The following is a 133,055-nucleotide window of genomic DNA, read 5'->3' as shown; positions in this document are numbered from 1 at the left end:
CTCTCGCAGATAATTTGCAAAGAAAAAAAAAAGGAAACTATAATCAAACCTAAAATTGAAAAAACAAAAAGAGAAAGAAGAAGAAGGAGGAAGAAGAGGACATGAATAATAATGCTAAGGAATACAAGTTAGGGAACTAGCCTGGTCTTCTGGTTGCCTCCCCAAAAAATCAACGATAGAGAAATTACAGAATTGAGATGGAGGAACTAATAGAAACACTGTGACCAACCCCTGGGAGACTGAAGCTGGGTGACTAATGTGAAAATTAGTAGCAGTCTGAGGTGGGGGTGGCAGGTACGGAGGTGGGACGAAAGATGTTACGTTCTTGTCATTCCTCTCTGTCCTCTTTCCCGGAAGATGATGGGTGGCCTCTGCCATCGGAGGAAAGGAATCGGCGGCAACAGCTTGGCTGCTCCAGGGGGGCAAAGGTAATATCAGAGCCTTGCTGTGTTGGGATCCAAAAACAGACGCAGGCTGCCCAGATACCCAGGCATTTACTTTTCCATCCCAGTGTCCTCCAAAGCCTCATGGATATGAGATGACTGTTTCAAGGACAGAGAATGAGCTCAGGAATTGAGGCTGACCATTCTAAAGATTTTGTCTTCTGTCTGCGCTGAAAAAAGAAATTTACAAAACAGAAACAGACTCACAGACATAGAAAACAAACTTATGGTTACCAGTGGGGAAAAGGAGTGGGAAGGGATAAATTGGGACTTTGATATTTGCAGATACTAACTACTATATATAAAATAGATAAACAACAAGTTTTTACTGTAGAGCACAGGGAAGTCTATTCAATATCTTATAGTAATCTACAATAAAAAAGAGTATGAAAAGGAATCTATGTATATGGATGACTGAAACATTATGCTGTACACCAGAAATTGACACAACATAGTAACTGACAATACTTCAATTTTAAAAAGGAAAAAAAAACATCAAAAATGCTAAAAAAAAATTGGGCAAAACCAATCTTTGCTGAAATATCTGAATAGTTCTTTCCTTCGCGGGAGCAGATTACTGACTGGGAGCAGGTGTGATGGAAACTTCTGGGGGTACAGGTAATATTCCTTTTCTTGATCTGACTGGTGGTTACACAGCAAAAATTCATTAAGCTGTACACTTGTGATTTGTGGACTTTTATGCATGCATGTTATATTTCAATAAAATGTACATTAAAAATGAAGGCAGAAAGGTAGAGTAAACATATTTTCCTATTCTTCCCGCTAAGCACAACTAGGTATTATATACAAAACAAACATAAGAAAACTCTAAAGGGTGGAGGGAAGAAGGTAGACCAGTTTTGGACCTTGGGATCTGAGGAATGACACAGTGCTAAGTTCCTTGGGTTTTCTTTTTTATCTCATATATCCTGGACTTGGAGCTGAAGAAGCTGGTGACTCAAACACCACGAAGCACGGACAAAAATAAAGCCCCAACAATAGCTCGTTTTCTGTAGTCAATGGACCAGGAACAAGGCAGCCTAGCAAGGGAGAAAACTCTAAGTCAAACACCACAGAAAAAACCGTGAGGTCTCCCCACCACCACCTACCTACCCCACCAAAGTCCAAGGGTGACTCTGGACTTCCACCATGGCCATTTATTTTCCCTTTAGACTGTATTTGGCAAAGCAGCACTGTATAAACTGCTCAGTAACTAGGACACAGCTTACACAGCCATGTTAGATTCACAGACATCACCAGCAGCAAGTTAGAAACTGAAAAACAATACTGACCCCCAAGGCTCCTATCATTTTTAAAGAGAGAAAGGCAGAACTATGTCCAGTCTGAACAGCTGAGTGTTTTAAGGAACATCACCTGCCATTTTCTTAAGTTTTAATATTCACAAAGGCTTAGTTTTAATATTTACAAAAGCAGCTGATTATATCTACAGCTAGATCAACATGCCCCAACCCTTGGGCTAGGATGGGGGTGTCAGAGAAGGTCAAGAGGGGAGCTGGGCCTTTTGTCCCCATGGGGCGCTCTGGGGGCCTCCCACCTGCAGCACCAGCGAAGACCACGTGAAGAGTGGACATCCACCCCCTCCCCCACAGAAACAAGACCCACCTGATCTTTGACAAAGTGCAAAAAGGAATTTGATAGAGCAATAATGATGCTGGAGCAACTGGGCATTCATAGGCAAAAAAACCCAAAACAAAACAAAAACTAAAAACAAACCTCCAATCTAAGTCCCGCTGCTCATACAAATTGAACTCAAATGGGATCAGGAACTGAAATGTAGAACATAAATCTGTTTTTAAGCCGTTAGAAAAAGACATAGAAAATCTTTGGGACTTAGGGCTTAAAACGAAGAGTTCTTAGACATGGCAGTGAAAGCACAATTCTCAAGAGGAGAGAAATCAATAGGTGGGCTTCCGCAAAATTGAAAACTGTTCCTTTGCAAAAATCCTGGTTAAGAGGAAGAAAAGACAAACCGCAGACTGGAAGGAAATATTTGCAGACCACGTATCTGACAAAGGACTAGTATCTGGAATATATAGAGAACTCTCAAAACTCAACAGCAAAAACCAAACAATCCAATCAAAAAGTACACAAGAGACATGAACAGATATTTCACCAAAGAGGACATACAGATGGCAAATAAGCACGTGAAAAGACGTTCACAGTCATTAGCCATGAGGGAAATGCAGATTAAAACCACAGTGGGATATCACTATGCACACCTCGCAGAAGACTTGAAAAGGAAACAGTGACAAAACCAAATGCTCGTGAGGATGTGAAGAGCCTGGACCCCTCAGACGTTGCTGGTAGAACTGAGAAGTGGGACAGTCACTCTGGAAGCCAGTTTGACTGTTCCTTTGAAAAACAAACATGCAGCTACCATATGACCCAGCAACTGCACTCCTTGGCATTTGTCCCAGAGAAATAAAATCTTATGTTCACACGAAAACCTGTACATGAATGTTCATAGCAGTTCTCCTTATAATGGCCCTGATCTGGAAATAACCCGGTGCCCTTCAATGGGTGAATGGGTAAACAAACCGCGGTAATCCCGCCTATGGAATTCTACCAGCAGTAAAACGGACCCAACTATTCATACACACCACCTGGATGAACCTCCGCAGAATTACGCTGCGTGGAAAGTACCAACCCCAAAAGGTTACCGGTTACCTACTGTATAAGCCCATTTACATAACATTCTTACAATGACAAAATTACTGAGACAAAGAAAGGTTCAGTGTTTGCTAGAGGTTAGGATGGGGGCGGGGCAGGAGGAAGTGACTGTGGCTATAAAAGGACCTCGTGAAGGTGGAAATGTTCTGCACCCTGACTGTACCAGTGTCGAGGTCCTGGTTGTGATGTTGTGCTGTAGTTTTGCAAGATGTGGATGTTACCATTGAGGGACTCCGGATAAATGATACGTGGGATCTGTCTTATTTCATAACTACTCGTGAATCTACAAGGATCTCAAAAGTAAAAGTTTAATTTAAAAGTGCTTATAATAGCAAAGAGCTGAGAATAGCCAAGACTTTATGGAAGAAAATAAAAAACACAGGTGAAGACATAGAACTATTTAACCTGAGGGCTATAGTTGGAAAACAGTTTGGCATAAGATAAAACATATACTTGGTTCTGTGCCTCAGTTTATCTCCTCAATACGTAGCTTAGAACAACTCCCCGCAGGAGTAAAGAATAGTCCCAGCAGCATTATTTGTAGTAGCAGAAAGAAAACTGGGCACATTTTTCCAATATTAATCTCCTGGTTTTACCAGTGTACTATGGCTATGTGAGATATTATCATTAAGTATTTCAGATTTTTAAACTGGACACATTTCACTGAAAATGATTTTAAAATTGGGGCAGAAGACAGAGTACGAAATCCCAGTGAAAAATTTAAAAACTGCTGCTATATGCATGAACAGATTTAATATTAAGAAAAATGCAAGTCATTGGAAAGAAGACGCCATTACATAGAGTTCAAAAGATGCAAATAAAACAAAGTGTTATTGAAGGACTCATCCAAATTTGATAAAACTCAAAGAAGGGTCAGCTGGGGGTCTGGATTTCTGCACTGGGCAGGGAAGGGGGTGCAGTGGAGGGAACCACAGAGGCCTCAAAATCTTATAATATTGGTTTCTCCAGCTGGGGGAGGGTAAATGGGCATTCAGAATTGTAGGTTTTCTTCACAATTTACATATACATTGTACATCCTCAAAAAGAGGCTTTAAAAAATTCAAACAATGGAAGACAAAGATGCCATGTGGGAGAAACTTGTTCTAGCAAGGTTGCCAAACTGAGTGTCACGGTGGCCACGTTTCACACCTTTTTGCCACCTAGAGAAAGCCTGTCTTCTTCAGGGCAGGTTAAGAATAAGACCCCAAATCAGGGGAGGCAAGTAATGACAAAAGGTGGGGAAAGAAAGGGACATGGAGCCAACTCTGACTCTCACGGCACGATGACCACATTCTGTGAGCCATGCCACTGTTTGCTCCAGCTACAGCCCATGCCCCTGTGTTTAAAGTGGTTGGAGCTGGGTTTTGTCGTTTGAACTGAAGAATTCTGACAGTCCCACAAGCGTTCTGGCCCACAGACAACACACAGGCTGACCTAGAGGCTGAGAGGTGCCCAGAGGGACTCGTGTCCCTTCCCACCATCCCATATTGCCGCACCGTCTCATGTATGGACTGGATGGCCCGGGAAGGCACGAGACTCGCCCAGGCTCACCTAAAAGATGGTACTTTTTCTGTCGTGCCTCAATTGCTTCGTCTTGCCACAGACGATTTCCTCAGGAACACACGAGGGTATGGGAAGACAGCACCAGATGTTAGGAGAAAATGCCCATTGGAGGAAGATTACCCGGTTGGGTGCCTCCCCTACCCCTTCTATGGAGGGACCACTCAAGAGGCAGGAAGAGCTGCAGCTTGGGAGTGCCATCTCCTTCCAGAGCTTCCTTCAGCCCCGTGCTGGATGCTGTCTCCCAGGAGAGCAAAACCCCAGGGCAGGAGTCGGGTGGGAGTTTGGAAGGGGACCCTGAGCCTGAAGCCATAAAGCCAGGGGGATGACCTACAGTCCCTGGAGCTCCAAACCAAAGGGACATTTGTTCTGATTTGGGTTCTAGACATTCACTCAAACATTCAACAGCTATTTACTAAGTTCTGAGCTAGGTCCTTGGGATTCAGTAGTGGAGCCTCAGCTCTGCTTCATGGAACTCACTCTCTGGTTCTTAAGAAGCAATGAGAGAAGAAGAGACTCTAGGCAAACAAACCAGGGAGCTAGATGGGAAGGCATTCCAAGAAAGCCCTGTGAGTTAAAAAGAGGGCAAGAAATGTCCCCTGGAAACTTCCAGAGATGAAGGCTGCTTTTCACTTTTCTTTCTGTATAACACACACACACACACACACACACACACACACACACACACACACACACACACACACACACACACACACACACACACACACAGCTTGTTCCCAAACGTTGGGGTTATAATCCCAAATAAATGTTCAGACCAGGTGGAGGCCGCTTTGTAAAACCTCAATTAACCACCATGCTAGGCTCGAGCTGGCAGTGCTTCTCCACAGAGCATCTTCTGCTTGTTCTCACCCACTCACGACTACTCTGTGTGCCTTAACGGGTCAGGTGAATACAGAGGCAGATGAGAGGTCCCCCTCCTGGCCTCGGGGACTTACTGTCCAGATACACGTAATTGCCAGGGCAATGAGTGGCATTGTCAGCGGCGGCCCCAGGGTCCAGAAATCCACAGCACTGTCCTGGAGAGGGTCACGCTGATTTTCAGGGCGTAATTGCTCCTTCTCTCCCACGAGGTAGCAGGTTTAGGATAAAATGACCATTAGAAGCTGTTGGTTTGAGGTAGGTGCTCCTATTACTGGTGCCTCCTCTCTCGCTGGTAAGGTCTGCGGGGACACCTATGACCCCACAGAGGCACCCAGAGGAGGGATCTGGGGCTAAAGGCGCGAGGGAGAGCCAGAGATGCACAGGACTGCAATAGAGCCAGTCTGCGCCCACATGGTCCACCACACCCTGCCCCTCCCCCCCACTCCTTTCCTTTCTGCCCTCTCGGATGGCTGCGCTGAGTGTGCATCGGTGTTGCGGGAGGTAGAGGAAGGGACTGGCATCTAGGTTTAAAGACCAGAAACAAACGTCCCCTGACAATTTCATGTCATTTTCTGGATTCAAAGGAGGGGTAGAGTGGGGAAGACAGACGTAGACGGGCAAAGAGAGAGGGTTCGATTTAGGGGCCTCTCGGAGGCACGGGGAGGCGGTCCTCTCCCACCCAGATGCGGGCTCCGGGTGGGTGGGCGAACATCCCCCAGCCCCGCAGCGCTGCGGGCCCCGCATGACATCAGAGGCTGGGGAGCGCGCAGAGCGCAGGCGCGGGAGGAGAGAGGCGGGAGGGGGGCCGACTGGTGCGACTACGGAGAGCGCTCCTCCGCCCCGCGCGCCGTCCCTGCGCCCCGCTCCGCCCGCGCCTTGCTGTCCGCGCCGCGCCTCGGGCGTCCAGAGCGCGCCCCTCGCACCGCATCAAGCGCCGCCCGCGGCAGCCCAGCCCCAGCCTTCCTCCTCCTCCTCCTTTTTCTCCTCCTCCTCCGCCGCCGCTGGACACGCAGCCGCAGGCCGGGGCCGGGACGCAGCTGGGGAGTCAGGGACGCGCGCAGCCAGCCCTTCCCCCTCCGGCTCCCGCACCGCCGGCCGCCTCCCCTCGCCCTCCTCCTCTCCCCTCCCTGCTCCTTCGCTTCTCCTCCTCCTCCTCCTCCTCTCCCAGCCCCGGCTGCCAGCACCATGTCCGCAGGGGGAGATTTTGGGAACCCACTGAGAAAATTCAAGTTGGTGTTCCTGGGGGAGCAGAGCGGTAAGTACCCCGCTTATTCTCTTGGCTGGGCGCCGAGTCAGCCCCCGCCGCCAAATCATCCACCCCATTGCGACCCCGGCCCCGGATCGGCTGGGAAAGGCCCCTCCGTGCCTGGGTAGAGGGTAGGGATGGAGATGGAGAGATCGGGGCCGGCTCGGGTGGGGCCGGGTATGGGAGGGACCAAGGGTAAGAACCTTGGAGGCGCTGGGGGCAAAGGTGGGGGTGAGGGTGCGATCTGGGGTGGGGGCTCGGGGTGCAGGTGCGGCGCGGCGGGGAGGCTGGAGGGCGGCGGCTCACTCGGCGGCGCCGGCCGAGGCGTGCAGGTTCCGGGCTCGCTGGCTCGCTCGCACTGCGGCACCGGCTGCGGGCGACCGCGCAGGTGGCTGGGCGCCCCTCTTTGCAGAACGAGACGGGGCTGGCGTCTAGCCGCCCCCAACCCCGCAGCACCAGAGGGGTTCCCTGCGGCCCCTGCTCTGAACCATGCGTAATTACGGGCACGACCAGGCCCCGGGGCCGACGGCAGCGGGAGGGAGACCGACACCTGTCTTCTCTGGAAAGATCTGGTGCAGGTCGTGGGGGAACAGGTCGCCTACCTCCCCTGGTTTATGTCCGACTGGGCACAGAAGATTCTAGACACGTTGCCCTTCGCCGGTGTGTGTTAGCTTCTTTGGGGATATGGGGTCTGGGCAGCAAGGATTCCCTAATGTGAGGTAGATTTGAGGGATGATACGGGGGCGCCTCGCACCAAGAGCCGTGAAGCCTGGCGCTGGGCAGAGAAAGGACCAGGCGACACGCCCTGCCTGGCTTCCCAGCACCCCTCCCGAGAGCGTTGGCGGCGGATTCTTCCCACCCCCACCTCCCAGCTCGCCGCCCTTCTTGGGGGAGGGGAGGTCACCGTGGCAGCGGGCCAGGGGCGGGGGGAGGGGGAGACAGACCGCTTACGTGCGGTCCAGCAGCCTCCCTGGGAAAGCATCTCTGAAATCCAAGGTGGGAAGATCAGATTGAAGAGCACGGACCCCCTGACACTTGTAGGAGGGAGTGGCTCTCAGAGCATCCCTCCAGAGGCTCTCACCTGGGGCTGCAGGGAGACAAGATGGGCCCTGATCAGCTCTGCTCTGGGAGAATGCAGTCCCTGCGGGCGGGACCACCAGCTCTGGCTCTACAGACCAGTCCAGTTCACCTATTTGGTGCCTGTCTGTACACGGGGCCAAGACAAACACAACCTTGAGAGGACCTGGTGGGTTGGGGGAACAGTGTTTCTGTGATGTGTGTACTCGTGGGCGGTGGAGGTCACATGGCAGGCTCCTGCCTGCTGCTCATTACCTGGGATGGAGGGTTGGCTCAGGGAAAGGTATCAGAAGGTGGTCAAGATCTAATGAGGGTTTGGGGGCCAGGCTGGACATTTCAGAACAAGATCCACTCAACCAGCCAGCCCTGTGTCCTGAAGTCAGAGTTTCTGATCTTAATACATTCCAGTTTCACAGAACTAACTTTTCCTTGTGCCTGAAAGAATTTGGTGGGTGGGGGTGGGGGTGGGGGGGTCTTCACATCCCAGTGCTAGTCTTACTGGGCCTGGAGCCCTGGGAGTTGAATTCTTAGCTGTATTCCCTTGAGCAGATTTCGAGGCCTCTGTGAGCCTTAGTTTCTTTCTCTGTGAAACGGTTGCTTGAGGGCAGTTCTCTTAGCCTTTCGTGTTCCCATAGTGCCTCTCCAAGGGCCTGGACCCTGGGAGATTCTCAACAAACACTTGTTTATTCCCAGTCTGAACACACTTCAGTCACGGACCAGGGGTTTGATGAGTGGAATGTCTCTGGTGTGTCTGAGCAAAAATTCGGATCTTCCTGAGAATCCCTGAGGCTGAGGCCCCTGCTGGGCCCTGCAAACTCGCTTTGCACCTAAAATCACAGAAAGGAAAGCTGAAGGCCTCAAAGTGTGAGTCTCCACTTCCCCAGCGATTTATATGGCGAGTCTGCGCCCCAGAGCAGGGGCAGGGAGTGGGCCCAGAGTCCTGTTGTGAGTTGTTAACATTTCTGGGGCTGGAACCCGTGTCTCCTGTTCCCAGTCACTAACATGTCATTGGGAAATAAGGTGACCTTGAATTGGGGAAGACAAGAATTGGGAGCCTTCCTGAGAGGGGTGAGGGTTGCCATAGTCTGGCCAGGCTTTTGGCTAGGTTGGGTGACTTGGAAGGGGTGCCGGGCTAGTTGTTTGGGAGCATGGTTTCTGGGCCCTTGGGACATGGTCATTAAGGCACTGCCATCAGTGAGACTGGCTATTAGCCACTCTGGTCCCCTCTGGCAGGGAGCCCCAGGCCCTGAAAAACCTCCTCCCACTTTAATATGTCATTAGTGGGTTGTTTACCATAGATTTTACAGAGCTTCTGGGGGCCCTGAGTTAGGTAGGGGACATGTGCATCCCTAAGCCTGATGGGAAGGGGGACTGCCACTACGGCCACTACTTCCATCTTGCCTGCAGTGCACTTTTACATGTGTTGGTCCTTTGTGCCCACATCCTCTGCAGCCTGTGTGGTGGAGGGAGCAGCCCTCACCCGCACCCTGGCTCTCCCTCCCTGTGTGACCTCCAAGGTAACCTCCCCTTCTGTACATGGGGAACTTGGGTCAGCTGAGCACAACAGAGACTTCTAGAACAGCATAGGCTGGCCTGTATGGGCTGTCCCCGGAAAGGGGCCAGGGGAAGGGGCTGGAGAGATGTGGCCTTCTCTAGTTTCCTGTGCCTGGCATAGTGGTAGCATTTCTCTAAGACAGCTGGATCCCAGAGAGGAGTGCCTGCCTCAGAGCCAAGCGATGAAAGGGTGCCCTTGACCAGATAACCCGGGGACCATCAGGCCTTCAAAGATCTCAGGGACCTGGTTTGAGTGGGAAGCCTTGAGGAGCCACCCTGGAGAGAACACCTCTAGCCCACAAGAGAGCGCCCCCTCCTGGCAGCAGAATGGTGGCTGTGCCCTGGACCATGGGGTACAGGCTGGCCAGCAGTGTCAGCTTGGCAGGCGGAGGGATTGTGGGGAGGGTGCTGTGGACCCAGATGAAGGGTTTCCTTGCAGTAGGGAGGCTGTGCAGTCCTGCTGGTGCTCAGAAGGCTCTCTGGGTCTGCTGGCCGTGCCATTGTGCTGACGGCAGTGGTGGGGGACTGGAGGAGGGCACTTGGGCACTTGGTGGTGTCCATAGAAGGCAGTCATGAGCAGGTGTCTGCAGAAGGGACCCAGCCCTCCTCCTGAATTCTGATGCATCCCCTGGGGCTTCTCCACGCGTGTGGCAGGGCAGAGGGATGGGACGTGTGTGCTGCCCTCTGGCCTCTGCTCATCTGCCTTCCTTGAGGCTCCTCCAGCTGAAGCAGGAAGATTGAGGGACACAAGTGCAATCTACCTTCCCAGCCTGAGGCCAGCAGGCCAGCTTCTCCCTCTAATCGGTCTCCCCCCTGAGCCCCCTCCCCCCCGCCCCCAGCAGTTGTGCTACTGGAGGAGCCATCCACCTCAAGCACAGGGTGAATGGCACTCCTGGACTCAGCACAGTGACCCTGCGGGCAGCTTAGATCGTTCAGTCATTTGTTCCATCAACCCCCCTCCCCTCCCTTCCCTTCCCCCTCTCTCCCTTCCTCCTTCCAGCATCCCTTTATTTATTCAATCAGTTCTTTGAGTGTATCCCTGTATCATGGAACTTATGGTCCACTGGGGAGCCTAGACATCTGCGGATATAATTACAGTAAAAGTCTGTGAGCACTGGGACGAAGGAGAGAGGAACAACCACCGTGGGAGCACATAGCAGGGCGTCCTCCCCACCTCTGGGGGCGGGTGTCAGAGGAGGAAGTGCTTCTGTCTGCTGGGACTCCTTTGGGCTGAAGCAGGGAGCAGGTCTTGCCAGGGGCCCGCCCTCCCCAGGGAGTTTTATCTGCTCTCGTCTCTGCTCTGCAGAAGTGTGTGGGGTGGGAGCAGGAGGGTGAGGGTGACCCGCAGGCGTCAACCTGATAGTGCTGAGGAGGGAGGGGTGGTGCCCCCACTTCCATCTCATTCCTCGCCGCCCCGCAGGGCTCACCCTCCCCACCGTGGTGGCCCAGCCTGGCCTCTGCCTTCCCTCCACCCACTCTGCCACAGCCACCCAGGGGCCACCACTGGCCTGGGACTTGTGCCGGAGCCACGTCCCACTGCCTCCCAGCCCCTCTGGCTTTGCTGAGCCCAGCCCACCTGGGCACCCACCATGGTGGAGCTTTTTTCTGTTTTTTTCCTGAGTGTTTTTGAAAACAATTCCATGCTGCCCCATGACCTCTGTTGTCTTGGTTGCTCAGGATTTTTAAGTGTTTATTCGCTTTTTCTAGGTACAAATGCCCCATCTGAACGTTGAGTCCCTTCAGGGCAAATGTCAGCACCTTGAGGTGACTGGATCTTAGTCATCTTTCCCCCTCCCCGCCTGCAGGAGGCTTGTGCTCATTAAACGTCTCATCTGAAAATGATGAGAGACCTTTGCCGTGTGGGAATCGCTGATGGCCCCTCTGTAGATTGAAAGTGAAAGAAATCAAGGCGGCTTTGAGATAGGGTTGTTCATCCTGACACCTGCCGCTTTCTCAAGCCCGAAGATTTTTTATCAGCAACACTGAAGCATCTTTCACAGAGGATGGGATCATTTAGCCTCGGTCGTGCCCAGTGCAGCATTCCTCTCACAGAAGCTGAATTCCTCAGGGCAGCCCTTATCCCCACCACCTTCTCTGAAGAACTGTGAGAAAGCAGCCAGGCCAGCAGAAGGGTGGGGCGGAAGGGACACATCCAACCCCAGCAGAGCTCTGGGGTAAATTACCACGCAGCTGTGTGCCTCAGCCCCTCTCTGCCCAATTTTTCTCCCTGCCTCAATGGCTGGAATGTGAGAGAGAGAGAACTTGAATGTTGGGTACAGACCCAGAACCTTTGCTTTATTTTGTTTGAAGAGGTGTGGGGGAGGTGAGACAGACAGACAGTCAGACAGACACCAAGATGAGAAGTAACTTGTAGTTGGTTTAGGAGAAAGGTGGCGCCCTCAGTGTTGATGATAGATAACTCGAGAACTAGCCAGAAAAGAAAAAAGAAGGAATGAGGACACTCTCTGTGCAGATGTAATAGTAATTGCCATCGTTTGCATGGTCTGATCATCATTATCATTTGCAGCCTCCAAATTGTAATGAATACCATTAAAATGTAACCGGGTAACCTCATTGTCCTTCGCTACTTATCACGTCCCTAAAATCAGCCCATGAATATTTATGCTTATAGGTATTGCTTTGACATTGCAGACTGGCCCAGGGCAGGCCTGAGGGTGGTACCATCTGTGTCCCACCCAGGCTGCAGAGTCCCTGTCCTCCGGCCGCGTGTCCTCCACTGTTGCAGAATGAATGAGCCATTGAGTGTGCAGGGCTGTCTGGTCTCAGTGTAAATAATTTAGAGAAAATTGATGCACAGACCCACGGGGGAAGGTGAGGGAAGGTTAGGTAGAACAGCAAAATTTATAAGCATCAGGGGTGGGCTGCTGTACTGGGCATCTCCTCAGCCGTCTATGTGTCTGTCGGTCTGTCATCCTTTTCCATTTCTCACCACAGAGAAGATGGGGAAGGTTGCCAGGGAGAAGCACCAGACACGCCCTTGAGATGGGCAGCTTTTGTGAGAGCCCGAAAGACAGGCTGCTGGAAAGTGGGGCCCAGGCAGGGCCTGGGCACTGAAGCCCCGAGGGGATTGCAGTGGTGAGGAGGCTGGTCTCCGCTTCCTGGAACACGGCAGGAGAGGAGGAAGATTCCTGGAACAGGGCAGGAGAGGGCTCCTCACAGAGGTCCTTTACTGTTTTGGGGGGGGGGGTTGAACTTCCCCACTCCCTTTATTATTTCGCTAACTTGGGCCCGGAATTAAGTGGGATCTTTTTGAAAAAGGAAATTTCACTGCCATGACTACATCATCATTTTCGTAAAATTATCTATTTTTAGTAGAAAAGCATATTTATCCTGGTCTCTTGGTAACAAGGCCAGTGGGAGCCTGGGTGACTCAACCATGTGTCCCGGGCTGGGTATCACCTCTTCCCAGGTGGTGGCATACCCAAGGGACAGACCAGGGTTCAGGAGAAAGCAGGTGATAACCTCACCCCTGAGGGCAGAATAGAGCCTTTAAAGCAAAGGTTACTTCCAGAAAAATGCATCAAAAGGAAGGCAGACTGGAGCTCCAGCAGGTGCTGTGGGCGGTGGACAGGCAAGGGAGGAAGACTTCATTCCAGTGCATTCTGTGCTGGAGACCACAGCTTTTTTCCAGGGCCTGGACAGTTGGGGAAGGGGCTTGCTGTCTTAGTGGGGTTTCCCTAGAGAAAGGGGTTTCCCTAGAGAAAGGGGTTTCCCCTATGGGGGTAACTGGCACACCCAGTCTCCCCTGCGGCTGGAGATGAGGTGAGGGCAGGTCACAGAGGCGGGCCCACGCGTGAGCTGGAACTTCATCCCAAGGGAGGTGGAGAACTGATGGAGGGGCTCAGCAGCGGAGTGGCTCAAGCACGTCGCTGCTTCGGAAGGGTCGTCATTCTAGTGGCTTGGAGAGGAGGGTGGATGGGGAGGGGTCCATTCCTTCCTGACAAAATGGAGCTGACCCTCCTGGGTTCCTGTGTCCTTCCCCCAGTTAACCCAGGTGGCATCTAGGAAAACCCACTGTGCCCAAGGCTCCACCAGGCACCGTGACCTTCCCCACACCCCATGGTAGGTGTAAGATCCGTCCTGTTTTGCAGGCCAGGAGGCAGAGGCTCAGAGAGAGCTGGTTGTGCCCAGGGACTCACGGCTGGTGTGGCAGGATTGGAATCCGAACCCTGGTCACACAAGAAACAGGGAACTGTTGGGCCTCCTGCCTCAAAGGCAGGCCAGGCTCGGGGTTGGGTGGGGTTGGGGGGCAGTGGACAGAAGAATGGTGAGGCCTTATGGACACGAGGTGCCCCATGAATGCCTCCCAGGGAATTACACACGAAGTTCTTTGCTGAAGAGGAGCCTGTGAGCACAGCATGGAGGTGGGCGGGAGAGGCCTTAGATTCCCCCAGGCTGGCGAGGGGAGGGGGCCCTGAGCGGGGAGGAGGGCAGTGGGCTCTCGGAAGGAAGCAGGTCTCTGTGCAAGAGTTCGATGGAGCCAGGGTTGCATAGCAGGCACTCTGTTCTTATGCAGAATGAGCTGCTTATCTGGGGAGATTTGAAAGGAGCTGCTTCCGGTGGCGGAAGCTAAAGCCGTCCATGAGCCCGAGGCCTACTGTGGTGGAGGAGGGACGCTCCCCAGGTTCCAGCTGAGAACTTATTACCAGGAAGGGAAGAGCCAGTCACACTGAGCAGCTGGCTCCCACCTGCTCTGGGGTAATCCTTCCCCTAGCCTCACTCTTCCTCCAGGCCTGGAGATATCGGGGCCCTGGAGATGCTAGTTCTGTCTGGGGTGTGCCCCTGGCTGGCTGTGTGAATGGATAAGCCCCAGCCCATCTCCGGCTTTCTCCATCTGTCCCCGGAGGCTCTTGGACTTGCTGATCACTCAGCCCACTGGAGCTCTAACTGGTTCTATAATTCAGCGCCAGCTTAGAGTATGATGCCAAGCCAGTAACACTCCCAGCCTGGACACGGCATGGGTTAGGGGGCTGCAGGGATGAAGGCACGGGATCAGGGCCTCTGCCAAATGTTTCCCCCGGAACTGCCCCAGGTCCCAGTGCAGGGTCGTCTCCAGGCTGCCACCTCGTCTCTTGGCAGGCATTCTAGGCCCACCTGCCTGGGCCCAGCCCTCCCTGCTGTGCCCCTGGGGTGCTCTGGCTCATCCTTTCTGATGATGTGTTTGGCTCAGGTTGCCAGGCAACAGGGATGGGGTTGTCCTGCCCTTCCTGCTGGCAGACGTTTATTCCGTACAGAGAGGACCCGTGATGAGGACAGCAGAAGGGTGACAGCTCCCAGGTACTCCGACTCCAGGACTCCCTTCTGCATCCAGGTGGGTGGGTGGTAGGCAGGGAGGGCTGGGAAAGGGTCAGAGCCACCCGGGGTATGCGGTGTCCCCAGCGGACCAGCAGCCTTATTGACCCAGTCCTGGCTCCTACTCCAGCCCCATCACCAACGCAGTCCTCCTGAGCCCTGGGCTGCCACCCTAGGTGTCTGGGTGTTGGGATGTATCAGGACCACTCTGTGCTCATTTTCCTCCCCAGATAGTAGGGTATTCATTCCCTTGTTGGACTTTCATGAAGACCAAATATATCAGTACACGGCACGTGTTAAATGCTCCAGTGAGAGGTAATTTTGTTAATGAAATAGTGACAGCGATCCCCCACCTCCGTACATGCACAAGGGGAAGAGAAGTAGGGTGCGAGGTTTTGAGACTCACTGAGGGACCGTTTTTGTGTAGTGAGTGGCAGGACGCGCGTCCCTGTGATCTGACAGGTGGGGCTGCTTATCCCATATTACAGATGAGGGAAGTGGGGCTCTGAGAGGCATCAGCACTCACACAGAGTGCAGGACCCAGAAGCCGTTAGTGCTGAGCTGAGAAGAGCCCCCAGCTCTCCGAGTCTGCGGTTGTTTGGTGTTTTCCCTGCTGCCCTGCCCAGCAGGGAGGGGCAGACTCACCCAAACCTGCCCTGTGGCCCCACAGCTGCTCACAAGCAGAGCACCTCAACTTCACTGCTCCTGGCCTTCCCCGAGGACACGGCCCAGGGGACTGCAGGCTAGAGGTTCTGTAGCGCTGTTCGTAGGACAGTGCTTGGCCCGAGGTAAGTAGGTAGTAAGTCTCAGCCAGTGTCAATATGAACATTAAGTACACAGCAAGGCTGTGGGCGTGGTCTCCTGGGGGAATCAGGGAAGGCTTCCCAGAGGAGGTAGTGCCCAGTGAACAGAATTCACCGGCAGGCAAGGGGAGGCATTGTGAACAGAGGAAGCCTGGCTGTGCCAAGGCCGAGGGCTGTGAAGGGCATGGTCCTCCTGGGGAATCGAGGGTGGTTTACGGTGGCTGGACCTTGGCGTGGGTTGTGGGAGCGTGGTGAGAGGAGTTGAACCCTGGTTCCTGGGGCTTTGTGTCCACACACAGGAGTATGGGTCTTCCCTGCAGGCAGCGGGATCCACTGGGGGGTTTCAGCCAAGGAGAGACATGCACATGGGTTAGAAGATGAGGATGTGGCCCAGTTGCAGGCAGGCGATCCAGGCGGCCTGAACCAGGCCAGCTGGGAACATGCAGAGGATGGCATTTAGAGGAAGGCTTGTGAGAGGTGAGCTTGAACTTCCTTCTGGCCCTGAAGTTTAGCTCCACTGGGGATGCATATTTCCTTGATTGTTTCTCTGTTGAGTGAGAACTCAGGAACAATGAAGGGCTGTAGGGGAGGGGCTTTTGTCCTTCTCTGCAAGGCCACACTGTCCTCAGGTGGACCCAGACTGGCCACCTTCAGCCCCTCTGTCCTTCCAGCCTTTACAGTGACCTGGGTTTCCTGACCGCTTCTGTCCTGCCTGGGTGCTCCTGGACTGCTGGCAGTCCTGCCGGACTCTTCCCCTCTGCCACCTGCTCAGGGCGGGATGTGCCCCCTGGTGAGAAGCTGGCCATCGGGTGTGTAAGCTCCCCAGGCCCGTGGTCCTTGGATGTGCAAGCTTCGCCAGCCCCCTCTGGCCGCTGGGTGTGGGGGCTCCCTCCACCCTCTGTCACCAGGTCTGTGAGCTCCCATGCCCTCTTGTGCAGCCTCCTGTCACTGCCCCCTTGCTGGGCTCCTCCTCCAGCACACACCTGACTTTTGCTTTCTTCCTTGGATTCCCTTGCTCTCCTCTGCTGGCTTCCAGGTCCCCAGCAAGCGCAGGGGCCCCTGAGGACTTGAGGGAGGACTATGTGGGAAAGAACCTCCCTCCTTGGACACAGAAACCCAACCTGAAGCCAGCTGCACAAAACGCAAAAGGTGGGAGCCACAGGGAGGCAGGGGGCTGCCACCCTGAACCCGGCCCCCGCCCAGAGGGGCAGGCTGTTCGGTCCCCTGCCTGCAGGCCCGCTCATGGTCCGATGAGCTGTTCTCCAGGCCTGAAACCCCTGCCTCCAAAGCCCTGGTGGCCTCTGCTCCCTGCCCCTCCTGTCATCTGCCCAAGCAGTGCTCATGGAGGTTACCGAGCCCTACCTGGGGATTCCTTTGCCAGTGTAGCTGGTGGGGGGAGAATATCCTAATTATGCATCACTGTCAGTTGCAATGTCCCCTTTGAGCAGGGCCACAGTAGTTGTCTATGAGGTCAGGATGGCTGAGGGGACCTGTGCCCTCAAGTTGATACTCAGCAGAGGTGTCACCCTTGCCCAGGGTCCCTGGCACAGAGAAAATAGCCTGGAAGTTGGTCACGAGCAGCCCAGCTCAGCTTTGATCTGTTCAAACCCCTGCTGGTCCCCTGGTTGTCCCCACCCTTGGGGCGGAGGCAGGACCAAGAGATGCATCCCTGGTTCAGGACTGGACAGCTGCAGGTGTGGCCTCCCCACGGGAAACCGTCCCCTCCAGGGGCCGTGTGTGGATTCCGAGAGAGGTAGAGAAAATGGCCCTGTTGATGAACGGGGAGTAAACATGGCTCAAACTGAAGGAATAAAGTGAAGGATTCAGAAAAGACGTTTCTTGTGTATTTCCCGGTCCAGTGGACCGAGAGGGCTGGGAGAGGAGAACCAGGGGAGTCAGGAGGTATGAGGGAAAGAGAGCCATGAGAACACTGAGGTGCTGGGGAGACGCTCCCACCAGACAGACAGATGTACATGTGTCCCCGCTGCAGGGCCAGCTGGCCACGTGCTGTGGCCTTGGGAAAGCCCAGTGGTACAGGGCTCCAGGGAGTGGTAGTGTCCATCCTGGGGTCCTGACCAAAAAGAATTAAAGGCTGGAGGATCCCATGGAGGCACTGATTGGTACTGGGGCACAGGAGTGATGGGACCAATTCTGTATCTGTGTGGAGGACCAGGTGAGGGATGGGGGCTACAGCTGTAAGGAGGGCTGATGACCCCAGCCAGGCAGAGCAGGGGTGGAGAGAAGGGATCTCGCCTCTTCCTGGGGGATGAGGGAGGGCTTCATCAGCTCCATTGCCGCAGTGCTGCAGACGCTGGGCTTCCACGAGCAGAATGAGCCTCGCCTCTCCCTCCCCGAGGCCGGTCCGCGCTGCCCCACGGGGACCCTGCGGTTCCCAGACTGGGCTGCCGTGAATAGGGTCAAGCCTTGAGGGCAGGAGATCTTTGGTTCTGTTCTTCTCTGTGTAGAGAGCTCCTCTGAGAAGGGTTTCTTTTTAGGGAGAAAAAAGCCACTCCCAGATTAGCCACTTATTTTTAGGATATTAACAGATCCTACTTGTCACACCAGGATCCGGAAATTCTCCTCTGATTCTAATTCATGAAGCACCCCCTTTTTCTCCTCCACATCCAGCCAACGCACTTGAGGCTGCTGCCCAGATCAGAATGTAAAGTGCAGGCCTGGAGAGGTGCCCAGCTGGCCCTCCCACCCTGGTCCTCTCCTACCTGCGTCATCAGAGGGCAGGACTCCAGGTGCTGAGCCGGAAGAACTCAGCTCCTCCCCTGCCTCCATCACGCAGCTCGAGGGTCGCTCGAAGCCAGAGTTCAGGTCTAGACAGCAGTGTCTGCTCATCTACCCACCTCAGCTCAGGGGAGGGCTGGAAGTGCTGTGGGAAATGCGTGGGGAGGTCATCACAGCCCCTGCCCTCCCACAGCCTCTGCCCAGGCTGGCTGGTGGCTTCAGTCTAAGGCAGAGTAACCTGTGAGGCTCTGTTGCAGGTGACCAGCCGCCTCGCCCCACTGCGGGAGAGGAGGCAGAGGCAGAGTGAAGCGAAGAGGGGCATCTTTTAGGAATGTGAGATAGTGTGGCAGATGTGACCTAAGGTGACCCGAATGGGACACCCCCTTGTCTGGTCCCCTCCCTCTGAGTGCAGGTGGAACCTAACCCTTGCCTCTTGCCAGTATTGTAGGGCAGAGATGAGGGGCTGTCAGTCCCACGGTTGTTTCTTTAGAAGACTCCTCTTACTGGCCTTGAAGAAGTGAGCTGCCGTGTGGTGAGAGGGCAATGAGGAGGTCACGTGGCTAGGAACTGTGGGTGGCCTCTAGGGCAAAAGCAGCCCCTGGCTGACAGCCTGCAGGAAAATAGAGACTCAGTCCTCCAGCCACAAGGGACTGAATTCTGTCAACAACCACAGACAGGAACTTGGAGGAGGACCGCGGGCTCCTGAGAGACACGGAGCTCAGCCAGGACACGATTGTAGCCTTGTAAGACTCTGAGCAGAGGACCCAGAAAAGCCGAGCCCAGACTCCTGCTCCACAGGAACAGTGACATAAGAAATGTGTGCTGTTTTGATCCACTAACTTTGTGGTGTGTGTTACACAGCAGAAGATAACTAATACAGACAGGGGTGAAGATTTTCCAGGGAGGACACACCTTAGCGATGCCCTCCTCTTGTAGACAAGGAGTTGGAGGCTCCAGGAGGGGCTGTGACCTGTCCCCAGTTAAGCAGCTGCCTGGGGCCACCCAAAGCAGGCCCGAGGGAGGCCCCTGGGAGTCGGGTACTGGTTCTGCTGCTGCTCTCCCTTCGTGTGGCCTTGAGGAAACCCACCTGCCTCCTGGGCCTCTGATTTTTCTCTCTGTTACTGGATCAGACAAATCTCTAGGTGCCTTCTTGCCATGGCTTGGTATTCTGAGGCCACTCTGATCTGTCTTTGGGGTTTGGGGCCTTAGTTTGGTTTAATCTCTGCTGCTCCTCCCGTGTTGTGTGTTTCCACTGGGGCCCAGGAGGTGGGATCTTCCTGTCGTGTGCGCACTTTGGTAAGCCTGTGGGCTCAGGGAAACCTCAGGGGTGGAGCCCTTGGCTGTGCACCAGGAGAGTTCCTGTCTGCCTGTGACCCCAGTGCTGTGTGATCTTGGGCAAGTGATCCTTCTTCTCTGACCTCACATGTCCTCAGCTCAGTGAGGGGCTTGGGCCAGGTTGGTTCCAGAGTCTTCGATAGTTCACACCATCTGTGATGCTGCTTTTGAGAAGGCCTGCTTAAGGAGCTGGAGCTTGTGAGATGGGGACAGGTAAGCCTGGCTACATCTCCTTGTTGTGGTACCAGGGCATCCAAGTCCAGGCGCAGACCTGGATATCGACCCACTTCCTTGTTCCCATAGGCTGGTTCTCTGGCCACCACAGTGCCTGGCCAGCAGTCATCTCTGGTCCACAAAGGCTGGAGACATAGAGCTCCTCCTTGCCTGCTGGGTGGTCCTGTGCCGTTTCAGGCCCAGGGTCCCAGAGACCGAGAGTGTGTTTTCCACCCCAGAAACAGTGGTCCTCATCTCTAAACTTCACCTGGAAGTTGAATCCTGAGCAGGTGCCCTAAGGCAGGAGGGGTCTTCTTCCTCTTGGCTGAATGGGGAGGTCTCCACGTCCACTCTCCCCTCACCAGCTAGCTCTGGACCTGCAGGGGCTGGGATTGTGCCCTGTCCTCCTTGGCAGAGCAGCAAAAGGAGAATAGAGACAGCAGGCTGTGTGAGGATGTGTGCAGGGACAGGAAGAGGCAAATGCTGGGAGCAGCTCGCTGTGCTCATGGAGGCTGTAAAGTCAGCACCCGCGGTCGGCCAGCCCAGGCTTCCTCCAAAGGATGCCCTGCCTCCAGCAGCCCAGGACCTAGAGGCCACCTTCCACCTGCCCGGACAAGCTTGGCCTCATGGCCAGGTCACAGCTGGGCCCCTTTGGATGGGAGCTGTGGGTCCATTGTCACAAGGCCCTCTGACTGGACCTCAGCTGACCATCTGGGAAACACAAGCCGTGCCTCTCAGCACTGTTTACCCATTGTCCCTGCCCCACTCCTCCCTGTGAGTGAAGTTTTAACATCAACACCGCCAGCAATTTGCCTTGGGAGAAAAAGCATTAATGTGAGCATGTATATTACTTTGCCAACCTCCATGCTGTGGATGGGCCAAGAGTTCCTCTCAGTTAAATAAACTACCAAATTGCATTAATACCAGCCTTGTCAAAAGGTCAGCTGGCAGTGGGGAATTCAGCATGTGCTTCCTCCTTCTCTCAAACATACACATCCTCACTAGGAGTTAATTCCTCCCAGCACTCATGCAGCTACTCAGACACGTGACATGACTGGCCAGTGTGGGGTCTGGCTGGAGTTGAGCTGAGCCTCAAGCCATTTGGAATGAAGTGCATTCTGCCCACCTGGGTCCGGCCGTCCAGGGAAGCCAGCCTGGAGGGTAGCTGTGTGTGCACTGCGGGTGGGGGCTTCTGTCCCACCTCGGGGCGGAGGGTGGCTAGCACTCAGAACTAGCAGGCGCTGGTGCTGCTGTTGGAGCCTGGAGAGGTCCTGTGCCTTTTCGAAGCTGCCAGGAGTGTTTGAGATGGTGGATGGGCTGACTGTGGTTGGGAGCTCTGCAGCCCACATGAGCTGTGTGGTCAAATCTCAGGTGGTTTTCAAGAAATCCTGAAGATGTCATTCTTGACCAGGATCTCAGTTTCACAGCTAAGACACCAGAGAGTCCCCCGGACCCCAACCAGAGCTTCTGGTGCCTGCTGAGTTGAGCACACGTGTGCGCATGCGCGCGTGTGTGTTTGTGTGTGTGTGGATGTTCCATGGTTAGGAGGGCTCACAGCAGTTCCCCAGTGCCCCGCTAGGTCCTAGTTCTTTGTGAAGACTGTTGATGCCACGTGCAGGTACATTCTGGTTCCTTAAGAAAATTTCATGTTGTCTAGAGTGCTTAATTAATCAGAACAAGCCATTTCCTGAATGTGCTTGGAATCCCTGAGACATGGATGTAATACACATGTGTTCGTGTGTGTGCATAATTTAAAAAGTCACATTTCTTTGTTTCTTTTTTCCATTAACTTTTTATTTTGATGTAATTTTAGGCTTATAGAAAGTTGCAAGAATAGTATAAAGACTTCATTTATGCCTTTCACCCAGAATGTTAACTTTTTCCTGCTCTCGAGGGACTCATAGCACTTCTGTAACGTAGGCACTTCTGCCCCTTGTACAAATGAGGACTCCTCAGAGAGGATAGTAACTAACCCAGGATCACACAGCAGATAAGTGGCAGAACCAGGATTAAAATGCAGGTCTGTCAGACTGTACAGGGTGTGTACTGACCCTGTGTGATGTAAGTGTGAGTGTGTGGATGTCCTGTTCCTTCTGCCCAAAGAACCTCCTTTCTGGTGCTGTAGGTCTGCAAGCAATAAATTGTCTTGGCATCTGACTTCTTTATTTCACCTTCATTTTTGAAAGACTTCTGCTGGGTATAGAAATCTGTGTTGACACTATTTTTCCTCCAGGACTTCAGAGATGTCACTTCATTTTCTTCAGGTTTGCATGGCTTCTGCATTTCTTTGGGTTTGTGTGGTTTCTAACAAGGTAACAAAGATTTTCTATATTTCCTTAGGTCCAATATATTTTTGTTGTTTTGATTTAAGCAGTCAGTTATCTTTTAAAGAGATTTAAATGATACGAAAGAAATCTTACATATTTACCCATGGAGGGACCGTTTCCTGTGTTCCCCATCCCGTTACGTAAGTCCACAGTTCCATCTGGTATCATTTGACTTTTTCCTGGAGGACTACCTGTTACATTTCTTGTTGTGAGGGTCTGCTAGTAATGAATTCTGTCAGCTTTTGAGTATTTGGGAAAGGTTTTATTTCATCTTTGTTTTTGAAAGACGTTAGATATTATTTATCTAGAAAGTTACAGAATTCTAGGTCAATGGGTTTTTCTTTCCGCGCTTTACCAATAGTGCCCCATTGTCTTCTTGCTTGCCTTGTTTTGAGGAAGAAATTGCAGTCTTCTTTATATTTATTTGTTATCTTTGTTTCTCTCAATAAAATGTGTCTTTTTTTCCCCCTGGCTACTTTTATTTTTACTTTTTTCCCCCTTCCTTCCTGATTCTATGCCATTTGATTATGATGTGCCTTGGTGTGCTTTCTTTTATGTTTCCTTTGCTTGCAGTAGGTTGAACTTTTTGGATCTGTGGATTTATATTTTCTCTCAAATGTGGAATATTTTCAGTCATTATTTCTCCAAAATTTTTTTCTGTTACCCCCTGCCCCCACCAGTCCTTCAGTGACTCCAGTTGCATGCGTGTTAGTCCACCTGATGGCATCCAACAGCTCACTGGTGTTCCAATCATCTGTTTCTATTCTTTTTATTGTGTGTTTTATTTTAGGTTTTACTATGTCTTCAAGTTCACTGACCTTTTCTTCTGCAGTTAATCTGTTGCTAACCACATCTAGTGTATTTTTCATCTCCCATGTTGCAGTTTTTTTTCCCTTCTAGGAGGTCAATTTGTGTCTTTCTTAATATCTTCCATGTTTCTGTTCAACTGTTTGAACATATGAAATGCAGTCATAATAGCTGTTTTCTAATGTCTGTTTGCTAATTCTAACATCTGTGTCAGTTTGGGGTTGATTTTGATTGATTTTTTCCCCCTCCTCATTAAGGACCCACTTTATTGCTTCTTTAGCCTGGTGATTTATTATTGGATGCTAGGCATCGTGAACTTTGCTGTGTTGTGTGTTGGATAGGTTTTGTATTCCTATAAATATCTTTAGGGCTTGTTAGCTGGGCTGGAGTGGGGCTCAGTCCTGGGCTAATTATTTCCCCCTCCTGAGGCACAGCCCTTCTGAATTAACTCCCATGTCCTGTGAATGAGGATGCTTTTCCCTCGAGTTGGTAGGAACAGGCACTCTCCCCAGGCCTGTGTGGATGCCAGGCATGGTTTTCCTTTAATCCATTTGGGTGGTTCTTTCCCAAGACTTGAGTCATTTCTTTACACACATTTGCTGATCAATCCTCAGCTGAAGACTTCGGCCGCTTTGCAGACCTCTGGTGTTCTCTGTGCCTCCTCTCGGTACTCTGTCTTGTGACCTTCTGCTGCCTTGTTTTCTCTGGACTTTCAGCTCTATCTCCTCAACTTAAGGAGTCTTCCAGATTTCACCTGCTCCCCACTCCGTGTGCTGCGTCCTGAAATTTTCTCAAAGCAACAATTTGGGGGAAGTCGTGGGGGCACTCACTCATCTGTTTCATGTCTCTCAGGGTGTCTTTCACTGCCTGATGTACTATCTTGAAAATCATTTTCTCATATATTTTGTCTGTCTTTTGGTTGTTCCCAGTGAGAAGATAAATCTGGTCCCTGTTACTCCATGTTGACCAGAAGCTAACGTCTTGTGCCTTTGCTTTTTCATTTAATCATTTGTTTGCAGGGGACACTGGTCTGAGCCCCTAACTGCAGACATTGGCTTGGGTAGGGGTTGTTGTCATTCCAGTTGGCATCCTTAAGTTTCATCCATGATATTCATCCAATTAGTTATATAAACATAAATTTGCCCTTTAATGGGCTGCAGGATTTCTGCATGCTAGACCTTTTGCAAGAACTTTCTGCTACCCAACTCTTATAAAGCTTGTTTTCAGCAACTAGTTTGGGGTTTTTTTTCATGAAAACTGTGATTTTTTTTTTTTTTTTTTTTTTTTTTTTTGCTTTGACTGCCAGGGAGCTCAGGCAATTAGTCTGACCTCAGTGACTGGGTAAGATGTTATAAGATATATATCCGGACAAACTTTTTGCTCCAGTCTTATCTTTTTAGCTTATTTATCCTGTGCCTTGTACCTCCCTCAGAATTCTTAGTTGCAAATAAGAGAAATCTGCTCTTGCTATCCAGCTGATTTGAGCAGGCAGTGAATATATGAGAGGGATGACTGGGCAGTTCAGAGTCTCCGGGAGGACCAGAGAACCAGGCTTGGAGCAGCAGCGTAAGTCACATCAGGACTGGTCCAGGGGGAGATACAGTCCCTGTGCTGGGTACTGGCAAGGCTGATGCTGAAACCCACATCATGGCCGCCCCTTTGTGTGGAATCCAGGGGCATCCCACACGTCACTAGATTCATGTTCGTCATTTCTGGTGAGTGTCATGTGAGCATCTGATGGCAGAAGCTTAGGCCGTGTGCCTACAGCAGAGCTGCAAGAGAAGCTCCTGCACTGGGGAGGATGGCTTTGGACCTCTGCAGACACAGTAGGGGCATTCAGAGGGACTGGGTAGCTGTTCACTATTGTTATTGGTGGCTGCTATACCCTGATATTATTTTAAACAGTTTTATCTTCAGAAATCACCATGATTCTTTTGGGGGGAAAATAAAAAGGAAAGGGTTAACCTGGGCTATCAAATGAGTGTGAGCACCCTGTGCACAGCAGTCACGCGGGCAGCGCAGCCTCTCCCTCCGGGCGGGGCACCCTTTCTGGCCGCTGTGCCCCTCAGCCCCTTCTTGATCTCTCAGGCTCCCAGGCCGGGTGAGGGTGGAAGTGGGGATGGCTAGGATGAAATATCTGAAGGTTAGTGAGGTCCAAGGTCAGAGGACTCCGCCCACAGCCAGCAATGAGCCCTCCTTGGGTGCTTGCATCCAGCCACATTCCAGGCTTGGGAAGTGTTGCCACTCATCTGAAAGCGGAAGCAGGCCTTGAAGACCATCTAGCCTGACCTCCCTGGTCCTCTTAGCCTGGTGAGCGGCGGAGCTGAGGTGCATGTTGGTGGGGAGCGGGGAGTGGAGGGCACCTGGCGGCCCCTGACGCAGGGCAGGCCTCCCTGGCATCGCTGGGCTTAAACAGAGGAGATGGGGCAGGCGGAGGACAATGGGCAAGCGAGAAGGTCAGGAATGGGCCAGCTCGCAACTGGAGGGGGAGAAAAGGCCGGGGCCAGACCAGCCCCCACCACTGGCCCGCAACCCCTCCTCCTCCCTCTCTGTTCTGTCTTCCCCGGGTCCCCCGGTGAGGCCCAGGTGGCTGAGCATCCTCTGGCAGAGGGATTTAACACACTTAATTAAAGTGTCCAATGAACAGCTTTGCATATTTCTTAATTACCGTCTGAATCTTTTGGGGGACGGTTTGAAATGGGATTTTCACGTGTTTCCTCATTTAGCCTACGGTGAGCCAGCCAGCCCCTCAGGGCTCAGGTAGGAGCTGGCAGAGCTCCCAGGCCAGAGCTGCTTTTCTGAGCATGGGCGGCAGGGTGGGATGCGCAATGGGAGCCAAGCCCCTGGCGCCCCATGCTTGTCCACTCTTCAGGAAGGATGGGCTGGGTTTTATGGTTTGTAAAAACAACAAAAGGAAACAAGGATCAGACAGATGCAGCTCTTCCCCTGTCCAGCTGTTCCTCTTGTCACCACAGGGCCTAAGGGCTGTGCACCCCATGGTCAGGCCAGTAATGGGGGGCTTTGTGGGCAGGGGGTGCAGGGGAAGGGCGGGGTCCTCTCCCCAGGCCCTTGCAGAGCAGGGACACTGGACCAGGACAGCCTGGCCACCTTCCCAGCATCAGGAGGAGGCCTGGGCCCCTCGGTGGGCAGGCCCCTCCCAGCACTCCACAGCAGTTCCCATCTGTGTTCCTGTAACTGAGCTGGTGGGATGTTTGAGCCAGCTGGGCCCATCCTGGGACTGGGGTGCTGGCCTGAGCCTTGGGGAAGTAGATTTGTCTTTTCGGTCCCGAGGGCCACCTGGTGACAGCTGCAGACCTTCTCCGACCTGGGCTGGCTGGTGGGGGCCGTGTGGGTCAAGGATGCAGAGACTTTTTCCCTGGCATGTGGACCACTCTCCTGAAAACACAGGCGTCAAGAGGTGGGCAGCCCGCTGGAGCAGCCTAGAGGTGGCAGTGAGTTCTGCCCCATCTTTCCTGCCTTCCATTCAGGGCCCAGCTCTGTGACCTTGAGGAGGACCAGACAAGGACCCACCGACCACCCAGCGGCGCCCCAGAGCTGGTGTGGATGGGACATGTGTGTGTATGGCTGAGAGCAGACGGTGGGGCAGATTCGGGCTTGGCTCTGTGATGGGGAGGTCCCGTGGGTGGAACACACACCACCAAGTCTCAGAAGACCCTCTACCAAGTCTCCAGCTAATTTCTTCTGCTCTGCCTCACATTTTTCCCCATTTCTGGCCCTCACGGCAATCTCTCCACCTCCACCCACACCTGCCGTGAAGATGACAGGTTGGAGACAGGTCTTTCATGGAGGGAGACAGTGTCGGAGTGGGAGTCTGGGGCTCATAGTCCACTCAGCTATCACTGTGTGGCCCGGGCACCAGCCTAGGAGCCCTCGTGGGCACTGACCCCAAAGCCCTGGAAGGGTTTGGCTTCACATGGCAGCTGTGGAGAGATGTGGGTAAGGGACAGCTGTATGCAGAGGACATTGTGGCCCCATATCAAAAATCTATTACCTAGAACCTGCCACTGTGATGCAGACTAGGGCCCATGGGAGGCTGGTGGAGTGAGTGGCCCAGTGGATGAGGTCCAGGTGGGTGAAGGGCTAGCATCAGTCCACCCTGCTCTGCTGGAATTTCCAGGGTGTGTGGGACTGAGCTTATCTGGACAGCCCATGGGTTTGCGAGACTCCTCAGCCCCCAGCTTACATGTGGGTAAGAAAATGACTGTTTCGTGGTGATGTCAGTAATGAAAAGTAAGCTAAGATCCTCAGCTCATGAGGTTGAATGATTATTATTAATCATTACATAATTTTCCCCCCTGAATGTAGTGCTGATATTTGTGCTGTGATCTGACAGTTTTAAAGAGTTTTTATGGGTGACCTGAATCCAGGGTGATGACTTGGTGTTTCTCCTCTGTGTCCAGTTTACTCGGACTAAGGAATGGCTTCATCTGCCAGGCTTGAAGCCAGGTGACAAAGAGGCTGGGCTCTTCTCTAAATCTCACCAGTTACTGGGTTCCGTCACCCTCCTCTGCTCCCCACTTCTCCCCCGCCCCACTGCCTCTGCTTTAACTGAGAGCCAACCTCTTTTGCTGGACTCCTGCCCCAGATGTGTCCCCCTGCCCCTTAGAAGTGCAAGTTTTCTTCTTAAAACACATGTGTAAATTAAAAAAAATGCTGTGTAACAACAATCTCCTCTACCAAAAAAAAAAAAACAACTTAGTGGGTCAAGACAACAAGAATGTGTACTGATGCTCAGGAATCTGTAGTTTGGGTGGGTCCTGGTGGGGAAAGGGTGTCTCTGTTCCACTTTGAGGGCTCCAAGGCTGGGGCTCGAGTCATCTGAAGGCTGGCCCGCCCACAGGTCTGCTGGCTGCTGGCGGGGGGCGTCCCTTTCTTGCTGCATGGGTGTCTCCGGGTGGTCCTCCCACGTATAGGCGGCACTGGGCTTCCTCACAGCATGGCGGCTGGGATGAAGGGCTAGCTCCCGGGGTGTGAGGGACCCAGACAGAAGCGGAGCTGCCTTTTCTAACCCGGCCTTCAGAGTCACACACAGTGCCATTTCTGCCACAGTCACAGGCACCCCGAGAGAGAATCCACGCCCCTTGATGTGGCCACATGGCCCGGCCATCTCACCCCTGCCCCCCTGAAGGCGTATAAAGTGAACTAACAAACTGACTCCCTGATGCAAAACTGTTTGCTGATTCATTCTCTACTGAGAGTAACTTTAATCGAGAGGCTACGCTCCAGGATGGTGATAATGGACTCATAATTCAGAAGAATGGACAGACCCGCCGGAGTGCCTCCTGAAGATTCGTTGAGGTTAAGAGGAATACGGCACCCTGTAAAACACCCTGATTGTTATCACCTTTTCTGTTCTGTCGAGTTTTTCTATAAAACCTCAAGACCCCAACCCCAAGAGGGGATCACGATCTTTAAGGCGTTAGCCTGCTGTGACTCCCTTTGCCGGGCAAAATTATAAAGCTGCTCTTTCCTTTGCTCCCCATACTCTGCCTCTGAGTTTGAATTTGCTTCTTGGGGTGCAGAGGCTGATTTTTCGGCAACACCCCCAGGCTTGCCTCTGTCTGTTCCTTCCCTCCCTCCACAACTGGCCCCAGAGATGGAATTTGGTTTAAATCAATCTGCTGGCCTCAGGGCACTTGTTTTAACAATGTTTGTCACTTACTCTTCTCCTCACACACCCCGTCTGGCCCCATTTTCCCTGAGACAAAGGTCAGATGTGGCTATAGAAGCTTCCAAGTGTGTCCCCCCTACTCTTGACCACGCTGCTGCCCCCACCGCCCCGTAACCTGGCTTGTCGCCTCCCCTCTCTCCCCACAAGCTTTTCCTTTCCCTGCCTCTGCGTTTGCTCACCGTTTCCCCCTACCTGAAATGCCTGTTCTCCTTTGCCCCCTCACCCCCCTTCCCACCATTGCGCAGCTGCCCTGCCTCCTCCTTGCAGCCCTCCTGACTGCCCAGCCACCCGGGCCCCTGCCCTTTGTGATCTGCTTTGCTGCTGGTCAGACCTTTCCATAAACAGGCGCGACGTGGTGCACAAGGTGAGGACTTCGGCGTCGTATCTGGGTTTATACGGCAGCTCCACTGCTTCCCAGCTCCGTGACCTTGGGGGTAAGAACGAACTCCGGATCATGACAAGGATTACATGAGGAAACCCAGGAATTTCTTGTCTGGCACTGAATAGAAGCCCAGGGAGAGTTAGCGTTTCCATTCCCTCTTTCTAGAGGCTCCTAGTCAGTGCTCAAGTAATGAATTTTCAAAAGAGGAAAAATGCATCTCCTTGCTTAATCGTGTGGGACTAAACTACCAGAAGATTACAGGAATATTGCTGAGACACGAGCAGAGAGGAAAAAAGCTCAATAATGATTTACCTACTTATTTTTTATAAAATCCTGCCAGTAGAGCTGAATCTTTGTCCTCGGAAAGAGCTTCGCTGTGCTGCAGTCTTGTCTGAGAGCTGTTGGAGGGGAAGTGGGACGGGGTGACCTTGAGAACAGAGCTGTGTGGGGAGGGCGACTGCAGGCCGGATAGGGGGTGGGGGCGGAGGGGGGAGAGGAGAGGGCGGAGGGCGCCCCCCATGTCTCTGGCCCCTCCCACTGCCCAGCCCTGTCGGAGCTGCTTGAATGCGCTGCCCCTCTTGGGTACCCCTTGGCCTTGGCCCAGCGGTAGTGCCCAGCCAGGTGATGGCTCCAGCTGTCCTGCTGCTCTTTATGGTGACACTGAGAGTGACCAAGTAGGTGGGCTGTGCAAGGTCTCCGTTTCCAGGTTCCAGCGCCTTCCACCCAGGGCAGTTGCTGAGGGTGGGGTATGCGGTGAGGAAGGGGCCTCTGCCCTTCAGGGGGAGAGGAGCATGGCACAGGTGGCCCCCTTACCCCCCCCAGCTCCCTTATGTGATGCCAGGGCAGCAGTGGGCAAGGGGCTCCTTTGTAAAGCTCTGCCCCAGGGCCCTAGAGACAAAGTGCAGAGGACACCTTCCCAAAGTTCCCCTCGGACAGGGTGGCCCAGGCGCTGCTCTGAGCGCTGGTGGGTCCCCTGCAGGCTGGTGAGTCCTGCACTGGAGCCCTGGGGCCGAGGGTCAGGGTGGCGGCCCTGCGGTCAGTCTTGCTCAGGTTGTGGCGGGGACGGGACACACCAGCCACAGTGTCGATGCACATTTACCTGCAGTGACAGACAAGGGCCACGGGGAAGGACGGGCAATGGGAGGGCTCTAAGCAGGGAGGCCAAGCTGACAGGTTCAGGCAGAGTCTGAGCCATGTTATCCTGACAGCTGTGGAAAAAGTATGGGTGGTCTTGGGGAAACACTCAGGCAGGGAAGGGGAGGGCTTCTGCTCTGAGGAAAGAGAAAAACTGGCCTAGAAGGATGGGGAGAAGTCACTCCCTTTTGCAGCAGATCAATGAGTCCAGGCCTCAGTTGGTGTGCTCTGCGCCAGGCATTCAAACTGCCCCCCCCACCCCGCTTTCTGGACCCTCCTTGTACCCCACAGGGGCCTTAATCCCCAGTTTCTGACCTTCCAGATTGGGTCGAGCACCGACTGAGTAGGGCAAGGCCCCCACCTCCAGCCCATCTCAAGAAGAAGGTGCCTTGGCTTGGCAAGGCTATCCCCGGTGAGGGCTATGACGTCCACGGTGGTGACAATAACGAACCAGAAAAATCCTGAAATCCAGCAGGACCCAAGGATTCTGAGGAGCATCTGGAATAGGAGCTCAGTTCCTGGTCCAGCCGCCTCATCCTGGCCGCTCTCGGCTCTGGCCCTGGGCAGGATGCTGTCAGCTTGTTTCCCCTTAGATCAAATGGGGACGACATGAGTTCCCGCTTGGACTTGAGGACTAACCAGGGAGGTCTTAAGGGCTTAGCGCAGCACTGCTGCAGGCACAGAAGTCCTGCAAGCTTCTGGCAGGCAGGTGTCCCGTCTCCTCTGTTTACTGCTGTTGTGTAAATCTTTGCCTGGCTCAGCCGTTGGGGTGTGCCTCAAACGTGCTCTGTAAATACAGGATTCAGGTGTGGCCTGTTTTGGTGATTGTGGGAAAGCTCAGGAAATGCTGGCACCGACCAGGACCCACACCTAACGTTCCTCCTGCACAGTCCCAAGACACGGCTGGTTTCCTTGGGATTTTCTCCTTCCATCCAGCAGTCACCTGCCAGCCAGTACGATGCCACTGGCCGTGGCTGTGGCCTTGAGAAGGGGGAACTTGGCATGAGAAGCCAGGTGGAGATTCCTAAACTCTCAGCTACTCCATGAAACTCCGGTTCCTTTAGCGGCGTTTTGGGATTTGGCTGTCTCTCCTCCCCACCTGCTCAGCTCAGGGAAGAGCCTGGTGGAGAATAGGATGGTGCTTTTCCACCTTCTCTCCACCCTGCTCCCCGATGCCCGCCCCCTTCTCTCCGAGGTGTAGGATGCTGTGTGTCACCACCGAGGGAAGCTACCAGTGCCTCTCTTCCTGAGGAGGCAGTAACTTCCCATTTTCTCTTGGAAAAGGAGGATGCTGTGTGCTCCCTGATTTCATCCCCCTCCTGCTAGCTTGGGGTTACTCCGCTTTTCACTCTTTTGTCCCCTAAGCAGTTCCCAGCTAGGCCTTTCTGTGGCTGATAGTCTCAGAGCAGATCCTCCCGGTATGGGAAGCCCCCGCTTCACACCTTCGTGTGAATTTAAAGCAATTGGAAAGCACTTTACATACTTAAAATTTCTGTTGGAAACTCAAAGAGCAGTTTCCAGGTAACTTACAGGAGATCCTGGGTGCATTACTGCTCAGCCCAGAGATGTTCAGAAGAGAAATGAGGCTGTTCTGACACCGCAGTTGTACTGCAATTCAGTCCCAGCTCTGCCCACCCCAAGTTGATGTCAGACTGCCCAGGTTTAAGGACCTAGTCCCCAAAGAGACTGCTGTCCACTTCAGGCACCAGCTGTGAGTGGGATCCCCAGGGACACCTGCACTTCTGACCAACTGGCTACAAATCTGGGGGTCCCCACGACCCTCCTCAGCTTCCATAGTTCACCACATCAACTCACAGAACTCAGGGAAGCATTCCACTTAATGACAGTTTTTCTATGAAAGATACAAATCAGGAACAGCCCAAAGAAGAGACACAAAGGTCAGAGTCTGGGAGGACCTGGTACTGAGCTGCGTACCTTCTCCCTGTGAAGTCAGGGTACCTCGCCCTCCTGGCACGTGGGTGTGTCCACCAACCAGAAAGCTCCACTAAGCTTCGGTGTTATTGGGGTTTCATGGCTTAGGCACTGTTGATTGAAGTCAGCCATGTGACTGAACTCAATCTCCACCCTGCCTTCCCTCGTGGGCTCAAAGCCCCAAGCTCTGATCACAAGGTTGGTCCCGCTGGCATAACCCCACCCTGAAGCTACTAGGGGCCCACCAGGAGTCACCTCATGAGCACAAGCTCTGGTGTGATCCAGGGACTCAGAAATAGCAAAGACAGTACTTTTACTCCCACCCAAGAACCAAAGAGGAGTCAGATTCTTTGCCATACCGCAGAGGTGGTGGTGTCTGTTTTTCAGCTGGTATCTGGAGATGGCCTCAGCTGTCACAGCTGCCTGCTCCCTCCTTCCACTTTTAAGCATTTTCCACGTGCCTGGCACTTTTGTTATCTTACTTGATTCTTAGTACTGCCCTTTGAAATCTCTGATGTTGTTATGCCCGTTTTAAAATGAGGCACTGAGGTTCAGAGGGGTGGTGGCCACCTCAAAATGACACAGCTAAATAGCACCCCCAGGCTTTGAATCCAGCTAACCAATCCTGGCTCAAAGGTGGGGCATCTAAGTTTGCCCCACAGTGTGTCAGGTGCTCCTTCTGGTTGGAAGACGATTGCCTTTCCTTTACAAATGCTGGCTGTCGAGAGAGGGTCGCATTCGTCTGATGCCTGGTGTCCTATTGAGGCTTTCATGCTGGAATAGGGCCTTTCCCAGAGGAGCCCTGTTGGGTTGCCCTGCTTTGTCCTGGCAGTGACCAGCCACCTGCCAGGCCCAGCCTGTGGACATCCCGTCTGAGAATCGGGGAGAGGCATAATGGAGAACTCTTGGGTGCTGGCTCTTTTGCTTTCCCCACCAGGGTTATCTGTCTCCAGCAGCTCGGAGCAGAAGGGGCTCTGAGCCAAGCCCCGCCGGTCCAGTCCCCTCTGAGCTTTCCAGGGCCGTGGCCGAATCGGTGGGACGGTGTGGAGAAGCACCCCATGCTGGACCTGACCTAACAAACGCTCCTTTCTCCTCCTTCCTCCCCTCCCAGATGCTCAGAAATGCTGCAGTAGGCATTTCTGCCGCTGCCAGGCCCCAGGGGGCCTGCACAGGGTTAGGTCAGAAGCCAAACACTGCAGTTTGGGAAATTAGCAGCACTTGTGGGATTCCCTAAACCATACCAGTGCTTCTCAGTTGGGGGTGTTACTGCCCCTTAGAGGGCATTTGCAGACGTCCAGGGGAGTCCACAATGACTGAAGAGCCTGCCGGCATTTACCCAGCGAGGTCCAGGGATGCTAAACATCCTATGAAAAGCTGGATGGTCAGAAGGGGCTCACACATTATGGAGACTAGTCCTGCCCATGAGAGACACTGGGAAGTGACCCATTTACTCCCCCTGCCTCCTTGTTCCTTGAAAAGCCACCTTCCTCACCAGTCCCCACGCTGAACAGCTGGGAAATAAAGGAGCGTGCCTCCCTCCCAGCCTGTGACCAGTGGCAAGGCAGTATTTCCAGGTGAACGTGGGCGCACCAAGGGGAGCACCTTGTAGTGCACACGCTTGCTCTGATTCTTCATGGGAGGCTCTTGCATCGTTTGGGCTTTTGCGGGAAGACCTGATTTGGGTGGTAAGAATTCACAAGGCGTGGGGAAGCCTCCTTGGTGCCGGGCAAGAACTCCCATGTGGCCCTCCAGGTGTAGACGGGGCTGCCTCGCCTCGAGGTCTCTCTCTTTGGGGCGGTGGGGGCGGTGGGGGCAGTGGGGGGGTGGTACTCCCGCCTTCCACTTCTGCTTCTGCATCTCTTCTTTTCCTCTGGGCTTTTTTGTTTCATTGTCTGTTTTTGTCACGTGAGATGTGTTTAGAGGAGCTTGGATCCTAGCGTGGATCACGGCTGAACCCCTCTCTTCTTGTTTTACAGTCGGGAAGACGTCTCTGATCACGCGGTTCATGTATGACAGCTTCGACAACACGTACCAGGTGAGCTCCTGGGTCCCCGCCCCGAGCGCCCGTGGTGTCTGCAGCCGTGACCGGCTCGCTGATGCTGGGGTGAGAGCAAGGCATTCGCGGGTCCCAGGGTGTCCATGTAGCCTTGGAGGATTTTCCCACATGTGCACTGGTCCCAGCCCGGTGAAGACCCTGAGCCCTTCTGAAAATCCAGACCTCCATGAAGGAAACGCAAAATGAGGGACGTGAAAGAGCAGAAGAACCTGCTTCTCGAGTGTGGCTGTTTGCTGGACCTTCATACACGCACACGCACACGCGCACACACACACACACACACACACACACACACACACACACGGTTGCTAAGGCACTTTCTTCCTTGGAGAGGCTGGTGTGATGGGCCTAACCCCACTTTACATGGGCAGGAGGCTGGATGGAGTGACCTGTGTGGCTCCTGGCTCTCAAAGATGGCCTGGAGTCAAACAGCGGTGACTCCAGGTGGCCTAAGTCTGAGCTCTTGGGGGTCGGTAATACGTCACTTTTCTGGCACCGCTGATGAGTGGGGAGGTTTGTGCAAATGAAGTGAATTTTCCCTGCAACTATAGCTTTTAATGCAAGGAGCCGAAGTAAATCATTTCAACTATTTTTGAGAAAAAATGTATTGTTTCCTTCCTTAAGACAGAGACTATAATGCATTTTTTTAAGCCACTGGGTTCTGTGAGATACTGGCTCTCAGGGATGTTAGTAGGCGTTATTCGAGAAAAAAAAAAGCAGGGAGAAAGGTTCAGTGCTTGTATAAATTTAGAGAACTCTGAACAAAAGTAAACGGACTTCTCTACTGCAGGACTTCTCAGGGCCTTTACTGTATCAATGTATGGTTTTGATTTGCGGAAATAGAGGTGCAGTGTGCAGGATCTCCTGGATGTATTTAGTCATGGAATCCTTTTGTCATCGAATCCTCAAAGGATTTATAGAACACACTGGGGGCTGCTGTGCTAAGAGGTCTGCCAACCTTCCTGGACTTACGAAGCGTACAGAGCACAGCTCACTACGGATCACAGCTCTCTGTCTACTGTTCAATCTGTCTGTCTCCCTCTGGACTAGTCAGTATCTTTGCCTCAAATACAGCCCCTTTCTCTGCCTCCCTCTTAATCCCTGCTTTTCCTTTGCATTTCCTTCATCTGAAATACCAGATACCTAGTGTACTTGGTAAGAATTGACTGAAGGGTGAGGACATGGGGCCCCGAGTGACGTGCACAGCCTTGGGCGTTGGCTCTGGGATGATGATTTCAGCCGCACTTCGTGTCGGTTGAGTTTCTCCAGGCCAGGGCTTTGTACCCTGGTGGGCTTGTCAGAGGCCTCTCCTCCCACAGGGGGAGCCCCACTGTATCGCCTTGCATTCAAGTCATTGCTCTAACAGACTTCAGTTCTCAAGTCTGACTTGTATTCACTTACTTGTGTGTGTATGTGTGTGTATGAATGGCCTCACAGATATTATTTTGGTTATTTGATTTTTAAAATATTAAGTCATTTATAATATTTCTTATTAATGTCCAACTGATAATAGTGACACTTGTGGTTGGTGTTCTTGGCAGTGGCAGGAGGCAGAGGTGGCCCCAGGGCCTTTGCAGTGGTCCTCACTGGCATGGATCAAAGCCTCAACTCCTCCCCAAGTCACCTGAGTCCCTCAAAATCTCAGCTCACCTCTGTCTCCAGTGTCACCTCCCATGGCCCACTGCTTGTCCTATATCCTGTGGTCCAGCGGGCCTCCCTGCCTGCTGCTTCCCGCTCAGTGATCCTGTCATGCCTCCATGCCTGGCCCGTGATGTTGCTTCTGCTGGAATGCCCTTCCCTCTTCTCTCCTCTCTTCTGCCATGAAAAATTCCTCTGACTCATCAAGGCTCAGAGCACACGTTTGCTCTGCGGTTGGGGCCCTCCACACTCTTCCACGCCCCCTTTCCCCTGGCACATGGACCTCAGGGCTCCTTTGGCCTCCCACCTCCACAAGAACTCCTCCTGCTCTGGCTCCTGGATGGGCTTGGGGCCTGGGTGAGGCCAGGACCCCTGGGATCCACTGCTGCATTCGTGGGCCCAGCACAGGGCCTGCCCCCCACAGCTGGTGTCAGCTGCCTGCTGGTACCAAAGGGGCTTCAAGAGACATTGTCTGCCTTGGTTTTTAGACTCCATCAGACTGACAGGCCACAGGGACCCAGTGTCAATGTCCAATGTTGTGGCAAGAGGCGGAGAAAGCCCAGAGGAGAGCAAGTGCCCTCCCCACGGCAGGTTTTTCTGACTTTTTTTTTTTTTTTTTTTGCTGCAGGTACAATTTCTTTCCCAGTACCCTCTAAAATGGTAATTAGACTGGGAGGCTAGGGCTCCAATTCTGTGCGTACACAGGCTCATGCTAATGAATTCTCTGGAGATGGAGAGGGGGAACTGTTTTTCTTTAACGTGCTGGCAGAGACACTCGGGGAGTAGCCAAGATCCCCAAGGGCTCTGGCGGTGTCCCCAGTTGTCCCCCGGCACTGTGACCATGCCTCACTGCCACCCACAAATGTCCTGTTTGTCAGCCAATACAGCCCAGCAGAGCCCCTACCTTGATTAGCTGAGGTGCTCAGACAGTTCCCAGGACCGAGGCACCACTCCCTCCTTCCCATCCTTCCTGTGTGTCTCCAGTTCTGTCTCCCATCCCCCACCCCCATTCACTTATTCTGACGGCAGAGGTCTGTCAAGTGCTTACTCTGTGTTTGGAGAGGCAGTAGGAGAAAGCGACCACAGAATCTGGTCCTGCCCTGAGCCGGGGCATGGATGGTGGAGGGACTTCAGTCTCACCCTGGATGGCAGCCAGTCTCCCTCTGTCTGGGGCTGAGCATGCCCGAGGCCCCAGGGGCTAGTGTGAGGGCCCACCCGGACCTGCAGAGCGGGGCTTCCCCACAGGCCCTGGGGAGACGCCAACTTGTTGGCCTGTGGCCTAAGGAAAGTGGGTCTCCAGCCGCCTCCTGCCTGGCACTGCCCCTACACGCACGTGTACCTCGTTCTCCTCCTGATACATGCATGCCCCAGCCTCCCACCACCCCACCCATCACCTTGTCTAAATCCACTCACTTAAAGAAGGGAAAGATCAAGACTTAGAAACGGCCTGGTGAGAGTCACGTCTGCAACAATTCTCTTGTATAAAACACCAACTAAGAAACGTCTTTCAAAATGTACTAAGAAGAAACTGTGATGAGACTAGCACCCCCCCCCCGCCTCCAGAGGCCAGTGAAACCCACCTACCCGCCTGGCCCTTGGCCCACCTGTTTGAAACCACACTGGAGCCAGGATGGGAGGCTTCAGGCCTCCAGCTGGCGCCTGGGAGTTGTTGGGGGAGATGCGCTCCTCTGGGCTTTTTCACGGGTCCCTCACGGGTTCTCCATCTTGGCTGGATGCTAGCATTACCTGCTGGGGGCATGGCCAGAGATGCCCAGGCTAGCTCAGGCACTAGCATTTTTAAATCTCAGTGATGACTGAGATGAGCTGACTGCCAAGGCTGGAGCCTCCCAGGCCCATGCCTGGACCTCCCACCACAGCACAGGTTAGGAAAGCAGCCTAATGGGTCCCGGCCTGCTGAGGCTCACCCTCCCTCACCTGCTCCTGGGAGCATCTCTGGAGGACTCACTGGGGCACTCCCTGGGTCCCACGGTGCCTTCGGGAAGGGGACAGCATCACTGCGCCTCACAGGCCGAGGGGCCGCCTGAGTTGCTCCCAGCCCCTCAGAGATCTGGCCGCTCTGCCCCGCGCGTACCTCTCTCACCCTTGGTCTGTATTAGTTTCCTGAGGCTGCTATGACAAGTTGCCACAAACCAAGTGGCTTTAAACAACAGAGATTTATGTTCTCATAATTCTGGAGGCCAGAATTCTGAAATCAGCGGAGCTGAGCTTCCTCGGAAGGCCTCCGAGAGAATCCTGCCTGCCACTCCCGGCTGCTGGCGGCTCCGGCCATCCCTGGTGTGGGGCTGCATGGCTCTCATCTCTGCCTCTGTCGCACACGGCCTTCTCTCTGTGTCTGTGTGTCCTCTCCTCTTCTTATAAGGGCACCGGTCATTGGATTTAGGGCCCACCCTAACTCCTGGATGATTTTTCATCTTGAGGCCCTTAACTAATGCATTCATGAAGACCCTTCTTCCAGATAAGGTCACATCCTGAGGTTCCAGGGGTACAGAATTTGTGGGGTGGGGGGCACTCTTCAACCCACCATAGTGTCCCAGCACCTCCCAGTCTGATCCCACTGGGGATGCTCTGCCACCCACGCTGCCTCCCAGCACAGGCCCTCCAGGCTCCAAGCCCCTCTGGGCCAGCATCTGACCTGGGGAAGCCATTTCCCCCAGGAGCTTATCTCGGCAGCAAGTCTTTTTTGTTCATACAGGGTTTTTCAAAATGATCAGATGTTCCTCTGTGTAACATTTGTAAGTTGATTTATTAAAGTAAATAGGTTTTCTGGGGCCTGGTCATTGACCCTCTGGGGCCGTCCCTCTAAATGCTCTGCAGCTCCCCAACCCGCGCCTGCCCCACCCGACCATTCAGCCCTGCAGCGGGGTTAGCCTTGCAGGGGAGCTGAGCTGCAGCTGGGCCACACACCCGTACGTCCCAGGTGCTCGGGAAGAGGGCATTTGTGACAGATCATGGTGTGTGGAGGGCTATGCTTTGTCCGTGTAGGGTTTGATGCTCTAAGTTTCTCCTTCCGGGTCAGCAAGTTCTGCTAATGCTTGTCCATCTGTTGTGGGAGAACAGGTTCTTGCCTCGCTCAGGAAAGAATTCAAGAGCAAGGCATGGTAAAGTGAAAGCAAGTTTATTTAGAGAGATACACACTCACAGACAGAGTGGGGTCTGTCTCAGAAGGGAAAACGGCTTAGGAGATACACACTCCATAAGCAGAATGTGGGCCGTCTCAGAAGGCAAGAGCGAGGGCGACCACAAGGTGCGGAGCTGTTAGGTTTTATGGGCTCAGTAATTTCATATGCTAATGAGTAGGAGGATTATTCCAACTACTTTGGGAAAGGGGTGGGGATTTCCAGGACCCCCTCCCCCCGCCACCTTTTGACCTCTTATGGTCAGCCTGGGAACTGTCATGGCCCTGTGGCTGTGCCATGAGGCTCACGGTCTACTGGAAGTTTCTTCCTTCAAAACATTGCTGCACCCAGAGGCCTGGGATCAAATCCCAGCTCTGTCACTGAGCTGAGAGACTCTGGGCCAGCATCCCAGGTTCTCAGTGTTGTGTATTTTTAACCTGGAAATTATTTGGATGGGATTTAACCTAGACCATATCACCTAGACCAGTGGTCTCAAACTTTAGCAATAGGGATGTGGCTAATTAGTTAATGTAGCTCATGGAAGTCTTAAAGTCTAGATGATGGAAAATTATAGGCCCCAAGCACTGTTGATACAAATGTGTATTACCAGACACTATCTAGAGAGCAAAACGAATTAACAACTCCACAGTAAACCAAGTTGGTAATGATGGAGTGAAGCCAACAACTTGCTGATGAAGTGTTTTTATGGGAAACTGTGGGCCCCCAGCCATGCCTGCATATGCACAGGTGCAGAGCTCTGCCACTCGGCCAGATGATGCCGGAGCCCCGGACTTCTGGCAGAACGCTGGACTCCATCTTTCATTAACTCTAGCAACGTGATGACTTTATCATGTTAATACAGTAGAGTTCCATCTTTCACAAACATCAAGTCCTATGGCCAAAATGAGAGGCGACTCTCATATAGTGAAATGCTGCTGAATGCCAGGCAGCTTGGCAAGACAACCCTGCCCTCAGAGACCCGCTGGGGCACCACCAGTCACCCAGGGGCCCCCTTTGGGCATTTACCTGGGACTGATCTGAGAGCAGACTCCCTCTAACGTCCTTTCTTTCCCTCTCTCCTCTCCCCTTCCTTTTCTCCCTCTCTTTTGTCATGCATTTGCAAATTAGGAATGCAGTCAGCCTCTGGTACAGAAAGCAGACTAACTGTGGCTTAAACAAGGAGGGGTTTTGATTTTTCAGGTGCAGGAAGTCGCAATGGGATATGAGGTGGCCCAGCTTTGCGGTGAGGGTGACGCCATCAGGCAGGCCCCAGACCCCTGCCGTCATTCTGTTCTGCCTCCTTGTTCTGTGGGCTCTCGTCTTCATGCAGCCTGGCCATTGCTGCTCCACACATCACCTCTGCATTCGAGGCAGCAGAAAGCAAGAGCTTGCCTAGAATCCCTGCCCCCTCCAGCAGACTGCAGCGAATGTCTTATTGGCCGGAATGGAATCACACAATCACCTTTACCCTCTAGAAAGTCTGGGAAAGCAGAATTTCTCTTTTACAGTTTCCAGGCCAGCAAGGGAGTAGGAGGTTGCCAATCGGTGTTGGGTGAGTCCAACAGCACTTGCTAGTGTTTAGAAGTTAAATGGACCCATGATGCAACTCTCTGCCCCAGATTTTAGTAATTCTTTAATTCACTTTGTAGGTTACTTGTCGATAGCTCTTAGGTGGCCTCAGAAATCCACCTCCCAGAACACCTTTCTCCCTAAGAGCTGCAGAGAGGGCTTGTGCACCTGGATCCACCTGTGACCCTGTGGGAGACCTCTCAGGGGGCTTCAGGCCACACATCCGTGGGCATCTGTGTGGCTTTTGAAGAGCTTGACTAATTTTGATGCAGTTGAACCCCTTATTTAAAGTTGGAAGGTGCATATTGTTTGGTTCATGTTTCAGAGCACAGTCAAGTAATAAAAGAGCAATCAATAAATTTTTGAATTGGGTGATGACTAGCACAAGGCAATCCCCATTTTGGGAAGAAAGTCACCACTGGAAGTGTGTAGACTTTGAGGCTGAGGTGGCTGAAAGAATCCAGGTACCTGGCTGTGGCCTCCAGAGCCAGCCGCCCCTCCCCACAGCACTTGGTTGAGCTGTTGGGAAGGACAGTCTCTGCCCAGCTTGTTCTGTCTCCTTCCCCCACCATGTGCACTTGCTGGTCTGAATCCTTAAGTTTCGCCAGCCTCATTTGCATGCTAATTTGCATGACTTTACCCTGATCCTCTCATCTGATGGTTGGTGGTGCAGAGCGCAAACAGCAGCTTCATTGTCAAGGGCCTGTCATCCCCAGCTGCTTTCTGCCATTTACGGATGCTTCCCCAGCCACGGGCCAAGGCCTGGCCCAGGCTAAAAGAAGACATACATACACTCCTTTTCATGATTTCTCTTCCTGGGAAGAGAATCTTGAGTCAATTTATGCAAATTACCATGCAAATTTCTACCGCAGACTTTATTACTGTCTTGTCAGAATGTGGATGCAAAATTACATTTCATAATAAATGCACATAGCAAAGGCGATTTCAACAAGTGCCTCGTGAAACATCTCTTTCCTCGGGGATCCGCTGGGCCAGTGGGAGCCCTTGTGCAGAGGGAGGTGTGTAACGTGCCACCATTCTGCACTACGCATCTGAGCCCCTGCTGACACTGGCTAATACCACCTTTAGAAGAAGATAAATGGAGATGCAGCTGTGAAATCTGTCCTTGTTAAGGTTCCTCATGTTTTGTATAAGGTGATGTGCCTGCCATTTTTCATAAGTGGTACAGTTGGCAGGCACAGTGATTTTAAGGAATAAATAAGCATCGCCAGGTTTGGGGAGATCTAATCACAGCAGGATGCAGTCTAGCCTCCTTGGAGGGGCCTCAGCAGTACGGAAGGCTTATGCAGCACTGCCAAAGGGGTGGGGAGGATCAGGGGGTCCTGGACTGGCAGGAGAGTCCCCAGAGTCAAGCTTGCTGCTCATGTTGTCTTGATACCCTCTTTACATCCCTGTGGAATAGTTTCCAGGTAGAATAATTTACTGCATGCCTCATAAGAGAAAAAGGAAGTACCTAGAATGAATGCCGTGGCCAAGACTCCATGGTTCCTTGGGAACCCACCTCTGTGAGGGTCAGTCTTTCCTGAAGCTCTGGGAACATTCCTTTATTGGGATGTTAATAGGGATTACAAGCACAAAGGTTCCTAGGGGCCAAGAAGCTTGAGAAACAAGTGACATGAAATTGTTCATGACTCTTCAGTGCAGGACTTCTCAGAGCCTTTACTATGCCAGTGTGCTTTATGGCTCCCCACTAAGGGCTAGAGCATGCAGCCTTTCCCAGAAACACTTGATCACAGTTTACTTTCATCCTGTAGTTGGCCTCCCTCATGGGGCCATGTTCCACATAACCAGCCTGAGGAACATTGCTGGAGGCTCTCCTGGGGGTGGGTGAGTTTCTGCACCTTCTCTTGGAAATCCCTTGGTCAGTTGGTCAGTCCTCATTTTGTTTCCACAGAGCACCTTGACACAGTCTAACTCATCTGATCTAACAGTCCTTGTAGGAAGCTATGAGTATCCATTTTTTAGAGATGAGAAGTTGAGGGCCACAGGGGCTGTCATTTTTCCAGGACTCTCCCAACCCAGCGTTCTTCCAATTGTACAGCGTTCAGACCCTGCCAATAGGCACCAGCAGAGTCACTGAAAACAGACCGGGGCCCTCTGGACACATGACCCCACGCAGGTCCATTTCGGTGGGACACTCTGCTAGCTGCATGCCAGATCCTCTGAGGCTGGTCGTGGTCTGCCCTCGGGGCATTGACAGGGAGTCTAGGTTTGTAGACAGAAATCTGTCCCCTTTCCCCATGGAGGCTTCTGGTCACCTCAGCCTCTCAGCCTCCTGGCATCACCAGGGCTGTGTGCATATCATCCATCTGGGCTTTACCTCCAAAGCAGAATTGACTCCCTCCCCACCCCACACCCATACCCACACAAGCATCTTACACCCATTCCTGCCCGCATACACATACTTTGACATGCAAATACACAGTTGCACGCACACAAGTGTGACTCCACTCACCATGTGTCCACTCATACACACCTGCCCATCAGTACACTCACACCGTGTGACTTGACCTTTGAGCAGGAATGCATGTTATGTCACATAACAGGAAATTAGGACTTCTGGGGCCTTTTATAGGAGGGGGTGGCCTCCCTGGGTAGCTAGTTTTTCTTTTTGTCTGATGTCCCCATATTATCCTTTTACATCATTTCTACTGATCTGTTTTCAAGGTCACTGACTGTTTCATCTGTCATCTGCTCTCTCTGGTTAAGCCTGTCATTCATTTAGAAATTTCAGATACTGTATGTTTCAGTTCCAAATTTGTGTTTGCTTCTTTATAGCTCCTGTTTCTCTGCTGAGATTTAAAAATCTGCACCTTCATTCTGAGCATATTTTTCTTTATGTATTTGAGCATAATTCTATTAGCTGTTTAAAAATACTTGCTACTTGCGACATCTGGGTCACCTCAGGGCTGGTCTCCATTTATTCTCTTTCTGTCTTGAATATGGCTTTTACTTCATATGTCTAGTAGTTTTGAGTTATATCCTACACATTGTGATTAAAACTGTGGACTGCATTTGTTTCTTTGGAAGAGTGTTCGCTGGACCCAAATTCTTATTTCTTTTCCTTGTGGTAGGCAGCAACTTAAAATTCTGTTCAGATTTGTTTGTTTGTCTGTTTGGTTTTCAAGTCTTAGGTTGCATGTGGCTTGTTTGGGTCAGAGATTTGGGCAGCATTTACAAGCAGAATTTGGGGTGCCCTGTCTGTGGCTTTCTCATTTCCAGGATTTTCCACACTTTCTGTCTGCTATGATAGCTTTACAATTTGCCCTCTCATTTCTCAACCAGTAGGACTGTGGGTTTCTTGCCAGGTTTTAGCCTCCCCTGAGCTCCAGCCAGTGCTGCCCTCAGGTGGAGTGAATAGTCATCAAAACAGGAGCCTCACCCAGGGCCATTCTCTTCTGTTAAGTGTTGACTCCCCTCCAGATTCTACCTGCTTTTGGTCACTTTCCAGTGCCTTCAGACTGTTGTTTGTTACATTTTCCCAGAGTTTATACTCATAATCTGCAAGGTAATTCTGATGGGAGCTCTGCCCTTATGGAAACCAGACCTCTTCCTTTCCCTTCATCTGGGATTTACCCTCTAGACCTCCCACCCTCCACTACCTCCCCCCTTCACCTGCTGGAAAGTTAGTATTCGCTCAAGGACTTGCATAGTTGCCCTGACTTTTCTCAAGAAATCAATCAGAAGCAAGGTCCTCTTCCTCTTAGGGCCCCTCTGACTACACTGGTCCTTCCCATCTGTCAGGGACCACAGTTCTGTGTGCTAATCTTAGCTCCTCCACAAGGTTGGAAGTTCAAGGCTGAATCCTGAACTCTGAATGGGTGTTGACCACGTGGAAGGACAGCCCCAGGGACGGAACAGCTCCTTATAGGCCAGGACCAGCGCTTGTTCTGGTCTGTGTCTAACACGGAGTAGGCACTCAAGAGTGGATGAATGAATGAGTAGTCATTACTTACACCAAATGCCAGGAAGGCGCTGCCCAGGGAAGACCGTGACCACTTTCTCCCTGCAGATCTGGCCCTTCTGGGAGAGATGGGCTCCAGCTGGCAGCAGCGTAGGGCCAACTATTTGTGCCTTATTTTTGGAGAAAAAAAAATGGTGTCAAGGAGCTATAAAGTTTCTGGTAACCAAGGCTATCTTAAAAGTTCTTGTTTCTATTCTGTCCTTAGAGAGCTGACTCTTTTGTTGTTGTTAAAATGCAAATGAACTTCCCCTTAAGTGGGCTTTGCTGAGCTATTATGGCTAATGACGGTAAGATGCTGACAGTTGGGAGCCCCCCACATATTCAGTGACAGCTTCAGAAATGAAGGGTTTTCAGGAAGCAGAGGGAGTGCAGCTCAACAGTCAAGAGCAGGGGCTTTGCATGCAGGGAGACCTGGGTTCCAGTCCTACCTCTGCCACCACCACCTGTATGACCTCAGTTCTGAGTGAGCCTTGGCTTCTCCATCTGTGATCAGCCCTTCTGCAGGCACGGGCATTTCCATCCGTCTCTCACCTCGGGCAGGGACTCTGCCCTCCTCCAGGACACTGCAACCTCCCCAGACCAGTCACTGCATGAACTCAGAGTCTCCTCAGCTGTTTGCAAACTTTACTGCACAAATGAGTTACCTGAGAGCTTGTCAGGAATTCTGATTCCCAGACTGACACCCCAGAGGTTGTGATTCTGTCTGTCTGGGCCAGGCTCCGAAATCTGCATATTTAGCCAGCTCCTGATGTGACCTGAAGCATGGAGCAAGGGCAAAACGAAGGGGAGGATGTTACCAACTATCGCTGATAAGGATGAAAACTGAAGGTAATCAAGGGCGAATTGCCTGCTTGGGACTTACCACTACTGGTGCTCCTATGTTCCTTCTTTAAAGGTCCAGACTTCCATCTGTAAAATTTCCCTTCAGCCTAAAGTGTTTCTTGTAATGAGGGTTCGCTGGTGACAAATGATCACAGCTTTCCCTTACCCGAAAACGTTTTTGTTTTGCCTTCATTGCTTTCAACTATATTTTTTGTTAGTTTTTCGTACTTACTTTTCTTAGCAGTTTTTAAAATAGATTTGTTTACTTTATTTTTATTTTATTTATTTTTTGAAGGCGGAGGTGATTAGGTTTATATATTTATTTCCTTATTCTTTTAACGGAGGTACTGGGGATTGGACCCAGGACCCGGGGCATGCTCAGCATGCCCTCTACCACTGAACTATATCCTCCTCCTCCCCTCGCCTTCATTGTTGAAGGAACTTTTCACTGGCTGTGGAATTCTAGGTTGACATGATGGTGATGGTGGTGGTGGTGGTAGTTTTAGAACTTTAAGGATACTGTTGCATTGTCTTCTGTCCTGAGCTGTTTCCGAAGGGAAATCAGTCGTCGTTCCTGTCATTGTTCCTTTGTTTGTATTGTGTCTTTCTGTTTCCTAACCGCTGTTAAGGTTTTCTCTGTATCTTTAGTTTTCAGTAGTTTGACTGTGACTTATGTAGGTGTGATTTTCGTTGTCTGTATCTTGTTTTCGGTTCCCTGAGCTTGGAGCTGTGGGTTGATGTTTCTAATCAAATTGAGAAAATATTTGGCCACTAGTTTTGGGGGGGGGGCGGGGGGAGAGGTAATTAGGCTTATTTATTTATTTGTTTGTTTGTTTTAATGGAGGCACTGGGGATTGAATCCAGGACCTCAGGCATGCTAAGCACACATTCTACCACTGAGCTATACCCTCCACCTCCTTTTTTTGTTTGTTTTTAATTTCTTTCTTCCTTCCTTCCTTCCTTCCTTCCTTTCCTTCCTTCCTTCCTTTTCCTTCCTTCCTTTCTTCCGTTCTTTCTTCCTTTCTTCCTTTCTTTCTTTCTTCCTTCCTTCCTTCCTTCCTTCCTTCCCTTTTTCTTTTTTGCCACTAGCTTTAAAAACACTTTTTTTGCTAATTCTGTTTTTACTCTCTTTCTAAAACCCCAACTACATGTTTATCAGGTCATTTTATATCATCCTAGAAGTTCTGTTCATTTTTATTGCATCCTTTTTAAAATCTGTGCTTCAGTTTGAACAGTTTCTTCTGGCCTGTCTTCAAGTTCACTGTCCTTTCCTCTGAAGTGTCCTAGCTGCTGTTATTCAAATCTAGTGAATTTTCATTTCATATATTGTTTTTTTTGTGTTCAGATTTCTGAGTCCTTCGTCTTTATATATCTCTTGAAATTTACCCATCATACTCTTTTCCTTTATATTTTTAACACACTTATAACAAAGTCTTTGTCTGCCAGTCCAACATATGAGTCACCTGGGGATCTGCTTCTGCTGAGTTTTTTCTTGATTATGGCTTGAATTTCCTGCTTCTTTATGTTTAGTCCTTTATTATTGTGTCCACTGACATTGTGAATAATAAATTCTAGAGATTCTTGGATTCTGTTACCATCCTCTGAAGAGTGTTGAGTTTTATTTTAATAGGTAATTAGGTTATAGGCAGCCATTCTCTTTTTGTTTTTTGTGTTTTTTTTTTTTTTTTTTTTGGAAAGGGTTTACTTACCATGTTTAAACTTTGTTAAGATAGGTCTCTTTGGGTTTTTCCCTTAGTCCTCTGATGTAGCCCTTCCTTAGTCCTGAGATGATGAGCTTTCTCCCAAGGCTGGCTCTTCTGGGATTCTAATGAAAAGCCTGAGTTGTTTACCAAGTCCTTCTAACTTGGTGAGACTAGAAAGCTACTTTGGGGAAAAATTGGTTAAATGTAGGATCTCACTGAGTTCTCTTCTCTTCCTTTAGAGATTGTGACCCCTCCATTTTCTGCCTGTTTTTGGTCAGTTTTGCAAATTGTTATTTCTTGTATTTGTCCAGAGTTGATAATAGTTATCTGGGGGAGGGTTAGTTTGATGCCAGCTTACTTAGCCATTATTGGAAGTAAAACTTGGGAAGATGTTTTTGAGCAGAGCTGATGGCTCAGCCATATCCAAGGACAGTGGCTCTGCTTTGGCACCTGTCTATATACATGTGGGAAGGTCTGTAGTGGCTCAGGAGCCTGGGTGGGTGGGGAGAGTGGCCAGAACAGGTCTGAGGGAGTGGGGAGTTAAGGAACCAGGTGTTTCTCTGGTGTAGAAGAAGCATGAGAATGGGAATAAAGGTGGGAGAGAGCTGAAGCGATAGGAAGTTGACCTTAAATTCCTCATCACCACTGATTTGGTCAGGCTATTGTGAGGGGTAATAAAGTACGTGTGTGTCCAGTAAATGGTGTTTATGATTACGGAGACCACTGGGCTGAGCTTTATTAGGGCTTGATCCAAATGGCACAGTCTTTGTCTTAGCATCTGGTGATTTCTCTGTCCTCCGTGGAAGCACACATGATGTGAAATGAGTCGTCATTGTTACATCATCATCAAGAACACGATCAGGAACCCCTGCTGCCTACCGTTGAGGGTCATGTTTCTCTGTGCTTGTTTGCTCTATCAGGTTAGAGTTAGGCTACGTTAAAAGAAACCCAAAATAACAGTGGCTTAAGCAAGGTAGAAGTTCAGTTGTCTGTCGCACAGAGTCTGGGTGTGAGCAGTCCAAGGCTGGTGAGGAGGCTCTACCGGGCAGGAACTCAGGCTTCCTGTCTCGTGCATCTGTCATCTGAATGGGCCAATGTGATTTATTATCACCTGTCTTCATTCCAAGTGGTGGGAAAGGGAAAGGGGCAACTGTGGGTACTTCCCCATGTCCCCAGGAAGGACCCATCCTAGAAGATGCATATGTCACCTTCACATCCCATTGATCAGAACTTGGCCATCCAGCTACAAGGGAAGCTGGGAAATACCATCTTTATTTGGGGCAGCCAGGAGTCCATCTACACATTCAGAGTCCTATTACTGTAGAAAAGGAGACTGCATGTTGGGGGACAGCCAGCAGTCCCTGCTACCAAACCTCAGCTCATGCACCTGCTTTTTAGTTCAGGGGTCACTTTGCAGAAGGAGCCTGGCCCTCCCTGGGGAGCCCCTGAGCACTGGAGTTGAGACATGTCCACCTGCTCTGTACATTTCTCCTTGTGGATATCAGCAGACAAGGACTGTTGCTCTAACATATACCAATAAATGAATATTGTGTGACTATTAAGGAACAAGGCTCAGTCCACAAGCTGCTCATTAATTCGAGACTTATTCCCCAGTGGCTACACCATGCGGGGAGGGTGTGCAAAGCTGGGGTTGAAAGAGCCCAAGTGATGCCAAGATTTTAACGCCGATCCTCCCAGCTCTACCACTGATTGACAGAGTCACACAGGCATGTGCTTTAACTTTCCTGGTCTCCAAAGTAGGGGCCTGGGTTGTGTCTAACGTGTTTGCTTAGCATACATGTTCTAGAATTGTATGATTCCTTGACACTCCCCATCTTTGCTTTAAGGCCAGCTTCCAGGAGGACGCAGCCACCTTAACTCCTTTGTGGAAGGGGTGGGAGTGGGGGGTACATGCATGTGCATACAGTCATCTGGGGGGCCTGCGGACATGGCTTTCTCTGTTTCCTTGGGCTTCCCTGGCTGTGGCTTTGTAGTCCGAAGTCACTGTGCAATTTTCCATTCAATTAAGCTTACTTTTTAAACTTTGTTTTTCTTCTAAAATATTTCTGGAACTATTATATGTTCATTGTAGAAAACAGAGAAAAGTATAAACCCAATTACCTCCCCTTGCAAAAAAAAAAAAAGAAAAAAGAAAACAGATAAAAGTATGATGAAGGAAGCAAAAAAATCACCCACCCACCAGTACTCAGAGACTGGCTCTGTTAAGGCCTCAGTGTATTCCCTACACTTCAACGTCTAAGAAAATATGAAAAATACTTATAAAAAAATGTCCACTTCAGTTAATCAAATTGGGGTCACACTGCATGATGTTTTGTAACCTGCTTTTTTTCACCTGAGGACCATTTCCCCAGATCCTTAAATATTTTTGAAGAACGTGATTTTTAATGGCTGCCAAGGTTTCTAATCATTTGGATGAACTACTCTGGACTTAACCAGTGTCCTGACATTCAGGCTGTGTCTGAATCTCCATTATTATTAACTACATAACAGTGACTATTTCATACTGACAGCATCTTAGCTCCTGTCACAAACACTGGGTGCAGGTGAGGCCCAGAGAGGTTGGGTGGCCTGCCTCAGGCCACACAGCAAGGAAGTGGTGGGTCCCAGCCATCTGGCCACAAGGCTGACTATACTCTGCCCAGCTACCCTTCCTGGTGCTGGGACAGAGCGGGCATAGGCATGGCATAGGGGTGCTAAGGAGAGTTGGCTTCCAGTGTGTGGTTTGGATAGAAAAGAGCCAGTGGGGTTTCCCAGCGAGATGCTGCTGTGGGTGATTGCGATGCCCCTGGGGAAAGCCAGCTGCTCTCCATCCCCACACCACAGCAGGATGCCCTGCTCCCACTCCACCCCCTCCCACCTGGGCAGCAGTGAACCCAAGCTGGGCGCCTGATTTCCAGGGCTGAGCAGATAGGCTTTGGGAGCGTGGAGGGACAGAGGGAGGTGGGGCCAAGCAGGCTGGGGCTGGGAGGCCACCCAGCTCCTGCCTCCAGGCCCCCATCCAAGTGGGGCAGGAGATACCCGGTCCAGTGGCCTTGTTCCTGGGGAAGCCGCCTCACCCGCTCTCATCCCCATCCAAAGTACTTCTCTCTTTCTCTCCAAAGGGTATCACTCTCAAAAAAAACCTATCCTTATTCTTTTTGAGCTCAGACTCACTTTTTCTGAGAGGGGCCAGTGGGCTCACTGTTGAGTTAGGGGGTGTGGGAGCAGCAGAGCGAACCCACATGAGGCTTGGCGTGGGGTCCCCTTTGGCTGGCTGTGTCCCTGCCTGGATCACTGAGCTTTTGCCCTTTTCCCTGAGACCTTTCGGTTTTGACTTTTCTATGCTTTTCTCTAACAGGCAACCATTGGGATTGACTTCTTGTCAAAGACCATGTACTTGGAGGATCGTACGGTGAGTGACTGACTTGAGACCTGGGAGGACTGGGAGGGCTCCTTGGGACCAGTCGCCTGGGGCACTGAGAGCCCATGCGTGGCCAGAGCTTCCAGCATCGCAGACCCTGGATCCCCCCAGTCCCACCATGTCTTCACCGCCCCCCTGAGCTTCCTGCCTTCCCTGTGACAGGTGCGACTGCAGCTCTGGGACACAGCCGGCCAGGAGAGGTTCCGCAGCCTGATCCCCAGCTACATCCGGGACTCCACGGTGGCCGTGGTGGTGTACGACATCACAAGTGAGTGCGGGGCCTGAGTGCTGGGCGCAGGGCAGCTCAAGGGGCTCACAGCCCCAGCCAGGCTGCAGTCTGTGTGTGTGTGTGTGTGTGTGTGTGTGTGTGTGTGTGTGTGTGCGCGCGTGCGTGCATGCCTGCATGTGCACATGTACATGCTGGTCCTCTCGATGCAGGAAGGCAGGTGCCCTGGGGGCGGCGGGGGGGTGAGTTGCCTTTGAACCCCCCCCCCGACTCCTGCAACAGGTCCAATGTACAAGACTGGGGTGGCCCTGCCCAGAGCAGGGGCCCATGTGTGGAGTGGGGGCAGATGCTCACCAGGCCTTTGGGGCCCTCCAGTGCCCTGGCTGCCAGAAGGAGCCCTAGGAAGTGACTTCTCTGTGTGTGTCAAGATGGGAGAAGACTCTGGTCTCTGGGCCAACCCTGACCTGGCAGCCGTGGTTTTGCCAGCGGACATCCCAACTCGTCACAGGGCTCCCAGGGAGGCGAGGCCTGAGAGGTCCAGGAGAACCGGGGATGGGCTGCACTTCTGGCCAAAGCAGCTGTTCTTGAGAGCAATTGCACTGCCCTGAGGGAGGCTCGTGGGGCTGGGGGTGAGCCTTACTGCCCAGGCAGGTGTGCTGGCACACACCTGGTCAGCCTGTGGGCTGCCGTCATGCCTGTGGTGGGAGGATTCCCCGGCCTGCTGCCTCCAGCTCTGCTCGCCCCCTCCTTCCACTGCCCCCCCTGACTGCAGGCTCCCTGCACACCTGAGATGGGAGCTTGGCCCTGCAAGGGCTGGAGCTCCTGCAGCCTGATGCTGAGCAGAAGGGAGCTCAGGCTATGGGAAGCCCAGGTTCCCAGGACAGCGAGCTCCCCTCCCCTTGGGCTTCGCACTATGACTGCTCCTCTGCGAGGCCCGTCCCAGCTTCTGCCCTGAAACTGCCTGGCTCTCCTAGCTTTTGTCTGCTCCTGGGGCCACCTTCCCCCTCCCCTTTCCTGCAGAGCTCTGGGAAGCCCCTCTGGCCTTTCCCGTGTTCCTCTGAGCTACTCTCAGGGCTTCTGTGGTCCCCACACACGTTGTCACAATGTTTCCAAGCTCAGTCAAGTCCTCTGCACCCACTTCTCACTCTGCTCTGAGCCTCCAAAGTCAGGTCTCTCAAGTGGGCCCTAAAACCACTAGTCCGTGTAGCAATCATGACCCAGTGGCCTTCCAGACCCCGTGAATGCTGTCCCCAGAGGGTGGCTCAGCACCGTGAGGGTCTTTCCAGGGCCCCAGGGCACAGCTCCAAGAATCCTCCGGAAGGCCTGTGCCGCCGCCCTTCCCAGGTGTCTGAGGTGCACGCTCCCCCATCTCCCTCTTGCTCCTGCTCTTACTCCCTTCCAACCCTTCCCTTCCCACCCTTCCCTTCCCATCTTCCCCCTCTCCCGCCGGGGCTGCCTCTCACTGGCAGTTTCATCCCCACTTTGCACCTCCAGATCTCAACTCCTTCCAGCAGACCTCTAAGTGGATCGATGATGTCAGGACAGAGAGGGGCAGCGACGTCATTATCATGCTGGTGGGCAACAAGACGGACCTGGCCGACAAGAGGTAGGTGCTGGGGGCTGCAGCTCTTCCTGGACAGGGAGTTCTGGGATGCATGCGTGGTGAGGACCCTGTCTGACCTGTCCTCGTGCATCTGGAAAGGACCTCTGGGGCACCAGAGACTTTGAAGGCACCAGAGACTTTGAAGGCACCAGTAGACGCCTGCCCACAGGTGTTCATCTCTGAAGCCCCGCCTTCCAGGTTGGCAAGGGCTGGGCACACCTCTGGGCTCCCACCTGCCCTGCCCCTGTGAAACGCCTGTGCTGGTGGCGGTGTGAGGTCCTGGTTCCCAGGCATGAACACACAGAATTCCCCGGGCCGTTGCTGTGTCGTGTGACACTTTCCCTGAAGAGGCTGCCCTCCAGGCACCGGGCTCCCCACCCTGCCCTTCCCTGCACTTGTCCGCTCATCTCATGGGTCAGATAAAGCAACAGGTCATGGACAGAGGGCTTCCTGACTGTTTAGGGAATCGTCTGAATTCGAGGCTGCTTTATTAGAATCCTGTCCTTGAAGTGAAGAAAATGTCCTCAAAGCCCAGCTGCTTTGCAGGACGTGACCTTGGGGGGCCGCTTTTAACCTCAGTGTTCTCATTTGGAAAATGGGGCTGATGCGACAACCCAGAGAGGTGGTGTGTGGCTGGCACTGCTTTCCAGATGTAGGCTCTGACAGTGGTGACACTGGGAAAGGTGGGTAAGGGACAGCAGCCCCTCTGCCTCAGGACCTGCTCCTGAACTGGACGATACTGCCAAGGAGTGGACAGGGACTGGCGTCCTGGCTATGGCCTGTGCCCTGTGCCCCCTGCATCCTGAGGGAGTTGTGGGGCCCAGCCCTGGGCTTTGGGCTCACTGAAGGGCCCTCCTCATCTAAGGCTCCCTCCACCTCCATCAGCGGCTACTTCTCTACTGAACTGGTTTCCCCGTCCCCTCCCCTCCAGGCAGATAACCATCGAGGAGGGCGAGCAGCGCGCCAAAGAACTGAGCGTCATGTTCATCGAGACCAGCGCGAAGACCGGCTACAATGTGAAGCAGGTGGGATGCACTGCCTTGGTCAGGCGCCCGCATGTGGCTCCTGGCACGTTTGGCCACGGGCTTGGCCCTGCCTTGCCCAAGGGGCTAGTGACTCGGTAGGGCAGCTAGCCAGCGCAGCCATAAACGCACCCGATGGGGAGCGAGGGAGCCTCCAGAGCTCTAAAGCACGGGAGGGAGGGAGCACTCACTCTCAGGGTGTCGGGAGATGTCAGCATTAGCCACACACGGCAACCAGCCTGGCAGACCCTGAGCCCGCCGTGTGTGTCCAGCCACCAACTTCCAGGTGGCCGAGAGAAGCAGCAGTCCCTCCCTCTTACCTAACTTGGGATGGGGGTGCAGGAAATTCTATCTAATCAGCATTTTGGGGTTTCAGGCCTTGTGCTTGAGCTGGGAGGTCCAGGCAGGCTCGGAGGAAAGGGCCGACCCACATGCCTTGGAGCTCTGGGCAGTCAGAATCATCAGAGGAGCCACAGAGGGACAGGGCTAAGCCTCAGAGCAGGGGGCTTCTCCTGGGTCCACAGACCCCCAAGGAGTCCGTGGATGGTTTGGCCGGTCAGTGGACTTAGGTGGGAAGAAACCCCACCTGTCTCTTCACTAGCCTCTATCAGGTCTCCTGCGTTTCCTGCAGCGGTGAGCGTGGGCAGCACGACTCCAGATGTTAGCAGCATCATCGCAACAGTGGTCACAGCTGCTTTCTTGTCACCTTCCAGGGTCGTGGGTTTCTGGAACTTTACACACATCCCTACCTCAGTATCTCAGGGGTTCAGACCCGCTGCCAGCTTTTGCTCCTTAACACGTCCATGAGTCCGTGAGGTGCTGCCGCGTCACAAGTCTGTGTCTTAAAGATTTGTAGAAGTCTATCTGAATCCTAAATGGTTTCCTTTATACAAAATTCCTATGTAATTTATTTCACACACTTAAAAGAAGCCCATAGGCTCTACCAGATCACCAAAGGAGTCTTTCGTTAAAAAAGGTGAGGAACCCCTGTCTTCCTGGAAAAGAGGACTGGGAGAGGCAATGAGGGAGGGCGATCTGGGCCAGGGGACCAGCATGGGCACAGGAGCAGCTGGAGGTGTGTCGGGGCCTGGCCGGGGTCACTTCTGCCCTGCTGCCCCAGCAGTGCCCAGAAGCTGGCCAGAGGCAGTGAAGGTCCATCCCCACTGGGCAGTGCCAGTGCTAGTGCCAGTGGGAGGTGGCAGAGGAGTGGGAAGGGACAGAAAAGGAGGCCCCAAACCCCCAGGACTCAGTACCCCCTGCCCCACTTGGAGTGCCTTCAATGTTCACATTGGCTCCCATCCCCTTCCCAGCCTCCTTCCATGTAAGTCGGGGGCTGCCGTGGGGTCCCCTGGAAGGGGGAGCTACCTGTCCCTGGAGGCCTACAGAAGACACTGGGCTGCTGCTCTGTGCGGCGCTGATGGAAAGGCATGGGGGGCAGGGAAGCAGAGGATGTGGTCCCAGGAGTCGGCATCAGGGAGATGCTTTCCAGAATGCTCTGAAGCCAGGTGATGGTCTGAGCAGGGGTTGAATATGGTCAGTTCAGTTCAAACCCTGTGTGGTTCAGAGGAGTCTCCATGCAGTGCAGACTCCTGGACTCTGAATGTAATCATATCTGCTCTCGGAGGCCTGCATGTACCCCAAGAGCTTCCATCTAACTGGCAGCTTGACCACTGGCAAAGGCTGAGACCACTGTGAGAGCCAGACAGGCAGAGCAGGGCTGCCTGGGGCGAGGCCATGGAGGAAGGCTCAGGGGAGGGACTGGGCCCTCTGTACTCTCTGCCACTTCTGCCCGCCCTGCTCTGGAGCCCCCCTGCAGCCCAGCCACGGGGCCCCATCCCGTGCCGAGGCCGCCATCTTCCCAACTCGGGCCCTCGGTCCTGTCACCCAGCCTGGGTGCTCCCACAGGGCTGGGCTCCGGGGTGAGACCATGGATAAGACTCACCTTGTCTTCAGAGAGCCCATCAGGTTCCTGCAGCTGGTGTTTGTGGGGAGACGGGAGAGCGTTCACAGTCTTCTGGTGCCTTGTACTTCTGCCTTGTACTTGTTGTCACCCCTAGATTCCACGTCTGCCAGCCCCAAACCTGCCAGCCACACGCGCGCGCACACACACACACACAGAGTTCTCCCCATGCACAGAACCCCACCTGTGCACACACGCCGCGCACACTCACATCCCCCCACACTTACACAGATTCACACACACACACAGATGCCACACGTGCACATCCATACCACATGTACTGCTCTACACACAACATAGACATCACACTCACACCCACAACCCAAGCAAAGCCATAATATCACATTCACACTCCTGTGTCCTTATTCCCAGCAAACAGTCTCCCGCACTCAGCTGCCTTGACGCCCTTGGACTCACAAGGCTTCCAGAGAAGAGGGTCATTGTCTCAAGGGCAGATAGAAAGTCTGTTCCCCACGCCTGGTCCCCACGTGGGCAGTGGGACAGAAGCCTGCCTGAGTGCTCGTCTCCCAGGGCCTGGATCATTTTCCACACTGGGGTAGGTCCCTTGTCAGCATGAGCCACGTCCAGCCCCTGGTGACCCCATGGCCAGCCTCCCTGGGTGAGGGGCCTGCTGTGACCCAACGCTGTGAGAGGCGCTGGGGCGCGGGAGAGGTCAGGTGCAGCCCCCGCCGTCCAGGGCGGGACAGAAGGAGAGCAGAGCCCCAGGTCAGGAGAATAGGTGAGAGGGCGGAGACACGGGAGCAGGGAGGGAGGGGTTGGGGCTCACACTGCGTCTCCCCCTCTCTCCAGCTCTTCCGACGTGTGGCCTCTGCTCTGCCTGGAATGGAGAATGTCCAGGAGAAAAGCAAAGAAGGGAGTATCCTTTTCCTTTGACAGGGATGAAGCTGGCCTCCTGGGTCTGCATTGAGACCCCATCCAGCTCGAACTATCTAAGCTTCTACTTCCAAAACAGCGTGGGGATGCCAGAGGGTTGTGTGTGGAGGGACGGTGCAGGGCGGGAAGTGAGAAACAGTAACTCTGCCCTTTCCAGTGAGCATAGATTTGTATTTCACGGGGACAAGTAGACTCTCCACTTCTGTGCGCTGAGACATGATTTCAACGTGGTTCAACTCCTCTACACAAGACAGCTCCCCTCCCAGGTGCCTCCTTCCCTGTCCTGCCTGCTTCCTCGGCCCAGCCCTGCACAGCCCCCGGCCTCCGCGCTGTTCCAGGGGCAGGGTCTGCACGCCACTCAGAGTCACCCCAAACCGCAGGCCACACACAGAAGCAGAAACGGAGGCTCAGAGAGGCAGTCTGAATTGCCCAGTGGGAAGGAAGGTAGTTGTTTATTGTCTGTTTACTAGTTTCTTTATACTCTGAATGTTATTTTAAAATGTGTTTATGTATATATACCCTATATATACACACAAAACAAGATAAAAATGCCCGTTATATGTGCATACACACATAAGAGAACTAGGGTGTAGGGAGAATAAGGCAAAGTCAGGGACAAAGTCGTACTCAGAGTATATGCCGTGGCTGCGTGGGCAAAAAGTGGGAAGGAGGGAAGGTGGTCTTTTGAGGACGAATGGCTTTTTATAGTATTTAACCCTGAAAGAAGCTCCCCCATCATCCTTGCATGGGGCCCCATCCCTCCCTAGGACGCCAGCTACGGGCCCCAGAGCAGGGCTGCCTCTCCCTCCACTGCTCCCAGCCCCGGTGAAGACCCACAGCAGCCCGGAGCCCGGCAGGGGACGTCGATTCTGGGCGGGGCTGAGGGCCTGGGCCTCAGCTGTGACCAGGCCTGGCCTGACGGGGTTCTCAGCCTGGTGAGGGCAGCGGGAACAGCCTGGCTGAGCATTTAGCACCCACGCCTCTGGGGTTCTGATGGCTGCTTCTCCTGCCCACAGTCCTCACGGCACTGACGGAAGGAGCTGGAGAGGGGGCTGTGCTGAGGCCCTTCCGAGGGAGGTGGCTTCTCGCAGCAGCAGCAGCAGCAGCAGCAGCAGCCGCCGCGGGGTCTAACTGACCCGCTCTGACTGGGAGCTTGAGGGGTCGAGGTGGCTACGCCACCCCGGGCAAGGGCCCCGTGGCCCCGTGACTTGCGAGGTGAGATCCATGCCCGGCCGGCGGGCTCTCCACCTGGAGTGCTCTCTGGGGTGGGGGCTGGGAGGCGGCGCTCCAGCAGCAGTGGGTCCCCGGGAAGGCTTCTGAGAAAGGATCTGGCCTGCCTCTGTTTCGACGGTCATCCCACAGCCCAGGTCAAGCTTAGCTTCGGGTGGATGGCGGTGAGGGCTTGTGGGAGGGCTGAGGAAGAGCAGGAGGGTTGGGAGCTCGTGACTCGCATCCTTCCCACCCAGGCCAAGCGAAGAGCGAGTCCCTGGGTATCTGCGGAGGGACGGAGAGGCTGAGCGGGGCAGATGAGGGTACAAGGGGCGGGGGCGGGATCTCCTCCGGGAGCGTCATCTTCCTTAGCCCCTCCCCCTGCAGTGATCGACATCAAGCTGGACAAACCCCAGGAGCCCCCGGCCAGCGAGGGCGGCTGCTCCTGCTAATGCAGCCTGACCACCGGCTTCCTCTGACACTACTCGCTTGTTGTGTTGCTTCCTATTGGTTAGCTTCCTAAGGGGGGGTGGGAAATGAGCTTATCCAGATGGGAGGATTTTTCTTTTCTCTCTGTCTCTAGGAGTCGGGTGGGGTGGGGCGGGAGGCTGGGCATCAGGGGTCACGTCACTCTTAACAGCTGTTACTTAAACAACTATTTTTTGGTTTGGTTGTAATATATTGTACTTTATTAAGATTGCCAAAAACTGTTAAAATTAAAAAAAAAAATTTAAATCATGTGTATACAACTTTTTGCCAGATAAAAATGTAGTCATTTTTATTTGAAAGATGTGCTTTTTTTGTTTTTGTATATTTGTAAACTTACAGAGAACCTTTTCCACGCACCTCCTCCTTCCTGTCCTCTTTGAAGGGTTCATCCCCTCTGCCCTCCTCCTGCCCCCAGCCCAATAGATTAAAACAATTAATCTGGGCAATTTAATTCGGCTCCAATCCTGGGCTGTCTGGCCCAGACCAACACAAACAGGCCCCACCTGGTTAAATCAAACACTGAACGAAACAGTCTCTGAAGAGGCAGCTCTGACCCTGTCCTTTTGTGTACAGGGTAGGGACATCAGCTACCGCCCCAAGCTGAAATTAAGGCCTTGTGGACTGCAGGGAGCCCAGCCACAGGCCCACTGGAATTACTTATGCCTCTTTTTCTTCTCCATGAAAAGCCTTGAAGGGGTGGAGGGCACTTGCCACAGGCAACCGTCTGTGCTCTGTGGTCTGCCCAGTGATTGGCAGAAGAAGAGGCCATGGGACGGATGGGGTGCTGTTGACCACTGTGGGCTGGGGCAATGTGTGGTTTATAGAATTGGGGCACCATGTGTAGTTCTGAAAATGTTTTAACCAACCTGTCCAGCAGTCAGCACACATGTCTAGGTTGAAGCTAAGGGAAGGGCAAAAGGAAACTCGGCGTGTGCCCCCCTGAAGCCCTCCTCCTTGGATGCCAGGGATGCTGGAGCCTGCATGGCGCAGTGTTGGTCCACCTGTGATTAGGGAAGGGAGGGTTGTCTGCAGAGCTGCCGCCTGGAGGGTGCATATTCACTGATGCTTGGTTGCTGACACTGTTGAGTGCTGTTTTGGAAAAGTTGACCTCTTGACGTGTTTCTGCCACATTGGCCCAGTGTAGTTGAAATCTGTGTGCACAGAGCTTTGCAGACATTGTACCAGTACTCCGGTTGCCCGAGGGTAGGGCGGAGGCAGGGTCTCCGGAAGCCTGCCCAGGGAGAGCCTCCTTGCCATTTTTGATTCATTTCTGAGAAGGGCTTAGTCCTGAAGACCTACCTGTAAAACTTCTGAAGAGAACTTTCTCTTCCACAAAGTGATGTAGCCCGCCTGGCCAGCATTCCAAATAGATCCAGCCTCACCAACCCCGAGCCTGCATGAAACCAGGCAGTGGGCAGCAACTCTGGCCCGAAACAGTAAACCCCGCCCTCCAAGCCGGCATTGACTCTTCTCCAGGCTGCTGTTTGGCTTGTCACAGATGAGCTAAATGACCATCTGGGGTGTGGTAGGGGGTAAATTCCTCCATAAAACAGGGCTCCAATAAGTTACTGCAACGCATTTGGAACTTCTCGGAAACTAATCCAAAATGGCAGCCAGTTAGCGCAGCAGAACCTGGCAGACCTCACTGACATTTAGCCAGGGGGCCTGCCACACACTCAGCCCAGGAGACTGTATGTCAGAGCTGATCTTTAGAGAGGAATTTATCTTCAGGAGAAGAAAAGAGGAAGCAGGGTTTCCACTGAGCTCCTCTTCCAGAAGGCAAAGACCGATGTACGACCGTAATTCCAATGTCACGTGTTTAGTTTTTATATGTGTGTACATAATTATGTATAGAGATAGACTTGTGTATACACCTACCACACACATTCTCACAGAGATACATGTGCTCAATGTATATTCTTGTTTTTCCTGCTCTCAAGTTGGAATTTGCATTGTGATAACTGTTTTGGAAATTCAAAAGTACTGCAACGTGTTGAAATAAGAAATACTTAATATTGTCCCAAAACTTGTGATTGTCTTGCCATCAATAAAATAACGCATAGACGTGTTACCTACAGGCAAAAATAGCCCCACAGGAATATGCACACCATTTCCCTATGTACTTATATGCACAGGTGTGCGTGCCCGCGTGGGCCAGTACCCCCCCCATGGCACACCCCCAAGTGGTGCTTGTTGGAAGAGCGTTTACTTACCTTGTGAGAATTCACAGGGGTCCAGGTGACAGCACCCGGCTTGGCTGGCAGTGAGGCCCATTGCTTGTGGCCCCTGGGAGAGCCCCACGTGTAGGGATCTCATTCGGTCTCAGTGAATGAATGGATGGTGGATTTTATTTTCTTGGTACTAAACAGTCCTTTTTCTTAAAACATTCTTGTAAAAAAAGGTAGAAACTCAGCCCCCTTCTCAGGTGCACACATATCCAAGGCACCACGAACGTTTTTTTCCATCACAGCCTTGAGGAACAGTAAGAGACGCAGTAGATACCACGTGGCTCCATGTGGCCTCCGGGAACCCTCCTTTCCCAGCACGTACACAAAATCCTCCCTCTTGAGCCCAGGCGCTCCCTCTGAAGGTGAGGGTGGATTGCCTTCTCCCATCCTCCCATCTTGGTTCCCTGGGCCCCGTTTCCTCAGGCCTGATCTATACCCCTCGTTCCAGGGTGTGTCGGGGCAGCTGGAGCTCTGGCATAGAAGGGCGTTGGGTCATTGGCTCCTGCTTTAGGCTGGTGTCATCACTGTCCTCTTGCTTGTAGGTAGGATCTTGACTCAGAGTTTAGGTTCAATAGTGAAATGATCACATTTCCTTGTAGAAAATGTCATGAAAGTCCTCAGCATCCCTGGTGAGAGTACCTCATAATTGCGTATCCAGGTGGGCTAGCGAGAGGCAAAGGGCAGGAAGCCTTTTAGGAAGTGATCTCAGTTTACCAGTGGTTTGGTCCCCTTCCGCACAGAGCAGCCCTGACCTGGAAGTTGAGCAGAGTCATCTTCTGTAGCCCTCTTTTTTCTTTGAGGAATCTCAAAGAAAAGTTGTCAAGAAAGCTTCTGTTGTGTGGGCATCTGAAAAATCGTGCATACGATGGGGAAAGCAGGAAGTGTATCTGTGAATGCACACACACGCCGGAGTGAAAGCAGGACTCCAGCATCCTGAGTGCTGGAACTGTGGCTGTGTGGTCCGAGGTTAGCAAGTGTGGTGACTTGGTCGTTGGCCTCCCTGACATCACTGTCGCCACTGACTTCCTGTCAGCACCCTCAAACGGTAATGTCCCAGGTCTGAGGAGCAATGGCCAGATGGGTTTAAGTATCTCAGGCAACAAACAGAAATGGTGGTAGCTAAGGGTGCAGACACGTCTTGAGTGCGACATCTCTGTCCTCCCAGGGGCCAGCCAGTGCTGGGAGCCCCTGCCCTCAGGTACCAGGTGTGACAATAATGGCACCGCTGGCTTCGGTGTTCCTGTAGGCAGAGCAGCCTCATTCCTTCACATGGCAGAAGGCAGGTGAGGATGTCAGGATGTGAGAATAGGTAGCCGAGGGCTGTGAGGCATGTCTGAGCCATGAGGGGCAGCTGAGCAGAAGCGTGTCTGTGCATCAACCAAGCAAGGTTGTGTGTGCACTGGTTTCCTAACTACCTCTCCCCAAGAATGTGAGGCATTGTCACCTGGCTACAGCAGAGTGAGGCGGGGGGCTCATAACCCTTCCTATGCCACAGTCAGGAAAACCAAGACGGAGAAGGGTGACTTCCTTATCATCACCGAGCAAGGCAGTCGTGGTCAGAAGCAAGGTGTTTCCATATTTCATCCATCACCGACCTGTGTGTACAAACGTGATGTACACTGGCACCCAGAGCGCTGCTGGGCACGCGTGCTCCTCAGACCATCCTTACTCTGGTCCAGATGTAAGAGTCTGTCCGGCGCATCTGAGTGAGCCAGGAGAGAATCCATGTACATTTCAGGCTCCTCCATTGCAAAGAAGGGCCAGTCCCCAAGTCCACTCTGATTGTCAGACCAGGGCATCCTTTGAATTTGTTGTTTGAAATGAACTACTTCAGTGTTCTAAAACCTTGGGCTTTCAGTGTGTAAACTCCCTGGACGCCAGACCCCCGTGTGGCTGACATTCCCGGCAGGGCGTGGTTTATCCTTGCAATGGGGTCCGGACGCTTCCTTCCGCTGGGAAGCCTCCATACATTGACGGCCAGCCTGTATCACGTGGTGTGTGTCACCTTTCCCCGCACCTGTCCCCATAAAAGTGATTGGTCATGAGGAGCCCAGAGGGTGGTTTTTCCATCTCTTCCTGGCTCAGCAGGCTTAAATGGCCACATCGACTTTACATAAAACTGTGTAAAATGTGGAAGACTCAGCATGTTGATCAAACAATAAACTGTCCTGATTCTCAACACAAAGCCTCTTGTCTACTGTTTCTAAGTGGTGCAGTCACATATGGGGGGTGGGGAGGGGAAAGCTAGATTTCTTCACGTGCGTGCTCCGCAAAGACCCTCTCGTGTCTGGGTGGTGTGTTCGCCACAAAGCCCTTTGCTTCTTCCTCCTGTTCACCTGGGCTCTCTACCAACTTGGAAGGGGGAAGAGCTGGACACACTAATATGATTACATCCACACTCTTCCATAATCTCCATTCTGCCTAAAGGCTGATGGAAAGGGAATCCCAGGAGAAGTGAGACTCAGAGCCGCGTGGTATCTCCTACCAACCCTGCTCTCCACTCACCATGGCTGAGGGTTAGGAAGGATGGGTGTGGAGACTGGATCGGTCTTCCTTCCGGTGATTTCCAGGAAGCTATTTAAAGGCAAGAAGTTCAGGTGAACCATAATCACCTTTCAGATGACACTACGCTGCCACGTACCACCTCATGCCAGTTGGAGCATCCCTGAGACCGCCCTTCCGTCTCGGTCATCTCCAGACTAAAAGGTGCCCTGAAGGCCAGGACAGTGGTGGGACTAATCCAAAGAGGAAGCAAAGGCCAGGACACAGAACTGCCCTGGTCTGAATGCTGGGAACCCTGGGACTATAGAGTAAGCCACGTTCACCAGGTCTCATCCTTCTTCAAGTTCAGCCTTCACTGTCTTTCTCCTATAAGGATTCTAAAGTTTCTGGAACACCCTCCAACCTGCCATCTCAAGAAAGCCATTTTTAATTAAGAGGGACAGGAAATAGATGGCCCTACCCACTGAGCCTAGCTTTTCTGGCTGCCAGATGCAAAATGTGAGGTTAAGAGGTACAGGGCATGTGAAGGGGCGGAGGCCTGAGAGCCAAGCGCACATGCTTGTGTGGACCAGGTCAAAGCCAGCTGTTTGCGACAAGCAGTCATTCCCCAAGACTGGTGTTCAGGGCGACGTGTCTGGAGTGGATCATCCCCCTGAGCGTGGTGGTCACACGCACAGTGTCCAGCAGCTCCTTCCCCCGCAGGTGAGGGAAGCACTGTTGGGATTCCCTACACGCTGTGATGAATGTCCTCCCTGGAGTGAGCATGGCGCCGCTCGAGGTGGCTTTGTCTATCACTGTAGCTGTGTTTCACTGGCCAGCGACCAAGAGTTCAGAAAGGAGCTTTGATAATCCTATGCCAATCTCAAATTTTTAAAATTATTTTTAAAATTGAAATATAGTTAATTTACAATGCTGTGTTAGTTTCAGGTGTACAGCAAAGTGATTCAGTTATACATACACACTCTTATTCAGAGTCTTTTCCATTATAGGTTACTACAAGATATTGAATACAGTTCCCTGTGCTATACAGTAGGTCTTAACTTACCTATTTTATATACAGTAGTGTGTATATGTTAATCCCAAACTCCTAATTTATCCCTTCTCACCCCTCTGCTTTCCTCTTTGGTAACCATAAATTTGTTTTCTATGTCTGTGAGTCTATTTCTGTTTTGTAAATAAGTTCATTTGTATCATCTTTTTAGATTCCACATATAAGTGATACCATATTTGTCTTTCTGTCTGATTTACTTCACTTAGTATGATAATCTCTAGGTCCATCCATGTTGCAGCAAATGGCATTATTTCATAATTTTTTATGGTTGAGTTATTTTCATACACACACACACACATACATACATCTTATTTATCCATTTATTTGTCAGTGGACATATAGGTTGCTTCCATGTCTTGGCTATTGTAAACAGTGCTGCTATGAACACCTGGGTGCAGGTATCTTTTCGAGTTAGGGTTTTCTCTGGATATATGCCCAGGAGTGGGATTGCTGGATCATATGGTGAGTCTATTTTTAGTTTTTTACGGAACCTCCATACTGTTCTCCATAGTGGCTGCACCAATTTACATTCCCACCAGCAGTTTAGGAGGGTCCCTTTTTCTCCACACCCTCTCCAACGTTTATTGTTTGTAGACTTTTTAATGACAGCCGTTCTGACTGGTGTGAGGTGATACCTCACTGTAGTTTTGATTTGTATTTCTCCAATAATTAGTGATACTGAGCATCTTTTCATGTGCCTGTTGGCCATCTGGATGTCTTCTTTGGAGAAATGTCCATTAGGACTTCAGCCCATTTTTTGATGGGGTTGTTTTTGATACTATGAGCTGTTGGAGCTGTTTGTATATTTTGGAAATTAATCCCTTGTCAGTAGCATCATTTGCAAATATATTCTTCCAGACTGCGGTTTTTTTCATTTTCTTTATGGTTTCCTTTGCTGTGCAAAAGCTTTTAAATTTAATTAGGTCCCATTTGTTTATTTTTATTTCTATTACTCTAGGAGACAGATCCAAAAGATTTCTGCGATTAATGTCAAAGAGTGTTCTGCCTGTGTTTCCCTCTAGGAATTTTAGAGTATCCAGTCTTACATTTAGGTCTTTAATCTATTTTGAGTTCATTTTTGTATATGGTATTAGAGAATGTTCTAATTTCATTCTTTTACATGTGGCTGTCCAGTTTTCCCACCAGCACTTAGAAGGGACTGTCTTTTCTCTATTGTATATCCTTGCCTTCTTTGTTGTAGATTAGTTGACCGTAAGTGTGTGGGTTTATTTCCAGGATTTCTACCCTGTTCTATTGATGTATATGTCTTGTTTTTGTGCCAGTACCATATACTGTTTTGATTACTGTAGCTTAGTCTGAAGTCAGGGAGCATGATTCCCTCAGCTCTTCCTTCTCAAGATTGTTTTGGCTATTTGGGGTCTTTTGTGTTTCTGTACAAATTGAAAAATTTTTTTCTTCTAGTTCCATGAAAAATGCCACTGGTAATTTGATAGGGATTGCACTGAGTCTGTATATTGCCTTGAGTACTATGGCCATTTTAACATATTGATTCTTCCAATCCAAGAATGCAGTGTATCTTTCCATCTGTTTGTGTCATCTTCAGTTTCTTTCATCAGCAGCTTATAGTTTTTGATGTACAGGTCTTTTGCCTCTTTAGGTACGTTTATTCCTAGGTTTTTTTACATTTTTTTAAAAAAAGCATATTTCAGTTGAAACAAAAAGATCTTAAGTCAAAAGAACACCAAGTGCCTCACACAGGGCAGGACCACAGCGAGGATGCTGGAGTCCCAGGAGGCACAGAGACACAGGTCATGAGGAGAAGTGACAGCCCTGCTGGGGCTGCATGGGTGGGGCAACCGCACAAGAAAGGGTGAAGGTGAGGGCAGCGCTGAGGCAGCTGACCTTGAGGTCCACGCAGTGCTGGGGCTCTCCTGCAGCCATGATGGATGGAGCTCATGGTAATGAGATGAGGGGAGAGCAGGGGGCCACATGGAAAAGGCTCATTTCTTAACCTCAGGATGGGACCATGTGCCTGCAAAAGCAGGAACTGCGCCACACTTAGTATTCCCAGAGCCTGGCACGGTGCTTGGCATTTTCCGAATGAATAAAGGCCATGCGTGGCTCTCTTGAGTAAACAACAGTTTAGAGCTTCATAGCTGAAAGGGAAATGGGACTACTTTCCTGTGCAAGTCAGGTGAGGTGATCACCTTCCTTTAAATACGTGAAGAGCTGAAATAGAAGAGCATCTTAACTGCTGCTGACACACCTTTAAGTGAGTATGGGCATAAACCAATTGAAGGTTTGATCCTTCTCTTCTAAGCTCAACCCTTAAAAAAGAAAAACCATAATATTCTGGCTGAAATGACCTCAAACCAATGAAACACAGTCAAGTGGCTGACACACAGCAGAGCCACCAGAATCCCAGGGGCACTGATTCAGCAGGCGTGGGAAGATACAAGGGGCAGACCCCAGGCACTCCGCGCCAACAGCAGATGTTGTTGATCAGAAACTAGGATCCCAGCAAACTGTCAGGCACCTGGCAGTGGAGGGGCCACTAAGGCCCCCAGTGAAGCACTGAAGGAACTGCAGTAAACAGGCGGCCTCTGCCTGCGAGTGAGCTCTGTACCCGGTGGGGACTCCAGGCCAGAGCTGGGCAGTATTCCCCAGTGCAGTGAGTGCCCAGGGCTCACTCATCGCAGCTGCCCTCCACGGGGGCATCTCGCCAGGGCCTGCACCTCTCCACTCGCAGGGCACAGGGTCATTCACATCAGGTGGCAGCTGCCCTGGGAGCAGGTCCCTGTGCCCTCCACACGCAGTGGCTCAGACACTGCCACATTCCCAAGAAGGTGGTGTTCCAAGCCACAACTGTCACATCTGTGACATACAGTCATGCCTAGTCTGCTGTTCCCTGTGACCTGACATCCCTCTTTCCACTCTGGCCATACCTGCCTCCCATCCCACGAAGAAATGGGCCTAGTTTGGCTGAACGGCCCCAGAGCCACAAGAGGATAATTTGACCTCTCATCAAAAACCCTTCCAAGCTCCCAAGGACAAGTGACCATGACCTCACCCTGGCCCACACCCACAAGAATGAGATGACTGGAGCACAGGGTTAGGAAGCTGGATGAGAGTGCCTGGGGGTAACCTGCTTGCTTACTTCGCCCTGTGAGAAAAACTGAACAGGATCTGTGGCCCAAAGGACTTAAAACACACTAAAGGCACAAGTGTTACTCCAGAAGGCCAGATCACCTGGCAGGGTGCTCCCGGGAGCCCCATGCGCTTGGTAAAGGTCATGTGAAGCATGCAGATTCCCAGCACCAACCCCGATCTGCCTCTGAACTGCATGTTCAGAAGCAGGGTCCTCAAAGGAGCTGTTTAACAAGTATCCCGGGTAATTCTGATGCACACTGACACTGGGGAATCACTGAGATCTAACGCTCCTTTTGCAAAAGATCATCTTCAGGTCTTCAGTCACTTGTCTGGTCTATTGCTTCCTCCCAGAAAGTAAAACACGTCATTAACCAGAAAAAAACAACACAAAAGGAGCTGAGAGACCACGTGCCTCTTAACGGACGTATCAAGCCATTGATTTTTATTCATGTGAGCACGTCCTATGATTATGTGAACACGTCACATTCATCACTTTCCTTTTGGGTTTCTGGTTCACCATTCTTACTAACTTCCTTAAGTTACTACTTGGCTAATAACGAAAGGTCAGGAATTGAGTCCAAGGGACAGTAAGAACACTGGCAGCAGAGGCCTCCCGCTAACCCTGCCAGGGTTGGAGTCTAACATCCTGAGGTCGGCCTGTGTCTACTTCATGCTCCGGCCACAAGGTGTGTGATGCAGGGGGCGGGGGTGGGGGCGGGGGAGGCGGCGTCCGGCATCCCCCCATTCGCAGCACAGGGAGGGGTGACAGCAGGCAGAGGCTTGGGCCATAGTGCCTGTGGGGACCACACTCACTGGGATGTCATTGGCTCCATGCTCCTCTCCCTTGAGTCTCCCCATCCCTTGAGGCTGTGTGCAACTCCTGGGGTGCCCTGTGCCTCCCCTCTCATGGCTTCCTGCACTGTTCTCACAGGGACTAGCTTCACCCTTATCCACAGCCACCTGTCCCCCTTTAAGCTTTAGTTGGCTTGTCCCTGAGTGTGTGAGGCAGGAATAGAGAGTTCGATCCCAGGTACGCTGCAATCTCAGGCCCCAGAAACTTGAAGGGAACCTGAATCCTAACACATGCTCCCAGTTGTACTCACCATACCATTCCATTCCATTCAGTTGCTTTGAGCCACACAGCTTGTTTTATTCACCAAGAAATATATTCATCACTTATAAAAGCCATTAAAAAAAAAGCCACATGTTTAAGAAGACAGCAAAGCACATCACTTTGAAAAGGCTGACATTTTTTTTTTAAACCGTCAGCACTTTAAAAATCTAGAGGACTTTTTTCATTTTGTGTTTGTCCCACAGCAGTCAAGCTCAGAGGACAAAACTGTAGCTCATCAAACAGCACATGAAGACAGCCCAGGAGCCCTCATGCCTTTAGAAAAACAAAACAGCTTCTAAACCTCCATCAATTCCCCGGTGAAGGAAAACCACTAGAACACGCTAGGCCCTTGGCATCTGGGGGTTTAGCACTTACAGTTCCATCAACTGGGATTGACTCCAGGGGTTCACAACACGGGTTTCAAACCAGCGCGCTATGAGGCTGGAGTGTGGACCGGTCACTGAGCTGACTTAGAACAGACCATCGTCAACACAGCTCTGCTGTCTTCTACCTGTCCTCACATGTCGAGAGACTATACATTTTTTAAAATTATTATTTTTGGTTTTTTTTGGAAGGGGGAGGTAATTAGGTTAATTTATGTATTTATTTATTTTATTTATTTATTTATTTTAACGGAGGTGCTGGGGATTGAACCCAGGACCTCGTGCACGCTAGGCACGCACTCTAACACTGACCTCTACCCTCCCCCGGGGAGAAGATATCGTAACTGCACCTACAAATCTGAGGATTCAGAGGACTAGATGATGTACTGCCTGTGAATGTCAAGGACAACTGGAAATCAACTGGTTCCCTACACAGACAGGTCTGTTTTCAGGAAAAAGGGACCAAAGCACCAAAGCAGAGGATAAGAAGACTTTTCAGATGATTCCATACTCTTATGATAAGATGCTCTCTGCATGCATGCCTTTTGTTAAACCTTTACCTTACATCAAGCATATGCTAGAGAGAAGTTACATTCACTTTAAAAAGAGAAGACACGTGAGTCAAATAAAAGTGACTCGCTTGAGAGCAATAAGAGAGAAATGAACCTAAAAAAAAATTCCATGCTAGTTTTAACAATAATTTGTTTCCAGAACAGGGAAACGTTTCTAACTACATTTGCACTCCGTCTTTATCAACTCCAGACTACCATGTCCTTTTCCAAAACTGTCAGTCACACACACACACAGTCACGTCTTGTGTTTGGATCTGCCCATCACGCGATCTTAGCCAGCCATTTCTCCAGGTCCTGGATGTCAGCAGAGCCGGTGTCCCCTCTTCCACCCTTGGCACTACACTCCAGGAACTCCACTTTGAGGGGCAGCTGTGAGAATTCAAATTCTTTGCCTTTCTTTCCCAGGTGAGCGGGAGCAGCGCTGGAACTGTCCAGTGTGCTGGGGGCAGCGGAACGGGTGACTCGTAAAGTATTGCTGTTGAGGCAAAAGGAAAATGAGTCAGGAAACAAAAAAAGCTTAATTTTTATATAATGATTAAAGGCCTTTAGGAAATCATATTAATTCCTAAATATTTCAGCATTCGTTTAAATACTTAATCATAAAACTGTTAATTTAGCTATTAAGATTATTGAGTTACTCTCTTGGAAAGACAGGCCAGGGGTCCAAGCTTACATGGCCAGATGACGGCAGGTCAATAACGAACCAAGGTCACACCAACCTTCTTTCAGACTGGAGCCCTCTTCTACTAGGATTTCCTGTATGATGTCGTTTTAAAATGTATTTTAAAATTACATGCTATAAATATTATAAAACTTTATGTTTCTGAAAGTTAAGTGGGGATAAATAGGGTATTTATATTAATCTCAAGTCCATCTGGATACAGAGCTCAGAAATACACAAACTGCAGGTTTTCACATCCAGTTTGGGGTAATTACTCTCCAATCTCTTCAGCCACTAAAACTTTCCCAGTTCAAGTCACTTAACTGCCACCTGCTGGCCCTAATAAGAAGTGCAAGCAACGCTCATTTGTCTGCTCCCCACCTTCCTGCTAATCCAGGAGCAGAGGACAGGGTGACAATCTGCTCTCCTACAAATAAAGCATTTCTTGGTGCTGAAGATTTCATGAAAGTTAGTAACGAATCCACAGGAAAAACTAAATACCTTGTTTAGAAAGACACACACATCTGGGAAAAGTATTTTAAAAAACAAATAATACAAAACTTAAGATATTACTTATTTCTTGGGGGAAAAAGGGAAAAGCATTTGGGGACGAGTAAATGGGGCCTTCTAAGCAAGGTGCTGGGTCTGTGGGTGTTCATTTTGGTATCCTTTAGACTCAATATATATGTCATATATACTCCCTTATATGTAAGGTATTTTACAATTAAAAAAAAACTTTAAAAGGCAAAAAAGCCAAACATCACATGAATTCAGTTCTTGCCCTAAGGCCACGTAAAAATAGTAAACTCTGATTCAGAAGACTATGAAATGCTACAAAGCTGAAGGGGCCAAATTCTTATAAATACAGGATTAAACTAAAATTAGACTCCTAATTCACCTGGTATTAACCTTTATAACTCTTTTAACATTTAATTTCGCTGCTTTATAATATTTCTTTCTGTATAGTTTTTCTATGGCTCTTTAGAGTGAAAAGCAAATGGGCTAAGAAAAATGTGTTTTAAACATGGGAAGACTTGGACCATACTGTTTGAAAAATGCATACACAAATAATAGTGATCACTTTTTTCACAAAGGTAATTCTTAACTATTGCAACAGATGTAAGACAGGGACAAAAGCTTTTCCAGACACACAAACGCTGTGGGAGTTCATCACTACTAGTCCTGCCTTACAAGAAATGCTAAAGGGGCTTTTTCAAGGTGAGATGACACTAATTAACAACATGAAAACATATGAAAGTATAAAACTTGCTGTAACAGTAAAAACATACTAAAATTCAGAATAATCTAATAAGGGAGGCAGGAAGAAACTCAGAAAGTAACGGACATTTTTATGGCTTTGATGGTGGTGGTTTCACAGGTATATGCTTATCCCTAAATCGAGGTGTGTACATTAAGTATGTATAGCTTTCTAGATAGCAATTATACCTCAATAAAAAGGTTAATTTTTTTTCTTTTGATATTCAATTTGAAGGCATGATGTCTTTGGTAAATATGATTGGCTAACTTTTCAATTATATATTAAAAGCTTAAAGCATATGGAATTAGGGAGGAGGGTACAGCTCAGTGGTAGAGTACATGCCTAGTATGCATGAGGTCCTGGGTTCAGTCCCCAGGCCCTCCATTAAAATGAATACATAAATAAACCTAAAGCATATGGAATTAAATATATTATTCTCTACTAAAAGGAAAAAAAAAAAAAAAAAAGAAACCACAGAAAATGACAGACCAGAGCTGGTAAAATTTTTCTGTAAACAGCAATAAATTAAATTTATTTTGGGCTTGTGGGTGACATTTAATCTCAGTCACATATTTTTCTACTTTTCTTCTTTTTTTCTTACTAGTCCTATAAAAATGTAAAGCTACTCTTCGCTTGCAGACCCTTAGCAGGGGTATGTCGACCCCTGAAGCAAATTGTCTTCTACTGGACTCTAACCTCCCGCGTACAAGAGCTCCATCACACTTCCTCCTATAGCCACACCCTGAGTGCAAGTCTCCGCATACACTAGATGCATTACAGGTGCTTGTTAAATGAATAAAGGAGAACGTAAATGACAGAGGGGAAAAATGTACTAAAAGTTGAATTTATACAATTTCCCCTCATTTTATTCTTTAATTAGAAGTGTCCTTACACAACAGCAATAAGAAAAAGTAACCTGCTTTATTATAATGTTGATAGTATTTTCTATGTAAGCAACCTGCTAGCTAGCTCTTAGAAAACAATAACAACAAAAACATGTTAGAGTCCTTAAAATTTAAAAGTTTATAGCTTGGGGGGAGGGTAACAGCTCAGTGGTAGAGCACATGTTTAGCATGCAGGAGGTCTTGGGTTCAATCCCCAGAGCCTCCATCAAATAAATAATGAAAATAAATTAATTAATTAACCTAATTACCCCCCCAAATCATTCTAATAGCCTATAATGAAAATGAGTATGAAAAGGAATATATATATAAAACTGAATCACTATGCTGTATACCAGAAATTAACACACTGTAAACCAACAATAAAAGAATAAAATAAAAGAATAAAATAAAACAAATGAACCAAAAACAAAAGCTTACAGCTTTTTTTACAAATTCTTAAATACCAAAATTAAGTTAAATGATACTGCTACGTAGCTTGAAAACGAAAAGGTAAGCTACAAAATAGTATCATAGATGTTTACATTCTTCCAAAGTTTTCTTTTCTTATTTTGTCAACACAAACTTTCACGGCCTTCAAATTTTTTAGTCTTTAAAATCTTTCATATCTGCTATAAATGAGCTAGAAACAATGGGAAAATAAACTGAGCCTACAGTCTCAATAAACTTGAGAACTTTCCACAAAAATTCTGAATATCTATAAACATCCACATGAATAATTTTTGTAATTCCACTAATCCTGTTGTCAGCTATTTAACAAGTACGTTTCACACTGATCTTCAGGCTAACTGTGATAACCATACACAACCAAAGATGCCAAGTGATTTATTCACATTTTCTAAACATTAAGAAGATACACAATTAACTAATAGGACTTATTCTTACTTACAGTTCTTTTTCAAGCTGCTGCTGAATTAACTTTGCTGATTTTGCCATTGTAATGTCTGTAAAGAAATAAAGACATTTTTGCAGTTTAAAGCAGAAAGGGTCTTTTCCCAAGATTTCTTGCACATATGGAAAATTCCTACTTAAACCAGTAAATTTCTCTGCCTCACCACTTTTTTAAAAGTTTTTTATTACTAGTATTTCCTGTATCAAAGTAAGCTTTATATTTGAATATTTATATTATGATAATACTTATAAATATATTAACTTAGTGACCCTAAAATTGATTAGTTCCTTCACTAAAGTTTGCCACATCTTATAGACCTTTTATATCAACCCACATATATAAGTCCAGCCAGTTTAACAAAAAGAAAAACTACCAGCTTTCTGACTTTTAACAAGAGCCCACAGTCCGACAGAAATACCCTACCTGTCATATACACCGGTCATATAATAGTAAACTAAGCACATTTCCAGCTGACTCTAAGATGGTATGTTACAGCGTCAAGTGCACATTGGTAATAAACAAGCACTGATTTAACACCAGCAGAAGCCAAATAAACATTACTTCCTCTTCTTATACTGAACAGAAGAAATAAAGAGGTCAGGGGATGATCCTAAGGCTGATTCCCGACTAGTCACTGTTACAGTTATTACTAGCTTGCCTCTGAGAAATGCACCAGGCTCTTCGTAGAATGAGAATATTAGATCTGAAAGAGGCCTATGAAGATCAAATAGTCTATCTTATTTTCATTTTTTTTTTTTTAGGAAAGAGGAGAGATTATTTCATTCATTATTGAGGTAACATGGTTTACAACATTATATAAATTTCACATGTACAACGTTATGATCTGACTTCTGTGTACACTACAGCGTGCTCACCACCAAGTTTAGTTTCCACCCGTCACCACACAGTAGTGGGTGCTGGTATCTTTTTGAGTTAGTGTTTTCATTATCTTTAGATAAATACTCAGATGGTGGAATTGCTGGATCACATGGTAGTTCTATTCTTAATTTTTTGAGGAACCTCCATACTGTCCTCCATAGTGGCTGCACCAATTTACACTCCCACCAGCAGTGCACAAGGGATCCCTTTTCTCCACATCCTCCCCAACACTGGTTATTTCTCATTCTTCTGACAACAGCCATTCTAATGGGTGTGAGGTGATGTCTCACTGTGGTTTTGATTTGCATTTCCCTGGTAACTAATGACGTTCCTCTTCACTAGTGATGAACATCTTCACATGTGCCTGCTGGCCATCTGTACCTTTTCAGAAAAAAAATCTATTCAGATCTTCTGCCCTTTTTAAAATCAGGTTGTTTGGGTTTTATTGTTGTTGTCGAGTTATGTGAGTTCTTTATATATTTTGCGTATTAACTCCTTATCAGATGTATGAATTGAAAATATCTTCTCCCATTTGGTAGGTAGTCTTTTTGTTTTGTTGATGGTTTCCCGTGCTGGGCAGAGCTTCTGTTTGATGTGGTCCCACTTGCTCATTTTTGTTTTTGTTTGCCTTGCTTGAGGAGACAGATCCAAAAAGATACTGCTAAAACCAACGTCAGAGTCCAAAACTCCCTGTTTTCTTCTAGCAGTCTTACGGTTTCAGGTCTTATATTCAAGTCTTTAATCCATTTTGAGTTAATTTTGGGCTATGGTGTAAGGAAAAGGCCTAGTTTCATTCTTTTATATATGGTTGTCCAGTTTTCCCAACACTACTTACTGAAGAGATTGCTCTTTCTCCATTGTATGTTCTTTGCTCCTTTGTTGTCAATTAATTGTCCATATATGTGTGGGTTTATTTCTGGGCTTTCAATTCTGTTCCACTGATCTGTATGTCTGTTTTTCTGCTAATACCATGCTGTTTTGAGTACCATAGCTTTGTAGTATAATTTGAAATCGGAGTATGATACCTCTATCTTTCTTCTTTTTTCTCAAGATTGCTTTGGCTATTCGCAGCCTTTTATGGTTTCATACAAATATTAGGAATTTTTGTTCTATTTCTGTGAAAAATGTCATTGGGATTTTTATAGGGATTGTTGCACTGAATCCATAGATGGTTAAAATAATGCTAATTCTTCCAATCCACGAGCACAAAATATCTTTCCATTTCTTTGTCTTCCATTTCTTTCAACAATGTTTTACAGTTTTCAGTGTACAGGTTTTTCACTTCCTTGGTTAAATTTATTCCTAGGAATTTTATTCTTTTTGCTTCAATTGTAAATGAGAATGTCTTCTTAATTTCTTTCTGCTAGTTTGCTGTTGGTGTACAGAAACACAACAGATCTCTGTATACTGATTTTGTACCCTGCAACTTGACTGTATTCATTTATTATTTCCAGTAGGTTTTTGGTGGAGTCTTCTGCCTCCTCTACGTGTCCAGGCCGCCCACCTTCAGATGTACAGACTTGTGGGTCTCTCCAGCATCCCAGTGTGCTGGGCATGGGAACCTCTGTTCAGTTACGGATGTTTTACTAGTTGCAGAACAAGAGGGAGAGACAAAGGAGACGCCTCATGCCGCGTGATGCTGACATCACTCCTAACCTGATCTTACAGGTAGTGAAGTTGAAACCTAGTTTTACCGGGTGACACTAAAAAGGTTCTCATGCTTATGAGGTTAAAGAAAAACAACTTCTGCAAACTCCCCTAGATGAAATGTGCTAAATGGCAAACTTATTTGAAAGGAGAGACTCCACCCAGTCCTCCCACAACTGTGTATCTGATAAGACGTACTGTCAGTCTGATGAACTTAATTTGGTAAAGTAAAATGATTTATAATTAAAAAAAATAAAACATGTATCAAATAACAATTGATAATCGTCACTCCTTTGTCATTCCTGAGAACAGCCTGGTAATGAGACTAAGGAAAACACAGGAGTATAAATAAATTTTAAGGCTTAAAATCCTTATGTTATGTAGCTCATTAGCAATTGTCTGTCATCCTCAGTAATAACAATTGTAGATAATTGTATTAATTCTAACTAGCAATCCCAGAAATATATCAATTATTATTGCCAGTAGACATGAGGGTACCTTGCTTATTGCAAGCAATTAAAAATGATGGTGTGTTCTTCAGACCCATACTGTCAAGGAGGACTTGATACAAAAACTCGGCCACATCCTTCACCTCTCGCTGGAAGGTTGCACTATCCACAACAAATACGATAGCCCTGAAGGGGGAAAAAAAAGAGTGAGCATGCAAGAGTGCAGTATTATACTGAGAAACAGGAGGAGGGTATACAGCTCAGTGGCAGTGTGCTTGGCATGTATGAAGCCTGGGTTCAATCCCCAGTACCTCCATTTAAACAAACAAACAAACAAACCTAATTACCCTCCCCCAAAAGAAACAAAGAAAGAAAAAGAAAAATGACATTCTCAATTTTGTCCAATTCAATCCTAATGAGTAACACAAAACAAACTCACACGCAGATGTGTGCACAAGTAATCACATAGCACAAATACTGAACAAAGGGCTACTGACTACTACTATGTATCAATGATTGTATCTAAAAAGACAACAGGAAATGATGCTTCCCCTCAAGTCCTGGAAGTTGTCATACACAAAACCATGTGATAAAACACTAGACAGATCTATGCATCCGCTGTAGCAGGAACAAACAAAAAGATCATTGACATAAAATCTGGTCAAGAAGACTGAAAGGTCGGCTGAATTTTAGCCAGACAAAAATTACTGCGGCACAGACTGTCTGGAAGTAATATATTTAGGATACGAAGTAGTGGGACAATATGCCCTAGAGAACTCAAAGTAAGCTCAGGTAGCAAAGGGGTGTGACACACTGACCTACAGAGTTTATGCTTTTCTGTCTTACAAAGAATATTGGTCCCTAAGTGGAAGACAGATAAAACTAAAAGGATAATCAAATTAGAAAGCGTGTGACCAGGTAGGGTCAAACCCAAGGCAGAAACAGTGAGAATCCTCATGTGCCAGAAATGAAGACGCGTCAAAGCTAAAGCAAAGCAGTCCAGGAAAACAGCAGGTAACAGGCCTTTGAGATGACAGTCGGAATGCCCAGGAGAATGTGCAATGGCCAATATGCAGTTGGAGAGCTGGAAATGAAACACTCTGTGCAAAGCCTAGAACTTAAAAGCAGTCTAGTGGAGAGCACTGTGGGAAAATCGTCCAAGAAGAACTGAAACACCGGGTCGCCTGTGTCACACACAGATACAGGGTATGAATTTACACCTTCTCAGGGTCAGATGCCCAAGCAGGAAGAGTCATATAAAAATTGGGCCAGACTCAATGAACCCTTATGGCCCCCAATAGAAGGAAATATGAATCCCTTCTGGAGAGAGGCGTTCACATCCTAAATCAATAAAAAAAAAACAGCAATCACAACATCAACAACAAAATCTAATTCCCTTGAATAAGGGGTCTGGATCAAAAATTACAAATCACAGAAAATAAACCATTATGAGGAAGAACCACAAAGACAGATTAATTAGCACCCAAAACTAAAAATAATGAAGCAATTGATAAAATATTTTAAACTATTTAAGAGAATAGTAGACACCATAATAAAAGAATAAAGTTAGCATAAAAACAAACAGGCTGATTTTAAAAGATAGGTTTTTAGAAGTAAAGAATAAACAAAATTAGTAACAACTCAATGGAAAAGTTAAGCAGAGAATACTCACAGTTGAAAAGCATACAGTAAACTACAAAACAAAGATGAAAACATCATACTATATGCACAGTAAAAAGACTTGGAAGATGCGATAGAGAAGAGGCAAGAAAGGCAGAAATGATATGGTTCCATGATTTAAAAAGAGTTCCCGGAGGTGAAACTGAGAATGTGGGAACAGAACTAGCTGAAAGGATAATGTTGAGAATTTTCCAGAACTGAACAGGTGACTCTTTAAACTGAAACAGCACACTTGAATTCCAAGCATGATAAAACTTAGAAATCACCCCTGAACAGAGGTTAAAAAGACAGATGAAATGACAATTAGACTGCACACCTGCTTTCTCACCTACAACAACAGATATCTGAAGCCAAGAGTAAGCCTTCACTGTGATGAAAGAAATAACTACCACCAGGATTTTATACTCAGCTAAAAGTTACTCAAAAATGAAGGCCAATGAAAAAACTTTCAAATGAACAAAAGATGAGAAACCTTATGTCTTGTTCAGCATTTCTGGAAACATATCTAAAAGAAAATTAAAAGAAAACTGAATCAAAAGGGAAGATTAAGAGTCAAGAAGTAATGGAGAAAAAAGAAATCTATATATATCCTGGTGATTCGAGGTAATCAACAAATATAGGATAAAAATATTACTGTTGGGGGTTAAAAAGGAGGAAAGAAAAATAAAATGAAAGGAAGATGGAAGGAAGATCAAAGCTACGTATTTTAAGATTCATTTAAAGAAAATTGCTATTATTGATTTTAAACTTCTGCTAAGTAATCGATGTTAAAAAGAAGGGGGGAGGGCAGAGGATAACCATGGAAAGAGTAGAAACAGCATATTACAAACCAGTAGAGGGGGTAAAAATGAGATTGAGGAAACTTGATGAACTCAGAAGGTAAGGCTAAAAACCAAGAAGTCACAGATCAATACACAGCTGACCCCTGAACAAGGTGGGGGTTAAGGACACTGACCCTCTACACAGTCAAAAATCTGTGTGTAACTTCACAGTCAGCACTCCGTATCCAAGGTCTGGCACTGGCAGATCCAACCAACCACAGACCATGTAGTACTGTAGTATATATCAAGTGAAAGAGAGCTGGGCCAAGATGGTGGAGTAGAAGGTGCCAATCTACACATAACAGGGGTCCCAGAAGGAGAAGAAACAAAAAAGGGGATCAAAATGTATTTGAAGAAATCATGACTGAAAATTTTCCAAACCTAAAGAAGGAAACAGATATCCAAGTACAGGAAACACAGAAGGTCCCCAACAAGAAGAATCCAAAAAGACCTACACTAGGGCATATTATAATTAAGATGGCCAAAGTTAAAGATTCTAAAGGCAGCAAGAGAAAAACAAAGAGTTAGTTATAAGGGAACCCCCCCATAAGGCTTTCAGCTGATTTCTCTGCACAAACATTGCTGGCCAGAAGGGAGAAGCAAGATATATTCAAAGTTCTGAAGATGAAAATCTGCAACCTAGTATCAGCAAGAATATCCTTTAGAAGGAGAGATAGAGAATTTTTCAGGCAAGCGAAAACTAAAAGAATACAGCAATATTAAACCTATCCGAAAAGAAATATTAAAATGTCTTCTCTAAATAGAAAAAAAGCAGGAAGCTATAGAAAAGGGAAAAATCACAATTGGAAATGTGATAACTACAATGAACTGCAAGAGGATGAACACGAAGATGTAAAAAGAGGACACAAAAATCATAAATTACGGGAAGGGGGAGCAAGAAAATGTACATTTTCCTTTCATTCTTCTTAAGGTATGTTTCAGCCTATCTCATTACCAGTCTGAAGCAAAGAGATGTAGTATTGGGTTAACATACTTGAAAAATAGGGTAACCACAAATCAAAAGTATACAACAGAGTCACAAAAACCAAAACCAAAAAAACCCCAAACTAACACAAAAGAACTAAAGCACAAAAGGAAAAACAGAAAGAGAAAGGAAGCAACAAAAAAGAAATACAAAATCAACTGGAAAACAAAGTTTAAAATGGCAATAAACACACCTCTACCAATAATTACTGTAATTGTCAATGGACTAAATGCACTAATCAAAGGACACAGAATGGAAGACTGGATAACAAAACAAGAGCCTACAATATCCTGTTTACAACAAGTTTATATTATATAGCACAGGCAACTATATTCAATATTTTGCAGTAACCTATAATGAAAAAGAATATGAAAAGGAATATATATGTATATCTATGACTGAAACATTATGCTGTACGCCAGAAATTGACACATTGTAAACTGACTATACTTCAATTTGAAAAAAAGGAAAAAAATAATTTAAAGTGTACAAGTAGGCTCACACAGTTCAAACCCATGTTGTTCAAGGGTCCACTTTATTTAAATGACTTTTGAATTTGCATTTATGGTGATTATAACTTAAGTTCATTTGTATCTTCATATTTTGAATGTTTTAGTTACCCAAAATACTTGATTCAAAGAGTAATTACACTGAAAATTATTTTTAAAAACTTTATAAATGAAAACAGGAAAAGAAAAAAATTTTTAATTAGAAATTAAAACCCAATTATGGGAAAATTTATCATTTCTGGATTTGTATCATCTAAGGAATGAAAACTCACACAACCTTCAGTTTCCATTCCAGCATGAAAGAAGTTGGAATTCACCACTGCATTCTAACAATAAGTAAAAAACTGACCAAACTGAAAAATCAACAGCACTTAAGAGTCAAAGCTGTCCTGTTAAGACCAGGACAAGCAAGGATGTCCCATCTCACCACTGCTTTTGCAACATCGTACTGGAATTCCAAGCTAATGCATTAGGACGAGAAAAGGAGTGAGAGGTATACAGACTAGGAAGGAAGAAATGAAAATGTCTTTGTAGCACATGAAATGACTGTCTGTGTAGAAAATCTGAAAGAATCAACAAAGCTCAGGAATTAACAAGCAAGTATAGCAGAATTGCAGGATACAAGGTTGACACACAAATGAATCGCTTACCCAAATATCAGGAATGAACAAATGGAATTTGATATTAAAAACACAATGCCATTTACATTAGCAGCCTCCAAAAGGAATCTCAGGTATAAATACATCATACGATCTATATGAGGAAAACTAAACTATGAAACTCTAATCAACAAAATCAAAGTAGAACTAGAAAAATGGAGAGATACTCCACTTCCATGGATAGGAACGCTGGATAGTATCAAGAGGTCAGTTCTTCCCAACTTGATCTATAGATTTGATGCAATTCCAATCAAAATCTCACAAACTTATTTTGTGGATACTGAAGTTTATATGAAGAGGCAAAAGACCCAGAACAGCCAATACGATACCGAAGAACAAAGCTGGAGAACTGACATTACCAACTTACTATCAAACTATAGTAATCAAGACAACATGATATTGGTGAAAGATCAATATAACAGAATAGAGTCCAAAAAGAGAGCCTCATAAATAGTCATGTGATCTTTGACAGAGGAACAAATACAGTCTTTTCAACAAATAGTGCTGGAGAGTGCAAAAAAAAAAAAAAAAAAAAAAAAAAACCCAAAAAGAGTCTAGATACAGAACTTACATCTTTCACAAAAATTAACTTAAAATGAATCACATACCTAAATGTAAACCAGAACTATAAAACTCCTAGGAAATAACACTGGAGAAAACCTAGATCATCTTGAGTTTGACAATGACTTTTTAGATACAACATAATCCAAGAAAAGAATCAATAAACTGGACTCCAATAAAGATAAAAATGTCAGCTCTACAAAAGTCAACATCAAGAGAATGAGAAAACAAGCCACAGACTGGGAGAAAATATTTGCAAAAGATGTATCTGATAAAAGACTGTTATCCAAAATACGTAAAAACTCTTAAAACTCAACAGTAAGAAAACAACTCAGTTTAAAAAGTGGGTCAAAGATCTTTACAGACACCTCACTGGACAAGATTTAAATAACTTATAAATAGCAAATAAGTATAAGAAAAGATGTTCCACGTCATATGTCATTAGGGAAATGCAAAATAAAACAATTAGATACCACTACATACCCATTAGAATAGCCAAAATCCAAAACACTGACAACACTAAACGCTGGGGAGGATGCAGAGCAAGTGGAGCTGTCACTCAGCACTGATGGGAATGCGAAGTGGTACAGCCACTTTGGAAGACAGTTTGGTGACTTCTCACAAAATTAAACACACTCTCACTATATGATTCTGTGATATCTGCTCCTTGCTATTTACTCAAAACTTTATGTTCACACAAAAACTAGCTTTATTCATAACTGCCAAAAGTTGGAAGCAACCAAGATGTCCTTCAGTAGGTGAATGGGTAAATGAACTGTGGTACAGCCAGACAATGAAACATCATTCAGCACTAAAAAGAAATGAGGAATCAAGCAATGAAAAGACCCGGAAAAACCTAAATGCACATTACTAAGTGAAAGAAGGCAGCGTGAAAAGGCTACATACTGTATGTTTCCAACTATATGACATTCTGGAAAAGGCAAAACTATAGAGATGGTAAAAAGATGAGTGGTTGTCGGGTTAGGGGAGAGAGGGATGAACTGACAGGACAGGGGATTTTTAGGGCAGCGCAACTACTCTGTATGGTACTGTAAGGGTGAATACATACCATTATACATTTGCTCAAATTCCTAGAACACACATCAGGAATGGATCCTCACGTAAAATGTAAACTCTGGGTGTTTATGACCTGTCAATTTAGGTACACTGATCGTAACAAATGTACTACTTCGGTGGAGGATGCCGATAACAGGGGAGGCTAGGCCTGTGTAGGGGTGAGGTTATATGGAAAATCTCTGTATCTCCTGCTTAATTTTGCTGTGAACCTGAAACTGTCTAAAAATAAAGTTTGGGTTTTTTTTTTTTAAATCAAATAACAGTCTTATCTATGATAGATTGCTCATCACCACCACCTTGTGGGCAAGGAAGCAACAAAAAAATACAAGCCAAGATATCTTCAAAAATAAGGAAGGAAAAAACTAGCTCATTCCATCAAACCAAAGAGTCCATCAAATAAAAGACGTATTATTATTTCAGGTACAACTAAGAAAGAAAATACTGCCAATTAAACTGTAACACTGTCAACTGTAAGTAGCATTCCAAATAGATATTAAAATGTGTCTTAAAATCCATGAGATGTGGTATTTTGATTTCCCTCAAGTTCTTACTAGTGTTAGAGACTAAAAAAGAATAAAGTGTCTTAAACTGAAGCATGAGAAATTTAGGAAATGAAAGAGTCAGTAACACAAGGATGATACTAAAAGAAATATGAAAATATTGTTCTGTATGTTTCAGGCATCAATTTTAGACAATCTAAGGATAGAAATATATAATGTTGGATTTTAATAACTTCTAGGATTCCATCTAGCTTTAAAATTCTTTATTCAGTTTTAATAATTCTACACATTATTAAATTTGTCCTCAGAGTAAATGAAAAATTTATCAACAGGATAATAAGCATAAATGCTTTCTGAACACTCTGAGAAACACTTTGAAATATTATCTTATATAATCCAAGTGAAAGTGGGCTTGCAACCCAGAAACGGCTGACCCCAGGGTCCATGCTCGTTCCACTCCAGGACACCAGGTTGCCTCCCAAAACCAGAGAAAAACAACACAGGTGTCCTTTATGTACAAAGTTCAGACAAGCTCATTTCACTTCCTACTTACCTGGCTGAAGCCTTAAACCGCTCTAAGAACTGAAGTCTCAAGCTCTCATGGCCAGGGAGGTCAATCAAGGTCAGGCTAGTCCCCTAAGGATGGCAGCAACAATATTAAATTCATGTTTCACCTTGATTCACATCCGTAACATAAATCATTCATTTCAGATCTCAGGTATTAGAACTGTAACCCAGTTAATTAATGAACCAAAAGTGTCACTGTAACTAATGAATCAAATAAATGACATATTACTATTTCAGGTACAACTAAGAAAGAAAATACTGCCAATTAATGAATCAAACAAATGTTCACAGAGCATCTCCTATTTATAAATCATTAGTGGAGGCTCTGGGGATTTAACAATGAGCAAAATCTGACGTGGTGCCTGCTCTAACAGAGCTTATAATCAGAAAGATCAACACAATGTAAAATTACATGTAAATGTAAAATTACAACTTTGATAAATGTTCTAAGGGTACATGAGAAACTGACCCTGTCTGGGGAAATTAGGGAAGTTCATGTGAGGCTGAGGCTGAGGAAATATAACAGTATGAATAAAAGCAAAATCAGTAATAAATATTCACAAACTAAATAATGTAATGTAAGGACCTACACTCCATCACATTGCATGTTACCACTACAGAGATCCCTAACCTTTATAAAAACAAAACATTCCTTCATATTTCTACCATAAGTTAATTAAAAATGTATGCCCACTAGAGAAATCATTTATTTGTTCCAACTCTGTTAATATTTTGTGTCAATTCTTGATCCAGGGACAATCATCGAACAGGGTGGGGCTGTCCCCCTACTGAGCAGGCTTGTTAAGCACCCACTTACATGCTGTTCTTTCCAGGCCTTCACTCTTGAACTCAGGTTCAATGCAGATGTGACTATGCTCAATGATAAGGCTCTCAGGTATAGCCCTAGAACCTGCATCAGACTCATGCATCACTTCTCAGATGCTCTACCTTCTCCACAGACAGCCTCAATCGCTATTCAGCAGGAGGGGGTCAGCACTATGCACAGATTTGACTTAATTACAGCTGGATACATTATGAACTGGCGCTTAGTCTGAGCAGTCTTTTATAGGTAAATATACAATATGTATTAGCCTTTTTTTTTTAAAAATACTGGTAAGAGTCTAGGGACCTCAGGCTGGGACCCACTACCACATTTCATAATCAGCACCACACCACATACTATAAACAATTCATAAGCTACAACGCTAGTATGTTACTGTCATGAGAGACTAGACGTAAAACATAAAGGGGGTAGGAGAAGAAAGAAGGGAGGAGTGTTTTACATATGCAATAGAAACATGCAAGTCTCATATGTAATGTTAAGTTTTCTAATAGTCATATTAAAAGAGAAACAGGTCAAATTTTTAAAACATATATTATGTAATCCAATGTATCTAAAATACTAGATTTAAAATATTATTTTTTAGTATATAATTTAAAACTCAAGAAATTATTTATATTTTACATTCTTTTTTTCATTCCAAATCTTCAAGACCTGGTGTATATTTCATACTTACAGCACCCTTCAACTTAAACTAGTCACACTTCAGGTGCTCAGTAGTCACACCGTGGCTACTCTATTGGAAAGTACAGGTCTAAAGCATACCCTGGAATACCCCACTTTGAAAAATCTGGTACAAGTGCCTCAAGAATTAAAGAACTCCCAAACTTGAAATTTCAAAATCTGAATCCTTGGGAGTTTCAAAAAGTCTGAGCCATAAAGAGTGCTATTATTAAAAAAAGAAAAAAAAATCTCTAAGACATTGAAAAGAATGTCTCTTTACCTTTGCTTATAATGGTTAATTCTGGAGGGAACAGAAGAGTCAGGGGGACCCAAGGAGAAAGGGAAAAGGTTCCTATGGTCAGCATTCTAATTCACCCATCTATACATCCACTCCAACCAGCCATCCACCTTCCCTCCACTCACTCACCAAATACTTCTTAAGCATTATAATCGACTTGGCAGTCACTGTCTAATTCTGGAGACATATAGGTACATAAAAAGTCCTTTCTCATGATTCCTTATTGGTACTTTTGAAATATACTCATGTATACTCTTTAACAGAGCCATTGTAACACTTTGTAAAAGCAAAAGATTGTAACAACAAAAAACTGTATGTCTGTTAATAGGTCTCTTATTAAATAAAACCTTAATTGTATGGTACAGCCACAAAATGGAATACTAGGCAGCTCATAAATCAACCAGGTAGTACTATGTATGCAAACGAGGAGGGGAAAAAAGGAAAAACAAACGCAAGTAGTATCAGCAGTATCAGTCATATTGTTAAATTTTTAAAAAAGGGGGTGGGGTGGGGGACAGTGTTAAAAAAGAAAAAAAGTTAAGGATAAACACATATAGTTATACAGCACAGACCACCTGGAAGACTACACAGGAAGAAAATGGTGAATTATTACTTCTAAGGAGGAGACTTAGACTTTTCTAAGTCTTTATATTCAAAACATAAATGAGAAGAAAAAGGCTTAATGTTCACCCTTAAGAACTCATGGTAAAGCTGGAAAGAAGACATAGAAACAAAAACTAATCAAATGCAGTGTAACATCAGTGTGCATGAGATAAAAAGCAGGGGAGGGCAGGAGTAAGTCTACTGCTTGGGTGGCTAAGAGCAGAATTTGTCACATGGACTATATTTATCCATAAAAATAAGCTATAAATAGTACCTATGCCCTCAGAGTAATTCATCCTAAAAATGTCTTTTCCTGACAAAAGGAAGTAAAATTGTCAGACCCCCAACATTCTCGAAACCCCTTACCCTGTTATTGTTGACCCTGTACGCAGCAGAGCTGTCAGTGATGGAAGTCTGAGTGTCTCTGTAAAGGCCTGTTAACAACTGTAAAAAGACAAAATAGTATGTCAGAGATCAGAGTAAACATAAATAGCAATCTAAAGTAAGTATTTTTACTCTAAGAGTTAGATCAGCTTGCAACAGCTGAAAGGGACCATACTGATTTTCTTCCCTTTGCTTGTAGAAAAATCTAATTAATTGCAAACTTCATTCCCCTCTTCCCAATGAAAGAAGGAAAAAAAACTATGATTTTTACACTATTATTTTCAAATAACAGCTTCAAGTGGTTAGTGGCCAAATTTACTGACCTTCCATTAACATTTCTAAACATCTTTGATGATTAGAAATTATATTTCTTTAGTGGAAGGAAAATAATTTATACTCTCAAAAAGAAGAGTAATGGGGGAGGGTACAGCTCAGTGGTAGAGTGCATGCCTAGTATGCATGAGGTCCTGGGTTCAATCCCCAGTACTTCCATTAAAAAATAAATAAATAAACCTAATAACCCCCCCAAAAACAAAAAAAAAGGCTATTTTTTAAATAAAAATTAAAAAAAGTAATAAGGAGAAAACCTCTGCTACTCTCTGTAGCAAAAAAGCAAACATTTAAACATGCTAAATAGACTAAATATAAACATCAGTGAAAATAAGCCTAATTAGCCCAAGATGTTGAGAATCCCCCTTCGAAAAAGTTTCTTTGACAAACTCTCAGAAGAGTTTGTCACAAAAAGAGTTTTACACTGTGTGACAATTACTGTCTTGTATCTTTTCAGCTGTTCTGGCATCCTTAGCCACAGCATGAAAGTAGTCAATATATAAAATCTTTAAATGGGATAAAGGCTAAATGTCAGTATCTGGCAAGTGCAAAAAAATCCCAGGAATAATGGGATGCCCTAAAATTTCCTATCAAGTTTAATTAAGAGAGGTGTAAATCACAGCATTTACTCGGACAAAGAGCAATGTTTTCCCGGAGTCACAAAGGCCAACAAGAAGAACGGCTCTTTGACTGCTCCTTCTGCTCCGGATGAACTTCCAGAACACTGTGGAATAGAGAAAACCAAAATTATGCCTTGATTGTCAACAATCCCCGTGTACGGTTGGGTCCGGGGAAATTAACAGAAGTCTACCACAGAACCCTTCTTTCATTCCAGAACTTACTTTCACTGTTATTACCACCATTATAATCGTTGCTGTAGTCGTTAGGAGATCCGCTGAGTGTCAGCCACTATCAACTGTCAACTTTTCCGTATCTGCAGCCCCTACCTCAACTGTGTACTACTCAAGCGCAGTCTTGCCTTATTAACTTCGTACCCCAGCACCCAGCTCGCAAACATAGAATGCTCAAACTTGGAGCAAAGACCCTTTAAGTCTAGTAGTAAGAGCAATAGAAGGCGGGGGTGCGGGGCGGGGATCGCGCTCAGGAGGAACAGGGGCTAGTAACCCGTACCCAAGGAGCAGGAAGTCACTCCGGGGGTCGCGGGGGATCCCCTTTAACATAGAGCTGTTTCTACCGCTTCAGGCAGGAGAGCAGGGTGGTATAAGGGGTGGTCTCCCTCTCCAGACGCCCCCCAGGTGCCATCTCTGCCCCGCGTCCGCGGTCTGCACAAGCCCAGTCCTAGCCCGGATCCTCGCCCGCCCTGCACCCGCCACATCCATCGGCCGCCTCTTTACCTAGCGTCAGCAGCACCGCGAGGAGCGCCACCACGACTGACAGCAGCGTCGGGTCCCTCTGCTGCAGCTCCTGCCGCAAGGAGTCCAGGTAGGGCTGGAAGGTGCCCCCGGCACCACCGCCATCCCCCACCCGCCGGGAGTCCGCGGAAGCCATGGCTGGGATGCGTGGTATCCGGCACCGCGAAAGCAACGTGGCCCTGGGCTCTGCGCAGGCGTGCGCAGCGGAGCATCACGGGAGTGGTAGTTCCTAAATTGTATTTCCTCCTTCAGAGGCCGGAATCCCGAAGGTCCTGATGGGAGTTGTAGTTCTCTTGGACTTCGGGCTTCCGCCGAAAGACTGGGCAGCCAGCCAGCCACAGGTGTGTGAGTCAAACGTCGCCGCTCTCTTCATGGTTCTTGACAAAATGATGGGTGAATAAAATGAATGACTCAAGAAATCTTTATTGAGGATTTCCAGTCGCTCCATTTGAGAGGTGAGTCTTACGAGGAACTCAAGCATTACACAAACATTTCATCTGAATATAATGTGGCACGGGGTGACAGAGGATTTTAAGTAGCGATATGAGAATGCAAGTAGGAACGCTTAGTCCATCGTAGGTTCAGAGAACAGTTCCTGGAGAAAAATGCCAGGAACTGAGCCAAGAAGGATCCATTAGCCTCTTCAGGCGTGACAGAAAAAAGGGTGCTCTGTGCAGAAGAAAGTGAGCAATTCGATGTCCCCACACTGTAAATCTAGGGCTGCAACTGAAATACCTACATTAAGGGAAGCAGCCAGGAAAATCCATAGGCGGGGTGGGGATGATTGAAAACTGCAGCTGGCACTCCTGCCCAAAGGAGGCAGCCACCACTCTGCCAGGCAGGTATGTGGGACCACGGTGGCCAGTTCTTCAGTTTTTCAAGATAAGCCAGAAAGAAAGGTTTTTAAGGGAAATTTTCCACTTTTCAAATTTCAGCAAATAATAAAAACTTGTGGCCCAAATAAAACACCTCATCGGGTCAGAAGTGGCCAGCCTAGGGGCTCTGCCGGTTTTCAGTCTCTGTCATTAACAGGTGTCTTTGCAGCATAAGTGGCAGAAGATGAAACAGGAAATGTTGGCAAAAACCAGGCCTGAAGGGAATGTGTGCTATGCTGAGGAACCTAGGCCTTATCCAGAATGCAGTAAGAATTTTTGGTTGGAGGTGAGATTGATGATTGGCAGATCAACGGAGAGCTGTGGTTTGAGAGAAAAAAGACTGGGGGCAGGGAGACTAGCTGGAGACTATTGCAGTATTTTGACAAATGAGGCACAGGGGCTGAGCCAGGGACAGAGGTAAGTGTGGAAAGGCAGCCACAGCTATGAGAGATATTTAGAAGGAAAATATATAGGATTTGGTGATTAACTGGATACGCCGAGTTAAGAAGGAGAGTTACCAAGACTGCATCTGAAGCAGTTGGTGTGCATTATTGGGAAGATCAAAGTGCTTAACATAAATTAGAGAATTCAGTTAGAGAGACTTTGGAGCTGGGAGCAGAGCAAGGATGAAAATCACCTCTCTTTTGTGTATGTGGAGTTTCCATTAACTCTAGGAAATCTAAAATCGTATATCAAGCAGGTGTTACAGTGAACGAATGTGAGGTTTCAGCAGTAGGTGCTATTTTCACTTGAGAGTCATATGTTAACAAGTGGTCATTAAATCATGGAGCTCACGAAGAGTGAGGAGGAGAGGGGACCACACCAAGAAGCCTAAGAAGGGAGAGTCAGTGACACAGGAGTAAAATATGTCCTGGAAATAGCAGCATCTCTGCAACAGATGATGAGGCTTGAATGAAAGTGGGCTCAGGGGAAACATCAGGGTGAGGATTGGGAGGGGGGTTATGGAAGCAAGACTGTAGGAGGTGGAGAAGAGGGTGGGTCATGAGACTAATTACTAATGTTAATGAGTGCTTGCTAGTTCCAGGCATTGTTCTAAATACTTTATTAATGTGTATAATCCTCACAATGACCCACTATCCTAGTTTTACAGAAGGCAAACTGAGATGGGGGTTAAGTAACCCACCTGGTGATCCCAGGCAGTTGGGTGCCTTTATACGCTCTGACACAGCACAATTCATTTTCCAGGCATTTTGTTGATAAAGCTGGGCAACAGGGACTCCAGATCAGGGAAGGATGTTTAGGATGTGAGGTTAAAGGGAGTAAACCACCTACTATATTTTAAGTTAGCATTATCAATTAAAAGTATCAGAACTGACAGTAATCGTACCACATTCTATTTCTTTTCTTTCTTATGGTCCTGATCCCTGCTCTGTATCCCCCACCCAACACACACACACACACACACGCGCGCGTGCACACACAGCTCCTTTATAACTTCTCTTAGGGACTAAAAATGCAGGGAAGAGGGGAAGGACCAGACATGGAGAACACCTGCTGTAACTGGGCTGACTGCATAAGGATTTGTAGTCAGAGCTCTGTGAGTGAACAAGTGCTGTGTTGGCAGTGAAATTTGGGCATGAAGAAGGAAGGGTTTGACATGATAAGACAGGGTCATATTGTTTTTTCAGTTTGTTTCCTGGGTGTTATGAAGGCAGAAGAAATGTGCACACCTTCCACATTCGAGTGAGGAGGTGGTGCCACCATGATCAGGAAGGAGAGCGGGAGAGGATGGTGTCAGCGGCTTCCTGTCCTCTCACATCTCCGCCCCAAGGGCTCCACAGCACCCCGGGGGCTCTGTGGGGATGAGTGTGGAAGAAGGACTCCCAGATACTGACTGCTGCTGGCTGAACGTGCTCTGCTCCCTGCTTCTAACAGCAGGTGGAGAGTTACAACAAAACCAACATAGATGATTTTTCCTTCTCTTCCACTAATTAAAATGGCTCATTCACTGGATACATTTTCCCTCTTCTGTTCCCAGTAGCTCCAAATCACAAAACAGAGCCTATCTCAGACTCAGGGACACCAATCATGTGACTCTTCTATCCTGGTTTATCTCTTTAACTCTGTTTCTTTGAAAAAATAGAGCATTAAAAAAAAGAATTAAAATGAGACATGTTTACTATATTAAAAACTCAAGCAGTAATGAAAGATCAAAGAAGAAAGCCACAAATCACCTTAATTTTTATACCTATAGGGTCTGGTGAACATGATTTCAGACATTTCTCTGTACAGATGTACTGACAGGAAGGCAGTGTAACGGGAGGAATAAATAAAAATGAACAGAAATTATTTTCAGAGACTATAATATGCATTGCTGTGTTCACAGTCCCGAGAGCAGTGCCTGGATCATAGTAGGTACGCAGTGCATTGCCGATAAAATTAGATTTGTTGACTCATTGCAGTAAGACAGACCGCATGCCAGAGGAATGGTGGGGCATCTCACCAAACAAAGGAAAAGAAAGAGTTATCATAGAATTTAGGGTGAGGATGGAGTTTGGGTGGATATTGCATAAAGTCAAGTGTTGCTAGGCTCAAAGGAAAACAGGGCTGTGTGTGAAAACGTGAACATCAGGTCTGGACTGCAAAGTGGACCCACGGTCTGTTTCCTTGGATACTAGAAACTTGAGAGATGTAGACTTTTGGGTCCAGAAACCCCCTACCTGCAGCTCTGCCCCTGAGTGTAAACTGAGGCTGTGGTAGGAATTAGGGAATGAAGGGGCAAACCGCAGAGTTGTTTAGAAGGCACATTCAACAGCACTTGCTGACATTGGATGTGGAATGAGGGAAAATAGCGAATTGAAATTTGACTCCTCGGTTTACGACTCCTGTGAGTGGGTAGCAGACCATGTCTTTAACTGATATGAAACACATGGAAACAACAGTAGGATTAGGGAGGCAGGAGAAGGAAGAGGCAAGATGATCACCTCGCCTTTTATTTGTTGGACTTCGGATTACTGTGAGAACTCTACAGTATCGATGCCCAGGAAGGAGGAGGTATAAGTGTGGGACTCTGGCAGGGATCAGAGCTATAGATATAGATGCCCAGGAGGCATTCTCACTCCTTAGGGAGGGTTTGGAGAGTGAGAAGAGCACTGGATCAAGAGAAGGACCCCAGGAAGATTACCCTGCACTTCCAGAACTGGTAGGATGAACCCACAGTAAGACCACAAATGGACAGAGAGGGAGGCACCAAAGCAGAGAGCTGCCACGTCAGCGAAGCTGGGGTGAGCTCCAAGGAAGGGTGAACAGTGTCAACAGACTCCGGGATAAAAGAACTGAAATTGGTTTTCACAGCTGGCAGGTGGATGGTGACCTTGACCAGCGTAGCTGCAGGGGAGTGAGTAGAGCAGAAGGCTGATTTCTGTGTGTTCAGCCTTTAACAACAAGTGAGGTGTGGACAGAAAGAGGCTCCACCTTTCAGGAGCTCCACTCAGAAGGGGAGGAGATGGGGCAGTGGCTGCTGTGGGAATCGGGGTCCAGGATGATTTTTAGCAAGAAGAATTTCCAGTGATTCACTTTTCCAAGACTTAAGGGTCAGGGCCTCAAGTATATTTGATGAAATGTATTAAAACTATTTTTTAAATATTTAAATCTGTATTCTTTTCCTCTACTGCCTTGAGCACCCCATCTCAATACTCACCCCACATCCTCCTTCCTGCCCCTTCCTAGCAACACACACACACACACACACAAACACACGCACAGCCATGTGCCATTGATTCTACTATAATGCTATTATAATTACCATGCAGATCCCTTTTAGAAAGAATTGCAACTGGGACTGTATCCAGAAGGTGTGGCTGTGGCAAAGTGCAGATGGATCTTGAGCTCTGAAGGAAGGGCTAGCTGCACATGTGTTTAGTCAGATGGTATAAAAGAAATCCTTTCAGACCAAACATTTAGGAAAAAATGAAATTTTAAAAAGATAAAACCAATAATAATTTTTATTTATTTTTTTGTCCTGCAGAGGTGCCACCACCACCAAACTGTGAAGGCAACCAAACCACTCAAGCCAGCAAAACCAGGGGGAAGCATATGCATCATGTGAGCTCCCATCTCCAGCAGGTGGTGGCCCCCACTCTTGGATTTTAATCTCTGTAGAAAGTGCAGGCTTCCAGGAGTTCTGTGGGGGCAAAGCAGAGAGGTAGGACAGTTAAAATCTACCTGTATTTATTTTCTGTTGAGTGAATTAACAGTTAAGCCTGATAAAAAGGTACTCAGACCTGTTGCCCTGCTCTTCTGATGGGTGGACATGGCCATTCCCCCAGTGGCCTCCTCCTCCTCCCTGCGCAGCCCCTGTACCTACACTGGGCCCCACACCAAGGATGGTGACATGATTTCCCTGCCCCACATCATCCCCCACATCATCCCCCACCTTGTGTCTTATGAACGGGGCTCCCACACCTGAGTCCATGTGGCTGGAAGGAACCTAGGAGGACTCCTCTCTGACCTCTTTAGTCAGGTGAGGAACTAACATAAGGAGATGCGCTAAGCACCCAGCACGTGTCGGCTTCCATGCTAGGGGCTGGGGATGGAGCAGGGTCCAGCAGAGTCAGAGTCTCCTCCATCACGAATGATACAGGTTAGGTAAATATAACTGGGGTGCTCACAACAGTGGCCATTGACAAGCATGTTCCTTACACTAGAATTATGTGGACAGCTCTTAAAATGCAGAAGCCCTGAACCTGGCATAGACTTGCTGAATCAATATCTTAAGGACCGTGGCTCATGGACCTGGACTCTGTAGCCGAAGAATACTCGCCCTATAGCTACACGGTATTCTCCCACGTCTTCCAAATGATTCCACGTGATGAAATGATGTCTAACATAGCTATGGTGCAAAGGTGTGTTTCACCGTCTTCTAACTCTTAGAAAACTGATGTCCTAGATGAGTTCAGGCACACCTCATTTTATTGTGTTTCCCTTTATTGCACTTCACAGATATTGTGTTTCTTTTTTTTTTTTTTTTTTTTTAACAAATTGATGGTTTGTGGCAGCCGTGTGTCCAGTAAGTCTATTGGCACCATTTTTCCAATAGCATTTGCTCACTTCATTGTCTCTGTGTCACATTTTGGTAATTCTTTAAATAGTTCAGGCTTTTTCATTATTATTATGGTGATCTGTGATCAGTGATCTTTGATGTTACTGTTGTTAAACTGTTTTGGGGCCCCACCAGCCATGCCCATTAAGACAGCAAACTTAATCGATAAATGTTGTGTGTGTTTTGGCTGCTCCACCAACACAACAGTATTGAAATTAAGCCAGTGAATAGCCCTACAGTGGCCTCTAAGCATTCAAGTGAAGGGAAGAGTCACACAACTCTCACTTTAAATCAAAAGCTAGAAATGATTAAGCTCAGTGACGAAGGCATGTCGAAAACCAAGATACGCCTCTTGTGCCAAACAGTTAGCCAAGTTATGAATGCAAAGGAAAAGTTCTTAAAGGAAATTAAAAATACTACTCCAGTGAACACAGAAATGATAAGAAAGTGAAACAGCCTTATAGCTGATATGGAGAAAGTTTTAGTGGTCTGGATAAAAGATGAAACCAGCCATAACATTCCTTTAAGCCAAAGCCTAATCCACAGCAAGGCCTGAACTCTCTTCACTTCTGTGAAGGCCGAGAGAGGCGAGGAAGCTGCAGAAGAAAAGTTTGCAGAGGTTGGTTCATGAGGTTTAAGGAGAGAAGCCGTCTCCATAACGTAAAAGTGCGAGGGGAAGTAACGGACGCTGATACAGAAGCCGCAGCAAGTTCTCCGGAAGACCTCGCTAAGGTAGTCAGCGAAGGTGGCTACACTAAATGACAGATTTTCAATGTAGGTGAAACAGCCTTTTGTGGAAGGAGACGCCATCTAGGACTTTCATAGCTAGAGAGGAGGAGTCAGTGCCTGGCTTCAAAGCTTCAAAGGACAGGCTGAGACTCCTGTTAGGGGCTAACGCAGCTGGTGACTTGAAGATGACGCCAATGCCCATTTAGTGTTCTGAGAGTCCTACAGCCCTTAAGAATTATGCACAGTCTACTCTGTGTGTGCTCTAGAAATGGAAGAACAAAGCCTGGATGACAGCACATCTGTTTAAAACACGGTTTAGTGATATTTTAAGCCCACTTTTGAGACCTGCTGCTCAGAAAGAAAGATTCCTTCCAAAATATGACTGCTCCCTGACAGTGCACCTGGTCACCCAAGAGCTCTGATGGAGAGGGACGGCGAGATTCATGCTGTTGCAGTGACGGCAACACAGCACCCGTTCTGCGGTCCATGGATCAAGGAGTCATTCTGACTTTCAAGTCTTATTATTTAAGAAATACATTTCATAAAGCTATAGCTGCTATAGATAATGATTCCTCTGATGGATGTGGGCAAAGTCAACGGAAAAGCTTATGGAAAGGCTTCCTCATTCTTGACACCATTAAGGACATTTTGATTCATGGGAGAGGTCGGAATATCAACATGAACAGGTTTGGAAGAAGTTGATTCCAACCCTCATAGATGACTTTGAGGGGTTCAAAACTCCAGGGGAGGAAGTAACTGCAGATGTGGTAGAAACAGCAAGAGGACTAGAATTAGAAGAGAAGCCTGAAGATGTGACTGTCTTGCTGCAATCTCATGATAGAATTTTAATGGATGAGGAGTTGCTGCTTATAGATGAGCAGAGAGAGTGGTTTCTTGAGATGGAGTCTACTCCTGGTGAAGATGCTGTGAAGACTGTCGAAATGACAACAAAGGGTTTAGAATATTACGTAAACCTGTTTGATAAAGCAGCAGCAGGGCTTGAGAAGACTGACCTCAATTTTGAAAGAAGTTCTACTGTGGCTAAAATGCTATCACACAGCAACACATGCTACAGAGAAATGGTTCATGAAAGGAACAGTCAACTGACGTGCCAAACTTCATTGTTGTCTTATTTTAAGAAATTGCCACAGCCACTCCAGCCTTAGGCAACCACCCCCCTGATCCTTTAGCAGCCATGAACATGGAAGCAAAACCCTCCACCAGCAAAAAGATTATGACTCGCTAAAGGCTCAGATGATAGTTAACATTTTTTAGCAATAAAGAATTTTTAACTAAGATACGTACATTGTTAGACATTGTTTAGACATAATGCCATTGCACACTTTTTGTGTAGTGCAAACATAACTTTTACATGCGCTGGGAAACCAAAAACTTCATGTGACTTGTTTTATCGCAGTGTTCTGAAACAGAACCCACACAATCTCTGAGGTATGCCTGTAGTGTGTAGGACAACTTTAGAGTTACCAGAACCGATCATTGTTCGAGCTCTCAAGAGCAGCGCCATGTAAAAGAACCCTCTGCGATGCTGCGAATGTTCTCTTTGGTCTCCTACATAGAGCCACATGTATCTGTGGAACACTTAAATAATGGCTGATGTGACAGAGGAACTAAATTTAAAATTTTGTTTAATATTAATTAGTATAAATTTAGCCCCATGCAGCTAGAGGCTACCATTTCGAACAGTGCAGCTCTGTATAAAAAGGAGTTTAGAGAGAGCCATTAGCATAGATGCATCACTCTCTTCCTTTCTTTAGGAATAGCATGGAATTCTGCATGTCCAAGCATTTCACTGCCTCAGTGCCCTCAGCCATGTCCCCTTAACCATCTGGGCATACGAGTAGCCTTTCATTCACACTGGGATTGCATTGTTCCCTCATTATTTCTCTTGTCCATTGGTCATCTCCTGGTGACTACAGCTCACTCCTCCTTTTGTGTCCAGCACCCAGAACCCCGACTGTGTTTGCTTTGCAGGTTCCCCATGCTGTTCCTTCTACTCACTTGATTTTGAACATTGTTTCAGGTTAGACACAGCCGTGACATATGCATGTCCTAAGTAGGATTCATATGTTGTTTTGTCCGGAAGTGTAGCCAAACATTTGGTGTCATCTCTGAACAGAAGGTCCTTGGTTTCTGACTGGAACATACAAAAACTGCCCGAGCAGTCATTTCCATTTTTTCCAAATACAAGCTGTCAAATGGACAGAAAGCACATGAGGACCTGTGACAAAGAGCTGCTGGGAGCACAAGGATGGGCTGGAGGAGGAGGCTAAAGGAGCTGGGAACCAGCCCTGGGAAGAAAGGGAGGCTGCAAAGGATGTCCCAGGATCTCCCCACATCCCTCACCTGGCATTCACACAATTATGGACCCCAAATCCATGCTTCCATGAGGCCCCAGAGTCCTCTGTGGGGTCTATCCTGGCCCCATCTCCCTTCCCCACTTCATTGGCCATGGCCTTGGAGACTGCTTCCAGGAAATGAGAGGACAAAAACGTGTCCCCTTTAAGTGTTATTATCAAAGAAGATATTAAATATAAGCCACCCAGTGAGGGCTGGTACAGGTAGCTGCTGAAAGTTCATGTTTGACTGCATCTTTGATCCTGTCTTGATAAGAGGCTTGACTCCTCTAGGCCTTCTAAGATTATAAGTGAAATAATAATTACAAAAAGTTTAGCATTCCGTCTAGAACCCAGGAAATGTTTATTAAATACTAATTATTAGTATCATTTACCTTAAGAGGACTCACAAAGGTATGCTATCTTAATCAAAAAAAGAAAAGAAAAGAAAACTGATGGTGGATCAGCAGGCAGGACGCTGTTGCTGAGGGTGGGTGGTGTTTGCGGGGGGAGGATGAGAACACACAGGCAGACCCCTCCCCAACAAGGCCAGCCCCGGTTGGTTGTTTCCCCAGAGGACAAGCTCCCTCAGGGTAGGGTTCCTGGGTTTTTCTGCCTGTTGGAATGGTTCTCAGTCTGCCTATGCAAGAGAAACACAGTCTACGTTTCATGACTCGTATCAAGAAGGGCTGGGAAACAGGACCAGTCACCTTCATTTAAAAAAAAAAAGGCAGAGGCGGGGGAATGTGAGGGTACCACAGAGCAAGGTCAGAGCCCAGCTGGAAGGGAGATGCTTAGACCCGGGAAATGTGCATTAGATGGTGTGTGGCCGTCGGTGAGCAGAAGATACAAGAGGAGCCAGGCCTGGGAGACCCAGTTCCACAATCCATGCCCTCCCAATTCTTGCCTTCCGAAAAAGAATGCTGGAATGTGGGCTGGCACTTGGCTGTGAACTCTCCCAAACAGTCCACACCCACCTGGGGAAGGAAGGGTTGGAGGCCCTGGCCGGTCCATACCTGCTGTCTGAGTAGCTCATCGCGAACACAAGCTGCCTTATCTTCCCGTGAGACCACAGCATGATGTGGGGCTTTGGCCAGGTGGCAGCTCTCAGCCTCGTTCACAGACTTCCTGGTGCCGTCAGTGCACAACAGCTGAAAATTCTCTGGCTTCAGGTCTTTTGCCCACGCGTCAGTGTTCCTTCCTGGGTACAGAAAAGGTGGGTCAGCGACAGCTTTGATCAAGGCACCCTCAGGGCAGGGATGTGACCAACACACTGGCATGTGGAGGGCCTGGACCCAGTAGCCAGCAGAGGTTACAGTGATGTGGAGAGGCAGAGATTTGCCAGGAATTCCCAGCAACCATGCCTTCCAATCTGCCCACCTAGCTGGGGAGAGTGAGCCACATTCTGTGGATGATGTTCAAAAAGATCTTCATTTCTACTAAATCCCAAAGCATTTGGACCTCATGCTCCAGCATAGGAAGACTGTGACCCTCTAAGCAGGTTGACAATCTCTGTGCTATACCATCAGGCACTAGCAAGCAAAAGAACTCTCCCCAGATGCCCCTTTGGAAGGTGGATCAGTGTTTGAAACCGGGCTCCTTTATACTAGCTCTGCGTGCAATGCACGCATGCCCCTGTGTGTACAGGTCCATATTCCTGTTCTCAGCCCTCTGCTTCATTGTTTCTGTATTCTCTCTAAAAAAGAGAATCTCACCCATTCTCAGGGTTTAAGCTCCTTCCTCCTGAGGCAATTCTCAAATAAGTTTTCCCAATTCGTGCTTCTCTCCTAAAATGCAGGATTGTGGTCTTTTTCTTAATTTAGTTTTTATTTAATTTTTTCATTTACTTGAGCAACTAATACATGAATTAGCTATCACAAAATTTTAAACTTATTTATATACAAGGTAAAAAACACCCCTTTTTCTATACTCTCAAGTGGACACTTTCGGTTTGAATAGAAAACTCCAAAACTCTCTCCCCACCAGCAATTGCACACATCTTTTGCTCACCTTCTAATATTTCTCCTTTCCTTTCTTACTAGTCCCTCTACCTCAACACCTTCCAATGAAATCCAGCCTGATTCTCTCCAAACCCATTCTATTCTACTTAGCAATTTAAGCATTTATTCAATACTATGTTCTCAGCCCTCTGCAAGACACAGTCTTATTGGAGGTGAAATAGCACGCATACCAAGAGGAAAAAATGCAGGGCACAGATCATAACATTTTATATTTTTTATTTGTGACACACTCTAAATGCTATGGGAGCTGGGGAGTGAGCCCAATGAGAGCACGTTAACCTGGGAAAGGTAGCTGGAGAAGGCAAGGTTTCAGGTGTGTCCTGTAACATGCATAGGGTTGAGAGGAGAAAGGAATGCTTTTCTGTGGGAGAATGGCGGGTTCTAGCAAGATGCAGGGACGAGTAGGTGCCTGGTATTTCTAATGGGTGGGAGAGAGCAGCCCACTGGGACAGAGTCTTGGGCAGCTGGGCTGAACACGCCCAGGCCCCGCACGCCCTGAGTGTGGGATGGAGTATAGCATTTAGGTGGGAAGCAAAGTGGATCTTTGGGGACTTATGAATGGAAATCAGTGTTAATGCATCAGCCTGAAATAGGATAATTAGGAAAAATAAGAAGGGAAATGATTCAGTCTGGGTTAAGAGCAGTGGGCATCTGGAAGGGCATGATAAAAAATGTTCTTTCCAATAACAATAATGCTTGTTTATTGTGGCTTATTTGTAAAATGCTATAGTTGAAGGAAGAAAACTTTGAAACCCTTATAATCCCACAGCATTCACTTTCAACATTGGTGCCTTTCTTCTGGTCTCTTTTCTAGACCCTCGTATAATATGCAGACACATATCTACGTAATTAGATCATACAGTCCACATGCCTTTGTATCCTGACTCTTCCATATCACAACATACCATAGGATTTAATGAAGACATATTCTGAAGAAACAAAAACATACTAACTGAGAGACTAATCTAGGCTTGACTGGCAGGGCGTATATTGAAGCCCTTCCATAGGAGCAGAGGCTGTGTGAAGAGGACTGGGTTTTGAGAGAAGGGTGAGGAGTTTGGATTCCTACAAGTTGAGGTTGCAATGCCAGTGTACTTTGTACATAAAAATGATCCCAGGGGCAAATAGAGATCCTATTCAGAAGGGTACAAGAAGAAATCAGGGGGTGGCAAAGAACCAGTCTGGGGTAACACTCAGGTAGCCCGAAAAAGGACAGCCCTTAAAGGAAAAGGCAAAAATAACAGGAGGGAAGAAAGAAAAATTAGCCAAACCAATATTCCTTCAAGTATGTACTTAGCAACTTCTGTGTACCACATACTGTGGCTGGTGATGGAATATAAGAGGAGGGGAAAAGGACTCCAAGCGTCCCTGTAGCCAGTTTATTACAGAAGGTGATGAATTCGACATTAAAAGCAGTGTGGACAGAGGATTCTGTTGTGGGATGGGGTGTGCCATCTGGGAAGGCTTCTTGGAGGAGTTGGTCCTGCAGTAGTTCATTCGAAATGAGGTTGGGTAAAGGGCATGAGGAAGGGAGGGAAGTAATAACCACCTGGACTCTAGGGGGTGCTATAAGCAGCTAGTGATACAGAGTGGACAGATGGGAATGCTCATTCTTACCAACATTTCAAAAAGTTTTTGTCGTGTTTGTTAATGTCATAGCCATCTAATATTCACATATTCACCCGCTAGTTTAGTACCCACTGAAGGTCCTTGCTTGAATCAGTTATTACTATATTGGTTGCCAAATAGTAGTTGTTTTAGCTTCATAATTATTTCTACATCTAGAATTAGCATTCTGTCATAAGGAAGATCTTTCCCTTCATACTCATTTGTTTAATCAGGATGGACTCATGTGTTCTTATTTTATTCAATGGGTTATTCTTTCTTACAACTATTTCTTTTAATGCTCAAAATGTCCCAGATTTGGTCAGTGGAGGGCCTTTAGAATGGTCCTGTGCTCTGACATGTCCCATCTCTCTGAGCGCTTCAGCATCATGTTCTGGGTTCACTGTATACTTTTCCTGCCCCTGTCCCAGAATCAGCTATTTTTCCAGGGGTCCCTGGTTCCTTCTATTGGAGAATGGTTCTAGAAGCCAAGGTCTTAGGTGCTCATTCCTACAGGGGTGCCACTGTCTGTGTGTTTTTTTTTTTCAGTGGACCTGTAGTATATTTAAATATATATTGGGCCTGGAAATACAGACAATAGTTATAAAGGACCTTTGGGGGATAATTCACAAAATTTGAATAGGGACTATGGACATGACGAGTATTTAATCCATGTTAGTATAAATTTCCTATCGTGGTCATTGTGATGTGGGTATGTAAGAGAAAGCCCTCATTCTTAGGAAATGTGCCCTGAAGTATTTAGGGGAAAGGAGGCACAGGGCCTGCACCTGTGGGAAGGCTCCTGGGAGGGGAGTCAGAGCCACTGGGAACCCCATGGTTCTTGCCACTCTGCCTTCCCAGGAGAACGCTTTTCTCCTCACTGAACAGACAGATTGAGAATCAGAGCTCTGGACCCTGACAAAGTCCATAACACTTCCACAAAGACATCTTGAACACAAGCGAACCAGTGACCCTGATTTACGGGAACAAAGGGTTGTGCACGTACCATCTGTGTTCTGCATGACAGTCTGGTCCTTCACAAAGGCCACGTCTCCCTTCTCAACCAGACACCTGCAGGGTCCCAGACAGGGAGAGAGAAGAAAAGAGGTCAGAGACACCTCTGTCATTCAGGAAGGTCACCTTATAGAACCAGCACTGGCCATCTGGTAGCAACTGTGACTCCCACTTTATCACTAATTCTTACATATTATGGATGTAAGTAACAAAGAAAAAGGAAACAACACCTCTAGTAGGCTTTGCAGTTATACAGTCTCAGTTCTACACACTAAATTCTAAATTCTGGCACAGTTTCTCCAACAGAGCTGCATCCATTTCCTTGCATCAGCACAGACATTAGGAGGGCAGTCTTCCAGCAAGGTGATTCCTTATTCACAGTCTACTTGCAAAATTGGAAACTTGTGGACTGTGAATTGTATTTACTCTAACTCACAAGGTGGTTCTAACTGGAAAATTGGGGTAATCTTTGCTTTTTCCTTCCCTAGTGAGAAGTTTGGTTATAATACCACCATCATCGTGAAGTTGATGGATTCATGAACTGCTACGTGACACAGGCCTGAGTCAGAAAGGGTAGGTAAAAAGTAATACGGTCATAAGGTGCACTGGTGTCTCTTTAAAAAATGATAAAGACTCCATGAGACAGAGGTGCTACTCAGAATGTAAAAATCACGTACTTTACTTTTGCATATTTCCATGGTTCCCCCAGAGGTGCACAGAAGAGCATGAGTCCGACGGTTGACTCCTATGTTTGTTCAACTACAGTAAGGTTTCCTCACTTTGGCACTTAGTGACATTTGGGGCCAGATAATTCTTTATTGTAGGGTGCTGTCCTTTGCATGCAGAATGTTGAGCCGCCTTTACTAATTAGATGCCAGTATCACCCCCAACCCTATTGATAAAAACATCTCCAGGCACTGCCAAATGTCCCCTGAGGGACCAATCGCCCCCTGTTGGGAACTTCTCATCTGCACCATATTGCCACTCTTTGCTGTCTATGACCGACAGGTCCAGAGACAGTGTCCTGAGGGACCTGGATGCCACTTCACACAGGTCTCTACACACGTCTGTAAATGTGGCACCATAACAGGAAGGACTAACAGGCTGGGAACGTAAGAATCTCACCTGAGTTCCTCAAAAGGAATCTTGTCAGGGCTGAGGTTATTATTATATTTGCATGAAGGTTATAAGACTCACCTGAAAGCCCCTGTATAGCCGTAGTATCGCTCATGGTTGTTGGGAAGACACTCCTTTCCCGGAGACGTTTCGGAGCCGATACACAGAGCACAGAGGCTGGAGTTTTTCTGAGACCCAGGGGCACAGCCTGAACTGAAAAATTTATCTGTGCAGGAGAATGAGATGGAGTCAGCTCTTCCTGACTCAATAGGAGTGGCCTTTTTTTTTTTTTTTTTTTAACACATCACAGGTGGGTATGGCCCAGGATAGGTAGAACATACTTATCCTGTGACCTGCCACCAACTCAGGACCTGCCAGTCTGTAGGCTTTAAAAGGAAACTTGATTGAGATTGGGAATGGTTAGTGACCATCACAGTTCAGGGGGCGGGGATCCCACGGGCCTCCCAATAGTCTCGTCACTTGTCTAAAGAGAGAAGTGATGGAAATGAGATGGAAGACGACCTGCAAAGGGTAAAATTGGAGGTCTCGCTCCCTGAGCTTGTGCCGCTTGCTTTCAGGCGTTTCTTCCCTCTGCTGTTTATTAGAAGAGTCTTTAACAGGACTTAGAACTCCAAGTGCAAGAAAGTGCTGAGGGATTTTACTCCCAGTTCACCGGCTCTCCCGTGGCTGAATAACTGCCGGGAAGCTCAGGAGAGCAGAGCGGGTGCCCTTGCGGGTGGGCCACAGAACTGCTGAATGTCGACCCAGCCACACTGTACTTCCTGGCAAACTGATGTCGCAGAACACATCAGTATAGAAGTGCGGTCTCATCTCCAAATCCCTCCCCTCCACCAGCACACACACGGGACTTCCCTGGTGCGTAGCGGTCTTTAGAGGCCTCTCCTTTTAAAGTAGCTCAGGAAGTTAAAGTGCATAAGAACCATAAGAAAACATGTCCATAGTGAACTTACATGCAGATTTTTAGGGGGTAGAACTAAGCTCATAACTGAAGATAATCAGAGGACACACAATAAACTGATTTCCATGCCTTTGAAGGGGCCTAGTTGCTGAGCAGTCATTCGGTGAGACTGCCAAGATCTTAAAGAGACCCCAGGATCCCTCCCACCACCTAGAAAGTCTCGTAGCAAGGCTTGTAGCTGTCCAGCCAGGGTTTCTTAGTAACAAAGATCAAGTTGGTTTTTGCCTTTTTGTTCTTCCATTAATTTTTTACTAGAGATATAATTGACATGTAACATTATATTAGTTTCAGGTGTACAACATGATTCGCTATTGCAAATATATTGTGAAATGATCACCACAATAGGTGTAGTTAACATACATCACCTTACAGAGTTAAAAATTTTTTTTTCTTGTGGCTAGGACTTCCAAAATTAGGTTGAATAAAAGTGGCAAAAGCGGGCATCCTTGTCTTGTTCCTGATCGTAGAGGAAATGCTTTCAGCTTTTCACTGTTGGATACGTTAGCTGTGGGTCTGTCATATGTGGCCCTTATTATGTCGAGGTGTGTTCCTCTGTACTCAGTTTCTGCAGGGGTTTTTATCATAAATGGATGTTGAATTTTACTGAAAGCTTTTTTCCTGCATTTATTGAGATGATCACTTGATTTTATTCTTCATTTTGTTAATGTGATGTATCACATAAAAAATTGTTTTCTTGTGATGAGAGCTTTTAAGACCTACTCTCTTAGCAACTTTCAAAAATGCAGTATGGCATAATTAACTATAGTCACCATGCTGTACATTACATCTTCATGACTTACTTATTCTATAACTGAAGCTCATACCTTTTGAGCACCTTCACCCACTTTGCCCACCCCCAACTCATGCCTCTGGCAACTACCAATGTGCTCTCTGTGTCTATGAGCTCAGGTTGTTTGAGTTTGTTGTTTGTTTGTTTAGATTCCACATATAAATGAGAACATACAGTATTTGTCTTTCTCTGTCTGACTTATTTCGCTTAGCATAGTGCCTTCAAGGTCCATCCACTTGCCATTGTTGCAAGTGGCAAGGTTTCTTTCTTTTTTATGGCTCAATAATATTCTATTGTATGTATATATAAACCACAATTTATCCATTCATTCATGATGGGCACTTAGGTTCTTTCTGTATCACAGCTATTATAAATAATGCTGCAGTGAAGATGTGGGTGCATATATCTTTTCAAGTTAGTATTTTTGTTTTCTTCCAATAAATACCGAGAAGTGAAATTGTTGGATCATATGGTAATTCTATTTTTAACTTTTTGATCAAAAATCTAGTTTTATTTGGGGCAGAAACATGCCCAAATAAAAGATGACATTTCCCAGCCTCTTTTACATCTAAATGTGACTATATATCCCATTTGGGGGCAGTGAGAAGTTAGCTGAAGTAATTGGGTTAGAGTTCCTGAATGGCTGCTTTAATAAGGTGGCATATACTTCAAGTGCCCTTCCTCCTTGTTCCTTGAGGTTGCCTGTCATGAATGTAATGGCAACCATGGGTGACCTTGAAGACAGAGGCATCATGCTCAGAATGGCGGAGAAGGAAGAGAAAGGAGCCTGGGTTTCTAATGACAGTATCAGCCAGGAACTGCTCATCTCTGGTCTTTTGTATGAGAGAGAGAGAAGTAGATGTATATTGACTTAAGTTGTTGCATGCAACTGAGAAGAACCATTCCGATCCAGCTCCTCAGCCCTACCATTACTTTTAGATATTTCCTTGAAGTTCACTAAACCAACTGTATTACCATAGAACCAGGGCCACAGCATTTTGTACCGTACCGCACTCTTCCCTGAAATCTTTCCACCTGGTCCTGACCACAGTGCCCTCTCAGAGCTCACTCACCAAAGTCACAGTGGTTAATCATGTTGTAGAGCAGGCCCATGGGTATGTTCCAGCCAGCAGTTCTGTCCACTCCGGTGTGGCAGGACTTCCTGCCTCGCAGATTGTTCCAGTTGAGATCATCACCTGATGATGACTTAACCACAGCCACGGCAAGATACCCTACAAGGAAGACACCAAAAAAGGGAGTGTTAACATGACTGGAGCCTCCAGGGTGTCCGTCTACAATCAAAGCCTGCCACCTCCCTATGGAGCATAGTTATCCCAAATCATTCCTTCTCTCTTTGAAAGGGTCTTCCCAACAACTGACTGAGGGGAATTACAAGTCATTCCAGGAGGTGGAGATGAATCTGAACTGGAAAAACACAATAGTAAGAATACATTATCATCAGAGCATTGGCTGGTGTATAGCCCTTCCCCAAATGCATGAAGCTACTGACCTTATAAACCAGCAACTCACCCTCCACTGTGGAGCAGCAGAGGAATGGATACTCAAGAGTACGTTCTATGCATTAACAATTGTTAGGAAAGAGTAGTAAATGAGCGATAAACTGTAAGGATATTCTGGCCAGATGTTTTGTGCTAAGGAGAATATAAGTTTACACCAGAATAAATATGCTAAGTGAAACCTGTCAAAGTCAAGTTAGCTGCCATCTTTAACAGCAAATACATGCTGGTCTTTAAAACTGGGAATAGAAAGAATGTCAACTCATGATTTCAGTTTTCCAATTTAATTAATTCAGGAAATTGTTTCCAACAGAAAAGATGCAAGTTTTATTGTCCATGGAATAAGAATGGTTCTAGTTTTAACTAAAGAGCTTGGTTCCTAGTGTGCTGGAGAGAGGCTGGGAGGTTGTAACTGGGAAAAGTGATGAGGACAGACTTGCACACAAATGGCTGGAAATGACCGGCAGGGACTTGAGCACGGGCCCCAGGGCCCACCTTGATAAGATTTCCTGTCTTGCTCCTGCCACACCTACCAGATCTACCCCTAGCCAGAGCCCTGGGTGAGAGCCGGGTTGGCCTGGGTTCCTGGGCCTTCCGCCTGGCTGGGAGGCTGGGCAATTTCATGCCCCTAAACATCTGCCTGTGTGAGCCACTCTCGTCAGCCCTGCCAGGCACATATAAGCAAGGCTCCTTGGCTGGTGCTAACTCTCAGCTAAAACTTTGCAGGCCTCATGCAATGTGAGACAGTCGGGAGTGGTGGGGAGGGCCTGAATTTGCTTGCTGGATGTCGGAGTCTAGATAGCTTGTAATCTCTCTGAGCTGTTGGTCCTCTTATGCATTCTTAGAGGATACAAGAGCTACCTTATAGGATTAAATGAGAAATCCTGTGTGCAAGTCATGGGAAGTGTAGAAGAGCAATCCTCATTGCTAGTTACCCTTCTCCCATGATTCTTTTGCATTCTGAAAATTGGCTTCTTATGTACTTTTGATTTAAATGTAAACTTCTCTTACCCTTTCCCAAAAGCAATGGGAATTTTTCTTAAACTCATGAGGTTACCAACCCCAACTCACCTTTCTCTGGTGTGCTTTTACAAGCTTCGCCAGAAGTGTCTGGAGAGGAGAAAAGGAAGAAGTCATTAAACACTCATTTGTAGATTGGAAATCGTCTTTCCCATGTGCAGCTGAGAATAAAGAGAGCCAGGAGAACTATCTACATAACAGCAGTTCCCAAAAGGTCCAGGCTGTCTTTTTCAAGTTCACTTTAGCTTATTGGAATTAGCCCCAAATTGCGCATTTCAAGTTTTTTGCTCTATCTGTCCCATGGCCACAGAGATCCCTGCTGACTATACTTGAATCCGTGCACCAGGGCAACATGAGATGTATGAGTTTGGGAAGCAAGAAGACCTGCCAGGAATCCCAGCTGAGAATCCAGCTGTCCTCGGAATAGGGGTCACTTTTAGCTAGAACTTCCCGGTGCAAAGCCTCCAGCTCCCTTGTGGAAGGTACAGTAGAAGAGACCATCCCTCAAGATACTTGTGGGGACTAGACGTGAGGGAGCCCAGAGCCTAGGAAGTGGGAGATGCTCAGTCAGCAAGAGCTTTATGGCCCATGTGGTATGAATCTGGCTGTGATTTTCCATCTCCTCTCTCCATGGCCCAGAGGCAATGAAACTCTGAGATGCGCCCCCTCCACGTACAGTAGTTCTCCGCCAGGACAGGCACCAGACCACATTTGCCCGCTATGTAGACAAAGCCTCCATCCAAGGTCATGGCATCAGCTTCTCCTTTCTGCAAAGACACAGCACATAACAGCAGGTGAAGAGAGACCAGCTTCTGTCCCACATGCCCTGCCAACTGTTTCCTTGAAGCCACCTTGGCCAACACTGGATGTGAAGGCCCTGGGAGACAGAAGGTGCTAGTACCGGACCCCCGAAGGATCAGTCAGGCACCTCCAACATAGAAAATAAAAGGTACTCTCATTTTCATCCAAACCATGATGAACTAATGATCAACTCTGGGTGCTTAGTTTCTTCAGGAGCAAAGACCACATTTAGTCCCCCTGTCCTCTCATAGGACGCACTGTCCCAGAGACTCTCACAACACCTTTGTGACACCAAGAATTCTCATTTGTAAGGCAGATGCGTGGAGTCACGGACTCTGGGCTGTGTCTGCAGTATAGAGTGCCTCCTGATGGGGGCTCCAGCCCCGAATCTTGGCCACATTGGCTGAGTGCTTTTACAGAGCTTGGTCAATACAAGATCTTCAATGAATGAGTCAAATAAACTTATATGATTTAATAGAGCTAATAAGCCCCAAATTTCAGAGATGCTTAAATTCAGCAAGACTGCCAAGCTTCCCATTGGGCCTGAAAATACACTTTTGAGGAAATGTGGCAAACTGTTCGAGCAAAATGTGTTAAGTGGGCAAAAACATGCAAGTATGATTCATAATAGCAAAAAGATGGGACCAAACTTGATGCTCAATAGCAAGGAAATGACTCAACAATTTACAGCACATTCATACTCTGAAATAGATGTCAACATTAAGACATTGTATTTTCAAAGAATGGTTTGTGATAAGGGAAAAGCTCCCTAGGTAACATTAGGTGAGAAAAAGGTAGTAAGTTGTATATATGATGTGATCCTCCCGTTAACAGGATCTCCTCTGATAAGATGGTCATGATTCATTTTTATGTATTTTCTTCTTTATGCCCTTCAGTTATCTAAAAGCAAACATGGAATGCTCTTGTGAACAACAAAGCTAAACTTCTACCTGCTTGCACAGTAACACGACTCTGTCACCCTTGTCACAGCCCACGGTGGGTCTTGGCACACCCACACTGAGGTCCACCCTCCCTAAGCAGACATGCCTCAGATTGCCCTCTAACAGGGTTGTAACACCAGGAGGAAACAGAGCCTTAAGGAGCCCTTCAGATCCACCAGCTCAAAGGTCCTGAAGCTCCCGTGGGGCTGGGCACCCACAGTGAAGGCAATGTTCCTAGGAACCTGGCCTTTCGTATCATTCCCAGGAACACTCACTCAGCCTTGGGACAGGCAGGCAGCAGTGGCAAGGATGCTGCCCTGCGGAGGCAGGAGAGACGTACCATGATCTTGGCAATGCAATCTTCAGTGGTCTCTTCTGACTCACACTCTATATGCCCGCTACTGCTCACGCTCCATGCATCACACTTGTTCCTCTCCATGTGACCCACTGTACACCATTTCACTTTCTTGCACCCATCCTTTGAGGTGTCCGGGACTAGAACATAAGGAAGAGAATCAGAGATGAGACCCCTCAGATATTGCCTGCTGGGCAGTATGAAGCTAACTGTCCTCATGAAAATGTTAGAATTTTTTTGGCAAAACAAACAGATCCCACTCAAGGAATTCATCTCTTAGAATCAAAGGCAATAACGGTTTCTTGGTTGGTTTCTTATCGTTTTAAGTTAGCTTAAAGTTATTTTTTTCCAGCAGCCAGTACTCCTTCCAGCCCCGAGGCACTCGATCACTTCAGGCTGTTTTTTCCCCCTCTTCTTTTAGAAATAGCATTTAACCATCTGAGCCGTTGTTATATTTTTAGTCACTGTTTACTGTCTGTTCCCTGCAGGAGAACATGAGTGTGGCAGGGCAAGGGCCATGCCTGTCTTGTTCTCCATGGGCCGCTTGATGTTCGGGGCAGTGCCTGATTCATGGTCAGTGCAGTAAACATCTGCTGAATACATGGGCACCCACCCAACTTTTAGACTCAGCTCAAGAGACTTCTTCAGGGGAGCCTCACCTCAATTCCAGGATCTGTTTTCCTTTGTTTTGCACTCTTATAAAGCCATAATATTTTATTCTGTTTTTTTTTTCTGCTGAGGAAATCTCTCATATTTAATTGATCATTCAACAGAGTGACTATTCCTTGAACATCTGTCTTCCCTGCTGGTCTGAAAGTTCCATGACAGCAGAATCTAACAGATCTTGGTCTCATCATTGTATGCTCAGCACGTAGCACAGTGTATGGCTAGATGGTCAATAAATGTCTGTTGAATGAACGTTCAAATTCACCCCCAATTACCTAAAAAATTCAGGAGTAGGATTGACCTGTCTAAAGCTCCAGCTTCACCATGGCACATATTGACCATAATACTGGCTGCAGACGTGCAAGTTTGTAGCAGTTTCATCCTATTTGACTTACTTTGTGCCAGGTTAATTGGCTTCTCAAGGTAGGATAGGGTAGCCCTGATTTATACGAGGGAAAGTGCTGGTATCAATTCAAGTCATTTTAAGCATGAATTTCCCTTAATGCCCTCTGGTGCTGTCCAGGCCCATCTCATGATGACTAACGCCATTCAGCATCCATCTAACACTGGGCTGCACAGGCAAGGCAGATAAAGGATCATCGGGACAGGCATTCGGGACCTGGGAAGAGTATCGCTGGTCCCCACCCTTACCAGATTCCAAGCTCCTAGGGTCACATGATCCTTCCCAAATACTTACGTGTTTCTCCTCTTAGATTACGAATAGCAGTGACATATTCATATCCAAGGTACAGCTGGGAGTCCATCTTAGGGGGGATCTTTAAGAACCCATTGGCAGAGTCCTTAAACAGCAGGTCCTTTCCATGAGGGGAGCTGAAGAGCTGGAATTCCGTAGATTTATCTTTGCCAAAATGTTGCTGTTTGTAATAAAACACAGAACCAAATGACTACAGCAACATGGGAGGCTGCAATATGGCACTGAAGAAAATTTAAAAACCCAGGAAACCAAATGAAAACCGTGAAATTTTCAAAATGCCAGGAGAGAGAGCAGCTGGACCTGCTCTTTCCCACCCAGCACCTTCTCCATTCACAGCCCTCTTGAGCCACGTTAACACCTGATTTCCCTGAATGTGTTTCTGTGCTTGTCTCCCTGGCTGGATGAGAGCTCACTGAGCACAAGAAATGCATCTCCTTTGGAGGCTGACACCATGTGGTTGCCACTTAGACCTCTGATGGGCAGATGGGAGGGCAGGGCGCGAGAAGGTCGGCTCAGCTCTGGCGTTCCGCTGCTCTAGAGGAGGAGAGCTGGCTGTGTGTGTTACTCCCTTGCAGTCAGGCTGAGGGACGTGGGAAGAGAGATCATTTCACTTCCATCGGGAGAGAAACGGAATAGAGCAATAAGGAGCATCTTCATGTCACTAGTCCAAAACGTAAGGGTCTGGCAGACCAGGCCGTAGGACCAGGCTCTGTGCAGCTCTGAGAGGAGGCCCTGCCTGGTGCTTTCATACAAGCAGGTGGTGTTCACTTCTATGTCCTGAACACAGAAGGACTTCTACAGTGGCAAGAAGGGAGTGAAGGAAGATGCTCCTAATCCAAGCAGGGTCTGCTAAGCAGGAAAGAGGACAGTGGATTCAATACCTGGGCCTGGTTGAGAAGCTCCCAGATCAAGTCCTCCTTGCCGCCCACGCTGCGGGCCACGACGGCGTGGGAAGGGACCTGCGCCAGGTGGCACTCCTTGTATTCGTCCACAGGCTTCCGGGTGTTGTCCCTGCAGAGCAGCTCATACTGGTCCCTGTCAGCCTTGTTAGCCAGGTTCTCTGGGGGACAGAAGCCCAGATGAGCTGACTGCAGGCAGAGCCATGAGCCCTTGTACCCTCCTCTCCCTTGCAACCCCACTGAATCCTAAACTGTGTGAGCTAAGAAGCCTCGAGTGAACACTGAGAGCCAGAAGGAAACTGACTTGCCAAAGATCCCACAGCCAGTTATAGGCCAAGAAGCTTCTGATGCCCAGTTCAGGGTGACTGCCTATACCCCACAATGGATTTCATCTCGGCAGGCTTACTACAGGCCAAGGTCAGCCAGACCTGCCCCCAACCCTTTGCTATTGCAACACTGACCAGGAGGAAGGATCCCTGTGTCCAGGAGGTTGAATGATGGAAAGAGGCCCAGGAGTCCACGGGAGCACCCCACAGGCACACACCTCTGCACAGGTAAACACCCCAGCAGTGATAAAGGTGGAGCACACTATGCTCATCTCTGACTACTGAGCATTGAAAAGGAGGCAGAAAGAAAAGGAGGGCCCTCTGCTTGGGGGGAACTCCAAATTCTTCCCCATCACGTACCCAGTACCGTTGAGTGCTTGACAAAGGCCACGTCCCCAGCACCGTCCATCAGACACCTGTGGGTAAGAGACTCATTAGGAGAGTTCCTGCAGGGCAAGCCCTTCTTCTCAGGCTTGAGGGTCTGACCCCACTGTCCAGCCCTGGGACAAGGGCAGAGCCTGTCCTCAGACCTGCAGCTGTGGAAGCACCATGGTGTCCTGCCATCCAGGGTACCACCAAATTGGGGGGATGAGCCCACAGGACCTGGAGGTCCTTCACCATGTGCCCCAAAGCATCAAAAAGGCATTGAATATACTGAAAAATGTTTTCAAACTTCTGGTGGAGGATACAGGCATAGGGTCTCCTGAAGGAGGAAAGGTGCCCTTGGCTTTCTATACAAGTTTAGGATATAACCAAGGCGAATGAGGGAGCAAGAAAGGAGCCACATCAGCTGCCTGCACAGGGGCAGTGAAGGCAGGCAGGAGAGAGGCCAGTGCATTGAGTGGGTTACACTGATGCAGTGGAAAGCAGAGGGTCTGTCACCAAAGAATGGTGTGGACACTAGGGCCATGCCTGTCACTTCAGGCTCTGCCTAGTCCACTGAGAAAACTCTCGGGAGACAGTAAGGGTCCCAGGAGAGGGGCTCCCTTTTCAATGTCATAGGAAGGGAGTACGCGCTGGCCTGTAGGGAGCCCCAGCCTGAGGACACCGGACACTTAGGAGCCCAGATGGAGCAGGAGTTGGTCCCACTCACTTGAAGGCCCCCGAGTAGCCGAAGTACGGTTCGTGGTTGGAGCAGGCGCACTTGTCTGTTCCTTTCCCTGCACACAGTTGACACAGTTTGGGGAAGGCTGTCCGATCCGCACAGGGGACACAGCTGGCCGCAAAGAAACTGGACGCTGCTGCTCAACGTGGAGAAACAGAGGCACAGAGCATGAGCCAGCCTGGCCAGAAGCAATTACAGCCCCTGGCCCAGACTTGCGAGGGAATAGAGCAAGACCCAAACAAAACCAGCACCCCCAGACCCAGTTCGCCCTTGTGAGTGTTCACGCTTCAAGATCAAGGATTTCCAAAAAGGGATGAGTTAACCTCTGCCCTCCCAACCCCTTCCCCAGAACCAGGCCTGTGCCTGCCACCAACCAAGGCCTTTCTCAGGTCACTGTCAGCCCCCTTCCCTGCCTTATCCGACTGGAACAACTCAGAGAGAGGTCTCCTCAGGGAGCCCGAGAGATTAGGGGACCTGCCTGGAGAGGTGCAGGCCAAGTTCATGGCCAGAAGATAGGATAGCCACCAGAGAAAGCTCCAGCAGAATGGGAAACACATCAGCCACAGACAGGAAAGCACCCCAGGGAAGTGGACAGAGGGGCCCAGCAACCTTGGCCCTGATTGCAGCCCTCCATCCGGCCTGATGCCCTTCCCCCACCTCCCCACTCCTCAGGACCACTTCTAGTGGGGTGTTGGGAGCTCTGAGAAAAAAGGACTCTTGTGACAGCCCCTAACGGCTGCCGGTGCAGCAGACCTGCCAGTTTAAAGCTAGTTAACCTCCCACCTCCACTCTCAGAGTCATCACACATGACCACTGGATCGTCTCTGAGTGACCCCGGTGTAGCCTGTATGGGCATCTGGAGAAGAGATGCTTGCCGAGGGCACTCACCATCCTGCCCACTTACCTTTCTGAAGAGATTCCTGTGGCTCAGGCAGTTCCCAATAAAGTAAGCCCATGGGGATGTTCCACCCAGCGGACCTGCCAAGGCCTGTGTGGCAGGACTTCTTGCCTTGGAGCTGGTTCAGCTGGAGGTTACTGCCCTTCTTCACCACGGCCACAGAGTAATATTTGGTTTGTGGTTCTGCAAAGGCACAATGTGAATGAAAGACTCTCAAACTGGGCCCCAGGGAAGCATTGCTCATCACTACTGGGCTCCTGAGTAAGAAAGGGGAACCCAGGGATAACATTTATGGTGGGTTGGGTCGTAAAGAGGGAAGGATCAAAAAAACCTCCCTAGGCTTGTGGGGGAAAGAAAGGACCACAGAGGAGACATTGGTAATAACCCTTCAGGCAAACCCAGGAGCACGAAGGCCACGTACATGCACATCCCGATGCTTTTGCCTAGCCTCACATCCTGCGGGGAGTGTCTGCCTTACACCTACCAAGCCAAGCCCCCCAGGAGACTGGAACTGTGGCAGCAGAGGCCACATCATGGCTCTGTCTAAGTGTTCCTGTCCCCTGACAGAGGCCCAGGGACAGTTGGGTTGCTCTCAGAAGAGATGCAGGGCTGTCAGGGCACTGACTCTGTGGTCTCTCCTCTGATTGGGATTCTTGGCGGGCTCCTCTTTACAGCTCCAAGCCCCAATGGTTCAGCTCAGTGGCACACAACCTGCTCTGTTTCTCCAGAGAGCACACATTCTGGCCCAGGAGGTCCGCGTCATGAGCACCAGTCCTCAACCAGCCCAAAGACCCAGAGCCCTTGAGCTGTGCCTGTGGTGGTCGATGGGGTCCTTCATTTCCCATTCACTCCCCAGCGGGAGGAATCTCATCAGGATCTAATCCCCATTACCAGCCCAAGTGAGACAAGACTCGGCATCTACCAGGAGAGAGCAAAGATCACAGACGCCTTCCTCCACCCCCAGGGGGACTCACCATCTTTTGTCCCATAGAACTCTGCCACGACCGGCTTCAGGCTGTAGGGCTTCAGGCCGGCCTCGAACACCAAGCCCGCGTCCAGTGTCACAGCATCAGCTTCATCGTCCTGGAAGAGACCAGACCAGACTCCAGTGAGGCCCTTACGTCCGAGGAAGGCCTACTCATACTTGGGCACATGGGGGTGACTGGCGGGGCTCCCTGGATCTGGGGCCGAGACCTCACACAACACCGCGGGCTTCAGTTGACTCTCCCTCCCTGGTGAAGGGGATTTGGCCACCACGTTTTTACTCCTCGTGCAGAGAGGAAGGAATGGCTCATTTTTCTCTTTTCGCTGGTGAGGAGTCCAGCTCTCGGCCCAGAAAACTACTGTGATTTTACAAGATTGACCCGAATTACAGAGGCTTTACCAGCAGGCCTCTTTGGGGAAACCTGCCCCCCGCCACCCAGCACCAGCCTGGGTGCAATGGCCAAGCACGACCGGCTCTGAGAGGCTGCGGTCAAGGTCTCGGTTCCTCCCCTTGGCCCTGCTCTTACGCAAGTTTACATTTCAAGCCAGGTGCTTTCCTTTGGTGACCTCCTTATCGTGGGCTTTCTGCTGAGGTCTTCCTAAGGTACCTCTGTCAAGACTGCCTTATGGCGGAAGGGAGCCTTGAAAACACTCTTCTCTACTCTGATTTAATACCCAGTACTTTTCCTTCCTGCCCTGGGTCCACATAACTGCAGGAGTCTTTTGTTCAGGGATTGCTGCTGTCTCTGGGTTTAACTTCTTTCTTATTTTCTGAACTGAGTGTTAAATGCTAATTATTACATCTATTATGGCTGATGGTTCATTTGATCAACTACTCAGACGCCACTGTCCAACTCAGCTGCATTTTACACATACAAAAATAGAGGCACAGAAAGTTTAAGTCACTTCCCCTGGCCACAGGGCTAGTAAGTCATGGAGCTGGGGTTTGAATCCAGGCAGTGTGGGTTTATTTCTTCCAATACACTGTTACTTGCTGGTTCTTTTGTTTTTGTTTTTAGTTTTTGCTTCTACTAATTCCCATCTTTAAACCAATAGTTCATTTGAAAGATTATAGATAATTTCCCACTATGTCTAGAATTTATCTTCTCTTAAAGTGGGAAAGCACTGTCTCCTTTTTTTAGCACTGTCTTTTATATAGGCACTTAATAACATATTTTAATTGCCTTTTTTCTTGCTTCGAGTATCTTTAATCAGAATGATTTTCTTGAAGCCTTTGCTGGTACTCCATAAATAGTTCTTACTGATTTAAATTACAAGGCAGAAACTATAGCTCCATGATTTGTGTCCTGTTACAGATAAGTAATAAAACAATACTATTTCTAAATGAAATAAAATAATAATGTAAGCCAAACAATATATTTGTCTAGCTGAAACTTTTCTTTCAATGGTTGAAATTGTTTTTGTTGTTTTGTTGTAATAAAGCATATAACATAAAATCTACCATTTAATAATTTTTAAGTGTACATTTCAGTGCCATTGAAAACATTCACAACTGGTGAAGGACTCTCTTATTCCACAACTAGACTCCGTATATGACAAAATCTTTGTGGCTTTCTTGATATCTCAAAAGGTAGGTGAAATCTCCAGAGGCTCTCCTCACCCACCCCAAAAGGAAATTAGTAAACAAACAAGAGCTTTTTCTAGAGCAGTGAGGTTGGGGCTTTCTTGGTCCAGACACCAGGAATCTGGGCAAGATTCACTGGGGCCTCAGGGGCTCCGGAACCAACAAGCCAAGTCCCAGCTCATGGGGTCCATGAGAGCAACAGGGGTTCCCAAGGGAACCCGAACCAGCAGGGAGGGGGAGGATTAAAATCACACGTGACCTCCCAGGTGCAGATAACCAAACCCACAAAGAGGCAGGCCACAATGCATGGACATCAACAGGAACAAGAGACTTGGGCCCTCAAGGATTGTGGAGGTTCGAATTGTCAGAAGCAACGAACAAGTGCTACAACGTGTGTACTTTATGTGCAAAGTGAAAGCTACAATCATGGAGATAAGCACAGAGAAGGAAATTATCAGGGACAAAAAGAAAAATTGTTTAAACTGGTGCTTCTAGAAGCAAAGCAATATAACTGTTGAAATAAAAAGTGAACGAATCAGCAACAAGTTGAGTAGACATGTTAAATTGAGAATTAGGGAACCGGAAGCGATATCTGAAGAATTTATCCTGGATGCTGCTAAAAAGAGGTGCAGAGACAGAAGCTATGAAAGAGGGGTTAAAAAATATGGAAGCTAGATTAAAGAAGGCCTAACATGTGTCTTCTTGGGATCCTAGCATTAAAAAAGAACTGAAGAAAGGGCAGTATTTAAAGAGATAATGCTGCAAATTTTCCAGGACCGATGAAAACCATAACTCCAAAGATCTAGGATATTCTGAGCAAGATAAGTACTAAGATTTCATAACTGGAAATATCATAGTGAATATATGGAGCATCCTAGACCAAGGGCATGAAATCTCAGAGTTATCCTGAGAGAAGATGATTGAAGGAATGACAGGTTAACACCAGACTTTTCAATGACTGCAATGAAAATCAGGACACAGTGGAATAATATTTTAAAACAGTATAAAAATGTCAAACTAAAATTATACATTCAGAAAAATTATCATTCAAGAATAAGGGGACGATTAAAGCATTTGCAGACAAAACAAACAAGCAAACAACAGAGAGAGTTTAACACCAAGAGACTGACTCTAAAATGGCACCAAAGGAACATATTTCAAGAAGAAAACATATTCCAGAAGGATGGTCTGAAATATAAGAAGAAATGGTAAGCAGATCAAATGGCAAAAACGTTAGGTAAATCCAAATCTCTCTCTCTCTCTCTCCTCCCTCCCTCTTTCTGAATTTTTGGGTATGTACACACACACATATTTGTATAGTATTTATATATACTGTCTACAAATACATGAAATGTCTACATTCCAGGGTTAAGAAAAGATAGACATAAAATATCAAATAGTAATATCTAATCAGGGGAGAAGGAAGTCTGAGTTACTGTATTTCAGTTTTTTTATTGTTTCAGAAGGGGACTCAGGATTATTTTACTGTAAAATTTGTTAAGCTAAAATTATACAATAAAAATTGAAAGGAAATCATTAAAGAATATAAATAAATCATTTAAGTTTACTACCAGTGGGGGAAAAGAGGAATAAAGGGAAAACAATCTAAATGAACACACACATGTACAAACTCAATTTTTAAAAATCAGAAAAGGAAAAATCAGAAATTAGGGGGCAAGCAGGACTAAGAGAAATGAAAAAGTAATATGGCAGAAATAAGTCAAAATTTATCAATGATAATGATTATTATTGGTCTAAATTTACCATGTAAAATAAATAAGATTGTCAGATTGCATTAATAAACAAAATCCAGCAATATACAGTTTTCAAAAGACACACCTGAAGGATAAACACATAGAAAGTCAAAAATAAAGGAATGGAAAAAGACTCAGTATTTACACAATGGAATACTACTCAGTCATAAAAAGAATAAAGTAATGCCATTTGCAGCAACATGGATAGATCTAGAGATCGTCAGTCTAAGTGAAGTAAGTCAGAAAGAGAAAGAAAAATACCATATGATATCACTCATATGTGGAATCTAAAAAAAAGAAAAAGAAAAAAAGGACATTATGAACTCATCTACAAAACAGAAGCAGACTCACAGACATAGTAAACAATTTTATAGTTACTGGGAGAAAGGGGGTGGGAAGGGATAAATTTGGGAGTTTGAGATTTACAAATGTTAGCCACTATATATAGATTTTAAAGTTTCTGCTGTATAGCACAGGGAACTATGTTCAATATTTGTAATAACCTTTAATGAAAAAAAGATGAAAACGAATATATGTCTTTATACACGCATGACTAAGACATTGTGCTGTACACCAGAAATTGACACATTGTAACTGATGGTACTGCAATAAAAAAAGGAAAAGAAAAAGATACAGAAGGAGAATACTAACCAAAATAGATTTGATGTAGTATGTTAGTATCAGAAAAATAGAGGTTAGTCAAAAAGCACTGACAGAAATAGTGATTATTTCATAATGATAAAATATCAAATTCACCAAGAATGATATGGATTAGTCTCTCATACACTGCTGGTGAGAGTGGAAATTGGAATAACTACATTGGATTTGCTTAAAACCCAAATACATTTGGCATTGTCTTAAAAGTAAAATACTCACATATCCCATGGCACAGAAAATCTGCTCCTACATCTATATTCAAGAAAAACTATTAATACTTGTGTCCCAGGAGATTTGTATAGAAATACTCCTCAAGCCCTGATTAGAAAAACAAAAAACTGGAAACAACCCAAATGCCTAATGACCCGAAAAGAAAAAATAAATTGTGGTACCCTAACACAATGGACTTTTGTAGAGCTCTCAAAATGAATGAACAATAGGGGTGAAATCTTAGCATAATATGTGGGGGGAGAAAAACAAGTATAAGAAGACAGCACATAGTAAAGTCATGTTTATAAAATATTTTAAGAAGCAAAACTATATGAACATTCACACATACCTATAAAAGTCTTGAAACTAAGATAAAAGGCAAGAAATTTTAAGGATTCTGTTTGCGCTGGATGGGGAAACACATAAGTAGTTGTAAGTAGGGCAAGGGCTTACATCACCCTGAGTGGTGCTGTTCCCACAGAATCCAGTGCGGCCACACAGCCGCCCTAGAAGTGAGCTATTGTTAATGACAAAGTTCCAAGAACCTCTAGTGGGTTTGTGGATAACATTGTTTCATATTATTAATATATTTAAAAACAAAGAGGGGCATGCATATACCAAAGCTGAAAGCATGTAATAAATCAAGAATTATAATTAACCCATGATAGTAACTGAGGTTCAGTTTTTTTGAAAAACCACGGAATAGTCCAGTTGTTTGTACCAAATCACTGATCCTTGAGTTAATCATGCTCCATTTGGCTGAGTAAACCTCTCCCACCTCATTCTTCCTTCCAGTCTCCTGCCGGCTCTGCTCTTGTCACCCTAGCCTCCCTACAGAAACCCAAACAAGCCCAGCTCTCCCCATGTCTCAGGCCCTTTGCACATGGTATGGTTCATCAGCTGGCATATTCTACCCATAGCCCTTGGCAGGCTTACCTGTGCTCATCCCTGGGGTTTCAGCTTCATTGCTCCCTCTCAGGGAGATTGTCCCTGACACCCAGGCCAAAGCAAGTTTCCTCTGAGAGTTTCTGTTTCTTTTCCTTTGTTGTCCATCACACAATTTGAAATTACATGTCTACTTATTTGCATGTTTTTCTTCTCTCCTGACTAGACTGTATGCTCCTCAAGAGTAAGGACCATGTGTGTTTAAATTCACCACTGCAGCCCCATTGCCCAGCACAGGGTCTGACACATATTCAGATGGGCAGGAACAATGCTGAAGGAGTGAAGAGTATTTGGAAAACCTAGAAATCAAAGGGATCAGCCATCATCTGCAGTCACGACGATGTATTCCTCTTCCCTGCGTGCATCATTCATCTATATCTTGCAATGCATCGAGAACTTCCAAAACAGTGTTACACGGTCATCTTGATAGTAAGTACTCTTGTTTTATTCTCTGAGTTCAGAGAACTTAGTGGCTCAAAATAGTCCCCTTTCAGAGTATGTTGGATTTTGCTTTACGACTCATCAAAGGTGGACCGATCCTATTTCCACTTCTGAAGTGATTTTATCAGCACTAGGAGTTGGCTGCTCCCCACGCCACCCCCTACCTGTGAGTACAGAATCACCTCAGGAGAAAGAGAAAGTATGGGTTTTCTTCCACTCTCCTTTAGGCAGCAGTGACTTACCGCAATGGCCTTGATGCAGTCGAGATAGCTGGTTTTCTTTACACAGGAGACAACAGGACCAGCCTCAAGGACAGTATTCATATTTTCACGGAAACTGGAGCACTTACTGGCTTCATGACTTGAAACGGTGCACCATCTCACAGTTTTATCAGGGACAGCCAGGCACAGCCCTAGGGGAGAGACACCAGAGATCCCTGTGTCAGTGGGAGAGACAGCTGCACCCTCGGAAGGGTCATGAAGGCTGCATCCCCTCTGTCCTGCCCTCCTTCCACTCCTGTCCACAAACAATGAAGGGCATGGGCTCCGCTACACTCTGAGTCTGGGGACAAGTGATGGGCACACTAGTGGCCTCTTAGTTTCCCACTGACCAGCCTGTGCTGGTCAGAGGGATGCCGGCTTGACCATCAGCTCTCAGTTGGAGACAGTGATCTGCTCCTCTGTTCTCTGAGTCTCCTTCATTCATCGTCATGGCCTGTGACCTGCCACGGGACACAGACTTCAGGATGCACAAGGAAGTTTTAGCTACATCAAGGTGTTGGCTCAGTGCTACAACTCTGGGAAGCCAGAAGGGTAGGCATTACATCTTTTAGTATTTAGTATCTTTTAGAGATGAGGAAACTGGGCTCAGAGAGGGCTACTTTACCCAAGGTTACCTAGCCTGTTAGTAGCTGGTCTCTAGTTAGTAGACCAGGTCTCCAGACTTTGGTCTCTGCCCAGGGAACAAAAGAAGATAACGTTGAGTTGTTTTCCATCTTCTTGGCCAGTAGATAGGGGTAAATGATTGATGAAGCAATGAATTTGTTTGTGACACTTGTCTGTCATCCTTTGATTCAGGAATAACTAGAAACTCCACGTATTGAATGTTTTTCTCTGTTTCTGATGACCCATCCCTCAGTTTCTACCATTAGGCTTTTTGGCTGCCACTGGGAGAAGCTAAAGCCAGCCATGTCTGTAGTTATTAATCCACATATTTGCAGACATGTTGTCCCCATGATGTGAGCATTTGGCACTGCCCCCAAAGTCCTCTGTCATTTCTTCTCTGTGGACTAACAGCACAGGGCTGACTTAGGGAAGTTGATGAATATCCGCAAAGCACAAAGCAGGAGCAGGGAGGGAATGGCTCTCCCAGATAGAAAAGGAGGGGCCGTAGGGAATTACTCCCCCCAAGCACCCTTTATTCTACCTCTGCCCTTGGGAAATCAAAGCAGGCAACAGGGGGTCAGTGGCAGGTCCTCCCCAAAACCACTTCTCCAAACCCTCCCCAAACTATCCCTCTTGAGGTCCCAGGGCAGGAATTTGCCCTCAGTCATGTATTTACTTTCCACAGCCCTATGAGATTTTCTGAAGTTGGGAAGAGGGGAGGGCAAAGGCAGGCAAGGTGGGTGGACTCTCAAGGGCTAACTTTTTCAGAGAGACAAATAACCTCACACAGAAGGCTCCAAAGATATGACAAATGCCCCATGAGTGGCAGGCAAAAGTTAGAAGATACAGGGGGCCCAACAGTTTCAAGAGATGATGGGTGTGGGAGGGCCATCCAGCGACAGGCTCTGAAGCACAGATGTGTGCAGCAAAGTCCACTCCACTAGTGCCTGGATCTGTGGTCTCATTTATTCTCACCTGACCCTCCCAGTCCAGGCTATAGTACCCTTCTCACTGCTAAGGACCCAAAAAGTTTGGCTTCAAATTCCACACTCTGAACCCCTTGACAGCCCTGCCTCATTAGCGGGCCATGGAGAGCATCAGCAGCATCCATGGGGCATCAGACCGTCCTTGGGGATTGGGGCACATTGGGGGAGGTCTTGAAAGCCATTCTAAGCTGTTTGGACTTGCTTGAAACCGCAGCGAAGGGATTTGCTAAACCACGATGGAAGTGCCCCAATTTATTGTATTCCCCTACTACAAGATTTACTGGGTATGAGGAGGAGGAAGCAGGGAGAGCGTGAAAAGTGGCAGAGGCACAGGCAGCGCCAGCAGATGCAAGCTGGTGTAAAGCTGCCCCAAAGCTGTCCCCGAGGCTGTGCTGAAGGAGGTGCAGAGGGGCGGCGGGGAGAAGTAAAGGAGAGGTCCCGGGCTTCCAGCCAGAACACTAAGCCCAGGGCCGGTGCGGCGGGCTCCGGGGCTCAGGGGGCTCAGCGACTCCGGGCCTTCCCAGGGCCCGCACTCACCCAGGACCGCGCAGGCCAACAGGGCGCGGACGGCGAGCCTCATCCTCCCGGGTCTGAGGTGCGATGAGATGCGGGATGCCAAGCGCAGAGGGACCTGCTTCTGCGCCTCCTCCCTGCGTCCGGCGCCTCTTTATCCCCCGCGGGGCTGGCCAAGCACAATCTTTGACCTCCTATGTTTGCGCAGCCCGCTTGCCCAATCGCCCCTCAGCCCTCCCCCTTCTCTCCGCGCCCTGGCTGATCGCCTCATTTCCTGACCTCTGGGACGGACCCATGGATGGAGTCCAGCAGAAAAATGCTGATTAGAGGGAAAGAAAAATAAACCCGTTGTTAACCCGCACTTGTTCTGTGCCAGGAGCAGAGCTGCCCAAGGCAGGGACGGGGATGGCTCTGCTTCCGAATCCCGAGGTGCCAGAGCTGGTCGTGCGCATTCCGTAGATGGAAGAGGGAAGGGCACTGCCCCAAATGCAGACTAGAACAGGGGAATGACAGGCAAAGACCTTCCTGGGAGAGGATGTGAGGGAAGAATGAAGCTGGTCTCGAGTCAAAAACAGGCTAAGCCTCCTTCACTTGTTGCCAGGTGCCCCCAGAAATCCTGCTCCGTCCTGGACCCTTAAAGCCCTGCGGAGGAACTGGCCCTCCCCTTGCACACAGACCCGGGACTGATAACCTTCCTTCCTGTCATACAGTCTGCTGGACACCTTGGCTAGGGACAGAGTTACAAGGGAGTCTGAGTCTCTCCCTCAAGAAGCTGCCCGGGAATGTGGTCAAGTCTCTGTGACACACAGAACAAAGTGACACAGGAGCACAAAGAAAGGGACCCAGGAGAGGATGTCGCCTGATCTCAAGGCCCTGGGTCATCCCTGGCTCCCTCCAGAAAAGTGGTCTCCAAACCATTTTGATAGCCCATCATTATCCGGAAAATACTGAGGTGGTCCATTCTATGTATATACTTTTAAAACTAGTATTGTGTACATTTCAATCATGAGAGGAATAGAAATTTTTTTAAACAACGAGACAAAGATGAAACATTTATTTTAAAATCTCTATTTATTCTGCCCTATACACAATGAACAATATTTCAAGGTAAAATACACACTTAGGGAAAGGGCAAAGTTTCTGATAGTAGCTGTAAATCCATAGTCCAGAGAGTCATCAAGATAATTTTAGGATTTTCTTAAGTTACTTCTTAACCAATCCAATCAGATGACCATTGTTTTTGGTCCTATTTACACTAACAAATTTACACTAGATGTGTCAGTAGTGTCATTTGATTTCTGTTCACCTGTGTTAGTATTACCAGAATCATCTAATTCTCGTTTCTTTGCAGGAATCTTTCTAAGGCATTTGTGCATTTTGTGAGGTCTGAGGAGTTAAACCACATTACCTAATCTGTGCATCCACTTTGCTGGGCACATGCAAACCACAAAATGTGGAGCCACAAAAGCCAAAAGCAAAGGACAAGTCAGGGAGTCGCACCTTCCGGCACCCCCTTCCCCACCCCACCCCTTGTGAGGTGTTCCCTGTCTTCCTTCAGGACACCTCAAAGTCCTTCCATGATGCGTCGGCCTGGCCTGTAGACGAGGTGCGAGACGGTACTCATCCCCATATGAAATAGGGGTGAGTGTTAATTTGTTCATCTTTTGCATGAAGAGTAAATATAACCGGAAGGTAAGTTCTATTTCCCACACCCCAGTAAGTTGGCTCACATACAAGGGGTTACACATACCCCACCGCAGAGAGCACTGCTTTAGCAGGGACTTTCTGTCTATGGTAAGGACATATGACAATCCCAGCCCTCCAAATCCCTGCCCTACCATGAAGAAGAGTGGCAGCTGCCGCCCTTCCTCAGCCCCTGCCCTCGTGGGCCCTCCTCCTCAAGACTTGGGAAACCCAGGTTTGGAGACCACTTTGCTGGAGGGAGCCAGGAATGACCCAGCAGGCATTAGGGGAGTCTGGCTTCATGTGGGGAACCTTAGGGTACAGAGATGAAGCTGGAGGTAGAAAGTCAGAGGCAGGGCTGGCTGGGAGGAGACTACACAGAGCAGGATGCCCACACACATCTGAGACCCTCTGCAGGCCCTGCATGAGCTTGCAGAGTCTGCCCAGAAGCAGGAAGGAGAGTTGCCAAGTGTGGAGCTAATCCACCAACTCAGGGCAGCTCAGTGGAGGGCATGGCGGGCAGATGGACCATGATCCTCCCCCCTGGGACCCTCCTGCACTCACACAGTGAGTCTTTCCTGAGGCAGCGCCTCTGGGAACAGGCCCACAGACTAGCCCGAGTCCCTCAGAGAGACCACTCTGGCTAGCCAACCCCACGCCCTGCCTCGATGGAGCCCTCTGAGTCTAAGGCCAAGATGCGCAGGGAGAAAAAGTGCACAGCCCAGGGATCTGAAGAAGGGCTGGAGGAGACACAGAGAACCGGATCCGCCATCATCTGCTCATGTGGACCTTGGTTCCTGCTCAGGAGGACAAGCTAGAGTGTCTGCCACTCCCCGGAGGCAGGGGAAAGGCCAGCTGTGGGTGTATATGTTCACCCACCTTGGCTGTAAGGCTGGTTGGATGGGGGTGTTTGGAGGAGAGAGGTTAAAATATCAGTGTTCTGGCCCATGACACTTGTCCCTGCGCTCTCTTATATGGTGTTTAATTCTTTATTGGAGACACTCTGCAGCTGGGAAGCTCACTGTCCCTCTTTTACAGCTTAATGATGGCTAACAGCTACTGAGATTCACTGGGCCCTTACCACAGCTGTCCGAGATTGGTACATTAGAATCCCATTTTACAGATGAGATGAGGAAACTGAGGCCCTAAGGGGTTAACAACTTGTCAGGGTCAGCTGGTGAGCCAGGTGCACAATCAGGCAGTCTGCTTCCAGAGCGTATGTACCAATGCACCAGGGATCCGGACTCTCCCAGGAAATGGGGACACACAGAGGCCAAAGGGCTCACCTGGGCTCACCCTGAGGAACAGGGCACTCCTAGCCCTGCCACTTCTCCACAGACGCGTAGCCCCCCGTTTCTGTCTGCAGAGAGGTTTGTCTCTCTGGGAGAGGTCTGGGTGTCCCCACCGCAGAACCTCAGGCATGCACTGGCTTGTCATGCTCTGGTGGAAGGAAAGGATCATCTTTTCAGCTGTTCCATGTGCCAGGCACTGTTCTGGGGCAAGGCTTTGTGATCTTGACCAACTGTCTTAGAAGATGAGATCAGCCCCCATTTTTTAGATGTGGACACTGCAGTAAAATAGCAGGTGCTCATTCACAGAGCTCTGGGACCTGAACTCAAATCTCCTGAGTCCCAGCCCTCTCTAGACCACAGCTGCCTTCTTGATTTTGATCTTCTTTCCTTTTTTTTTTTTATATTGATCTTCTCTACATTTCTCCAGAAGAGAAGGGGAGAAAGAGAGGAAGGAAAGGAAGAAGGGAGGGAGGGAGAAGAGAAACAGAGAGAGAGAGAGAAGCAAGCTTCCAGCTACAAACCAGTCTAAGTCATGACCCAAATTTTCCACCACAAGCTGAATAAAACTCCGAAATTTCAACAGAATTGGCCCTTTTGTCAAAAGAGCTGAACTTGTGTGTACATGCAGGGGGCTGGGTGGCTGGCCTAGAGGGGATGGGCACGGAGATGTTGGTTCTCTGAACCAATATTTGTTGTTTTCAAATGTTGCCTCATTTACAAAGAAGCAGAGCAAACAAAGAGCTTCTGTCTGCTTGAACCAGCCCCTCCTCCCCAATCCCCTCACTGCTCTCTGCCCAGCACCAGGGCTTCGCTTCTGAAAGACCTGCCTCCGGGTCATCGGGAAGGCGGGAAGGTGGGATCCGGCAGCCTGGGAACTGTGCTCAGAGACTCTGTTTATCCTGCAGACCTGCCGGCTCAGGGATGAGTGCCGAGATAGTTGAGAACCAACAGCAGAGTCCTTTTAGGAAACTGTCAGGTAACTTGAAATGCCACACACCACCACCTCTCTCCCTCCCTCTCTCTCTCTCTCTCTCTCTCTCTCTCTCTCTCTCTCTCTCTCTCTCTCTCTCTCTCTCTCAGTTCTGGCCCTCAGAAGTCCCTGAACAATGAACGATTCTTGTGGTTCTATTCTTTCTCTGTAAAAATAGTCCATAAAAATACCCTTTTCATGAAGAATAGTCCAGAGCCAGATAGCTTCACTGATGAATTCTACCAAACATTTAAGAAGAATTAAAACAATCTTACACACATTGTAATAGGAAAAGAAGGAACACTCCTTGACTAAGTTTTTGAGGCCAGTAAGTATAGTTTGAAAGCAAAAACCATCAAGATTATCATGACAAAGATTTAAAAAAGTACATTTTGTGAACATAGATGCAAAAATCCTAAGCAAAATATTAGCAAATTGAATCCAGCAATATCTAAAAAGAATACTAAATCATTACCAAGTTGAATTTATTCCAGGAATATTAGTTATCTTTTAAAAAATAAATCTATCAGTGTAATTGATCACATTAACAGGATAAAGGAGAAAAATTATATGAACTTATCAGTGGGTAGAGGAACAGCATTTGGTAAAATCCAATAACCATTTATTTAAAAACTCTCTTAGCAAACTTATTCTAGGAAATTTGCTTAATCTGATAAAATGTATGTATGTGTGTGTGTGAAACATGTACATTAGAAATTTATATATGAAATCATATTTAGTTGTGAAATAGTCAATGAAAGCTTTCCCTTTGAGGATGAGAAAAAAGATCAGACGGTCTGCTATTATAATTTCTATTCAACATTTTCACTTGCAGTCCTTGCCAGTCTGGTCAGGTATGAAAAAGACATAATAAATAAAAGGATTGACAAGGGAAAAATAAAACTTTTACTTTAACAGATGATATGATAGTAAATGTATAAAATTCTAAAGAAACAAGGTTAAATATTAGAAAAATAAATGAGTTAGGCAGTATTGCTGGATACAAGGTAAATGCACAAAAATCAATTATAATTCTATATTCAAAATGAAAAAACATGAAAATGCTATTTAAAAGAGTGTAAGAATAACTAATGTTAAGAAACAAGTCTACCAAAAGATGTCTAAAATTTTTACATTCCAAATTATAAAATATTGCTCAGAAAAATTAAAGAAACTATATATTAATGAAGGGCTATACCCAGAAAGTGGAGTGGCGGCCCAATGCTAAAAGATGTCAGTTCTTCCCAGATTAATACATAGGTTCAATGCACTCACAATCTAACTCCCAATAAGTGTTTTATATTTTCTGGTGGGAATTGACAATGTAATTCCAAAGTGTATATGGAAATGCAAAAGACCTTACATAGACATTTGGTTGGTTGTGTAGGTTGTAGCATATCAAGATAAGAACAGAATGTATTTGATTTTTTCTGAACTTTTCTGTCTAACTCTAAGTACTGACATCTAAAATATAATTGCTTTGTCTATCCAATTCAGGTGTTCATTATCAGTAAAATTATCTAAGTTCTTCCTGTAGCTTGATACTGGACTGTTAGTATGAGTGAAAATTATTAATAGTCTACTAAATAAGTATTTGTAGACCTATATCCACCACAATTGTTATATAGTTCTAATGTTTATTCCAATGTTTCCACATTAAGAAGTAAATTAACCTCTTGACTAGCTATAGTTTAAGTTATATTTCAGATTTCTCTCCTCTTCCTCCTTCTTTTACATATATATGAAAAATTTCAGATATACACAGAAGTAGAGAAAATTATGAAATAAACTCACATGCACATCTTACTCAACTTCAGCAATTGTCAGTATTTTGCCAACCTTCTATCATCCATCCACCCACTTCTTTTTTTCCTGGAATAACAGACGTCATATTATTTCTCCCTCAAAAGTATGCATCTCTAACAGCTCAGCAGTTTTTTTTATGTATGACCATACTGCATTTATTACACTTGTCAAAATGAACAGTTATTCCCTATTACCATCCAAGTCAATTTCCCTGGTTGTCTAAAAAATCTTTTTGATACCTTGTTCAAATTAGAGACTAAAAAAAGATCCAGGTGTTGAATTGGTGGTATCTCTTAAATCTCTTTTACTCTAAAACAGCCCTCCTACCTTTTATGCTACTTACTCACTGAAGAAACTGCATCGTTTTCTCCTTTCCAAGATTCTGGATTTGAATGATGTGGACCCTTGCAGTGTGATTTGACATACTATTTTGTATTTAGCAGAATTTTGTAGAAAGTCTCTCAGTTTGAGTTTGTGTGAAATTGCCTCATGATTTGACTCAGCGTGTGCATTTCTGGCAGTAAGATCACAGAAATGATGCTGGGTTCTTCTCAGGGTGTTGCATTAGAAGGAGCGCAATAGTAACGCATCCATTATCACTTCTGTTACCTCTGCTTGGTCAAAGTGGTATCTGACAGGTTTCCACACTGTAAATTTCCCTTTGTAATTAATGAGCAGTTTGTAGGGAGGTATTTTGAGACTACTTAATATTTTTTTCCTCATCAGAGTTTCATCCCCCCGTTTTAGCATTCATTGATGGTTCTGGCCTGAATCAATTATTACCATACTGGTTGCCAAGTAGTGGTTTTCTGATTATATCATTCCTTGTATATTTATCGATTGACATTCTAAAGTAAATGAGTGTTTCTCTTCTCTATTTAATTTTTTATTTCCTTTTGTTTGTTTTTATCAACATGGATGTAAGGGTTTCTTTTTTACTCAGTGGGTTATATATAATACTCTACTATCATTCCTTTCTTCCCATTATTTATTGTGCTAAAATATACATAACATGAAATTTATCATCTTAATTATTTTTGAGTGTACAGTTCAGTGGTATTAAATATATTCATATTGTGCAAACTGTCACCGTCATCCATCTCCGGAATTCTTCAAGCTATGAAATTGAAACTCTATAACAATAATTCAGTAATAAAACAGTAAACAATAATTCCTCATTTTCCTCTACTGCCAGACCCTGGCAATCACCCCTTTACTTTCTGTCTCTGTGATTTTTGATTACTCTGAGTATTTCATTTAAGTGGAATCATACAATATTTGCCTTTTGTGATTGACTTACTTCACTTACTGTAATGTCTTAGCTTCTTCCATGCTGTAGCATATGTCAATAATTTCCTTCCTTTTAAAAGCTGAATAATAAAAATATTCCATTGTATGTATAGATCATATTTGCTTATCCATTCATCTAAGAATGGATGCTTGGGTGGCTTCTACATTTTAGCTATTGCAAATAGTACTTCTATAAACATGGGTGTGTAAATATCTCTACGAGACCCTGCTTTCAATTCTTTTGGGTATATACTCAGAAGTGGAATTTCTGGATCATAAGGTAATTCTCTAATTTTTTTGAGGGAACTCCATACTGTTTTCCACAATGGCTGTACCATTTTACATTCCCACCAGCAGTGGGTTGATTAAGACCAGCAGCGTTTTAATGTATCCACATCTTTACCAACACTTACTACTTTCTGGTTTTTTGATACTATCATTCCAGTGGATAGGAGATGGTATCTTAATGTAGATTTGATTTGTACTTCCCTAATTATTAGTGATGTTGAGCATCTTTTCATGTGCCTATTGACCATTCATATAATTTCTTTTCAGAAAAATTCTATTCAAGTCCTTTGCCCATTTTTGAATTGGTTGTTTATTTTTCTGTAGCTGAGTTTTAGGAGTTTTCTATTTATTTTGGATATTAGTCCTGTGTCAGTTATCTGATATGCAAATATTTTTCTCCCATCCTATGGGTTATTTTTCACTGCTTATAGTGTCTTTTGATGCACAAAAGTTTTAATTTTCATTAAGTTCAATCTGTCTGTTTTTGCTTTTGTTGCCTGTACCTTGATGTCACATCCAAGAAATCACTGCCAGGGCCAATGTCATGAAGCCTCTGCCCTATGATTTCTCCTAAGCATTTTATACTTTTAGGGCTTAAATTTAGGTCTTTCAATAATTTTGAGGTAATTTTCATATGGTATTAGGTGTGAGTCCAACTTCATTCTTTTGCATGTTTATATCCAGTTTTCTTAGCACAGTTTGTTGAAAAGACTGTCCTGTCACCCACTGAATAACTTGGGCCCTCTGTGGAAAATCATTTGACCTTATATGCCAGTGTTTATTTCTGGCCTTTCCATCCTATGCCTTTGGTCTATGTCTGTCTGTGTGCCAGTGCCATGCTCTTTTGATATCTGTAACATAGAATGTTATGTTTGTAGGTATGTTTTGAAATCAGGAAATGTGAGTCCTCCAGCTTTTTCTTATTTAAGGGGGTTTTGGCCATTCAGGATCACTTGAGATTCCATATGCATTTTAGGATTTTTTTTTTATTTCTTAAAAAATGTCATTGGAATTTTGATAGGGATTGCGTTTAATCGGTAGATTGTTCGGGTAGTATTGACATCATAACAATGTTAAGTCTTCTAATCTCTAAACTTGGAATGTCTTTACATTTATTTTATGTCTTCTTTAACTTCTTTTAGTAGTGTTTTGTAGTCTCATTGTGCAAGTCTTTCACCTCTTTGGTCAAGATAATTCTAAGCATCTTTTTGAAACTATCATGAATTGGTTTTCTTAAATTCCTTTTTGGCTTGTTCCTTGTTATATAGAAAAGCAGCTGAGAGGGGGAGGGTATAGCTCAGTGGTAGAGCATTAAAATGAATAAATAAACCTAATTACCTCCCCCCAAACAAACAAAAACATTTTTTAAAAAAGAAAAGCTACTCATTTTTGTGGGTTGATTTTGTATCCAGCTACTTTGCTGAATTTATTGATTAGTTGTAACACTTTTTTTGGTAGAATCATTAGGGTTTTCTACATAAAAGATTCTATCTGCCAGCAGAGATAATTCTACTTTTTCCTTTCCAGTTTGGGTGCCTTTATTTTTATTTCTTGCCTAACTGCTCTGGTTGGAACTTCTATTATTGTGTTTAACAAAAGTTGTGAAAATAAGCATCCTTGCCTTGTTCATGATCTTAGAGGAAAAGCTGTCAGTCTTTCACTATTGAGTATGATTTCTGCTGTGGGTTTTTCCATTTATGGCTTTTATTTTGTTGAGTTAGTTTACGTCTATTCCTAGTTTGTTGAGTGATTCTTTTCAATGAAAGACTGTTGGGTTTAGTCAAAAGCTTTTTCTACTTCAATTTAGATGATCACATGGGGTTTTTCCTTCATTTTGTTAATGTGATGTATTACACTGATCAATTTGCATATGTAGAACTGTCTTTGCATCACGGAAATATATCCCACTTGGTCATGGGATTGTCTAATTTCACTTGTGATTTCTCCTTTGTTCCATTGGTTGTGTAAGAGTATATTGTTTTACTTCCACAAAATTGGGAATTTTCCAATTTTCCTCTTGTTAATTGGTTTTAACTTCATTCTGTTGTGGTCAGAAGATACTCTGTATTATAGCTATCTTTTAAAATCTATTCAGACTTAATGTGTGGCCTAATATATGGTTTATCCTGGAAAATGTCCCATGTTCACTTGAGAAGAATGTATATTCTGTTATTGTTGGGTAGAGTGTTCTGTATGTCTGATCTAGTTGGTTTAATGAATTGTTAATGTCCTCTGTTTCCATGCTTACCTTCTATCTGGTTATTCTGTCCGTTACTGAGAGTAGAGTATTGACATCTCCAACTATTATTGTACAACTATTTCTCCCTCCAATTCTGTTGATTTTTGCTTCATATATTTTGGTGGTCTATTATTAGGTTTGTAAATGTTTGTAATTATTATATATTTTTGCTGTATTGAAACTTTTATTAATGCATAATGTCCTTCTTTATCTCTTTAAAGCTTTTAAATTTAAAGTCTATTTTGTCGAATATTATTATAGCCAACACTGTTCTCTTTTGGCTACTATTTGCATGGAATATTTTCTTCCACCATTTCACATTCAATCTATTTGTGTCTTTGGACCAAAGTAAGTCTCTTATAGACAGTGTATTATTGGATCATGTGTTCTTCCCATTCTGCTAATTTCTGTCTTTGATTGGAGAATTTAATCTATTTACATTGAAAGAAATTACTGATAAAGAGGGACTTCTGTCATAGTACTATTTGTTTTCTATACGCCTTATAGCTTTTTTTGGCTTGCTTCTCATTTCCAGCATTCGTGTCTTCTCTTGTGTTTAGTTGATTCTTTTGGTAGTGAAACATTTTAATTTTCCTCTCATTTTCTTGTGTGTATTCTGAGCTATTTTCCTCATGCTCACTAATGGAAATTACATCCCAAAGTTATAACACTCTAATTTGAATTTATGCTATCTTAACTTGAATAACACACAAAAATGCTTCTTTACAGCTCCACTCTCCACCCCTTTCAGTTGTCTGATGTCATAAAATTACATCTTTACACATTGTGTCTGAAAACACAAACTAATAATTTTTTATGCATTGGTCTCTTATATACGTAGAAAACAATATGGAGAGTTGCACCCGAGTATTGTTACAATAATACTAGCTTTTATAATCTCTAGTGTATTTTCCTTTACTGTGATTTTTATTTCTGCAGAAGGCTTCAAGTTGTTGTCTAGTGTCCTTTGATTTCAACCTGCAGGACTCCTTTTAGTGTTTCTTGCAGGGCAGTTCTAGTGGTAACAAATTCCCCTAGATTTTGTTTATCTGGGAAAGTCTTAATTTCTCCCTCACTTTTGAAGGACAGCTTTGCCAGATATAGGATTCTTGATTGACAGTGTTTGTTTTTTTTTCTTTCTTTCTTTTAGCACTCTAATCAGCCCACAGCCTTCAGACCACCAAAGGTTTTGAAGAGGACTCTGTTATAATCTTATTGAAGATCCCTTGTATGTCAAGAGTTGCTTCTCCCTTTCTGCATTTAAAATTATCTTTTTGTCTTTGGCTTTTGACAGTTTGGTTAAAATATGTCTCAGAGTACGTCCTGAGTTCATCTTACTTGGTGTTTGTTGAGCTTTTTGGAGTTATATTTATATAATA

At 47.2% G+C, this 133,055-nt stretch overlaps 3 protein-coding genes and 1 non-coding gene across 4 annotated transcripts; 2 read left to right on the top strand and 2 right to left on the bottom strand.

The window, feature by feature from the left end:
* Positions 1-6,378: 6,378 nt before the first annotated feature.
* Positions 6,379-62,274, top strand: RAB6B (RAB6B, member RAS oncogene family). Its single transcript, XM_010975529.3, has 8 exons — positions 6,379-6,831; positions 34,104-34,162; positions 50,396-50,449; positions 50,621-50,726; positions 52,179-52,290; positions 53,219-53,312; positions 56,080-56,146; positions 57,760-62,274. The coding sequence occupies exons 1-8, from the start codon at positions 6,762-6,764 to the stop codon at positions 57,822-57,824; spliced, it is 627 nt and encodes a 208-aa protein (XP_010973831.1). The 5' UTR covers positions 6,379-6,761; the 3' UTR covers positions 57,825-62,274.
* Positions 62,275-67,150: 4,876 nt separating this feature from the next.
* Positions 67,151-87,544, bottom strand: SRPRB (SRP receptor subunit beta). Its single transcript, XM_031437565.2, has 7 exons — positions 87,344-87,544; positions 86,618-86,712; positions 85,641-85,718; positions 82,856-82,938; positions 75,560-75,696; positions 72,533-72,587; positions 67,151-69,297 (listed from the first exon to the last, which is right to left on the bottom strand). The coding sequence occupies exons 1-7, from the start codon at positions 87,495-87,497 to the stop codon at positions 69,084-69,086; spliced, it is 816 nt and encodes a 271-aa protein (XP_031293425.1). The 5' UTR covers positions 87,498-87,544; the 3' UTR covers positions 67,151-69,083.
* TRNAT-AGU (transfer RNA threonine (anticodon AGU)) lies at positions 86,078-86,150 on the top strand. Its single transcript has one exon. It is a non-coding gene; the product is annotated as a tRNA-Thr (tRNA).
* A 4,639-nt stretch (positions 87,545-92,183) lies between the features above and the next one.
* Positions 92,184-122,273, bottom strand: LOC105085291 (serotransferrin). Its single transcript, XM_031437367.2, has 17 exons — positions 122,133-122,273; positions 119,968-120,137; positions 114,124-114,232; positions 113,156-113,332; positions 112,240-112,387; positions 111,507-111,562; positions 110,803-110,981; positions 109,904-110,081; positions 108,526-108,680; positions 107,120-107,210; positions 106,495-106,533; positions 104,980-105,138; positions 102,219-102,363; positions 101,014-101,078; positions 97,398-97,582; positions 96,047-96,236; positions 92,184-92,380 (listed from the first exon to the last, which is right to left on the bottom strand). Exons 1-17 carry the CDS (start codon positions 122,173-122,175, stop codon positions 92,346-92,348), a joined length of 2,124 nt encoding a protein of 707 aa, XP_031293227.1. The 5' UTR covers positions 122,176-122,273; the 3' UTR covers positions 92,184-92,345.
* Positions 122,274-133,055: the final 10,782 nt, after the last annotated feature.

Source organism: Camelus dromedarius, chromosome 2, assembly GCF_036321535.1.
Source record: "Camelus dromedarius isolate mCamDro1 chromosome 2, mCamDro1.pat, whole genome shotgun sequence".
Taxonomy (NCBI): domain Eukaryota; kingdom Metazoa; phylum Chordata; class Mammalia; order Artiodactyla; family Camelidae; genus Camelus; species Camelus dromedarius.
Note: the sequence above shows the minus strand (reverse complement) of the source record. Positions and strands in the feature narration are given on the sequence as shown.

What these genes read in the sequence shown, in the direction of transcription:
- RAB6B (XM_010975529.3), top strand. Translation starts at nt 6,762, where the DNA reads ATGTCCGCAGGGGGAGATTTTGGGAACCCACTGAGAAAATTCAAGTTG. An exon ending in GCTTCGACAACACGTACCAG is followed by an intron (nt 34,163 to 50,395) that starts GTGAGCTCCTGG and finishes TTTCTCTAACAG; the next exon opens with GCAACCATTGGGATTGACTT. An exon ending in CCGGCTACAATGTGAAGCAG is followed by an intron (nt 53,313 to 56,079) that starts GTGGGATGCACT and finishes CCCTCTCTCCAG; the next exon opens with CTCTTCCGACGTGTGGCCTC.
- LOC105085291 (XM_031437367.2), bottom strand. Translation starts at nt 122,175, where the DNA reads ATGAGGCTCGCCGTCCGCGCCCTGTTGGCCTGCGCGGTCCTGG. An exon ending in GGCTATACAGGGGCTTTCAG is followed by an intron (nt 101,079 to 102,218) that starts GTGAGTCTTATA and finishes GGGACCCTGCAG; the next exon opens with GTGTCTGGTTGAGAAGGGAG. An exon ending in TGTCATGCAGAACACAGATG is followed by an intron (nt 97,583 to 101,013) that starts GTACGTGCACAA and finishes TTCTGTACCCAG; the next exon opens with GAAGGAACACTGACGCGTGG.
- SRPRB (XM_031437565.2), bottom strand. Translation starts at nt 87,497, where the DNA reads ATGGCTTCCGCGGACTCCCGGCGGGTGGGGGATGGCGGTGGTGCCGGG. An exon ending in AATTGCTTGCAATAAGCAAG is followed by an intron (nt 72,588 to 75,559) that starts GTACCCTCATGT and finishes ATTTCTTTACAG; the next exon opens with ACATTACAATGGCAAAATCA. An exon ending in CAGCAGCTTGAAAAAGAACT is followed by an intron (nt 69,298 to 72,532) that starts GTAAGTAAGAAT and finishes TTGCCTCAACAG; the next exon opens with CAATACTTTACGAGTCACCC.